This window comes from Mustela nivalis (assembly GCF_964662115.1).
Source record: "Mustela nivalis genome assembly, chromosome: 3".
Classification (NCBI taxonomy): Eukaryota; Metazoa; Chordata; class Mammalia; order Carnivora; family Mustelidae; genus Mustela; species Mustela nivalis.
In genome coordinates this window covers 16,130,531-16,274,709 of record NC_139022.1, presented here as the reverse complement: position 1 = coordinate 16,274,709, position 144,179 = coordinate 16,130,531, and positions in this window count along the sequence as shown.

The window sequence follows — 144,179 nt, the reverse complement described above, 5'->3', positions numbered from 1 at the left end:
TGTTAACCCCGGGGCTCTGCCTCCATCCCCAGGTGATGCTGCCAGATCAGCTGTCGGTTGTCATGAACTTGCTGTAGTTTCCCGAATGCACTGTGCTGCCTCCTGGCACTTTGAAACTTGACACACTCATCCTCATTCTTCGCTTTGCCCTTGTCTATCACCTCCCCTGAAAATCTGTTCCTAAGTGGCTTTTCCCAGCTCCCACCTACCCTTGGCAGTCTTTTATCTCCCTGTGGTAAAGCCTGTCACACTGCACCATGGACATGCCCGTTGTCCCCCTGAGAAGAGAAAAGGGACATTGAGCCCCCCCCAGCATTTGCAGCTATAGTGCAGAGCCCCATGCCTGGCTTGCAGGAAATGCCAGATCATGAAGACAAACGGAGATCATCCTCTGGCTAAAACCAGCTCTTCTTTGCCTACCACAGGATCTGGATCTATCAAGAGCAGCCAGTTATTATAGCTGTTTTTCTAGGGATATTTCCCCCATATATTTCAGGGGTTTCTGGTTAGCCCCAGAGGGCAATGTTTTTTCTTCTGGAGGGCAGGCAGAGTGCTGCATTGTAGTTCTGGAATTGCCAAACTGGAGGGCTTGTGGGCCAGGAGTTGAGAACAGAAGTCTGAGAACCCAAGCAACCTTATGGTCTGGGCAAGGGCATGGCAGGTACGCTCTGCAGATGAAACAAGATCTCGTATATCTGAAATCAGGTGAGGATCTGACAAACGCTCAGGTTGGAGTTTTTGTCCCTTATGGCCCTCTTCATGAAGAGGTGGTGGATCACGAGGCCATGGAATTTTTCCCACGATGGGAGTTGTGAGATGCTCCAAACCGTAAAGATTCTTCTGCAGGGCGATTGAGACCTGTTGGTTGGCTCCAGGACTTCCCATACGGATCGATTCCGAGTAGGGTTCTAAGGATGGATGGCTGGGAAACCCGACTCTTATTCCTCTTGTGTCCTAGTGACAAGACAGGTTAGATCTGCTGGATCTGGGGGAGAAACTGAGAGGGTTGAGTTGAAATGGACTCTCTTGAGGATGGGTCCTAATGTGGGTTTGTGTCCATGGAGAACTTGGAATGAGGCAGTGGCACAGGGTCCCTGAAGGGTTCTCCTAACCAGAGGCTTTGACTCAGCTCCAACGTGCAAGATTCCCACGTGGAGACGAGATTTCTTCTGATGGGTGCCTCAAGAAACAGCCATATGCTGCTATTGGAATCCAGGCCTCTGAGGAGAGATGCCTGGACAACAAAGCAATGGATCCGATTAGGATCTAGGGGCCTGCTCACTGCAATTTACCTCTGGGGACATCTGTCCACGGGTCTAAGTGCAGGTAGATGCTCAGCTGGTGTCAGACCGCCCTTGTTTTTCCTGGGCAGTCAACACTATTGGGGTGGCCCCGGGCACTTTGGAGGTTTATCATCCTATTTCTAGGTTTGTGGCCAATGGAATGGGCAGAATTCCCAGGTACAGTCCTCAGGTTTGGCTCCAAGAACCTGTGCCTGTAGGTTTTGTGGGCCAGGGCTGTGGGGACAGTTGTCTGAAAACACAAACTCGGCTTAGGTTTCGGGTCGTAGGTATTGCAGGACTGATCTACAGACAGTGAGGAGAACTCTTCAGGATATGAACAAGGGGGCAAGTGTAAGACGCTTGCTCAAGATTTTGTCTCTGGATATTGTGTCACTGATGGCCGTGGAATGTCCGGGTGGCCTCATGGGCCATGGACGAGTCTTCCTCTCTGGGCATTTGGCCCGATCCGAAGAGTTTGGGGTTATTCTTTGAGATGGGAGGAGTTGGTTTTGTTTTGTTTTTACCTCACGTGTCCCACCAAAACAGAGTTTCCAGAGCAGAGCCCTGGGGAGGGGTGAGGGGACAACCAGAAAGGTGGTTAAAACTTGGGTCCTAGGGGCATGGCAAGCCCATTATGACGTCTAATGGTCCAGCCACTGAGAGGACTTACTAGAGGACAGGACTCACGCTGAAGGTCACAATGCGTGTTTGTGCCCTCTTCGTACTTAAGCAATCGCGGGGCATAATGTGTCAGGGTCAGGGTCAGTGTCAGCGTTTGGGTTAGGGTTTGGGGCAGGCTCACAGTCAGTGTCAGGGTCAGGATTAGTGGTTACTGTTAGGGTTAGCCCCGCTCCTGGGTCATGGACCCATCCGTTCAGGCTCTCAGGATAAACCCTGTGCAGAAGGGTGTAGACCCTCCACCCGATCCCACTTAACCAGCCTTAAACTGGTGTGTGAACATAACTTGCCCACCAGACATCTAAACCCTCATCAGCCTGATCCTGCTTGGGGCATCTCCTCCCACGATGGCATGGTAGGTCCTCTTTACACACAGACACACAGACACCCAGAGGCACACACACACACACAAAAACGGGGAAGAGACCTAGGGCTACACCCGTGGATCAGAAGGTGTGGGACTCTCTGACTCTGAGCCCCCTGGTGTCACCTTTTGATTTTATTAGCCAAAGGGTCTGAGGCATTGGGGAAACCTGATATGACCTGAATGGAGGCGACATGTCTGGCGGGCGAGCTCTCTTCTCCCTGCATCCTCTCGGCTTCAGTACAGCAGAAGAACATGTCGCTTCCTTTAGGATGTGCCTAGAAATGAGCTGGGCAGGGGGTTTTTCTCTGTAATGGGTTGCCTGGATACATGGGTTGCAATTCCGTTGGGCTCTGTCGTCAGGGTAGTGAGGTCACCACTACCTGGGGGCTCCTTACCGAACTTCCTGCTGTACCAGACCTCCCTGAGCCACCGGTGCGCAAGCTGCTCAGGCTCACACTCCACTCAATGCAGTGCCCATCCAGTGACTCCCATTCAGACTCCACCCAGCCCTTGGGAGGCCTGGGTGCAGCTGTTGTCCTCGCTGGAGGCAACAGAGCTGGGTTTAGACTAGGTTAGTGTTAGGGTTAGGTTTTAGAAAGACTTAGGGTCAGGGTTAGGTTTAGACGTCGTTGGGGTCAGGGTTAGCGTAAGGCTTAGGGTAGGGGTCAGGGTTAGGGTTAGGTTCATGGTTAGGTTTAGGGTCAGGCTCACAGTAGGGTCACGGTTAGCGTAACGGTCAGAGTCAGGGTCAGGGTCAGTGTTAGGGTGACGGTTAGGTTTAGAGTCAGGTTCAGGGTCATGGTCAGATTTAGGGTCAGGTTCAAGTTTTGGTTTGGGGGCAAGGTTCATGTCAGGGTTAGGGTTAGGTTTGGGACAGGTTTAGTGTCAGGGTTAGGGTCAGGGTCAGGGTTAGGTTCATGGTTATGGTAAGGTCAGCTTTATGTTTAGGATCTGTTTTATGAGTAGGTTCAGAATCAGGGTTTGCTTTAGGGTTACGATTATGTTCAGGATCTTGGATTGGGTCAGAGTTAGGTGTACATTCAGGGTTAGGGTCAGTGTTAAGGTCAAGGCCAGGGTCAGGTTTAAGGTTAAGCTCTGACATAGGCAAAGTTCAGAGATAGGGGTATGATATGATCAGGGTCAGGTAGAGGGTCAGGATTATTGTTAAAGTGGGGTTAGGGTTAGGGTTAGAGGTAGGTTGAGGGTTAGGGTTAGACCGGGTTAGGGTCAGGGTCAGTGATAATGTTAGGGGTTAGTTTTAGGGTTAGGTTCAGCGTTAGGTTTCGGGTTAGGGCCCGTGTTAGTGTCATGGTCAGGGTTACATTTAGGGTTAGAGTTAGGGTCAGGCTCACAGTCAGGGTCAGGTTCAGTGTTCATGTCAGTGTCAGGTCACTGTTTGGGTCAGTGTAAGATTTATGGTCATGGTCTGGTTCAGGGTCAGGGTGAAGTCTTGGGCCAGTGTCAGGGTTACGGTCAGGATCTGGTATTTGTTTAAAGTCCACATTCGGGTCAGCGACAGGGTTATGTAGTGGTCAGTGTTAGGGTCATGGTTAGGTTTAGGCTCAGGGTCAGGGTCACGTATAGGGTCAGGTTCTGGTATAGGCAATGTTCAGGGTTAGGGTTATGATCATAGTCAGGTATAGGGTCAGGGTTATTGTTAAAGTTAGGGTTAGTGTTAGGGTTAGCGTTTGGTTGATGTTTAGGGTTAGAGCTTGTTAGGATCAGGGTCCGTGGTAGGTTTAGTGGTTAGTGTTAGGGTTGGGTTCAGCGATAGGATTCTGGGGAGGGCCCGTGTTAGTGTCAGGGTCAGGATTACATTTAGGGTTAGTGTTAGGGTCAGGCTCACAGTCAGGGTCAGTTTGTTGTTCAGGTCAGGGTCGGGGTCACTGTAAGGGTCAGGGCTAGGTTTATGGTCATGGTCTGGGTCAGGGTCAGGGTGAAGTTTAGCGCCAGTGTCAGGTTTAGGGTCAGGTATAGGTATTGGTTTAAAGTCCACATTCGGGTCAGGGACAGGATTATGTAGTGGTCAGTGTTAGTGTCATGGTTAGGATTAGGGTCAGGGTCTGGATCAGGTGAAGGTCAGGGACAGGGTCAGGTTTAGGGTCAGATTTGGTTTAGGGTCAATGTTCGGTTCAGTGTCACAGTTAGGTTTTGGTGGTAGGGTTTGGGATTGGGGTTAGGGTTAGAGTTAGAAGTAGGGTTATGGTTAGGGTTAGGGTTAGACAGCGTAAGGTCAGTGTTAGAGTTTGGTTTAGGGTAGGGGTTAGTGTTAGGGTCAGGGTCAGCGTTAGGTTTAGGTTCAGGGTCCGTATTAGGGTCATGGTTAGAGTTACCTTTAGGTTTAGGGTAAGGGTCAGGCTCACAGTCACGGTCTGTGTTAGGGTTAGTGTCAGGGTTAGGTCAGCATCAGGGTTAGGATTAGGGTCAGGGTATGTGTCATGATTAGGTTTGAGTCATGGTTACGGTAAGGTCAGATTTAAGTTTAAGTTCAGGGTCCACATCAGGGTGAGTGTCAGGCTAAGGTTTAGGTTTAGGGTTCAGGTCAGGATCACAGTCAGTGTCAGGGTCAGGGCTTGGGTTAGGGTTTGGCGTAGGCTCACAGTCAGTGTCAGGGTCAGGGTTAGTGGTTACTGTTGGGGTTAGCCCCGCTCCTGGCTATGGACCCATCTCTTCAAGGTCTCAGGATAATCCCTGGGCAGAAGGGTGTAGACCCTCCACCCGATCCCACTTAACCAGCCTTAAACTGGGGTGTGAACATGACTTGCCCACCAGACATCTAACCCCTCATCAGCCTGATCCTGCTTGGGTCATCTCCACCCATGATGGCATGGCCAGGTCCTCTATACACACAAAGACACAGACACTCAGAGGCACACACACACACACACACACACAAACACACACACACACACAGTGAGAGAGAGACTGCGAAGAGACCTAGGGCTACACCAGTGGATCAGAAGGTGTGGGACTCTCTGACTCTGAGCAGCCTGGTGTCACCTTTTGATTTTATTAGCCAAAGGGCCTGAGGCGTTCGTGAAACCTGATATGACCTGCCAGGGAGGGGATGTGTCAAGCGGCGAGCTCTCTTCTCCCTGCATCCTCTCGGCTTCAGTACAGCAGAAGAATATGTCGCTTCCTTTAGGATGTGCCTAGAAATGAGCTGGGCAGGAGGGTTTTCTCTTTATGGGGTGCCTGGATACGTGGGTTCGAATTCTGTTGGGCTCTGTCATCAGGGAAGTGAGGTCACCACTGCCTGGGGGCTCCTTACCAACCTTTCTGCTCCACCAGAGCTCCCTGAGCCGCTGGTCCCCAAGCTGCTCAAGGCTCACACTTCACTCAATGCAGTGCCCATCCAGTGACCCACATACAGCCTTCCCCCAGCCCTTGGGAGGCCTGGGTGCAGCTCTTGTCCCCACTGGAGGGAACAGAGCTGGGTTTAGACCAGGTTAGTGTTAGGGTTAGGGAGAAGAAAGACTTAGGGTCAGGTTTAGGTTTAGACCTCGTTGGAGTCAGGGTTAGCGAGGCTTAGGGTAGGGGTCAGGGTTAGGGTTAGGTTCATGGTTAGGTTTAGGGTCATGCTCACAGTAGGGTCAGGGTTAGGGTTATGGTCAGAGTCAGGGTCAGTGTCAGTGTTAGGGTGACTGTTAGGTTTAGTGTCAGGTTCAGGATGATGGTCAGATTTAGGGTCAGGTTCAAGTTTTTGTTTGGGGGCAAGGTCATGTCAGTTCAGGGTTAGGTTTAGGACAGGTTTAGTGTCACGGTAAGGTCAGGGTCAGGGTTAGGTTCATGGTTATGGTAAGGTCAGCTTTATGTTTAGGTTCTGTTTTATGAGTAGGTTCAGGATCAGGGTTAGCTTTAGGGTTACGATTCTGTTCAGGATAACGGTTTGCATCAGAGTTAGGTTTACATTCTGGGATAGGGTCAGTGTTAAGGTCAAGGCCAGGGTCAGGTTTAAGTTTAAGATCTGACAAAGGCAAATTTCAGAGTTATGGTTATGATCATGGTCTGGGAGAGGTTCGGGATTATTGTTAAAGTGTGGTTAGTGTTAGGGTAGAGGTAGGTTGAGGGTTAGGGTTAGACCGGGTTAGGGTCAGTGTCAGGGATAATGTTAGGGGTTAGTTTTAGGGTTAGGTTCAGCATTAGGTTTCGGTCAGGGCCCGTGTAAGTGTCAGGGAGGCTTAGGTTTAGGGTTAGAGTTAGGGTCAGGCTCACATCAGTTTCAGGGTTAGTGTTAGGGTCAGGGTCAGGGTCACTTTTAGGTTCAGGGTTAGGTTTCTGGTGTTTGCCTGAGTCAGGGTCAGGTGAAGTCTAGAGCCAGTGTCAGGTTTACGGTCAGGATCAGGTATTGGATTAAAGTCCACATTAGTGTCAACGACAGGGTTATGTAGTAGTCAGTGTTAGAGTAATGGAATGGACTAGGATCGTAACCATAATAGAGTATTTAATTGCATCCTAGCTTTCATCAAGGGTAAGATGCACTATAGTTTATGTTCGACTAAGAAAGAGAAATGCTGTCAGTTAAACTAGGATATGTCATCAAGTGCAAGGTGAGTGCCACCTTAAGAGATATTAAAATGGGGGGGACAAATCTTAGAACAAGAAAATTGTGGTAGTAGAATAATTAAGAAAGATCCAACACTTGGATCAACTAAAGAAGTGATTATTGCTTACCATGTGCCCCAAACTATATTAAGTCCTAGAACAAGAGACGTGCTCATCTTGATGCCCCGCAGCTGTTAGACCCAAGGTACAGAGGGGAGTAGCCAACGACCAGCAGGCCCCAAGTGCCATGTGCAGACTCTAAGAGCAACTGCCTTTGAAAGAGGAAACGGTTGACAGTGGGCTTTCTGATGTAGAGAATTACTAGCTGGGAAAGTAGGACAATTGACACGGAATCTGAATTGATGCCCCTACATGACAGAGTTGGTGAAACTTCCCTTCTCAGAGATCTTGAGGCTCCTCTGAAATGAATTTTTCATTTTGGACAGAACATTCAGGATCAATATGATCTGTTTGAGATCCTGGTTCTCTCATTAGGACTGTTTCTTAGGATTCACTGGCACAAGAAAAGGGTTTTGCTAATCCAGGTAAATCCTGACAAAAGCCTAGCACGGGATCTATGAAATTCTAACCACTCAGAGGAGAACAACAGATAAAGGGCCAGGCCGACCTGACCCTGCAGGATAGGTAAGGCTGGTCTGGCAACAGGGGTAGAGGTGAAGTGCCCATCTCCTGCTAGAAGAGCTAGAGAACACCCCTTCCGGAGAGACCACCAGGAGAGGAGAGCAGTAGGTGCTGATGATGAAGAATATTTTAATCAGCAGAGAAGGTCAAAATGACAAAGTTCCACGATCAGAGTAAACATATGGGATAAAAAATAAAAAATAAAGAAAAAAGATTTTTTTGAAAGGACTTTTTTTTAAAGGAATTTAAACAAAAGTCCTTTTAAAGAGACAGTTGTCTGTTTAAACCAATAGTACAACTCACTGAGAGAATCGCCACATTATTTATTGGGGTAAAAAGGACCTGGAATGTAGAAAGACCTATTCTGCAGAGGAAAAAATAGAATCACTAACAGGCCTCATGCCTTGCACAGCCAGTGGCTAGAATCCCTGCCTCATGAGACCCTGTGCTAGAAGGCCGCTAGAACCATCTCAACTATGTTAGTCTTTCTTGGAAGCCAACAAGTGTTTGCCCAGTTAAGAGCGCGGTAACAATCAGTCACGTTATGTTATAATGATTGTCGATATCTTTAAAACCCTTGTCAAGTTCCTTTTCGAGTACCCTCACCCCACCCTTAGAGAAATTTATCTGTGGTTCACCTCTTTGAAATACCTCATTGTTGTTCCACATGTACCATAGCCGAAAAAAAAAAAAAAAAAGCTTTCTATTAACAAAGTGTTCAGAAGGGGGCGCCACTGTAAACAATGAGAGTTTTCGCTTCCGGGACAATTTTGTTGCAGAAACAGCTGAAAGCAATCAGGTCAGACAGAGCCAAGGGCTGGAGGGATTTTTAAAATGACAAAAACCGAACCAAATCTAACCAAAACAAAAATCAAAAACAATGGCCAAGATTTCAAGTTTGCTACTAAAGGTATGACATTCTCCTAAGACATGCGAGTGACTTGATCACTTTATTTATATATTTATATTTGAAGAAGAAGGAACTAATTGATGCAGCAAATCCACGTTGGTTAAAAATTACCAGATATGGGGGCTCATGGGTGGCTCAGTGGTTTAGGCCTCTGCCCTCGGCTCAGGTCATGAATTCAGGGTCCTGGGATGGAGCCCCACATTGGGATCTCTGCTCAGCGGGGAGCCTGCTTCCCCCCTCTTTCTCTGCCTCCATCTCTACCTACTTGTGATCTGTCTGTCAAATGGGTAATTAAGATCTTTAAAAAAAGAATTACTAGATGTGAAATACATCGAGGGTATGGGAAGGAAAATGATTTCACCTGATCTGACTAGGAAGTGGTTGAAGCCTGAATTAAAGTGCTATAAAAAGAGTAAAGACCTGGGAAATATATGGGGTAAAAATCCGTAGAAAAACAGCAATAATAACTGGCTGCTCTTTATTGACCAGATCATGCGGTAGGCAAAGAAGAGCTGGTTTTAGCCAGAAGATGATCTCCGTGTGTCCTCATGATCTGGCATTTCCTGCAAGGCAGGCATGGGGCTCTGCACTAGAGCTGCAAATGCGGGGGTCCCTCATTGTCCCTTTTCTCTTCTCAGGGGGACAACGGGCATGTCCATGATGCAGTGTGACAGGCTTTACCACAGGGAGATAATAGACTGCAAAGGGTAGGTGGGAGCTGGGAAAAGCCACTTAGGAACAGATTTTCAGGGGAGGTGATAGACAAGGGCAAAGCGAAGAATGAGGATGAGTGTGTCAAGTTTCAAAGTGCCAGGAGGCAGCACAGTGCATTCGGGAAACTACAGCAAGTTCATGACAACCGACAGCTGATCTGGCAGCATCACCTGGGGATGGAGGCTGAGCCCCGGGGTTAACACTGGGGGTGAGATGGTTTGTATACTATGGCGATGAGGTGAGGTACTACACTGTGGGGGCACAGGGAGCTACCGGAGGATTTCAAATATCAGAATCGTAACTATAATAGAGTATTTAATTGCATCCTAGCTTTCATCAAGGGTAAGATGCACTATAGTTTATGTTCGACTAAGAAAGAGAAATGCTGTCAGTTAAAATAAGATATGTCATCAAGTGCAAGGTGAGTGCCACCTTAAGAGATATTAAAATGGGGGGGACAAATCATAGAACAAGTAAATTGTGGTAGTAGAATAATTAAGAAAGATCCAACACTTGGATCAACTAAAGAAGTGATTATTGCTTACCATGTGCCCCAATCTATATTAAGTCCTAGAACAAGAGACGTGCTCATCTTGATGCCCCGCAGCTGTTAGACCCAAGGTACAGAGGGCAGTAGCCAACGACCAGCAGGCCCCAAGTGCCATGTGCAGACTCTAAGAGCAACTGCCTTTGAAAGAGGAAACGGTTGAGAGTGGGCTTTCTGATGTAGAGAATTACTAGCTGGGAAAGTAGGACAATTGACACGGAATCTGAATTGATGCCCCTACATGACAGAGTTGGTGAAACTTCCCTTCTCAGAGATCTTGAGGCTCCTCTGAAATGAATATTTCATTTTGGACAGAACATTCAAGATAAATATGATCTGTTTGAGATCCTGGTTCTCTCATTAGGACAGTTTCTTAGGATTCACTGGCACAAGAAAAGGGTTTTGATGATCCAGGTAAATCCTGACAAAAGCCTAGCACGGGATCTATGAAAATCTAACCACTCAGAGGAGAACAACAGATAAAGGGCCAGGCCGACCTGACCCTGCAGGATAGGTAAGGCTGGTCTGGCAACAGGGGTAGAGGTGAAGTGCCCATCTCCTGCTAGAAGAGCTAGAGAACACCCCTTCCGGAGAGACCACCAGGAGAGGAGAGCAGTAGGTGCTGATGATGAAGAATATTTTAATCAGCAGAGAAGGTCAAAATGACAAAGTTCCACGATCAGAGTAAACATATGGGATAAAAAATAAAAAATAAAGAAAAAAGATTTTTTTGAAAGGACTTTTTTTTAAAGGAATTTAAACAAAAGTCCTTTTAAAAAGACAGTTGGCTGTTTAAACCAATAGTACAACTCACTGAGAGAATCGCCACATTATTTATTGGGGTAAAAAGGACCTGGAATGTAGAAAGACCTATTCTGCAGAGGAAAAAATAGAATCACTAACAGGCCTCATGCCTTGCACAGCCAGTGGCTAGAATCCCTGCCTCATGAGACCCTGTGCTAGAAGGCCGCTAGAACCATCTCAACTATGTTAGTCTTTCTTGGAAGCCAACAAGTGTTTGCCCAGTTAAGAGCGCGGTAACAATCAGTCACGTTATGTTATAATGATTGTCGATATCTTTAAAACCCTTGTCAAGTTCCTTTTCGAGTAACCCTCACCCCACCCTTAGAGAAATTTATCTGTGGTTCACCTCTTTGAAATACCTCATTGTTGTTCCACATGTACCATAGCCGAAAAAAAAAAAAAAAAAAAAAAAGCTTTCTATTAACAAAGTGTTCAGAAGGGGGCGCCACTGTAAACAATGAGAGTTTTCGCTTCCGGGACAATTTTGTTGCAGAAACAGCTGAAAGCAATCAGGTCAGACAGAGCCAAGGGCTGGAGGGATTTTTAAAATGACAAAAACCGAACCAAATCTAACCAAAACAAAAATCAAAAACAATGGCCAAGATTTCAAGTTTGCTACTAAAGGTATGACATTCTCCTAAGACATGCGAGTGACTTGATCACTTTATTTATATATTTATATTTGAAGAAGAAGGAACTATTTGATGCAGCAAATCCACGTTGGTTAAAAATTACCAGATATGGGGGCTCTGGGTGGCTCAGTGGTTTAGGCCTCTGCCCTCGGCTCAGGTCATGAATTCAGGGTCCTGGGATGGAGCCCCACATTGGGATCTCTGCTCAGCGGGGAGCCTGCTTCCCCCCTCTTTCTCTGCCTCCATCTCTACCTACTTGTGATCTGTCTGTCAAATGGGTAAATAAGATCTTTAAAAAAAGAATTACTAGATGTGAAATACATCGAGGGTATGGGAAGGAAAATGATTTCACCTGATCTGACTAGGAAGTGGTTGAAGCCTGAATTAAAGTGCTATAAAAAGAGTAAAGACCTGGGAAATATATGGGGTAAAAATCCGTAGAAAAACAGCAATAATAACTGGCTGCTCTTTATTGACCAGATCATGCGGTAGGCAAAGAAGAGATGGTTTTAGCCAGAGGATGATCTCCGTGTGTCTTCATGATCTGGCATTTCCTGCAAGCCAGGCATGGGGCTCTGCACTAGAGCTGCAAATGCTGGGGGCCCTCATTGTCCCTTTTCTCTTCTCAGGGGGACAACGGGCATGTCCATGATGCTGTGTGACAGGCTTTACCACAGGGAGATAATTGACTGCTAAGGGTGGGTGGGAGCCGGGAAAAGCCACTTAGGAACAGATTTCCAGGGGAGGTGATAGACAAGGGCAAAGCGAAGAATGAGGATGAGTGTGTCAAGTTTCAAAGTGCCAGGAGGCAGCACAGTGCATTCGGGAAACGACAGCAAGTTCATGACAACCGACAGCTGATCTGGCATCATCACCTGGGGATGGAGGCTGAGCCCCGGGGTTAACACTGGGGATGAGATGGTTTATATACTATGGCGAGGAGGTGAGGTACTACACTGTGGGGGCACAGGGAGCTACCGGAGGATTTCAAATATCAGAATCGTAACTATAATAGAGTATTTAATTGCATCCTAGCTTTCATCAAGGGTAAGATGCACTATAGTTTATGTTCGACTAAGAAAGAGAAATGCTGTCAGTTAAACTAGGATATGTCATCAAGTGCAAGGTGAGTGCCACCTTAAGAGATATTAAAATGGGGGGGACAAATCTTAGAACAAGTAAATTGTGGTAGTAGAATAATTAAGAAAGATCCAACACTTGGATCAACTAAAGAAGTGATTATTGCTTACCATGTGCCCCAAACTATATTAAGTCCTAGAACAAGAGACGTGCTCATCTTGATGCCCCGCAGCTGTTAGACCCAAGGTACAGAGGGGAGTAGCCATAGACCAGCAGGCCCCAAGTGCCATGTGCAGACTCTAAGAGCAACTGCCTTTGAAAGAGGAAACGGTTGAGAGTGGGCTTTCTGATGTAGAGAATTACTAGCTGGGAAAGTAGGACAATTGACACGGAATCTGAATTGATGCCCCTACATGACAGAGTTGGTGAAACTTCCCTTCTCAGAGATCTTGAGGCTCCTCTGAAATGAATATTTCATTTTGGACAGAACATTCAGGATCAATATGATCTGTTTGAGATCCTGGTTCTCTCATTAGGACTGTTTCTTAGGATTCACTGGCACAAGAAAAGGGTTTTGATAATCCAGGTAAATCCTGACAAAAGCAAAGCACGGGATCTATGAAAATCTAACCACTCAGAGGAGAACAACAGATAAAGGGCCAGGCCGACCTGACCCTGCAGGATAGGTAAGGCTGGTCTGGCAACAGGGGTAGAGGTGAAGTGCCCATCTCCTGCTAGAAGAGCTAGAGAACACCCCTTCCGGAGAGACCACCAGGAGAGGAGAGCAGTAGTTGCTGATGATGAAGAATATTTTAATCAGCAGAGAAGGTCAAAATGACAAAGTTCCACGATCAGAGTAAACATATGGGATAAAAAATAAAAAATAAAGAAAAAAGATTTTTTTGAAAGGACTTTTTTTTAAAGGAATTTAAACAAAAGTCCTTTTAAAGAGACAGTTGGCTGTTTAAACCAATAGTACAACTCACTGAGAGAATCGCCACATTATTTATTGGGGTAAAAAGGACCTGGAATGTAGAAAGACCTATTCTGCAGAGGAAAAAATAGAATCACTAACAGGCCTCATGCCTTGCACAGCCAGTGGCTAGAATCCCTGCCTCATGAGACCCTGTGCTAGAAGGCCGCTAGAACCATCTCAACTATGTTAGTCTTTCTTGGAAGCCAACAAGTGTTTGCCCAGTTAAGAGCGCGGTAACAATCAGTCACGTTATGTTATAATGATTGTCGATATCTTTAAAACCCTTGTCAAGTTCCTTTTCGAGTAACCCTCACCCCACCCTTAGAGAAATTTATCTGTGGTTCACCTCTTTGAAATACCTCATTGTTGTTCCACATGTACCATAGCCGAAAAAAAAAAAAAAAAAAAAAAGCTTTCTATTAACAAAGTGTTCAGAAGGGGGCGCCACTGTAAACAATGAGAGTTTTCGCTTCCGGGACAATTTTGTTGCAGAAACAGCTGAAAGCAATCAGGTCAGACAGAGCCAAGGGCTGGAGGGATTTTTAAAATGACAAAAACCGAACCAAATCTAACCAAAACAAAAATCAAAAACAATGGCCAAGATTTCAAGTTTGCTACTAAAGGTATGACATTCTCCTAAGACATGCGAGTGACTTGATCACTTTATTTATATATTTATATTTGAAGAAGAAGGAACTAATTGATGCAGCAAATCCACGTTGGTTAAAAATTACCAGATATGGGGGCTCATGGGTGGCTCAGTGGTTTAGGCCTCTGCCCTCGGCTCAGGTCATGAATTCAGGGTCCTGGGATGGAGCCCCACATTGGGATCTCTGCTCAGCGGGGAGCCTGCTTCCCCCCTCTTTCTCTGCCTCCATCTCTACCTACTTGTGATCTGTCTGTCAAATGGGTAAATAAGATCTTTAAAAAAAGAATTACTAGATGTGAAATACATCGAGGGTATGGGAAGGAAAATGATTTCACCTGATCTGACTAGGAAGTGGTTGAAGCCTGAATTAAAGTGCTATAAAAAGAGTAAAGACCTGGGAAATATATGGGGTAAAAATCCGTAGAAAAACAGCAATAATAACTGGCTGCTCTTTATTGACCAGATCATGCGGTAGGCAAAGAAGAGCTGGTTTTAGCCAGAAGATGATCTCCGTGTGTCCTCATGATCTGGCATTTCCTGCAAGGCAGGCATGGGGCTCTGCACTAGAGCTGCAAATGCGGGGGTCCCTCATTGTCCCTTTTCTCTTCTCAGGGGGACAACGGGCATGTCCATGATGCAGTGTGACAGGCTTTACCACAGGGAGATAATAGACTGCAAAGGGTAGGTGGGAGCTGGGAAAAGCCACTTAGGAACAGATTTTCAGGGGAGGTGATAGACAAGGGCAAAGCGAAGAATGAGGATGAGTGTGTCAAGTTTCAAAGTGCCAGGAGGCAGCACAGTGCATTCGGGAAACTACAGCAAGTTCATGACAACCGACAGCTGATCTGGCAGCATCACCTGGGGATGGAGGCTGAGCCCCGGGGTTAACACTGGGGGTGAGATGGTTTGTATACTATGGCGATGAGGTGAGGTACTACACTGTGGGGGCACAGGGAGCTACCGGAGGATTTCAAATATCAGAATCGTAACTATAATAGAGTATTTAATTGCATCCTAGCTTTCATCAAGGGTAAGATGCACTATAGTTTATGTTCGACTAAGAAAGAGAAATGCTGTCAGTTAAAATAAGATATGTCATCAAGTGCAAGGTGAGTGCCACCTTAAGAGATATTAAAATGGGGGGGACAAATCATAGAACAAGTAAATTGTGGTAGTAGAATAATTAAGAAAGATCCAACACTTGGATCAACTAAAGAAGTGATTATTGCTTACCATGTGCCCCAATCTATATTAAGTCCTAGAAAAAGAGACGTGCTCATCTTGATGCCCCGCAGCTGTTAGACCCAAGGTACAGAGGGCAGTAGCCAACGACCAGCAGGCCCCAAGTGCCATGTGCAGACTCTAAGAGCAACTGCCTTTGAAAGAGGAAACGGTTGAGAGTGGGCTTTCTGATGTAGAGAATTACTAGCTGGGAAAGTAGGACAATTGACACGGAATCTGAATTGATGCCCCTACATGACAGAGTTGGTGAAACTTCCCTTCTCAGAGATCTTGAGGCTCCTCTGAAATGAATATTTCATTTTGGACAGAACATTCAAGATAAATATGATCTGTTTGAGATCCTGGTTCTCTCATTAGGACAGTTTCTTAGGATTCACTGGCACAAGAAAAGGGTTTTGATGATCCAGGTAAATCCTGACAAAAGCCTAGCACGGGATCTATGAAAATCTAACCACTCAGAGGAGAACAACAGATAAAGGGCCAGGCCGACCTGACCCTGCAGGATAGGTAAGGCTGGTCTGGCAACAGGGGTAGAGGTGAAGTGCCCATCTCCTGCTAGAAGCGCTAGAGAACACCCCTTCCGGAGAGACCACCAGGAGAGGAGAGCAGTAGTTGCTGATGATGAAGAATATTTTAATCAGCAGAGAAGGTCAAAATGACAAAGTTCCACGATCAGAGTAAACATATGGGATAAAAAATAAAAAATAAAGAAAAAAGATTTTTTTGAAAGGACTTTTTTTTAAAGGAATTTAAACAAAAGTCCTTTTAAAGAGACAGTTGGCTGTTTAAACCAATAGTACAACTCACTGAGAGAATCGCCACATTATTTATTGGGGTAAAAAGGACCTGGAATGTAGAAAGACCTATTCTGCAGAGGAAAAAATAGAATCACTAACAGGCCTCATGCCTTGCACAGCCAGTGGCTAGAATCCCTGCCTCATGAGACCCTGTGCTAGAAGGCCGCTAGAACCATCTCAACTATGTTAGTCTTTCTTGGAAGCCAACAAGTGTTTGCCCAGTTAAGAGCGCGGTAACAATCAGTCACGTTATGTTATAATGATTGTCGATATCTTTAAAACCCTTGTCAAGTTCCTTTTCGAGTAACCCTCACCCCACCCTTAGAGAAATTTATCTGTGGTTCACCTCTTTGAAATACCTCATTGTTGTTCCACATGTACCATAGCCGAAAAAAAAAAAAAAAAAAAAAAGCTTTCTATTAACAAAGTGTTCAGAAGGGGGCGCCACTGTAAACAATGAGAGTTTTCGCTTCCGGGACAATTTTGTTGCAGAAACAGCTGAAAGCAATCAGGTCAGACAGAGCCAAGGGCTGGAGGGATTTTTAAAATGACAAAAACCGAACCAAATCTAACCAAAACAAAAATCAAAAACAATGGCCAAGATTTCAAGTTTGCTACTAAAGGTATGACATTCTCCTAAGACATGCGAGTGACTTGATCACTTTATTTATATATTTATATTTGAAGAAGAAGGAACTATTTGATGCAGCAAATCCACGTTGGTTAAAAATTACCAGATATGGGGGCTCTGGGTGGCTCAGTGGTTTAGGCCTCTGCCCTCGGCTCAGGTCATGAATTCAGGGTCCTGGGATGGAGCCCCACATTGGGATCTCTGCTCAGCGGGGAGCCTGCTTCCCCCCTCTTTCTCTGCCTCCATCTCTACCTACTTGTGATCTGTCTGTCAAATGGGTAAATAAGATCTTTAAAAAAAGAATTACTAGATGTGAAATACATCGAGGGTATGGGAAGGAAAATGATTTCACCTGATCTGACTAGGAAGTGGTTGAAGCCTGAATTAAAGTGCTATAAAAAGAGTAAAGACCTGGGAAATATATGGGGTAAAAATCCGTAGAAAAACAGCAATAATAACTGGCTGCTCTTTATTGACCAGATCATGCGGTAGGCAAAGAAGAGATGGTTTTAGCCAGAGGATGATCTCCGTGTGTCTTCATGATCTGGCATTTCCTGCAAGCCAGGCATGGGGCTCTGCACTAGAGCTGCAAATGCTGGGGGCCCTCATTGTCCCTTTTCTCTTCTCAGGGGGACAACGGGCATGTCCATGATGCTGTGTGACAGGCTTTACCACAGGGAGATAATTGACTGCTAAGGGTGGGTGGGAGCCGGGAAAAGCCACTTAGGAACAGATTTCCAGGGGAGGTGATAGACAAGGGCAAAGCGAAGAATGAGGATGAGTGTGTCAAGTTTCAAAGTGCCAGGAGGCAGCACAGTGCATTCGGGAAACGACAGCAAGTTCATGACAACCGACAGCTGATCTGGCATCATCACCTGGGGATGGAGGCTGAGCCCCGGGGTTAACACTGGGGATGAGATGGTTTATATACTATGGCGAGGAGGTGAGGTACTACACTGTGGGGGCACAGGGAGCTACCGGAGGATTTCAAATATCAGAATCGTAACTATAATAGAGTATTTAATTGCATCCTAGCTTTCATCAAGGGTAAGATGCACTATAGTTTATGTTCGACTAAGAAAGAGAAATGCTGTCAGTTAAACTAGGATATGTCATCAAGTGCAAGGTGAGTGCCACCTTAAGAGATATTAAAATGGGGGGGACAAATCTTAGAACAAGTAAATTGTGGTAGTAGAATAATTAAGAAAGATCCAACACTTGGATCAACTAAAGAAGTGATTATTGCTTACCATGTGCCCCAAACTATATTAAGTCCTAGAACAAGAGACGTGCTCATCTTGATGCCCCGCAGCTGTTAGACCCAAGGTACAGAGGGGAGTAGCCATAGACCAGCAGGCCCCAAGTGCCATGTGCAGACTCTAAGAGCAACTGCCTTTGAAAGAGGAAACGGTTGAGAGTGGGCTTTCTGATGTAGAGAATTACTAGCTGGGAAAGTAGGACAATTGACACGGAATCTGAATTGATGCCCCTACATGACAGAGTTGGTGAAACTTCCCTTCTCAGAGATCTTGAGGCTCCTCTGAAATGAATATTTCATTTTGGACAGAACATTCAGGATCAATATGATCTGTTTGAGATCCTGGTTCTCTCATTAGGACTGTTTCTTAGGATTCACTGGCACAAGAAAAGGGTTTTGATAATCCAGGTAAATCCTGACAAAAGCAAAGCACGGGATCTATGAAAATCTAACCACTCAGAGGAGAACAACAGATAAAGGGCCAGGCCGACCTGACCCTGCAGGATAGGTAAGGCTGGTCTGGCAACAGGGGTAGAGGTGAAGTGCCCATCTCCTGCTAGAAGAGCTAGAGAACACCCCTTCCGGAGAGACCACCAGGAGAGGAGAGCAGTAGTTGCTGATGATGAAGAATATTTTAATCAGCAGAGAAGGTCAAAATGACAAAGTTCCACGATCAGAGTAAACATATGGGATAAAAAATAAAAAATAAAGAAAAAAGATTTTTTTGAAAGGACTTTTTTTTAAAGGAATTTAAACAAAAGTCCTTTTAAAGAGACAGTTGGCTGTTTAAACCAATAGTACAACTCACTGAGAGAATCGCCACATTATTTATTGGGGTAAAAAGGACCTGGAATGTAGAAAGACCTATTCTGCAGAGGAAAAAATAGAATCACTAACAGGCCTCATGCCTTGCACAGCCAGTGGCTAGAATCCCTGCCTCATGAGACCCTGTGCTAGAAGGCCGCTAGAACCATCTCAACTATGTTAGTCTTTCTTGGAAGCCAACAAGTGTTTGCCCAGTTAAGAGCGCGGTAACAATCAGTCACGTTATGTTATAATGATTGTCGATATCTTTAAAACCCTTGTCAAGTTCCTTTTCGAGTAACCCTCACCCCACCCTTAGAGAAATTTATCTGTGGTTCACCTCTTTGAAATACCTCATTGTTGTTCCACATGTACCATAGCCGAAAAAAAAAAAAAAAGCTTTCTATTAACAAAGTGTTCAGAAGGGGGCGCCACTGTAAACAATGAGAGTTTTCGCTTCCGGGACAATTTTGTTGCAGAAACAGCTGAAAGCAATCAGGTCAGACAGAGCCAAGGGCTGGAGGGATTTTTAAAATGACAAAAACCGAACCAAATCTAACCAAAACAAAAATCAAAAACAATGGCCAAGATTTCAAGTTTGCTACTAAAGGTATGACATTCTCCTAAGACATGCGAGTGACTTGATCACTTTATTTATATATTTATATTTGAAGAAGAAGGAACTAATTGATGCAGCAAATCCACGTTGGTTAAAAATTACCAGATATGGGGGCTCTGGGTGGCTCAGTGGTTTAGGCCTCTGCCCTCGGCTCAGGTCATGAATTCAGGGTCCTGGGATGGAGCCCCACATTGGGATCTCTGCTCAGCGGGGAGCCTGCTTCCCCCCTCTTTCTCTGCCTCCATCTCTACCTACTTGTGATCTGTCTGTCAAATGGGTAAATAAGATCTTTAAAAAAAGAATTACTAGATGTGAAATACATCGAGGGTATGGGAAGGAAAATGATTTCACCTGATCTGACTAGGAAGTGGTTGAAGCCTGAATTAAAGTGCTATAAAAAGAGTAAAGACCTGGGAAATATATGGGGTAAAAATCCGTAGAAAAACAGCAATAATAACTGGCTGCTCTTTATTGACCAGATCATGCGGTAGGCAAAGAAGAGCTGGTTTTAGCCAGAAGATGATCTCCGTGTGTCCTCATGATCTGGCATTTCCTGCAAGGCAGGCATGGGGCTCTGCACTAGAGCTGCAAATGCGGGGGTCCCTCATTGTCCCTTTTCTCTTCTCAGGGGGACAACGGGCATGTCCATGATGCAGTGTGACAGGCTTTACCACAGGGAGATAATAGACTGCAAAGGGTAGGTGGGAGCTGGGAAAAGCCACTTAGGAACAGATTTTCAGGGGAGGTGATAGACAAGGGCAAAGCGAAGAATGAGGATGAGTGTGTCAAGTTTCAAAGTGCCAGGAGGCAGCACAGTGCATTCGGGAAACTACAGCAAGTTCATGACAACCGACAGCTGATCTGGCAGCATCACCTGGGGATGGAGGCTGAGCCCCGGGGTTAACACTGGGGGTGAGATGGTTTGTATACTATGGCGATGAGGTGAGGTACTACACTGTGGGGGCACAGGGAGCTACCGGAGGATTTCAAATATCAGAATCGTAACTATAATAGAGTATTTAATTGCATCCTAGCTTTCATCAAGGGTAAGATGCACTATAGTTTATGTTCGACTAAGAAAGAGAAATGCTGTCAGTTAAAATAAGATATGTCATCAAGTGCAAGGTGAGTGCCACCTTAAGAGATATTAAAATGGGGGGGACAAATCATAGAACAAGTAAATTGTGGTAGTAGAATAATTAAGAAAGATCCAACACTTGGATCAACTAAAGAAGTGATTATTGCTTACCATGTGCCCCAATCTATATTAAGTCCTAGAAAAAGAGACGTGCTCATCTTGATGCCCCGCAGCTGTTAGACCCAAGGTACAGAGGGCAGTAGCCAACGACCAGCAGGCCCCAAGTGCCATGTGCAGACTCTAAGAGCAACTGCCTTTGAAAGAGGAAACGGTTGAGAGTGGGCTTTCTGATGTAGAGAATTACTAGCTGGGAAAGTAGGACAATTGACACGGAATCTGAATTGATGCCCCTACATGACAGAGTTGGTGAAACTTCCCTTCTCAGAGATCTTGAGGCTCCTCTGAAATGAATATTTCATTTTGGACAGAACATTCAAGATAAATATGATCTGTTTGAGATCCTGGTTCTCTCATTAGGACAGTTTCTTAGGATTCACTGGCACAAGAAAAGGGTTTTGATGATCCAGGTAAATCCTGACAAAAGCCTAGCACGGGATCTATGAAAATCTAACCACTCAGAGGAGAACAACAGATAAAGGGCCAGGCCGACCTGACCCTGCAGGATAGGTAAGGCTGGTCTGGCAACAGGGGTAGAGGTGAAGTGCCCATCTCCTGCTAGAAGCGCTAGAGAACACCCCTTCCGGAGAGACCACCAGGAGAGGAGAGCAGTAGGTGCTGATGATGAAGAATATTTTAATCAGCAGAGAAGGTCAAAATGACAAAGTTCCACGATCAGAGTAAACATATGGGATAAAAAATAAAAAATAAAGAAAAAAGATTTTTTTGAAAGAACTTTTTTTTAAAGGAATTTAAACAAAAGTCCTTTTAAAAAGACAGTTGGCTGTTTAAACCAATAGTACAACTCACTGAGAGAATCGCCACATTATTTATTGGGGTAAAAAGGACCTGGAATGTAGAAAGACCTATTCTGCAGAGGAAAAAATAGAATCACTAACAGGCCTCATGCCTTGCACAGCCAGTGGCTAGAATCCCTGCCTCATGAGACCCTGTGCTAGAAGGCCGCTAGAACCATCTCAACTATGTTAGTCTTTCTTGGAAGCCAACAAGTGTTTGCCCAGTTAAGAGCGCGGTAACAATCAGTCACGTTATGTTATAATGATTGTCGATATCTTTAAAACCCTTGTCAAGTTCCTTTTCGAGTAACCCTCACCCCACCCTTAGAGAAATTTATCTGTGGTTCACCTCTTTGAAATACCTCATTGTTGTTCCACATGTACCATAGCCGAAAAAAAAAAAAAAAAAAAAAGCTTTCTATTAACAAAGTGTTCAGAAGGGGGCGCCACTGTAAACAATGAGAGTTTTCGCTTCCGGGACAATTTTGTTGCAGAAACAGCTGAAAGCAATCAGGTCAGACAGAGCCAAGGGCTGGAGGGATTTTTAAAATGACAAAAACCGAACCAAATCTAACCAAAACAAAAATCAAAAACAATGGCCAAGATTTCAAGTTTGCTACTAAAGGTATGACATTCTCCTAAGACATGTGAGTGACTTGATCACTTTATTTATATATTTATATTTGAAGAAGAAGGAACTATTTGATGCAGCAAATCCACGTTGGTTAAAAATTACCAGATATGGGGGCTCCTGGGTGGCTCAGTGGTTTAGGCCTCTGCCCTCGGCTCAGGTCATGAATTCAGGGTCCTGGGATGGAGCCCCACATTGGGATCTCTGCTCAGCGGGGAGCCTGCTTCCCCCCTCTTTCTCTGCCTCCATCTCTACCTACTTGTGATCTGTCTGTCAAATGGGTAAATAAGATCTTTAAAAAAAGAATTACTAGATGTGAAATACATCGAGGGTATGGGAAGGAAAATGATTTCACCTGATCTGACTAGGAAGTGGTTGAAGCCTGAATTAAAGTGCTATAAAAAGAGTAAAGACCTGGGAAATATATGGGGTAAAAATCCGTAGAAAAACAGCACTAATAACTGGCTGCTCTTTATTGACCAGATCATGCGGTAGGCAAAGAAGAGATGGTTTTAGCCAGAGGATGATCTCCGTGTGTCTTCATGATCTGGCATTTCCTGCAAGCCAGGCATGGGGCTCTGCACTAGAGCTGCAAATGCTGGGGGCCCTCATTGTCCCTTTTCTCTTCTCAGGGGGACAACGGGCATGTCCATGATGCTGTGTGACAGGCTTTACCACAGGGAGATAATTGACTGCTAAGGGTGGGTGGGAGCCGGGAAAAGCCACTTAGGAACAGATTTCCAGGGGAGGTGATAGACAAGGGCAAAGCGAAGAATGAGGATGAGTGTGTCAAGTTTCAAAGTGCCAGGAGGCAGCACAGTGCATTCGGGAAACGACAGCAAGTTCATGACAACCGACAGCTGATCTGGCATCATCACCTGGGGATGGAGGCTGAGCCCCGGGGTTAACACTGGGGATGAGATGGTTTATATACTATGGCGAGGAGGTGAGGTACTACACTGTGGGGGCACAGGGAGCTACCGGAGGATTTCAAATATCAGAATCGTAACTATAATAGAGTATTTAATTGCATCCTAGCTTTCATCAAGGGTAAGATGCACTATAGTTTATGTTCGACTAAGAAAGAGAAATGCTGTCAGTTAAACTAGGATATGTCATCAAGTGCAAGGTGAGTGCCACCTTAAGAGATATTAAAATGGGGGGGACAAATCTTAGAACAAGTAAATTGTGGTAGTAGAATAATTAAGAAAGATCCAACACTTGGATCAACTAAAGAAGTGATTATTGCTTACCATGTGCCCCAAACTATATTAAGTCCTAGAACAAGAGACGTGCTCATCTTGATGCCCCGCAGCTGTTAGACCCAAGGTACAGAGGGGAGTAGCCATAGACCAGCAGGCCCCAAGTGCCATGTGCAGACTCTAAGAGCAACTGCCTTTGAAAGAGGAAACGGTTGAGAGTGGGCTTTCTGATGTAGAGAATTACTAGCTGGGAAAGTAGGACAATTGACACGGAATCTGAATTGATGCCCCTACATGACAGAGTTGGTGAAACTTCCCTTCTCAGAGATCTTGAGGCTCCTCTGAAATGAATATTTCATTTTGGACAGAACATTCAGGATCAATATGATCTGTTTGAGATCCTGGTTCTCTCATTAGGACTGTTTCTTAGGATTCACTGGCACAAGAAAAGGGTTTTGATAATCCAGGTAAATCCTGACAAAAGCAAAGCACGGGATCTATGAAAATCTAACCACTCAGAGGAGAACAACAGATAAAGGGCCAGGCCGACCTGACCCTGCAGGATAGGTAAGGCTGGTCTGGCAACAGGGGTAGAGGTGAAGTGCCCATCTCCTGCTAGAAGAGCTAGAGAACACCCCTTCCGGAGAGACCACCAGGAGAGGAGAGCAGTAGGTGCTGATGATGAAGAATATTTTAATCAGCAGAGAAGGTCAAAATGACAAAGTTCCACGATCAGAGTAAACATATGGGATAAAAAATAAAAAATAAAGAAAAAAGATTTTTTTGAAAGGACTTTTTTTTAAAGGAATTTAAACAAAAGTCCTTTTAAAGAGACAGTTGGCTGTTTAAACCAATAGTACAACTCACTGAGAGAATCGCCACATTATTTATTGGGGTAAAAAGGACCTGGAATGTAGAAAGACCTATTCTGCAGAGGAAAAAATAGAATCACTAACAGGCCTCATGCCTTGCACAGCCAGTGGCTAGAATCCCTGCCTCATGAGACCCTGTGCTAGAAGGCCGCTAGAACCATCTCAACTATGTTAGTCTTTCTTGGAAGCCAACAAGTGTTTGCCCAGTTAAGAGCGCGGTAACAATCAGTCACGTTATGTTATAATGATTGTCGATATCTTTAAAACCCTTGTCAAGTTCCTTTTCGAGTAACCCTCACCCCACCCTTAGAGAAATTTATCTGTGGTTCACCTCTTTGAAATACCTCATTGTTGTTCCACATGTACCATAGCCGAAAAAAAAAAAAAAAAAGCTTTCTATTAACAAAGTGTTCAGAAGGGGGCGCCACTGTAAACAATGAGAGTTTTCGCTTCCGGGACAATTTTGTTGCAGAAACAGCTGAAAGCAATCAGGTCAGACAGAGCCAAGGGCTGGAGGGATTTTTAAAATGACAAAAACCGAACCAAATCTAACCAAAACAAAAATCAAAAACAATGGCCAAGATTTCAAGTTTGCTACTAAAGGTATGACATTCTCCTAAGACATGCGAGTGACTTGATCACTTTATTTATATATTTATATTTGAAGAAGAAGGAACTATTTGATGCAGCAAATCCACGTTGGTTAAAAATTACCAGATATGGGGGCTCCTGGGTGGCTCAGTGGTTTAGGCCTCTGCCCTCGGCTCAGGTCATGAATTCAGGGTCCTGGGATGGAGCCCCACATTGGGATCTCTGCTCAGCGGGGAGCCTGCTTCCCCCCTCTTTCTCTGCCTCCATCTCTACCTACTTGTGATCTGTCTGTCAAATGGGTAAATAAGATCTTTAAAAAAAGAATTACTAGATGTGAAATACATCGAGGGTATGGGAAGGAAAATGATTTCACCTGATCTGACTAGGAAGTGGTTGAAGCCTGAATTAAAGTGCTATAAAAAGAGTAAAGACCTGGGAAATATATGGGGTAAAAATCCGTAGAAAAACAGCAATAATAACTGGCTGCTCTTTATTGACCAGATCATGCGGTAGGCAAAGAAGAGCTGGTTTTAGCCAGAAGATGATCTCCGTGTGTCCTCATGATCTGGCATTTCCTGCAAGGCAGGCATGGGGCTCTGCACTAGAGCTGCAAATGCGGGGGTCCCTCATTGTCCCTTTTCTCTTCTCAGGGGGACAACGGGCATGTCCATGATGCAGTGTGACAGGCTTTACCACAGGGAGATAATAGACTGCAAAGGGTAGGTGGGAGCTGGGAAAAGCCACTTAGGAACAGATTTTCAGGGGAGGTGATAGACAAGGGCAAAGCGAAGAATGAGGATGAGTGTGTCAAGTTTCAAAGTGCCAGGAGGCAGCACAGTGCATTCGGGAAACTACAGCAAGTTCATGACAACCGACAGCTGATCTGGCAGCATCACCTGGGGATGGAGGCTGAGCCCCGGGGTTAACACTGGGGGTGAGATGGTTTGTATACTATGGCGATGAGGTGAGGTACTACACTGTGGGGGCACAGGGAGCTACCGGAGGATTTCAAATATCAGAATCGTAACTATAATAGAGTATTTAATTGCATCCTAGCTTTCATCAAGGGTAAGATGCACTATAGTTTATGTTCGACTAAGAAAGAGAAATGCTGTCAGTTAAAATAAGATATGTCATCAAGTGCAAGGTGAGTGCCACCTTAAGAGATATTAAAATGGGGGGGACAAATCATAGAACAAGTAAATTGTGGTAGTAGAATAATTAAGAAAGATCCAACACTTGGATCAACTAAAGAAGTGATTATTGCTTACCATGTGCCCCAATCTATATTAAGTCCTAGAAAAAGAGACGTGCTCATCTTGATGCCCCGCAGCTGTTAGACCCAAGGTACAGAGGGCAGTAGCCAACGACCAGCAGGCCCCAAGTGCCATGTGCAGACTCTAAGAGCAACTGCCTTTGAAAGAGGAAACGGTTGAGAGTGGGCTTTCTGATGTAGAGAATTACTAGCTGGGAAAGTAGGACAATTGACACGGAATCTGAATTGATGCCCCTACATGACAGAGTTGGTGAAACTTCCCTTCTCAGAGATCTTGAGGCTCCTCTGAAATGAATATTTCATTTTGGACAGAACATTCAAGATAAATATGATCTGTTTGAGATCCTGGTTCTCTCATTAGGACAGTTTCTTAGGATTCACTGGCACAAGAAAAGGGTTTTGATGATCCAGGTAAATCCTGACAAAAGCCTAGCACGGGATCTATGAAAATCTAACCACTCAGAGGAGAACAACAGATAAAGGGCCAGGCCGACCTGACCCTGCAGGATAGGTAAGGCTGGTCTGGCAACAGGGGTAGAGGTGAAGTGCCCATCTCCTGCTAGAAGCGCTAGAGAACACCCCTTCCGGAGAGACCACCAGGAGAGGAGAGCAGTAGGTGCTGATGATGAAGAATATTTTAATCAGCAGAGAAGGTCAAAATGACAAAGTTCCACGATCAGAGTAAACATATGGGATAAAAAATAAAAAATAAAGAAAAAAGATTTTTTTGAAAGAACTTTTTTTTAAAGGAATTTAAACAAAAGTCCTTTTAAAAAGACAGTTGGCTGTTTAAACCAATAGTACAACTCACTGAGAGAATCGCCACATTATTTATTGGGGTAAAAAGGACCTGGAATGTAGAAAGACCTATTCTGCAGAGGAAAAAATAGAATCACTAACAGGCCTCATGCCTTGCACAGCCAGTGGCTAGAATCCCTGCCTCATGAGACCCTGTGCTAGAAGGCCGCTAGAACCATCTCAACTATGTTAGTCTTTCTTGGAAGCCAACAAGTGTTTGCCCAGTTAAGAGCGCGGTAACAATCAGTCACGTTATGTTATAATGATTGTCGATATCTTTAAAACCCTTGTCAAGTTCCTTTTCGAGTAACCCTCACCCCACCCTTAGAGAAATTTATCTGTGGTTCACCTCTTTGAAATACCTCATTGTTGTTCCACATGTACCATAGCCGAAAAAAAAAAAAAAAAAAAAAGCTTTCTATTAACAAAGTGTTCAGAAGGGGGCGCCACTGTAAACAATGAGAGTTTTCGCTTCCGGGACAATTTTGTTGCAGAAACAGCTGAAAGCAATCAGGTCAGACAGAGCCAAGGGCTGGAGGGATTTTTAAAATGACAAAAACCGAACCAAATCTAACCAAAACAAAAATCAAAAACAATGGCCAAGATTTCAAGTTTGCTACTAAAGGTATGACATTCTCCTAAGACATGTGAGTGACTTGATCACTTTATTTATATATTTATATTTGAAGAAGAAGGAACTATTTGATGCAGCAAATCCACGTTGGTTAAAAATTACCAGATATGGGGGCTCCTGGGTGGCTCAGTGGTTTAGGCCTCTGCCCTCGGCTCAGGTCATGAATTCAGGGTCCTGGGATGCAGCCCCACATTGGGATCTCTGCTCAGCGGGGAGCCTGCTTCCCCCCTCTTTCTCTGCCTCCATCTCTACCTACTTGTGATCTGTCTGTCAAATGGGTAAATAAGATCTTTAAAAAAAGAATTACTAGATGTGAATTACATCGAGGGTATGGGAAGGAAAATGATTTCACCTGATCTGACTAGGAAGTGGTTGAAGCCTGAATTAAAGTGCTATAAAAAGAGTAAAGACCTGGGAAATATATGGGGTAAAAATCCGTAGAAAAACAGCAATAATAACTGGCTGCTCTTTATTGACCAGATCATGCGGTAGGCAAAGAAGAGATGGTTTTAGCCAGAGGATGATCTCCGTGTGTCTTCATGATCTGGCATTTCCTGCAAGCCAGGCATGGGGCTCTGCACTAGAGCTGCAAATGCTGGGGGCCCTCATTGTCCCTTTTCTCTTCTCAGGGGGACAACGGGCATGTCCATGATGCTGTGTGACAGGCTTTACCACAGGGAGATAATTGACTGCTAAGGGTGGGTGGGAGCCGGGAAAAGCCACTTAGGAACAGATTTCCAGGGGAGGTGATAGACAAGGGCAAAGCGAAGAATGAGGATGAGTGTGTCAAGTTTCAAAGTGCCAGGAGGCAGCACAGTGCATTCGGGAAACGACAGCAAGTTCATGACAACCGACAGCTGATCTGGCATCATCACCTGGGGATGGAGGCTGAGCCCCGGGGTTAACACTGGGGATGAGATGGTTTATATACTATGGCGAGGAGGTGAGGTACTACACTGTGGGGGCACAGGGAGCTACCGGAGGATTTCAAATATCAGAATCGTAACTATAATAGAGTATTTAATTGCATCCTAGCTTTCATCAAGGGTAAGATGCACTATAGTTTATGTTCGACTAAGAAAGAGAAATGCTGTCAGTTAAACTAGGATATGTCATCAAGTGCAAGGTGAGTGCCACCTTAAGAGATATTAAAATGGGGGGGACAAATCTTAGAACAAGTAAATTGTGGTAGTAGAATAATTAAGAAAGATCCAACACTTGGATCAACTAAAGAAGTGATTATTGCTTGCCATGTGCCCCAAACTATATTAAGTCCTAGAACAAGAGACGTGCTCATCTTGATGCCCCGCAGCTGTTAGACCCAAGGTACAGAGGGGAGTAGCCATAGACCAGCAGGCCCCAAGTGCCATGTGCAGACTCTAAGAGCAACTGCCTTTGAAAGAGGAAACGGTTGAGAGTGGGCTTTCTGATGTAGAGAATTACTAGCTGGGAAAGTAGGACAATTGACACGGAATCTGAATTGATGCCCCTACATGACAGAGTTGGTGAAACTTCCCTTCTCAGAGATCTTGAGGCTCCTCTGAAATGAATTTTTCATTTTGGACAGAACATTCAGGATCAATATGATCTGTTTGAGATCCTGGTTCTCTCATTAGGACTGTTTCTTAGGATTCACTGGCACAAGAAAAGGGTTTTGATAATCCAGGTAAATCCTGACAAAAGCAAAGCACGGGATCTATGAAAATCTAACCACTCAGAGGAGAACAACAGATAAAGGGCCAGGCCGACCTGACCCTGCAGGATAGGTAAGGCTGGTCTGGCAACAGGGGTAGAGGTGAAGTGCCCATCTCCTGCTAGAAGAGCTAGAGAACACCCCTTCCGGAGAGACCACCAGGAGAGGAGAGCAGTAGGTGCTGATGATGAAGAATATTTTAATCAGCAGAGAAGGTCAAAATGACAAAGTTCCACGATCAGAGTAAACATATGGGATAAAAAATAAAAAATAAAGAAAAAAGATTTTTTTGAAAGGACTTTTTTTTAAAGGAATTTAAACAAAAGTCCTTTTAAAGAGACAGTTGTCTGTTTAAACCAATAGTACAACTCACTGAGAGAATCGCCACATTATTTATTGGGGTAAAAAGGACCTGGAATGTAGAAAGACCTATTCTGCAGAGGAAAAAATAGAATCACTAACAGGCCTCATGCCTTGCACAGCCAGTGGCTAGAATCCCTGCCTCATGAGACCCTGTGCTAGAAGGCCGCTAGAACCATCTCAACTATGTTAGTCTTTCTTGGAAGCCAACAAGTGTTTGCCCAGTTAAGAGCGCGGTAACAATCAGTCACGTTATGTTATAATGATTGTCGATATCTTTAAAACCCTTGTCAAGTTCCTTTTCGAGTAACCCTCACCCCACCCTTAGAGAAATTTATCTGTGGTTCACCTCTTTGAAATACCTCATTGTTGTTCCACATGTACCATAGCCGAAAAAAAAAAAAAAAAGCTTTCTATTAACAAAGTGTTCAGAAGGGGGCGCCACTGTAAACAATGAGAGTTTTCGCTTCCGGGACAATTTTGTTGCAGAAACAGCTGAAAGCAATCAGGTCAGACAGAGCCAAGGGATGGAGGGATTTTTAAAATGACAAAAACCGAACCAAATCTAACCAAAACAAAAATCAAAAACAATGGCCAAGATTTCAAGTTTGCTACTAAAGGTATGACATTCTCCTAAGACATGCGAGTGACTTGATCACTTTATTTATATATTTATATTTGAAGAAGAAGGAACTATTTGATGCAGCAAATCCACGTTGGTTAAAAATTACCAGATATGGGGGCTCCTGGGTGGCTTAGTGGTTTAGGCGTCTGCCTTCCTCTTAGGTCATGAATTCAGGGTCCTGGGATGGAGCCCCACATTGGGATCTCTGATCAGAGGGGAGCCTGCTTCCCCCCTTTCTCTCTGCCTCCCTCTCTACCTACTTGTGATCTGTCTGTCAAATGGGTAAATAAGATCTTAAAAAACAGAATTACCCGATGTGAAATACATCGAGGGTATGGGAAGGAAAATGATTTCACCTGATCTGACTAGGAAGTGGTTGAAGCCTGAATTAAAGTGCTACAAAAAGAGTAAAGAACTGGGAAATATATGGGGTAAAAATCCCTAGAAAAACAGCAATAATAACTGGCTGCTCTTTATTGACCAGACCATGCGGTAGGCAAAGAAGAGCTGGTTTTAGCCAGAGGATGATCTCCGTTTGTCCTCATGATCTGGCATTTCCTGCAAGCCAGGCATGGGGCTCTGCACTAGAGCTGCAAATGCTGGGGGCCCTCATTGTCCCTTTTCTCTTCTCAGGGGGACAACGGGCATGTCCATGATGCTGTGTGACAGGCTTTACCACAGGGAGATAATTGACTTCCAAGGGTAGATGGGAGCTGGGAAAAGCCACTTAGGAACAGAATTTCAGGGGAGGTTATAGACAAGGGCAAAGCTAAGAATGAGGATGAGTGTGTCAAGTTTCAAAGTGCCAGGAGGCAGCACAGTGCATTCGGGAAACTACAGCAAGTTCACGACAACCGACAGCTGATCTGGCATCATCACCTGGGGATGGAGGCTGAGCCCCGGGGTTAACACTGGGGATGAGATGGTTTGTATACTATGGCGAGGAGGTGAGGTACTACACTGTGGGGGCACAGGGAGCTACCGGAGGATTTCAACTATCAGAATCGTAACCATAATAGAGTATTTAATTGCATCCTAGCTTTCATTTAGTGTAAGATGCACTATAGTTTATGTTCGACTAAGAAAGAGAAATGCTGTCAGTTAAAATAGGATATGTCATCAAGTGCAAGGTGAGTGCCTCCTTAGAGATATTAAAATGGGGGGGACAAATCTTAGAACAAGTAAATTGTGGTAGTAGAATAATTAAGAAAGATCCAACACTTGGATCAACTAAAGAAGTGATTATTGCTTACCATGTGCCCCAAACTATATTAAGTCCTAGAACAAGAGACGTGCTCATCTTGATGCCCCACAGCTGTTAGACCCAAGGTACAGAGGGCAGTAGCCAACGACGAGCAGGCCCCAAGTGCCATGTGCAGACTCTAAGAGCAACTGCCTTTGAAAGAGGAAACGGTTGAGAGTGGGCTTTCTGATGTAGAGAATTACTAGCTGGGAAAGTAGGACAATTGACACGGAATCGGAATTGATGCCCCTACATGACAGAGTTGGTGAAACTTCCCTTCTCAGAGATCTTGAGGCTCCTCTGAAATGAATTTTTCATTTTGGACAGAACATTCAGGATAAATATGATCTGTTTGAGATCCTGGTTCTCTTATTAAGACTGTTTCTTAGGATTCACTGGCACAAGAAAAGGGTTTTGATGATCCAGGTAAATCCTGACAAAAGCCTAGCACGGGATCTATGAAAATCTAACCACTCAGAGGAGAACAACAGATAAAGGGCCAGGCCGACCTGACCCTGCAGGATAGGTAAGGCTGGTCTGGCAACAGGGGTAGAGGGGAAGTGCCCATCTCCTGCTAGAAGAGCTAGAGAACACCCCTTCCGGAGAGACCACCAGGAGAGGAGAGCAGTAGGTGCTGATGATGAAGAATATTTTAATCAGCAGAGAAGGTCAAAATGACAAAGTTCCACAATCAGAGTAAACATATGGGATAAAAAATAAAAAATAAAGATAAAAGATTTTTTTGAAGGGACTTTTTTTTAAAGGAATTTATACAAAAGTCCTTTTAAAGAGACAGATGGCTGTTTAAACCAATAGTACAACTCACTGAGAGAATCGCCACAGTATTTATTGGGGTAGAAAGGACCTGGAATGTAGAAAGACCTATTCTGCAGAGGAAAAAATAGAATCACTAACAGGCCTCATGCCTTGCACAGCCAGTGGCTAGAATCCCTGCCTCATGAGACCCTGTGCTAGAAGGCCGCTAGAACCATCTCAACTTTGTTAGTCTTTCTTGGAAGCCAACAAGTGTTTGCCCAGTTAAGAGCGCGGTAACAATCAGTCAAGTTATGTTATAATGATTGTCGATATCTTTAAAAGCCTTGTCAAGTTCCTTTTTGAGTAACCCTCACCCCACCCTTAGAGAAATTTATCTGTGGTTCACCTCTTTGAAATACCTCATTGTTGTTCCACATTTACCATAGCCGAAAAAAAAAAAAAATCTTTCTATTAACAAAGTGTTCAGAAGGGGGCTCCACTGTAAATAATGAGAGTTTTGGCTTCTGGGACAATTTTGTTGCAGAAACAGCTGAAAGCAATCAGGTCAGACAGAGCCAAGGGCTGGAGGGATTTTTAAAATGACAAAAACCGAACCAAATCTAACCAAAACAAAAATCAAAACCAATGGCCAAGATTTCAAGTTTTCTACTAAAGGTATGACATTCTCCTATGACATGCGAGTGACTTGATCACTTTATTTATATATTTATATTTGAAGAAGAAGGAACTATTTGATGCAGTAAATCCACGTTGGTTAAAAATTACTAGATATGGGGTCTCCTGGGTGGATCAGTGGTTTAAGCCTCTGCCTTCGGCTGAGGTCATGAATTCAGGGTCCTGGGATGGAGCCCCACATTGGGATCTCTGCTCAGCGGGGAGCCTGCTTCCCCCCTCTCTCTCTGCCTCCCTCTCTACCTACTTGTGATCTGTCTGTCAAATGGGTAAATAAGATCTTTAAAAAAAGAATTACTAGATGTGAAATACATCGAGGGTATGGGAAGGAAAATGGTTTCACCTGATCTGACTAGGAAGTGGTTGAAGCCTGAATTAAAGTGCTACAAAAAGAGTAAAGACCTGGGAAATATATGGGGTAAAAATCCCTAGGAAACCGGCAATAATATCTGGCTGCTCTTTATTGACCAGATCATGCGGTAGGAAAAAAGAGCTGGTTTTAGCCAGATGATGATCTCCGTTTGTCTTCATGATCTGGCATTTCCTGCAAGCCAGGCATGGGGCTCTGCACTACAGCTCCAAATGCGGGGGGCCCTCATTGTCCCTTTTCTCTTCTCAGGGGGACAACGGGCATGTCCATGATGCTGTGTGACAGGCTTTACCACAGGGAGATAATTGACTTCCAAGGGTAGGTGGGAGCTGGGAAAAGCCACTTAGGAACAGATTTTCAGGGGAGGTGATAGAAAAGGGCAAAGCGAAGAATGAGGATGAGTGTGTCAAGTTTCAAAGTGCCAGGAGGCAGCACAGTGCATTCGGGAAACTACAGCAAGTTCATGACATCCGACAGCTGATCTGGCAGCATCACCTGGGGATGGAGACTGAGCCCCGGGGTTAACACTGGGGATGAGATGGTTTGTATACTATGGCGAGGAGGTGAGGTACTACACTGTGGGGGCACAGGGAGCTACCGGATGATTTCTACTATCAGAATCGTAACCATAATAGAGTATTTAATTGCATCCTAGCTTTCATCAAGTGTAAGATGCACTATAGTTTATGTTCGACTAAGAAAGTGAAATGCTGTCAGTTAAAATAGGATATATCATCAAGTGCAAAGTGAATGCCACCTTAAGAGATATTAAAATGGGGGGGGGGACAAATCTTAGAACAAGTAAATTGTGGTAGTAGAATAATTAAGAAAGATCCAACACTTGGAACAATTAAAGAAGTGATTATTGCTTACCATGTGCCCCAAACTATATTAAGTCCTAGAACAAGAGACGTGCTCATCTTGATGCCCTGCAGCTGTTAGACCCAAGGTACAGAGGGGAGTAGCCAACGACCAGCAGGCCCCAAGTGCCATGTGCAGAATCTAAGAGCAACTGCCATTGAAAGAGGAAACGGTTGAGAGTGTGCTTTGAGAGGTAGAGAATTACTAGCTGGGAAGTAGGCAATTGACACAGAATCGGAATTGATGCCCCTACATGACAGAGTTGGTGAAACTTCCCTTCTCAGAGATCTTGAGGCTCCTCTGAAATGAATTTTTCATTTTGGACAGAACATTCAGGATAAATATGATCTGTTTGAGTTCCTGGTTCTCTCATTAGGACTGTTTAATAAGCTTCACTTGCACAAGAAAAGGGTTTTGATAATCCACGTAAATCCTGACAAAAGCAAAGCACGGGATCTATGAAAATCTAACCACTCAGAGGAGAACAACAGATAAAGGGCCAGGCTGACCTGACCCTGCAGGATAGGTAAGGCTGGTCTGGCAACAGGGGTAGAGGGGAAGTTCCCATCACCTGCTAGAAGAGCTAGAGTAGACCCCTTCCGGAGAGACCACCACGAGCGGAGAGCAGTATGTGCTGATGATGAAGAATATTTTAATCAGCAGAGAAGGTCAAAATGACAAAGTTCCACGATCAGAGTAAACATATGGGATAAAAAATAAAGAAAAAAGATTTTTTTGAAAGGACTTTTTCTTAAAGAATTTAAACAAAAGTCCTTTTAAAGAGACAGTTGGCTGTTTAAACCAATAGTCCAACTCACTGAGAGAATCGCCACATTATTTATTGGGGTAGAAAGGACCTGGAATGTAGAAAGACCTATTCTGCAGAGGAAAAAATAGAATCACTAACAGGCCTCATGCCTTTCACAGCCAGTGGCTAGAATCTCTGCCTCATGAGACCCTGTGCTAGAAGGCCGCTAGAACCATCTCAACTATGTTAGTCTTTCATGGAAGCCAACAAGTGTTTGCCCAGATAGGAGCGCGGTAACAATCAGTCATGTTATGTTATAATGATTGTCGATATCTTTAAAAGCCTTGTCAAGTTCCTTTTTGAGTAACCCTCACCCCACCCTTAGAGAAATTTATCTGTGGTTCACCTCTTTGAAATACCTCATGGTTGTTCCACATTTACCATAGCCAAAAACAAAAACAAACAAACAAAAAAAAGCTTTTTATTAAGAAAGTGTTCAGAAGGGGGCGCCACTGTAAAAAATGAGAGTTTTCGCTTCCGGGACAATTTTGTTGCAGAAACAGCTGAAAGCAATCAGGTCAGACAGAGCCAAGGGCTGGAGGGATTTTTAAAATGACAAAAACCGAACCAAATCTAACCAAAACAAAAATCAAAACCAATGGCCTAGATTTCAAGTTTGCTACTAAAGGTATGACATTCTCCTAAGACATGCAAGTGACTTGATCACTTTATTTATATATTTATATTTGAAGAAGAAGGAACTATTTGTTGCAGCAAATCCACTTTGGTTAAAAATTACCAATTATGTGGGCTCCTGGGTGGCTCAGTGGTTTAGGCCACTGCCTTTGACTCAGGTCATGATAACACGGTCCTGGGATGGAGCCCCACATGGGCTCTCTGCTCATCGGGGAGCCTGCTTCCCCCCTCTCTCTCGGCCTCTTTCTCTACCTACTTGTGATCTATCTGTCAAATGGGTAAATAATATCTTTAAAAAAAGAATTACTAGATGTGAAACACATCAAACGTATGGAAAGGAAAATGATTTCACCTGATCTGACTAGGAAGTGGTTGAAGCCTGAATTAAAGTGCTACAAAAAGAGAAAGACCTAGGAAATATATGGGGTAAAAATCCCTAGAAAAACAGCAATAATAACTGGCTGCTCTTTATTGATCCAGATCCTGCGATAGGCAAAGAAGAGCTGGTTTTAGCCAGAGGATGATCTCCGTTTGTCTCCATGATCTGGCATTTCCTGCAAGCCAGGCATGGGGCTCTGCACTAGAGCTGCAAATGCTGGGGGCCCTCATTGTCCCTTTTCTCTTCTCAGGTGGAAAACGGGCATGTCCATGATGCAGTGTGACAGGCTTTACCACAGGGAGATAAAAGACTGCCAAGGGTAGGTGGGAGCTGGGAAGAGGGCACTAAGGAAGCGGGAACCTAGAGACACCGAGTACATCCACGTTTGCTAGTGATAGGCGTATTCGGTGCATGGACCACCTATGAGAATTCACACACCTTGCACATTTTTAGAGTTGACATCTGAAACTTTTTAATCATAAACTTTTCATCACAATATATGTATATTTTATTAACTAGGTTTTGAAAATATTAAACATTTAAAAAATGAGATAGAGGGCACCTGGGTGGCTCAGTCACTAAGCAGCTGCCTTTGGCTCAGGTCATGATCCCAGGGGCCTGGGATGAAGGCCCACATTCCTGATCAGCAGGAAGCCTGCTTCTCCCTCCCCCACTCTCCCTACTTGTGTTCTCTCTGTGTGTGTGTGTGTGTCTACCAAATAAATAACTAAATCTTTAAAAAGAAAATGAGATAAGAAACGATCGACTTCATTGGAATAACATTTGCCTGCTACAAGTTGTTTTTTTTTTTTTAAAGCAGAACAGTCTCATTTCCTGTTATTTTATTTCCCAAACCACACTGGAATGGAATGAAACCATTAAAATCCTTACTTGTGCTTTTTCCTATTATGTCCCTAAAAATATGTAGTTTAATTTAAATATGAAGGAATGAGTGTCACTAACCAAAACTGATTGTTATTCTGATGTCAGAGCACTTCCAACATCTGCCCTAATCCCCTTCCCGATGTTAACCTTTACCCTTAAAAAGGAGAGGAAGCTCTAAAGGCAGAGCCCCAGGATTGCCCACAGAAGGGCATTATTTGAAACAAAACTGGTATTTCAACTTTGGTATCAGCCCAAGTCCTACACTCTAATAAGATCTGAGAGGAGTGTCTTGATCTTCCAGGAAGTAGAGGAGTATCCTGATATCAGACCCAAGAATGGGCATATGACCTATCCTACAGAGCACACATGGAGTTTGGATCTGGAAATGGACTCCCTTAAAATGATCTGCCCATAAGGATTCTTTATAGAGATTTTTCAACTACCCTTGGGGACACGTTACCCTACACCCACAGGTGTAGACAAATATTTTTCAAGCTATGCTGGGAATGAGGTGGGGAGAGAAATATGGAGGTTGTTATAGGAAGGTCGAAGGTTAAAGGAAGTCTTTGTTTTGGGCTTTTACCTTTTGTTTTTAAGAAAAAGGTCATTTGTATTCTGACTGGAAGGATCCATTGGGACAAGAACTTGATATTGACCCTGGGAGTGGAGTCCTGGAGAGGGTTGGAGGGAACAAATCTCAGGCACAAGGAAGAACAAACCCCAGCTGGGGATGTCTGCTCTTCTCAATAAACCTGCTCTGTCTTCAACTCTTTCTGTGTTTCTTGTACATTTCTCCAATTACCATGTAAATTCCATGATGCCAGGGACTTTTCTGTGTCGTTCACCACAGATTTACAAACACTCAGGGCAGTGTGTAGCACACAGTAGGTACCGACTAAATATTTGTTGAGTAAATGTCTAAAAACAAATTAAAAATGGATACAAATGTAGGTATAGATTTGATTGGGTGGTGGTAAGATAAGGGAATTCCTGCACAAGGGGCTTTTATTTTCTTGAAGTGTGACACTAGTGATGAAGTTTTGGAACACAGGTGAGGTTTGGTGGGGTGAGGTCCAGAGCCGATGACCAAGAAAGGATTCTTGAGACGTCTTAGGTGCAAATGGTGGTTTTATTAAAACACAGGGACAGGACCCAGGGTCAGAAAGAGCTGCTCAGACAGAGGCATGGTTGACTGGGAGCTGAGGAAGGTGAGGACAAAGGGGGTGTCCAGAAGGACTGTCATATGCTAAAGAAGAATTTCAGGATAAGGGAGACCTGGTTATTGTCAAGTCAAGGCTGTTTTTGCCTCTAATGAGGGAAAGCATGAAGACAGCTGGGAGTTTCCTGGAGATATGTTACATTCCTCCTATCACACATCCTTGTCAGTGGGCTTTGGGCTTAGAAGAAATGCAGTTTTATTACACTTCCCTCCCCCTTAGCCTCCCTCAATTTTATGGAGGGGAGGGTGATGTTAGGGCTTCCGGAAACTGAGGTATGGGTGTCTGGAAGTCAGGCTATTGATGAGAAAGCTTCTTCCTTCCTTGTAAGTCGCTAGGACATTTGTAGATGGAGGGAAACTCCTGTCCTGCAAGACTGGGATCTCTATCAGTTAAGAATCGTTTTTCCTTTAGGGCAGCCGGGAGTGCATGAGGAATGTTACACATATGGCATGGGGAGAGGGTGTAGGGCGCCAGCTTCTGCTTTGTCCTCAGCTTGCCTTCTGCTCCCTCATCCTTAGGACAGGAGCTGGGAGTGAGGTGACATAGTTCAGAAGAGGTAGGGGTAGGGATTGTTGAGGCAAGTCTTGAAGGTGTGAAACGGTCATCCATTAGAGGGAAAGCAAACTCACCAGAGAGACAAGGGAGTTTGAAGCCAGAGTTGAGTATCCACTGTAGAATTGTGGTCAAGTGTTTTAAAGTACAGCAGGTTGGCTCAGCTGTATGATTCCTTCCTGGTTTCTGGTGCATGCCGCTGGCATTGGTAGAATCATTTCTAAAGAAACAAAACAAAAGAGGATAAGCCATTCTTTCAGAAATGACGATGAATCAAGTTTTGAACATGCTGGGTTTTGAGGCACAGGTGGGATATCAGTGAAATAGCATGAGTAGGTAGTCAGTTACACGGGCCTGGTGGGTAGGAAAGAAACAGATGGTCATGTATCAGTGGGAGAGATGTTGGCTAGGGAATGGGAGCTGAAACCAAGGGCACAGTTGATAGCACTACAAGAGAGGGTAGCTTGGAAGAGAAAGGTTAACTGAACCCCCGGGGAAACCCTGATGGGAAAGTCACATGCATTTCTCAGGCATGTCAATGTTGACACATATTATTGTAACTTCTGGAGGCCAGAAGCCATGGCTTTGAGACTCATTCATTCTCTGCCTCTGGCATAGCATGGGCCACATTAAAGGTAATTCTAAAATTCATTCCGATTTGATTTCATTGCACTTCTCATTTACTAGAATCTTGTCATGGTTTGCTAGTGTATCATTTTCTCGAAAAGATTAAATAAGGACCATTTTACAAATATGAGATGAATGCGTGAAGGGATTTTGTTTAATTCATTCATTAGCTCGGGAACCACTAAGATGTTACCACCATTTCAAGCAAAAATCTCCAGGCAGACACATATACAATCAGTAATACTTAAACGAATTTGCTTTGATATTTGCAAATAGATATGCAAATAGAATGCAAATGAATGCAAAACTGCCTTCTACCAAAGGAAAAGGGGTCAACTCTACTTCCAGTGGACAAAATTCATTTACATATAGCTAGACAAGATCATCTACATCCACATCAATTATGTACAATCTATAGAGTTGCAAAATAGCTCAAAGACAAGAAAGGCACAGAATATCCCATAGAATTGGTCATCCCAGAAGGTTACATGAGACAACACGTGTTTTCCCTTGGAAGACACTATAATCTTTTAGGTTCATTTCAATGTCTTTCGTGATTTTGCCTATGCTTTAAAAAAAAAAAAGTTACCCTTATTCTTATTAGTTTGAAAAAAAACTAATAAAATACTAGTCTGTTATAAAATACACATGGAAGAATGTTCTGGCACTATCATACCCAATTTGGGGTACTAACTGATTAGGAAGATGAGGCAGAATTTGGGAGCCCCTAGAATGAGTCTGTTTCCGGTTGGAATGGAAAATATTTAAGAATCAAATTAAATGATCTCAAATCCACTCTGGAATGAAACAGGTTATAAGGAAAATACAGAAGATGTTGAAATGGACCTGTTGGCTCATTGTGAGCTTTCCTGGTCGAATGGAGACCTCTACCATGATGCTTGTCCTCCATGTCCCACCCGTCCCATACCTGCTATCCTGGCACCAAAGGGCCATCAGACTTTAGGCTCAGTCTGCAGTTCCAAATGGAAACCCTCTGTTCCCACAGTAGTGGACAGGATGACTCTGGTTGCTGGTGGAAGCGTCAGCTGCTTTAGTCCAACAGTTCAAGAGAGGATCAGAAGAGCATAAGGACGATATTGGAAAAAAAATGCTCGGACGAATTTCCAGAACACAATATTTCTCTTTGCAATTTTTGAGTGTTCTGTAGCCAACCTGCCAAAAAAATGTGAAAACTATAAATAGAGAGGAGTGGGAAGGAGAAATGAGGACCTGTCACAGTGCCAGCGAAAATAGGGAACTGAGAATCTTCCAGAGATTCAGAGTCAAAGGGGGTTAATATTTACTTAGAAAAGAAGTTGTGGGCACAAGTTCTAGGATGAAATGAAGGCAAGAGAGGGAAGTTAGGGAATCGAGAGAGAGAGAGAGACTTGAAGATAAAAAAAAAGTCAACTTAAAGTCTCATTCCTCATTAAGGAAAGTACGTATCAGAGAAGAGGGGAGAGACTGGGATATAGTTGATCGCCGATTGTGTCTGGCTCTGATTAGAAGCTTTGTATCCACTTTTTAATTTAATCTTCCAGCCTGTTTCCTGGATTCCAGCTTCTATTTCCTATGAAATAGGTACAATCACCAAAGACAAGAGTCAAACATGTACCAGTAGTCAAATCTTTAACAGCGCGGACAACTAACCAACCAAAAGCTGGCCCGGGGACCCCTGCAGAGTCAAGTGTTACACGCCCAGTGCCTGGATCACGAGGCCATGGTAGGGATCTTGGGAAGGGTTTAGGGTAGGGAGACACACAGCAGGTTCTGGCCAGAGGCTAGTCACCAAACTTTGTGTGGCTGAAGGGGTGTGTACCAGCTGAATGTCAGCTCCCAGATGAAACTGAGGGAAATGTACTTTGGGAAGGTTTCCGCTGACTCTCTGCCTTTCCTTCATCCTCCCCAGGGTGTTCCATTAGCATTTGGGGTCTGGGGTCTTGCCTGTTGCTCCTGGCTTTGGTGGGCCACGCCACTGCCACAGCCAGGGCTCCAAGTGGCAGTGCACTGTATGGGCTCTTGACTGTTCCCTCCTTACTCTTGGAAGGAGAACAGGCAGCAGGGATTTTCATTCTTTGTTGGCACCTACTCTCTTCAGCAACCCCAAGATCAGTACCCCAGGCTGCACAAGCTCAGGTTCATGTCTTTACCAAAGGCCGGCAATAATTTCAGAAAGGAATGACAATGAAGGTAAAAAACAGTTCAACTACTCGCTCATCTGGACTTCTAGGGCAGGTGGGGTTCCCAGACAACTTTATTCCATCGGTCTGGCACCCTTGCCCCCCCGTCTCGGTGCCTTGGTGATGAGTGTGGGCCTTGCTGTTTGTGCTGCCTGAATTTGCCCTTGTTGCTTATTAGTACTGTGGCCCTGGGCTAAAAGTCATGCCTCTCAGAGCCAATCGGAATAGCTTATTACACCTATTGATTCTGGCATAGTGGGCCTGTGCGGAAATCTCTCTTCTTCATCCCTCCTCCTTCTCAGTCTTCCCCTACTCCACCTCTTCCTCCTCCTTCTTTGATGTGTAAACCAAGGTATTTGGGGAGCAGGGAATGATGTGATGTTTGGGATTTACTTTAAAATATATTCCAGATCTCCCCCCTCCCCAAAAACAAAAATACAGGTACTTCGGGGGCAGTAGAAGGAGGAGGGCCTATGAAACAGTTGGGGAAGCAGAGTGATAAGTACTCGGAAGGGGCGGGATCCTTCTGCTCTACACATTTTGGTGTATGCTTGAGAATTTTCATAATAAGAGTAAACAAACAAAGACCAAATAATGAGGCTTTCATTCCCTATATCCAAATGACCACAACAGGGCATAGAATGCAATTTCATAGTTGTTCCCCTGGCAATTTATTCTGATTCTCCAAATAAGATTCCAGCTCTCATTCTACCTGTCATAGTCTCTGGATATTGACTGGGAACGTTTTCCTCAACAAGGCCTTGCCAGGCCCACTGCTAGGGAATGTATTGTTTCAGATTCTGTACTCAGGTTTTAAAGATTTTTTTTTATTTATTTATCAGAGGAGGGGGAGAGCGAGCACAGGCAGATAGAATGGCAGGCAGAGGCAGAGGGAGAAGCAGGCTCCCTGCCGAGCAAGGAGCCCTTGTGGGACTCCATCCGAGGACGCTGGGATCATGACCTGAGCCAAAGGCAGCTGCTTAACCAACTGAGCAACCCAGGCGTCCCTGTACTCACGTTTTAAAAAAAGTGACCAGTTTCCCGTTTGGAGTGACTCGAATGCAAGACTCACTGTAAGCCATTGTCTTGCTGTGTCCCATCCCTTTCTAGGACTGCTTGTGCTATCTCTGGGAGATCACAGCATTGGGAGGGGCAGCCCAGGCCTGGGCTATTACAGCAAAGCTGCAGCCTGAAGGGCACGCGTGAGATCTGTGGTTTGAGCTGTCAGAGTCTTACGGAGAAAAAAAAGAGAAATGAATCATCATTTGACCATGACATTCCCACTAAAGGGGAGGACAGTGGGAGAAAGAGCAAGGGAAGAGGAAAGAAAAATCTCAAAATAAATGTGGGGTGGACGGCAGGAGGAGGGGGGGCAGGTGTGGCGATTGAACCAACGCTAGCCAAACACACGATTCCGCCCATTCTAGAGCGGACTGGACATAAACATGCTCCCACATCTAATTGTCGGCTGCGTTTTGTCAGCCAGTAGCGAGGTGATTCTTTAAGAGCTCTGAGAACCCAGACTTGTGGCCTCCCAGCAGCTGAGCCGAAGTGGAGCTGGGAGCTGCCCAGACGACCCGAGGCTGCCAGCTGACCACCTTCCTCCCTACTGATCGCTGGAGCCAAGCTTGGCGGGGGAGAAGCCACGCTCGCGGGTGGGTGCGGGGGCTAAGGGCGGAAGCCGGGTTCCCACAGAGGACTCCGCGCCCAGGCGGCTGCAGCGGCGGCGCAAGGGGACCGGAGGCCTGACACCGGGACGCGCCCCCCACTCTGGACACCCGGCCGCAGAAGTAAAGGGCCAGCATCCCGCCACAGCTATGCTTCCCACGGGACAATCTCGGGAGAAGGTCCTGGAAGAGGCTCGCAGGCCGATTTTCCGAGGGAAACGGCGAGGTGGGGAGGGAGCGCCCCTGACCCTACCCGCCCTCCCCTCTCCCGCTCACCCCGCATCACCAGCGGCGGGGCTGCTCCGCAGAAACTTACTCGAGGTTGTAGTGTCGCCCTCCGCCGCATGGGGGCCGCATCACCTGCTGGCTCGGCGTTAGCGGTCCGCACCCCTCTCTTGGCGGAGGCAGGCGGAGGCGGGCCTGCGGAGTCCTCTTTCATTGGCCGGGGCACAGACGCTGCCATGTTGGAGGAAGCAGTGCCTTCTGTTCGGTGGAAACGCCGTGGCTTCACCGGTAGCGTTGGTAGGAGCGCAGCCTCCTACCTTTCCTCCTCGCTCGAGTGTCGGTGCTGAGAGGCGGCGTCCGGCGGAATGGAGAGAAGTAGGATGAACCTGCCCAAGGGGCTGGACAGGCTCTGCTTCAACAAGGACGTGTTCATGAAGGTGCGCGCCTGGGCTCTGCTCCCCGGAGCTTGGCTGTGGGTGGCCTGCCCTCCTTGGCCCTCCGGGGCCTCTCCTCGGGCTTCTCCTGCGGGCTTCCTGGGCCGTCCCCGCCCCGGACGGGTCCTCGGCAGGGACCTCACTGCACTTCGCAGTGAGTCTCTTGGCCTCGGGTGGGCTAGGTGCAACCTGGAGAAAGCACTCCTGTGAAATCATGCACATTGAATGAAAAAGCCTGAAAGTTCAGGGCAAGTGGTTTTGAGCTAAACGTAAAAGCCCCGGACCCCTAGGACCCGCCTCTGGTACCGTGCGGCACAGTAAGACCGCCGCTCCCCCAGCCTGACAGAAGCCTCCCAGTGCCTTGTGCCTAGAAGCTCAGCGACTGTGAGTTGAACACATCTCTGAACACACGTACTTACCAGGAATCGGGTCAAAAAGGCACTTAAGCTAACGTTTATGCCTGACTTTTGTCTTAAGCTCAGAATGAGAAATCTGAAAGACTGTACTGTCCTTACTGGTTCTGGTCCAGTACTACAAAGCATACCAAGCTCCTTTTCTAATGTTGCCCTACTTCTCTTGGTGAAGTCAGCCTCAAGCTGGCAGCAGATAACTGTAGGACATAAACTTACAGAATAGAAATTTAAACTGAAAAGACTTTACTGACAGGAAAGGTTCATCAGACATAGCCTTGAAAATGTCCCAAGGTTTGAATCAGAGCCAGGAGGAGCTTTATCTGTTTTCTGTATCCCTCTGGGTCTGTACTTAAACTATCAAAACGTATATGTTTAATTTCTAAGGATTGGGATTTAGTAGCTGGTTTCAGTGTTAAAAAGTTTTGGCTCTGTAGGTACCTAAAATTCTGAAGAGTTTGAATTTCTTACTTTTTTATGGCTTCAAGTCATAATATGTTTTTTTCTTTTTTGGGTTAACCAGCTAGTTCCTTTTTGATACTTGCATTCAGATCACATCTTCCAAACTCTGGCTTTAAAAGTGCTTATGTCTGGATCCTCTGCGGTGTGGCCATATCATTTTTAATATGTAGGGATGTCTAGACGAAGGTATATTGTACTCTTGTTCTTGTATGGTGATGTTAAGCCACTGTAATAAAAGGTGTTAAAGTGAATGGAGTGTCTGAAGGAGAGCACAGAGTGAATTCTCTGATCCAGAAACCTTTTGTTAATGAAGGACACGTGATGAGGAGAGAGGTCATTGGAAGAAGAAAAGGCACACACATAGACTTAAAGAATCTCAAAGCACGGAAGTCTCTTTAGCTTGTCTGTCTTTGGACTTCGTCAGGCTTTCTTTGGGCCTAACACTAGCATTTTCTAACACTTCCTAGCCCTGCCGTCTTTCTCACTCTGAGCTGACAGAATGCCTTTGGTCAAAGCAGCTTCGGAAAACAGAAATCTCAAAATAGCAGTTCTAAAGTAGGACTTAGAGGTAGGAAGAGAGCAAACTGGGAAAGTGGCTAGAATGCCAGCAATTCCATATTCTTTCAAAGCTCTGAAATTTCTGAATATAATGTACAATTTGTAGTGTTAATGAACATGACCCCTTCATACATAGAAGGAAAATACATGGAACAGCTGTTCTGTGTAAAGTGGTATTGATCTTCTATGTGGGAGCTGGAGATAAAGGTTATTTGCAATTTCTGTTTCCATCAGAGAGATGTTTTGTTAAGTTACAGTTCCGAGGCAGAAATGAGCGGAGAGCTTGCTGTCGGGGTTGTATTTCTACATAGGTGTCTTGTTTGGCACATTTTGGAATGAGACTGGGATGGTAGAAAGGGAGATGGGGTGGGGCTGCGGGTTGCACCTTGGACACTGCATACATTGAGGGGTCCACGTTGATGCAGTCTTCATGGTAGAGCTGCAGTCAGGTTTACAGCAGGAAGTTGCATGGTCATATCTGTTGAGTTCGAGCTGACTGGTGGCAGGAGACTACTTAAAAAGTCATGTTTATGAGATCTAATAAGAAATAGAAGGGGAAAGGTATGCAAAAGAGGTAGGTGATCAAAGTGCAGGAATGGCAGATGGGGAAGGGTCACCTGGGGCAGAGGCACTGGCAACATCATACTTTGTCGGCTTAGAAATCCGAAAATCCTTTGGGTTGACATCCAACTAATAGATGAGCAGGACATAAGGTATTGGTAGTAGGGGGAGAAAGTGGCATAACAGATAAATTAGACCATTTACATGGGTGTGCTATTGACACCACAAGTAGCCTTCCTCTTTCATCTCCAGTCGTACAGAAAAATTAGCAGCCATCCCACGGGACCTCTTCCATCCTGCTGATCATGATCCCATTCTTGTATTTGTCCCCTTCTCCTCTTCGCCTGGTACGGGGAGGGGCTCTCCTTCCTCCTCGGGTTCAGTCTCCACTCTGGCGAAGTCCATGCCCTCCCGCCCTTCCAGGAGCCTGCAAGGATCCTCTCCCCTGCACTCCTTCCCATCACGCGCTCCTGTTTGATCCTCTCCCACTTGACTGCCCCACCTCTAGGTATTGCCCTGTCACTGTCGCGACTGCCCCACCTCTAGGTATTGCCCTGTCACTGTCGTGCATCACAGCCAGTGCTCAGGGGTTGACTTGACTTTCCCACCTTCCACCCTTCAGGCCCTGTCATTCCACTAAAGAGTTCTTACCAAAACTGTTTCTAAGTCAGCGCACCTGACCTTTCTCTGTCTCCTTACTCGACATCGCAGTAGACCAAATGCTCTGCATTGCTTCCTGTCTTTCTTCTACCTCTCTGATGTGTCTCCTGTGCAAAGTCATGCTCCTGGTAGCCACTGAATGCTGATTATGGGCTCAGCCCCGTGTTCCTTTCTTTCCCTAGATGACCTTTTGTGCAGCTTCATGACCACCTATCAGCAGGTAAGGCAGATTCCTGTCTCTGGTCCACACGCCTCCTGAGCACCAGTTCTGTGTATCGGACTTGCTGACCTTTCTTCTCGGATGTGTCTGTGGCCCCTCAGACTCATCAGGTTCAAGACGGAATTCATGAGCACCTCCTCCACGGAAAACCACCTTTCTTATTCTATTGCCTCTCTCGGTAAACACTTCATCCGTTTAGCCTGGAGTCGGGAAACCAGAAGTCAACTCCTACTCTGTCACCTTTCCAAAATCTAGTCTGTTACACCATGTCCTGTGGATTTTGCTTACTAAACCTTTTGAGTCCATATACTTCTTTCCATCTCTTCTCGTACCTTTGCAGTGCGCCCTTGCCATCACACTGTAGAAGCTTCTCACCCAGTCTCCATGTGCCTTCCTTGTCTTTCTGGCCCCTGGTCTACACTGCAGGCAAGCCACTCTTGTCAGAATGCGGATGTGATCTTGTATGTACCAGGTGACTGGTCAGTCCACCAGCTCTTGAAAAACCATTTTCCCACACACTCGAACGTATTTCAAAGAGAATCAGTCCCCCATGGGGTAGTTTTCCTTGGTAGACAGTTTGTTTCTGCAATTAGCCATCTGCCTCCTTCGAACTTCTCTGTGTCAGTTCCTCTCTGGAACCTGTGGCTTCGTTGGCACCCTGGGTAGGCACATGATGACCTTTTCCATGAGAAGTGAAGGCAGGAGCCCTCTGGACGGTGAATGTATGTACCCTCATGTTCCATAGGTAAAAGAACCGTGTGTGGGGGTGGGGGGGTAAGTCCTTGAGGCTCCTCCCTGTTCTAATTGGGTGAACTGGGAATTTTGAGGCAGGAAGCAGGTCCTGTGTGTCCTTGTTTGCAGGGAGCATGCATTCTGATGGACAAAACGGAAAAGGGGAAGAATGAGCAGCTGCTCAGATCTGTTTGTACTGTGCTGGCTGATTAGCTGTGACCTGCAGATGTGGGTCCCATCCTCGGCTCTGCTCTCTGCCTGCTTATGTCTGACTTGGGGCAAATCACTCGCCTCCGGCCTTCTGTTTGCTTGTTAGTATAATGAGGTGGTGCTTATCTATGTGATCTTTGCCGGCTCCTCTGAAAAGACTCTAGTCCATCCTGGCTTGCAGATAAGGAAACTGAGGCCTGAGGTGTGATGACTTCCTTTAAAGCCACACAGCTAGTTGGGGCCAATCACAGGCCAGATCTCCTGACCCCCACGCATCAGTCCTTGGAAATCCTACTGTAATATGTTCCTTTCCAGAGGCCACAGGTGGGAACTGAGGGAAGTGGGACAATCAGAACATTAAGAATAGCGCAGAAGATGGCACAATGTCCGCATGCCTTGGCACCTGCATTTCACCAATAGGGCCACCTCTTACCTTAGAAGAAGTTCCCACAGAGCTGGTGATCTGGATGCCTGGCCTGGAGCTTAGCTATGGTAAATGGGACCAGAGGGAAGTGATGGCTGTTTGAGGGGGACTTTGTTGACAGCAGCTGGAGATAGCAGCTGACAGAGGAGGAACAAGGAAGAGTGACAGACGGAAGATAGCCGCAGGCCCGCAGGTCAGCCACTGTTGCCCAGGGTTGCCCATCCCCAGGAGCCGACTTCGTATCACAGGATCTGAGTGCTTACCCTGTGGGTTCTTAGTTCGATGTCACGTCTTGATGACAAGATTCCATTCTCTTCCGCATCAGTGTGAGACAGACATCGTAATGAAATTCTAATTAGCCAAATATGGAATGTAAGCCTGGGACTCATTTTATAGAGAAATTTTCTTATGTGAACTACTTTCCCTGATGATAGAGGAGTTGTGACGATGTAACATCAGATAAAGTTTATCTGATTGGCACTTGTAAGAAGGGTTCCCGGCAAAAAAGAACTGTTTTTTTTTTGTTGTTGTCCTCCCTTTTGATCTTTCCTTTCCATTACTTTTTTTTTTTTTTTGTCTTGTGAGTGGTCATCTGATTTATAAAAAGATGCAACAAAAAGTAAAATGGTACAAGATAATCAGTTTCAAAACATAAAAAAGTGAGTGTCTTTAGCCATAGCTCAGAACAGAGGAACTGGGTAAGGAGAATTGCTTGTATGAACTGGCAACAGGAAAAGTTGGTAAAGGAGAGCTGAGGAACTCTATTAAGACATAGGAGTGAGGGGCTCCATCATCATCTGGCATTTGCTCAGTGTCGTCTATATGGTTAGAGATGTCCATGATGGGAACTCCAGCAATCTTCTGGGTCTGGGTCAGCTGATGCCACAGTGTAACACTCTGAAGTACTTCCATACTGAGCAGTCATCTGCATAGTTTGTCTTGTGTGTACGTGGTAATCATTTGAATCTTGGCTCTTTCGCAATCTTTAGAGCCTCTTGATACTTTCACCCCGGTTTCTCAGGTTCAGCCATTACACCGTCAGCTGTACAACTGGTAAACTTGGCACACAGCCCATCCATCATTGACCGGTCAAGTTTGGCTTAAATAGAAAAGTTGATAAAGTCGGTACCAACCAGGATGTGGTAAGTCGGCCCAGCTGTGTGTTTATATTGGAAAAAGCAGGAGGGATGTTGGGGGACTTCTCTTTCCTTGAGTGCATGGGATCCTTCTTTTCTTTCTTTTTAGGTTTTAATCTGTCCTTCTCTCAGAGAAGGATCTCAGAGCTAAGCATTCGCTTCCCGGTCACATACTTTCTTGCTTTCTCTTGCTTCCCCATGTTTACATCATGCCCATTTCTCCTTGCTTTTGATTTTCTAATTCACTCTTTGTAGTACCATAAAACTTATTTAAATAAAATGTTGGCCTACTAAGTCATTGATTATTAGTAAGTTCTTTGTTCAAAATTTGAGAGCAAGAAGTATTATGTAAATATATCTTTTTGTTATTTAACTAGTCTTACAACATTTAGCATCAAATTTCTTGAAACATTTAAACAAATTAATCACAAACTGGGGCTTGGGCTCTTTCTTTCTTTTTTTTTTTTTTAAGTAATCTCTATACCCAACATGGGACTTGAACTCACAACCCTGAGATCAAGACCTGCATGCTCCAGTGACTGAACAAGCCAGGTGCCCTTTGGGCTTTTTGTTTTTAAGTTCCTCAGGTGAGGGGGTGCCTTAGTGGCTCAGAGGTTTAAGCTTCTGCCTTCATCTCAGGTCATGGTCTCAGGGTCCTGGGGTCGAGCCCTGCATGGGACACTGCTCAGCATGGAGCATGATTCCCTCCCTCTCTGCCTACTTGTGATCTCTCTCTCTGTGTCAAATAAATAAATAAAATCTTAAAAAAAAAAAGTTCCTTAAGTGATTCTAATGTGTGACCAGTGTTGAGAACTCTAGCACTGGATAGTTCCTTTAAATAGCTCAAGAAATTAATTTTGAAAAGCGAACTAAAAGCCTACATAGATTATGATTGGTGTTAAATTGAGGGGAAAAAAGAGATAAAGAGAAGAAATCAGCTGGAACAGAGTGTAATTAGGTACTCAAATATTTGTTAGATGGATAAATACATTACGGAATGTAGGGTTTGTTGTTTTTTTTTTGTCTCTTCATAAATATGTCAATTGGGTCTATAAATTCAAGAAAGGAGTTTGATATAAAATTGATTAAAATGTTAGAACAGAAGTTTTTTAGAATTTTAGTGTTACTATTTCATGATGCTTTTAAGATGATCTCTCTGTAGATGGTGGGAAGATCTTGTTAGCATATGTTTTTAATTTCTCAAGCTTGAATAATTTAGTCACCGAACAAAGATTTAGAATGAGTTTTGGGAGACACAAGTCCTAGATTATGTCCCCACCTAGCTGTGTCAGAGATTTGAGAGCAGGGGAAGGAGGGAAGAGCTTCAAGGACACTTTTGTATACATGCTGATACCTTGGGTGGGAACACTCTTCCCACACTTCCGGTGGCTAGCTCTTTTGTGTCATTTGGATCTCAACTCATTGTTCTATATTTCCTGGTTCATCCAAGTTAAAATACATCCCATTTGTCACTCAACCTTTACTGTGTCCTGTTTTCTTTTTAGCTGTGATCACTATTCATTAATCACTATTTGATCACTGTTCATTAATATAATGTTTGTTTACATATATATTTTCTCATTTCTGCATTAGAATATCTGCTCCTTAAAAGCAGAGACCTTGTCTTTTCTTTTCATGACTGTGTCCCCAGGTCTTAGAGCAGAGCTGGAGTTGCATGATAAATATTTGAGGAATATTTATGGGATATACAGGGACATTTATTCATCTCTGTTGTCCATTGTTTTCAAGAATGGTTGGAAACACACACATACGTGAGCTCACACAAACTTTCTATGTCTTTCAACCCCTATGTAGTGTGCAGATTAGTGCTTAACTATTTTGGTTTTTTGTCTCGATGAAATGGGACATGTTTCATAAATTTCATATGCCCTCTTAGTACTTCTCATCATTACAGAGTGATGGTTCTTGGGGATTCTGCTTCTCGTGGAGATAGGATATAGTGATTTTATAAGTCCATGTATCTGGGAAGGAGTGTTTTACTTCTTGGCAGCTTAGAGAACTTCAATCTTTCCAAATTCTATGTAATTTTCATAGCATTAAAGCTACTAATTTCAGATTATTGGTAAGTTTTAAATGATTAATTCCCAGGTTACTTTGAATTAGTCTTTGTTTGCCATCCCTGATTGCAGCTAGTTAGTAAAGTAGCTAAACTTTTAAACTCTACTTGGTTTTAATTTTGAGTGATGTCACTGCTTCTCTCATGGTTAATGGTTCTTAATTACCTGCAGCTTGTCTGGTTTGCTCATTTATTTTTCTGTGTTCCAACACCTCTTGTGATCTCCCAACTTCTGGCCTTTTGGGGGATTTGTACTTTAACTGGGTTCAGATAGGAAATACCCCTGAGTACAGATATTTTTCTTCTAACTTCACTATCTCCTATTATTAATGTATTACATTGTTGTGGTACATGTGTTACAACTGATGAACCAGCATTGATACAGTATTAATTAAAATCCATGGTTTACATTAGGGTTCACTCCTCTTTCTATAGTTCTGTGGGTCTTGACAAATGTATAATGTTATTTACCTACTGTTGGTATCTTTCAGCCTAGTTTCATTGCCTTGAAAAACCCTGTACCTCATCTATTTGTTTCTTCTCCTCTCTCTGCACCCTCCTTGCTCACCCCTCAGCCCGGGATCTTTTTACTGTCTAGAGTTTTACCTTTTTAGAGGCACCTGGCTGGCTTAGTTGCTAGGGAATCTGACTCTTGATCTCAGGGTTGTGAGTTCTAGCCACCACATTGGGTATAGAGATGACCTAAAAAATAAATAAAAATTAAAATGTTGGTTAATTTTTACCTTTTCCAGAATGCCATAGAGTTGGAATCATATAGTATTTAGCCTTTGAGACTGGTCCTTCACTTAGCAATATGCATTTAAGGTTCTTCGAAGTCTTGTGGCTTAATAATTCATCTTTTAATTGTCGAATAATCCGTTGTGTGGGTGTGGCACAGTGTACCTGTTCACCTACTGAAGGAGATTGGATTGCTTCAAAGTTTTGGCACTTCAGAGAATAAAGCTGCTGTAAATATCCGTGTGCAGGTTTTTGTGTGGACACTAGTTTTAAGCTCTTTTGGGTAAATACAAAGGAGCACAATTACTGATCTTATAGTGAGAATGTGTTTAGTTCTGTGAGAAACTGCCAAGCTGTCTCACACAGTGCCTCCCATTTTGCATTCTGACCAAACAGTGAATGAGAGTTCAGTTGTCCCACATCCTTGCTAGCATTTGGTATTACTAGTGCTTTGGATTTTTTATATTCTACGTGATATGTAATAGTACCTTGTTTAAATTTGCAATTTCTTAATGACATACAAAGTTGAGCATCTTTTTAGATCCTTTTTTTTTTTCGTTTTTAAAGATTCTATTTATTTATTAACAGCACAAGCATACGGAGAGGTAGCAGCAGGCAGCAGGAGAGGGAAAAAAGCAGGCTCCTCGCTGAGCCGGGGGCCCAGTGTGGATTTCAGTCCCAGGACCTGAGCTAAAGTCAGATGCTTAACTGACTGGGTTTCCCAGCCACCGCTCTTTTCACATTTTTAAATTAGGTTTGATTTCTTGTTGCTACTAAGACATCTTTATATTATATTTCTTATTTTAAGTCCTTTACCATGGCTGTGTTTTGCAGATATTTTCTCTACTCTGTGACTGGTCTTTTCATTCTCTCTCTCTCTTTTTTTTTTTAAGATTTTATTTATTTATTTGTCAGAGAAAGAGCGAGCGAGAGTGAGCACAGGCAGACAGAGTGGAAGGCAGAGTCAGAGGGTGAAGAAGGCTCCCTGCGGAGCAAGGATCCCAATGTGGGACTCGATCCCAGGACGCTGGGATCATGACCTGAGCCAAAGGCAGCTGCTTAACCAACTGAGCCACCCAGTTGTCCTGTCTTTTCATTCTCTTAACAGTGTCTTTTACAGAGAAGTTTAATTTTAACAAAATCCCTCTCATCAATTTTTTTCTTTCGTAGATCATGCTTTTGGTTTTATATCTGAAAAGTCATTGCCAAATCCAAGGATCCCTACATTTTTTCTTATGTCATCTTTAAGAAGTTTTGCATTTTACGTTTAGGTTTTGTGAAAGGTGTGAAAAGTTTGTTTTTATTCTTTTCATTTGTTTGTTTTTTCTTATCAATGTCCCATTGTTCGGTTCCATTTGTTGAAGACTGTCCTTGCCAATGAGTTGCCTTTGCCTGTGTGTGTGGATGTTGTTCTGGGCTCTCCACTCTGTTCCAAGCACCTGTCTCTTTTGCCAGGCACCTTCTGTCTTAATCACTATAGCTTTAATAGTAAGTCTTGAGATTGGGTGGTGGCAATCCTCAATTTCCTTTTTTTCCCCGCTCTTTAATATTTTGTTGACTACTCTGGGACTCTTGGTTTTCCAGTTTTCCATCCAAATTTTAGAGTCAACATGTTGGTATCCACAGAATAACTTCCTGGCATTTTGATTGGGATTGCATTGAGTCTGTCGATCAGTTTGGGAAGAACTGACCTCTTAACAGTATTGAGTGTTCTTACCCAAGATTATGGACTTTCTTTCCACTTCACATCTTACCTTGCTTGTTATCTTTCATCAGAATTTTATACTTTTTCTCATATAGATCTTGTGCATATTTCGTTAGATTTGCACCTAAGTATTAATTTTTTTGGTATGCTAATGTAAATGGTCTTGTGTTTTTAACTTCAAATTCCACTTGTACATTGCTGGTATATATGAAAGCAATTGACTTTTTAAATTTTTTAATTAAAATTCAATCTCGTTAACATACAGTGTACTTTTAGTTTCATGGTTAGAATTTCGTGATTCATTGGTTGCATACAACACCCAGAGCTCATCCCAACAAGTGCCCTCCTTAATACCCCTCACCCAGTTACCCCAACTTTCCCCTCTCCAGTAACCCTCAGTTTGTTTCCTGTAGTTAAGTCTCTTGTGATTTGCCTCCCTGTCTGTTTCTATTTTTCCTTCCCTTCTCCTATATTCATCTGTTGTTTCTTAAGTTCCACATGTGACTGAAACTATATGGTATTTGTCTTCCTCTAGTTCCATCCATGTCCTTGCAAATGGCAAGATTTTGTTCTTTTTGATGGCTGAGTAATGTGTGTGTGTGTGTGTGTGTGTGTATGTATACCACATCTTTATCCATTCATCTGTTGATGGACATCTGGGCTCTTTCAATGGTTTGACTATAAACATCGGGGTGCTTTTGCCCCTTCAAATCACTTTGTGTACTTTGGATAAACATCTAATAGGGCAATTGCTAAGTCATTGGGTTGTTACATTTTTAACTTTTTGAGGAGCCTCCATACTGTTTTCCAGAGTTGCATTCCCACCAACAGTGTAGGAGGATTCCCCTTTCTCCACATCTTCGCCAACATCTGTTGTTTCCTGACTTGTTAATTTTAGCCATTTTGACTGATATAAGGTGGTGTCTCATTGTGGTTTTGATTTGTATTTCCCTGATGCTGAGTGATGTGGAGCCCTTTTTCATGTGTCTGTTGGCCATTTGGATATCTTCTTTGGTCTGTTCATGTCTTCTGTCCATTTCTTGACTGGATTTTTTTGTTTTTTGGATGTTGAGTTTGATAAATTCTTTATAAATTTTGAATACTGGCCCTTTGTCTGATACATCATTGGAAAGCAATTGACTTCTGTATTTTAACTGTGTATTGTGCAGACTTGCTATAATCACTTGACTAGTTTCAGGAGGGTGTGGGGTGTGAAGTCTTTGTATTTTCTGTAGACAGTCATGTCATCTGTGAACAAAGTTTTATTCTTTCCCAGGTTGTATACCTTTTGTTTCCTTTTCTTACCTTATTTCATTAGTTTGGCCTTCCAGTATAGTATTGAATAGTAGTAGTAGAAGGGACATCCTTGCCTTGATTCCCTGTCTTCTATTTTCTCAGTATTAATATCATGTTAGCTGTGAATTTTTGGAAACATTCTTTATCAAGTTGAGGAAGTCCTCCTATTCTTAGTTTCCTGAGGGTTAATAATGAAGAGGTGTGGATTTTGTTAAATGTTTTTTTTCCTCCCTTCATTGATATGATCATGTGATTTTCTTTCTGTTGATATGATGAATCACATTGATTTTCTAATGTTGAACATTTTCTAATGTTGCATACCTGGAATAAATCCTACATGACCCTGGTGTATAATTTTTTAATATAGTGTTTGCTTTTATTTGCTAATTTTTGTTGAAGATTTTTGTGTCTGTGTTCATGAGAGATACTAGTTTGTAGTTTCTTTTCTTGTAGTATTGGTTTTGGTGTCAGGGTAATAATGATCTCCTAGAATGATTTAGGAATGATTTAGGAAGTACTCCTTCTAGTTTTACTTTCTGGAAGAGATTTTAGAGAATTGTGTAGTATTCCATAAATGTTTGGTTGAATTTACAGTGATTGGGATTGTTAGCAGTAGCCCTCCCTTCTTTCATCTGATATTAGTAATTTATGTCTTCTACCTTTTTTTCTTTGTTTGACTGGCTAAGGGTCTGTCTGTTTTATTGATGTTTTCAAAGAAACAGACTTGGGGTTTATTGATTTAAAAAAAAAAATTCCTGGTTTTAATTACATTGATTTCTGCTCTAATTTTTATTCTTTTCTACTTCCTTTAGGGTTTTTTTTAATGATTTTATTTGACACAGAGAGAGTCAGTGAGAGAGGGAATACAGGCAGGAGGAATGGGAGATGGAGAAGCAGCCTCCCTGAGCAGGAAGGACCCTAGGACCATGTCCTGAGCCAAAGGCAGATGATTAACCAACTGAACCACCCAGGAGCCCCTCCTTACTTTAGATTTGATTTTGTTGTTGTTGCCTAAAATGGAAGCTTAGATTATTGACTTTAATCCTTTTTTTTCTAATATTTGCATTCAGTACTGTATTTTCCCTTTAAGCAGCATTCCACACATTTTGCTACACTGTATTTTGTTGAGACTGGTCTCCTGTCATTTAGAAGTGTGTCATTTAATCTCCATGTATTTTGGACTTCTTCAACTATCTTCTGTTACTGATTTTTAATTCCATTGCGGTCTGAGAACATACTTGGTATAATTTTTATTTTTAAAAATGTGTTGTGTTTTGTGGCCCAGAATTATTCTGTCTTGATGAGTGTTCCATATGAGCTTAAGAAGAATGTGTGTTGCACTATTACTGGGCGAAATAGTCTGTGTACATCTGTTGTACGGTAATTGATGGTGGTGTTAAGTGTGCCATGTCTGGACTGAATCCTTGTTGCCCTGCTGCTGGATCGGCCCATTAATGATGGAGAAGTGTTGAAGTCACCAGCTGTGATAATGGAGTTGTTTATTTCTCCCTGCAGTTCTGCTAGGTTGTGTCTCACCTGTGTTGATCAGGCACACATACCTTAAGGATAATTGTGTCTTCTTGGTCAGTCGATTTCTTTATCATTATGTAATGCTGCTCTTTATGCCTGATAATTTTCCTTCTCTGAAATCTGCTTTGTCTGAAATTCATGTAGCTACGCCATTGTTCCTGTGATTAGTGTTACTTTGGATTGTTTTTAATGTATCCTAGCATTTAGCTACATTAGTTGATATTTAAGTTGTTTCATTTTTCATCAAAATATACTTCACAAAGCATAATAGTTGCCATTTTAAAGTGTACTCTTCTCTGGTTTTTAGTATATTTACTGTGTATATGGTACATACGTCACTTCTGTCTAATTCCAGAATGCTTCAATCACCCGAAAAATAAACCTCTTACTTCCAATTCTCCCCTCCCCTTATTCCCTGGCAATCATGAATCTACTTTTTGTTTTTATGGATTTGCCTTTTCTGGAACATCTCATATCAGTGGAATTGTATAACACGTGACCTTTTGTGTCTGGCTTCCTTTAACCTGAGAGTAGAATGTTTTCAGACTTCACTCGTGTTGTAGCATGTAACAGTTTATTCCTTTTTATGGTTGTGTAAGAGGCTCTTCCACATTTTATGTATCCATTCATCAGTTGATGGACGTTGTGTATATACTCTTTTCGCTGTTACGAGCAGCGCTGCTGTACACATTCATGTACAGGTTGTGGCAGGAACATCTGTTGTCAGTTCTGTCGGTGTCATACCCCTAGACGTAGAACTGCTGGGTAATTGTACGTGTGTAACTTCTTGAGGAGCTACCGAGCTGTTTACTGCCTTAGCCACACTGTTTTACATTCTCACTGACAATACAGGAGGGTTCCAGCTTCTCCGCCTTCTTGCCAGCACTTTTCTTCTTCTTTTTTTTTCTTTTTCTTTTTCTTATTTTACCATAGTTGTCCTAGTGGGTGTGACGTGGCATCTGCATGTGCTTTTGATTTGCATTTCCCCAATGACTAAGGATGTCGAACATCCCGACATGTGCTCTTGACCGTCTGTGTATCATCTTTGGATAAATGTCTATTCAAAAGTCTTTGGCTTGTTTTTAAATTAGGTTATTTGTCTTTTTGTTGTTGAGTTCTAAGAGTATATTTGCATATACTGGTTATTAGACCCTTGTCAGACAAATGATTTGCAGATACTCTCTCCCATTCTGTGGGTTGTCTTTTCACATTCTCCGTAGTGTCCTTTGACACACGAAAGTTTTTATTTTGATCAAGTTCAGCTTATCTAATATTTCTTATTGCTTTGTGTATCATGTCTAAGAAAGCTTTTCCCGATCCAAAGTCATACAGATTTTCACCTGTTTTCTCTGAGTGTTACAGTTTTGACTCTTACATTTAAATCTTTGATCCATTTTGAGTTATATTTTTGTGTATGTGTGACGTTGCTGTTCCAAGTTCATTCCTTTGCATGTAGATATTCACTTGTCCCAGTAGTAGGCACTCGAAAAGACTGTTCCCCCCCCCCATTAAATGGTCTTGGCATCCTTGTGAAAAATCAGTTGACCATAAATGTATGGGTTGTAAATACTTTCTTTTTGAATACTTGGGGAATCTACACTATAAAGTAAAACCATTTCTAAAGTAGTAAAACCATTCTTGGTTAAGTGAAATGGGTCTCTATTATGGCACTGTGAGTTTGGGTTTGCTTTTCACAGCAAACGCTGCCTAACCCAGTATTCACAGATGTTCCGAGTTATTTAGTCATGTGTTATGCAACTTTTGTTTATCTGAGAACAAATGCATAAATGGTAAGTTGAGTACTAATATTACCTAATAGCATTTGTTCACTGAGGCTAAGTTATATGATTTACTTATTTATTTATTTATTTATTTAAGATTTTATTTGAGAGTGAGAGAGTGCAGGAGCAGGAGGAAGGGACAGAGGGAGAAGCAGGCTCCTTGCTCAGCAGAGCGCCTGATGTGGAACTCAAACCCAAGAGACTGGGATCATGACCTGAGCCAAAGGCAGATGCTTAACCACATAGGCACCCCAGTTATACAATTTAGAATGCCATCATGAAGTTCAAGAACTTCAACAATGTGTAACTGAGGCAGGGAAAGTGATCGACCTAAAGGTATACAGTTGATGAGTAGGATGGCCAGGATTATGAACCGAGACCCCCTCCCGTGATGTACTACATAACTATGATGTAAGGTCTGAAATTGTCTCCGGAGAGAAAGGTCCAGGCTAATTTGGTCACCAGTGTAAGGAGCAGGTGGCTTTCTGTAGATGACTGTGAAATTACGGTTTTAAATGAAGTCCTTCTCTCTGACACTAGCAGGGTCAGTCTTTGGTTGATTAACTAAAAAAGTCAGTTTAAACAAGTACTCTTAGGGAATGGTACATACAGTTTTTAGCATTTTATTTGGAAAAAATATGTACATTTATTCTCCATTGAAACAGTGCCAGGTCTTTTCTCTGGAAACTGGCCTGCAGATTAGATTTCTGAGTTATCACAGCACTTGGGTCGCTCAATACCATTCCTACCTTCGGTTCAGGTCATGACCTCGGGGTCCTGGGATGGAGTCCCACATTGGGCTCCCTGTTCAGCAGGGAATCTCCTCCCATTGCCCCTTTCCCTGCTCATACTGTCTGTCTGTGTCTCAAATAAATAAAAAGAATCTTTAAAAAAAGCTTTCTATGTTGTCTTTTTTTGCATTCAGTTTCAGTTTCTTTAACTGAATTGAGTGAGAATCCTGTGATCACTCCCTCCCTGCCAGGTACTTGGTCATCTCACCCATACCTAACTTAGCAAAAATTTTCTTATTGATTTCTTTGTATCAAATCTTTCCAAAGTAGCTGTGTTGGTTTTCAAAAGAACAGTGATTTTTTTTGCAGTCATATTTTGTTGGTTTACATATTGTTTAATGAAAAGTAAGTGTAGGTGTCCTTAACTAGTTTGGGAATCATCACATTTGATTCTTGCTGACTAAACAGGTCATGGAGTAGCAGAGTCACAGGGGAATTAGATAGTAATTTATTGCCTCTAAGCATATAAGCCTACCAGGGTATCACAGTATTGTAAAGGGGAAACACAGGATAGCTAATCCTGTGAGACCAATACTTGGAAATAGGTTATGAAAGATTTGGAACATCTGTTCAATGGGACACTCAGCATGCACATAAAATATTAATAGAAATGTATGTGTTTTATGTAAAGACATTCAAGTTATATTTTTAGATGGGAAATTTTTTTTAATAGAATGGGTTTTTAGTTTTTATTTTTTTATTCTTTTTTTAAGATTTTATTTATTTATTTGACAGAGAGAGAGAGAGAGAGGTCACAAGGAGGCAGAGAGACAGGCAGAGAGAGGGGGGAAAGTAGGCTCCCGGCTGAGCAGAGAGCCTGATGTGAGGCTTGATCTCAGGACCCTGAGATATGACCTTAGCCGAAGGCAGAGGCTTAACCCACTGAGCCACCCAGGTGCCCCTAGATGGGAAATAGTTTAGAAGAGCATGAATATTTGTGTGTGTGTGTGTGTGTGTGTGTGTGTGTACACATATGTGTGTGTACACACATACATAGAGAAGGTCTGGGGTTTCCATTCAAGATGGTGGCATAGGAGGATCTTGAACTCATCTCTTCTATGAAATACACACTGAATCTATAGCTCCATATGGAAAAATTTCCTGTGGAAAAAACCCTACAACTAGCTGAGTGACTCCTACACATTAGGTGAGTAAGGAAAAAAAACCTATGTTGAAGTAAGAATCAGTCTTGCCATAAACCCCACCCCTGGTACAGCGACCTGGGATTGGGAGGGTACTCAAAACCCCAGGCTTCTCCCTGAGGAGCAAAGGGTTTGAGCCCCACTTCTGGCACCCCAACTTCCAAGACGTACATCTAAGAGACAAGACCCCAAAACATCCAGCTTTGAAAGCCATCAGAGCTTGCACCTATGAGACCCACAAGGCTATAGCAAACTGAGAAACAGTTCTTAAAGCAGTCCTGCGAGTAGACTGACCCACCCTGGAACTCAGCACAGAAGCAGCAGACTGAAATGGGATCAGATTTCTGTGAAAGAGGCTCATTTGCTTATCTTAAAGCCCTGAGGGGCAGGCATCTAATTTAACGTGGATCTGGGAGCCTAGTAAGGTATTCTCCAAAGATGGAGCTGATGGGTACCATCTTTGCGCTGTCCCTCTACCTCACTTCTGCTTTCTGGTATCTCCTGGAAAGGAGCTTGAATGCTCGTATGATGCCCCGAGGTTTGCAGTTGCTACCCAGGTATACCTCTAGATCACCTGGCTCTAGCGGCTAGCAAGACTCACACTCACGGTAGTGAGTATCACAGTATTTACAACAACCAAGACTTGGAAATAACTAAAGTGTCCACCAATGGGGTGAATGGATAAAGACAATGTGTGTGTATACGATGGAATATTAACCATAAAAAGAAGGAAGTCTTGCCATTTGCAACAACATGGATGGACCTTGAGGATATTGTGCTGAGTGAAATAAGTCAGACAGAGAAAGAGAAATACTGTATGATCTCCCTCACATGTGGAATCTAAAAAACAAAACAAAATGAAGTCATAGAGAACAGATTGGTGGTTGCCAGAGGCGAGGTTGTAGAGGAAAAAGATGAAGGGGTCCAGTGGTATAAACTTCCAGTTAATAAGATAAGCCTTGGGGATGTAATGTACATCATAGTGACTGTAGTAAATAATACTGTGTATTATTGTATATTAATTTTATTATTTTTTATTAGAAATATGTATTATTAGCCCCAGGGTTACAGGTCTGTGAATTGTCAGGCTTACACACTTCCCAGCACTCACCGTAGTACATACCTTCCCCAATGTCCACAACCCCACAACCCTCTCCCTGCACCCCTCCCCCCAGCAACCCTCAGTTTGTTTTGTGAGATTAAGAGTCTCTTATGGTTTGTCTCCCTCCCAATCCAATATTTTTTTTTAAGATTTAATTTATTTATTGGACAGACAGAAATCAAAAGTAGGCAGAGAGGTAGGCAGAGAGAGAGGAGGAAGCAGGATCCCCGTTGAGCAGAGAGCCCGATGTGGCCTCGATTCCAGGACCCTGTGATCATGACCTGAGCCGAAGGCAGAGGCTTTAACCCACTGAGCCACCCAGGTGCCCCCCTCCGAATCCAATCTTGTTTCATTTTTCCTTCCCTACCCCCACACCCCCCACTTTGCCTCTCAAATTCCTCATATCAGGGAGATTGTATGATAATTGTCTTTCTCTGATTATTTCACTCAGCATACCCTCTAGTTCCATCCACGTCATTGCACATGGCAAGATTTCATTTCTTTTGATGGCTGCATAGTATATTATATATATATATATATTTTTTTAAGATTTTATTTATTTATTTGACAGAGATCACAAGTAGGAAGAGAGGCAGGCAGAGAGAGAGGAGGAAACAGGCTCCCTGCTGAGGAGAGACCTGATGTGGGGCTCGATCCAAGGTCCCTAGAATCATGACCTGAGCCGAAGGCAGAGGCCTTAACTCACTGAGCTACCCAGGTGCCGTATATTATTATATATTTAAAGTTGCTAAAGCTTAATAGTTCTTAGCACAAGAAAAAAATGTGTATGTTTGGTGATGGATGTTAACTAGTCTTAGGGTGATCATTTCACAACAGATAAAAATATGGAATTTTCATGTTGTACGCCTGAAACTAACATGTGTCCATTATATGACAGTTTCTTTAAAAAGTAATTGATATTTTGTTTTTTTAAAAATTATTTATTTATTAGACAGAGATCACAATTAGGCAGAGAGGCAGGCAGAGAGAGAGACAGGGAAGCAGGCTCCCTGCTGAGCAGAAAGCCCAATGTGGGCTTGAACCCATAACCACTGAACCAGCCAGGCACCCCAAAAGTAATTTATATTTTAAAGAGAAAGACTATGGCACCTGGGTGGCTCAGTCAGTTAAGCGTCTGCCTTCGGTTGAGATCTTGATTTCAGGGTCTTGGAATGAACCCTGGCATCAGGCTCCCAGCTCAGCAGAGAGCCAGCTTCTCCCTCTGCCCCTCCTCCCACTTGTTCTCTCTGTCTCTCTCTCTCAAATAAATAAAATCTTAAAAAAAAAAAAGTAAAGAGACCAAAACAAAGTCTGGAAGGATGTGAATCGCTGTGTTAAAATTAAGAAGAAAAAGCTGTTTCTATTTTGAGAAGAGCCTCTTTGAAATGTATAATTAAAAGAAATAAAATGCCTGTAGAGTTAGGCAACAGGAGAGAATGGTCTTGGTGAGGGGCCCCCTTTCCCATAATCTTAGGAAGTGAGCAGACCCCCTGATGTCCTGTGTGTGTTCCCCTGCAGTAATACAGCCTCTTATTCTTTCTCTGATCTTATTTTTCTATGTAAAATGTGGTATCAGTGCAATCATTTTTTCTTTCTGGTTTGATTTTCAGGAAGATTTCGACGTCGATCACTTTGTGTCTGACTGTAGGAAGCGTGTCCAGCTGGAGGAACTAAGAGGAGATCTGGAACTCTACTATAAACTTCTTAAAATAGCCATGGTCGAGATCATCAACAAGGATTATGCAGATTTTGTCAACCTTTCCACAAACTTGGTAAACCTGAAATTCACAAGTCCTACACACACACACACACACACACACACACACACACACTTTCTCTCTCCTTCATATTTATTAAAAGGGCAGAGTTTTTAGAAACCTTTCAGTTGATTACCCCAACAACCCCACCAGAAACTAGAAGAAATTACCAATTTCATTAATAAAAGAACTAAACTTTTTGGAATACATTTTTTTGTTTTAGTTTTTATTCAATAAGGTTGCTCTAGTTTGATTGTTTCAAATTCATTAGTCAACAGTGAAAAGTAAAGGATAATAATACCCAAGAGGTTGTTTTATTAGTTGCTAAGTGATTACCCTGAAGTCTTCCTTGATTTAGACTAATTTGTAGGAGCAAATGTCCACCACTCTTACAATGTTTAATTTACTCCCAGGTATATCTGTTAGCCAGAGCTAGGTTGAGGGAACATTGGCCAATATTGATATTTAAAAAGTTTGGTTTTATAAAAATATAAGAATGATTTGCAGTGAGCTTATCAATTGTTTGTAAAAGCCATTTAGAAATGTTGAATTTTGTTACTTGGCAGAAAAGTCTCCTTGTTGATGCTTCATTTTGTTTTAAATCTGTTTGTCCAGAGAAGCACAGAAAGTTGCAGCTCCATGGGAATTTCAAGAAGCATTAAAATTAATGATGCACATTTGCTTTTGGGAAATATACCACTAAGATAAATATCCCAATAGGATTAAAAACCTAGAAAATTTTACTTCTGTTTAATTTCTATTTTTCTCAAGGCTTATAATAATGTTTAAGAGAGACATAGCCCGTCAGACTTTCACATCAGCTGGCTGAGTATCATCAATTACAGACAGAGAACTGTTCACCTTCTGTGAAAATTTTTCACATTCATTTAAAATGTCATCTAAAGGCAAATTGTTCTTAAGGAAGCTTTCGTTTCTCCTGACTTCCCTTATTTTTATAGTTTCATGTATTTCAACAGATTTTTTTCATATTCTATGAACAACATTAATGCCCAAATAACACTTCTGTTGTTTAGCTAGTTATGTAGCAAAATACAGTTGTGCCAAAAAAATAACTTAAATCTGGTACTGCTTTGATCGTTAAATAGATACGTCACTATTACTCCTTATCGTGATGTGTTTGTGCCAACCTGGTTTTGCCTTTAGGTTGGCATGGACAAAGCCCTCAATCAACTTTCTGTGCCTTTGGGACAGTTACGAGAAGTTCTGGTAAGTCCCCAATTAATGAAAACAGTCTGCTGTGATGCCTGTTGTCCTCGTTGGCTTTTCTCTAAGAATTCTTTTCATCTGTTAGTTTGGTGGTACTGGTGGTTGTATTTTAATGGTTCATGATTATAATATTCACCTTCAGAAGAGTTGTAAATGATTTTGTTTTTGCATATGCTAAAAACCTAAAAAAACATGTTCGATTTGAAGAAGACATATTCTCAGAGTAGACAACCTTAAAATGTCAGGGGAGAGGAAGCATATTTCCAAATTCAACTTATTAATGCCACTTTGGTCATATGTAAGTGGTTTCTAACTTACGAATGACTTGTATTTTAACAGTTTGTAATCTTGTAAATATCCCCCCCCACCCCACGTAATCTACGTGTGGTTAGGTTCCTGGGCTGATCTACAAAAACTGTGTAATCCCTAATGGAACTGAAGGATAATATAAATAAAATGTAATACTTAATAAATGTTACATTTGCATGTTCTCTCAGAAAAATCTCTGTTGTGGGAATGGGACTCCCCACCTCTAAGCCATTGGGAATAGGAACTCCACCTGGGTGAACAGTGGAGGGGCAGTTGTGGCATCACTTCTTACAGAAAACTGTGCTGCCCTGTCTCCCCTCCCGCCCCCCCCCCCCGTCTGTGTCTGGTGCCCTGACTTACGGCCTCTGTCCATTTTGATGCCCTGTCGTAAACTTGTCATAAACGACACCATCCTTCCTTGTGTGTCTCCTCTAGCTTGAGTGGCCTCTTACGTCCCTCCCCTAAGACAGTGCCTGCATCCTAGAGAGAATATAAGGAGAACATAATTTAAGGGAAGACACAGTACATGATTAGAACCAAGAAAAATGCGGAGTGATGGAAATATCAGTACTGAGAAGCCTAGGGGAGGGGCAGGCAGGAAAGAGTTCGTGAAACAGGTAAAAATCTTGAGTTGTGCCTTGAGGTAGCCAATACTTTCCATGGTTTATGTCTCATTTGAATTTTACAAAATCTTGTTAAAGATACTTTTCCTTGGAATGGAAGGAATTTTCATGGTCCGCTGTTGGATTCCACACCAGCCGCTGTGGGGCTCTCCCACTGCCTCCTTGGTGTGCCTCTTCCTCCCAGGGCCTCATAGTGGTGTTGTTTCCCAAGCCTAGCCTTCCTTTGGCCTCCCACTCTTCTCTCGAACCCCCTCCCTGGAGGCAGATTTGCTCTACTCACACAGGCTCCTGTCCCGCCTCACCCCCTGCCATCACCGTATCCCCTCCCTTTTCCATGGCCTGTTTTTATGGCCACTTTGGTCCTGCTCAGCCACAGGCCTGACCTGCCTTTCTGGTCCCAACTCTGAAGCTGTTCTGTGAGATTCTCAGACCACTGAGGGATACGACTATATCTGTCTTCATTGCATCCCTGTAGGCTGCCACAATACTGACGTCCAGGAGGTGTTTCATAATGTTGATGGAGTGAATTAATTCACCTTCCTGTGGAATTTTTGTGATATGCCTACTTCATTCTAGTTGTTTCTTTTAACCTTTGTTTTGGCCCTAATTCCTAATTATCTCTTTATTCATTAGCTTCTGGACATGTTTCTCTACCTCTGTGCTCTGCCTTTTTCTGGTCTTCTGTTCTTCATTCTTGATTCCTGGTATTTCCATACCCACATTTCATCATCATGCATCAGTGCTTTGACATTCTTTCGTTCTCCAAAATATGCAGAATCTAAAGACTTCATCTCAGTGAAGTTGGCCCTCCATTCCTATTTCTGCTTCTCTCCAGAAGGAAGCCTGCAGTGCACATGGCTGTGTGCCTGTCTGACCCTGCCCCTGAGTGTGTGTGCACTTACATCTGCTCCCCATCCCCTCCCCACCTCGGCAGCTGTGTACACATGGCTTTCAGAGTCCGATTCGAGCCCCGTCGCATTTCCAGACTCTCCTGTACTTTGCTTCATATTATCTGTTCTCCATTCTAAGCCCCCTCATCCCCATAACTTTCACTGTATATGTCATTCTTCTTTTGGCCATGCGACCCTGCCTTCGTGTCATTATGCCCCCAGGTCATGAGTCCCCTCAACAGTAACTGTATCTGGTATATCATGTTTTTTTTTTTTTTTTGGTCAATATCTGCATAGTACAGGTGCACAGGTATTAATTTCTGTGGAATTGAATGAGATGTAGGAAATTGATAATGTGACAAAACAATGTCTGTAATACATTTTCTTTATTATTCTTTTAAAGAGTCTCAGGTCATCAGTCAGTGAAGGAATTCGGGCAGTAGATGAACGAATGTGTAAACAAGAGGACATAAGGAAGAAAAAGGTACCCTCCAGTAGATTTCTTTTTTTTTTTTTAAAGATTTTATTTATTTATTTGACAGAGAGAAATCACAAGTAGATGGAGAGGCAGGCAGAGAGAGAGAGAGAGGGAAACAGGCTCTCCGCTGAGCAGAGAGCTTGATGTGGGACTCGATCCCAGGACCCTGAGACCATGACCTGAGCCGAAGGCAGTGGCTTAACCCACTGAGCCACTCAGGCGCCCCCTCCAGTAGATTTCTTATGCTGCATGCCAGTTGAAGCCCTCTCCTCTTGTCTCCGTGAACTTGTCAGCACTATTCAGCTTTTTTCTTTTTTTTTTTAAATTTAGCTTTTTTTCAAAGCTCTCACGCATGTGCATTTTATGCATTATGTCACGTTATCTACCTGAAATAAGAAGACAGAATTTCAGAGGTACCCACACGATCTCAAGTCACCCACTTTTTCCAGAACAAGAAACAGCGATAACTGTTGTCGGTGCAGCGCTTGACAGTTAACGACTGTATAAATTGTCAGTGGCCCTGTAAAAAAAATAGGCCTATATTAGAGACTAGGGGAGAAGTGGGCTTTCCAAAGCAAACTCAGGATTCTGCCGTAGGTTTGCTGTTATTTTCTGATCCTGTGTTCTTTATGTTCTGGTGTTCACTTTAATTTTTTCAATTCCCGTAGTTAGCATGCGGTGTTGGCTTAGTTTCAGGTGTGTGAGACAGGCAACGGCTCTGTACATCTGAGGGCTCACCCCGGGAGTGTGCCCCTTAGTGCTATCTCCAGTTCCAAGTGTCCCCGATATCATTCATGATCATAACGATGTAGGGGCACAGCGGGCATTGGGTGTCTGGGCTTCTGACTATCGCCTGCTGCTCTGTACAATGTTTTCTATGTGTATTATTAGCATATTTGTTAAAATCTCAGTGGGGAGAAGCCTGTTTGAGGGACAGGCTTCTGTTTAATTCGCCTCTGGATCTCCTCACAGCTTTTGTCCAAAGAATGCTTGTCGTGCGCTTCCAGACAAAACAGTAAGCTTTGTGAGAGCAGGGTGTATTTCTTGCTTTATTTTCTCGTGCCCCCCCCACCCCCCGTCGGAATGAATATCGAGCTCCCAGGGGTGTTCATTATTATTATTATTTATTGAATGGATGACTTTGTATTTTTTTGTTCTTTAAGGATGAGAGTTTTCATAATGTCCCTCAACCTCTTTGATAATATTTGTAGTGTAAAAGGTCTTTAATGATTTGGTGCTTGGGCATATAGGTATATGCACATGTAAACTGAGAGGGCCAGTACAATCGGAAGCCAAAGTTAAAACATGAATAAAGGGCCATAAGAAAACAAATGGAGGGGCGCCTGGTGGCTCAGTTGGTTAAACGTCCGACTCTTGATTTTGGCTCAGGTCATGATCTCAGGATCATGAGATTGAGCCCCACATTGAGCTCTGTGCTCAGCAGGATGTCTGCTCGAGATTCTCTCTCTCCCTCTGCCCCTCCCCTGCACGCGCACATGCAGTCTCTCTCTCTCTCAAATAAACAAATTTTTTTTTAAAAAATAGGAAAGAAATGCCCATAGAAAGATTCAGGATGGGAAAAAAAAAAAGAAATAAGAGTATAGAATATGAGAAAGCAAAGTCTAGGGTTTTTTTTTTTTTCCTCTATAAACTTGCAATAGAATATGGAAGTATGCTTATTCTAGAACTATGATTTGCATTTTTGAGAATTCTGTGTTTCATAGAAATATTCAAAATATAGCATGCCCTATATATTTGAAGTTAACTTTTGGTCTTATATTTTCCTGCATTTAGCATGGGAAATAAAGATGATTAAGAGTAAAGATGGTGACGTTTTTTGTTTGCTTAAATTTTATTTTTATAGATGTGTGTGTTGAGGCTTATACAAGTTATTTGATCAGTGGAAAAGATTGAAAAAATCTTAAATTCACAAAGTTTGAAAGAAGCCTATGCACTAGAAGCAAGCAGGTAAGCATTTTTTTTTAACTAAGTAGCACATAAATTAATACTTCACATCCAATCTAATTAGGCGGGGACGACTTAGTTAGAATTCATTTCTGAACAAGAAGAAAATCCAGGTTTGTGGTTAGAATGTAGCTCCAGGAGAGTGGAGAGCATGAAATGGTGAAATCTATAACACGTTCCTATAAACGCTTTGGTTATAGACCACAGTTCCAACACGTCATTATGCTTGCAGTGTAAAAGTATATTTGGAATCACCTTCCCTGAGGACTAGCAAAGTCCTGTTGATCTTTAAGGCATACCTACCATTCATCTTGGTTTTTCTCCATCTCATTTTTTTTCCTAGACATGCCCAGAGTATTACCATTGATGTATTTTGCACCAGCATTATATTATTATGAAACAGTATAGGACATATCCAGTTGAAATTTACAAACAGGAAAGGAAAAACTTATGAAATAGGAAAAAAGATGATGGCTCTCTTTGTTATACTGTGATTGTCTTGTTCCCTTCCTGGTGTGAATTTTTAATCAGCCAGGGTAGATGAGTGACTCAGAAAATGAGTAGTTAGGTCCTGTCAGCACTGTGAGACGCACAGTGGTGCAGTGGGAGTAGCCGGGGCTGGTCCTACACATACCAGCTAGGCTGCCTGCGTCAAGGTCGCCTGGTGCCCTGAGTGCTCTGTTGTGTGACGCTAACAGTCCCTCCCCTTGCAGGCGGAGTTAGGTTTCTAAATTTTAGGAATTAAGGTTTTAGATTTGGAAGGAACTTGAGAGACCATATGCTCCACATGTCTCATGATGGAGATTAAGAACGGACACATCCCAAAGGAAGCGATTCTCTGGTCCTAGGTCTCTGTCCCCTTTCACATCAAGGCATTCAACTAAGTGGTCAGCCTCCACTGTGCTTGTGTCTCTAGCCCGTTGCACTCGTGCTTCTGCCCCATTCGTCCACACTTAGCAGACAGTCTGCACACGGCCCTTCTGCAGCCCGTGTGTCTCCAGTGGCTCTGCTTCACTGCGGCCCTTGGCAGTGCCTGCAGCCCCTCCAGCCATGTCCACGTTCGGCCCTTGGGGAACTGGCCCTCCAGTGTTCTTCCCGTCTTTGCTGTTGCTGCTGTGCTCATCGGATAGAAACACCTCAGTGAGCTCTGTGTCTACAATCCTGTCCCTTTGCAACACTGTCCTTGATAAACAGACATTGTGCGCTTTCTTGCTCAGAATTACCTTGGAGGACTTTTTTCTCCAGAAGAGCAGCTCTGAGCTCTAGAGTCAGGAAAGCCAGAGCAGCGTCAGCGCACAGTAAATCCATCATGCTCTGCCAGGCCCAGAAATGCCGAGAAAAGGATAAATAGGAAATGCGCATGGGATCAGTCAGTAGAGGTTGGGATTAGGCTTCGGCACTGTTCCTGCCAAGCGCTTGCCTTCCCTCCACACCAGTTCTGATGCTCTGGGACGGGGCACACCATTGCAGGTCTCCAGAGATTTTGGGTTTTCTTACAGTGTGTTTCCTCACTACCTGACTGCCCATCCTCAGATGTGGGATGCCTCATAGAGCCCAGCAGGGGCTTTGGGGCCTTTGTTGTGTGTTTTTTTTTTCTTTCACTGTTCGACTTCCTTTTGAATGGGGTTGACGCTTTCTAATGTGGGGGGCAAGAGGGAAGTGTATCCAGTCCACTTGATGGCAGATGCACTGTGAGTGATTTCTCACCAGCTCCCGGAGCACCGAGCTTGCTCTTTCCGCCGTTGGGTAAATTTAAACTTGGAGTCCGCTGCTCTGAGCGATTTCCCAGGTTGCTGCTAGGCGGTCAGTTTTAGCTGATTGAGGAGACAGCAGTAGTTGGTACTGGGGAGGTACTTGGGAGGGAGAATGAGGCAGGCAGAGAAGAAGAGGGGGCTTCGGGTATGAACGGTAGGACAGGGCAAGAGAGAGGAGGGGGTTAGAGAATGGGAGAAGAAGGGAGAAGAAGGGCACGAATGGGAGAGCCCGAGGAACGTGGAGGAATCATGCAGTTGTACCCACACTGACCTAAAATAGCTCCATCCCCTTGCCTGGGCCCTGTGGCCTGGGCCAGGCTGCGTCAGTGGCTTCTACAACCTCCCCGCTCCTCACCCCTTGCACTGGGGCCTGCTGCACAGACAGTTTGTCATGAAAATTGATGGCGTTCAGGTGCAGGTGCCTGAGCTCTGTAAGGCATGTGGGGCGGTGGGGGTGGCAGGTTTTTAACTTTGGGAATTACATTTCTCTAATTGTCTCTACTAGCCCTCTCTGGACTAGACAGATTTTGGAGAGAATTGCCACAGAATTTAACCAGTTACACTTTCATGCTGTTCAGAGCAAAGGCATGCCTCTTCTGGACAAAGTAAGACCAGCAAGTGTTGGTTTCGATTTTCAATTTGCTGTTTGCGAATTTCCTGAATGATTTTGGTTTGACTTAGCATTGCCCCTGATAATTGCTACTCTACAGGATTTTGAAGCTAGCTTTGAATTTTTTTTTTTCAGTGTCTCCTGCTTGGGACCCTGCTTCCATTATGTCACACTAGATAGATTTTGTGTAAAGACACAAGCGTAGTCTCCAAACTATGCAAGTAAAATTAATTCTGAATTTCATGTAACTTGACACATCATATGATGTAGTCAGAGTTCATTTATCCAAAGCCCTTGACTGGGTTTAAATGCACGTTTGTCAGATTTACTCCGTAGCTTAAGAGGCAAATAACTTTTTGTCATTCCGTAATTGTCTAAACTTCACTTTGATGAAGCCAACTTACTTTCAAAGAAATCATAGGGAGGGGACACCTCAGTGGCTCAGTCAGTTAAGCCACTGCCTCTGGCTTAGGTCATGATCCCAGGGTCCTGGGATTGAGTCCCACCTTGGGCTCCTTGCTTGGCAGGAAGCCTGCTTCTCTTTCTGCCTGTGTCTCCTTGTGTGCTTGTGCTCTCTCTCGACAAATAAATAAATAAAAACCTTTAAAAAAAAAGAAAGAAAGCAATCATGGGGAGAAGAGATTCATTGTTATTCTCTAGGAAATGTTGGGATTTTAATCTTACATATATTCTGGTAGAATTAGAGGCTCGCTTTATATATATAACACATATGTATATAAATTATACACATATATTTGAGCTTTTAGAAACTGTGGTACCTGGACCTTCTTTCCTGGTCTCTCTGTTCTTGCAGTGTATAGCCCACATTACGGCCATGCTGCAGCAGTCCCTGGGAGGCCTGCTGCTAGAAGGGCTTCAGACTTCCAATGTGGACATCATACGGCACTGCCTCCAGACTTACGCTACAATTGACAAGACACGGGATGCAGAGGCGTTAGTCGGTCAAGTACTGGTGAAACCATACATGGATGAGGTTTGTGCCTTCATGCACCTCATTCCACAAACACAGAGCATCTAATCTGGCTTCGTTTCTTGACTGGGTGCGAGAGAGCTCAGGGCTCTTCCTTGAAGATGCTCTTAGTTCCTGCTCTTCTGGTTGTAAGAAAAGGTTGGTCCCGCTTGGTGCCCATCAGCATGGCAGGAATCAGGCATGCGCTCTGGTCTCTTCCAGTGATGCCATAACTCAGGGATCATCTTAATTTAGTAGGGGTGAGGGACTTGCCTAGGAAGAAGGTACGGATCAGAACATTTTCAGGTCAATTTCCATTTCCATAAGTTATACGTTAATGAAGTTGCCGAAAAGCGTGACCCCACCAAGGCGCCCGTGCCCACTGGAGGAGCTGGAAGACAGCTCTGTGTGCAGGGAAAGTCTGTGAGGGGAAGCGTATTCGCAGAATTGATGTGGCCTAAGTCTTGAAGACCATGGGGGAGTTTGCCAGGCTAGGAAGGTGGGAGGGAGGGAATATTCAAAGATAAAGGGCTTTGAAGGGCGAGTTAGCGGGGTAGTACCTTAAGTCCAGAACTTGGTTACCCAGTGTTCTTGACCTATAAGGATACAGTAAAATACAGGGAGTCAGTGTATCCTGCCTCTGAGCGGCCGGAGTATGGGCTGCACCATGTGAGGCCGCCAGCAATCAGCAGCTTCCAACTTAGAGAGCGTCGGTTTCATCTAGTTCAAGCTGACAGAAGTCATGAATCCAGTCTCAGCATTTGAGGGCTTTCTTCCAGTCACCTGCCAGTGCGAGTGTTCTTTCTGTCTGGTAAGTATAAAGCTACCCACCATGATTTCAGGATGAAAGGCTTCCAGTTTTAAAACGAGACAGTATCCCAGTGATAGAAGTGAAATTGAAGGATTAATTTCAGTAATCTTCTCAGCTTCATTAAGACTACTAAAAGTAAATGATCTGTCAGTTCTTTGTATGTATCCTATTATAGTTCATAGCTCTCTCTGTGGGGGTGAAAAAGATCACATTATTCTTTGTCACTAAATGAAAATATTTTAGTTATTTAATTTATGCCCTTTTCATTGAACTGAATCTAATATGCTAAATTAGGGAAGTACTTTACGTTTCCGTGTCATTAAATGAACTGTGGCCACGTTTGCATTTTAAGTTTGTATGCTTGTCATTCACCTCCTGCAACTCAGCCTCACCAAAAAAAATTAAATACTAAAGCAAAATAAGATGTGTTTTCTTCCATCACTTTCCATCTCAGCCCTTTCCCTGTTCTGGAGACGGTAGAGGATAAGGCCAGGGTGAAGATGATACAGAGCTGTTGTCTGCAGATACAGTATTTTGCTTTTAAGCTCAGAAGGGAAGCAGATGAGTGTGTGTGATGTTTTAGCTTCAGGCCAGTCTCTGTCCCTCAGCCTCTGTGTCCCCTAGGGTTGGAGTAGTATTCCCAAATCCCGGGACCTAGATTTTTATGCCATTGTTACTTACCTCCTGTTTAGAAAGCATACTGAGTGGGGAGGAGGAAGGACGAAGTGCATTTTTAAGGTTTACACGATTCTTTTCTCTGTAGTGTATAGTTCATACTTCTCTTTTAGGTGCTTTAAAAACAAACAAAAACACAAACAAACAAACAAATAAAAATAAAACGCTCTTCCTTCTGCTAGGTGATTGTAGAGCAGATCGTTGAGTCTCATCCAGACGGCCTGAAGATCATGTATGCTAATAAGCTCCTGGAGTTTGTTCCTCACCACTGCCACCTTCTTCGAGAGGTCACAAGAGGAGCCATCTCAAGGTGACGTAAAATGCTGTGTATGCACCTGAGCTCAGTTTAGTGACCACCTGTCACCTCCTCATGTGCCGCTGATCCCTGGCTGTCCTGTCTGACCCGGGAACGTGGGAACGTGTGCTCTTCCCTATTTGTTACCAGTGCTGTGAGGCAGGTGTCACTTGCCTGGGTTTACAGGGAAGGGAATGAAGAGTGGGGACGAATCTCAATGGTGACATTTGTGTGACTCCAGAGCCTCTGCTTTTCTCTTGTCTATACTGTCTCCTTAACCAGGCTCAAAATCAAAATTGGTTTCCTTCCATTATTGTGATGTCATCATCGGTCTAGAAATACCAATTCATTTTAATTCAACATGTTTTATACTGATGGCAATTAAAGTCATGAACGGTTTTCCCTCCCTCTCTTATTTCATTTCCATGGCTTTCCAGTTCTGTTTCATGAATATCCCATTACCTTCCACCATCTCCGTCATCCCAGTCCAGACCTTTGTTGCCTTTTGTTCGAGGGTAGCAGGCTCTCCCCACCTGGTCTCCCAGCTCCACCTGTCCCTCTTCATTGCAGCCCTCAGCTGTCCCACCTGCCCAGAGCTCTTCAGCCTTCCTGAGTCGCTCGTGGCTTCTCATCGCCCACAAAAGAGCATCCAGTCTTCCTGGTGTAACCTGTGACCGTTGGTGCTTGAGTCCTAGTGTTTCTCCGCTGTAGAACTTTCTACTGTGGAACTTTCCCCCATACCACTATGGTTCCTGGCCAGACAGGAGCACTTGACCTTCCCTAACAAACCTGGTACAGAAGATCCCTGACTTCACCTTGGTTCAGTTTATGGTTATTTTGGCTTTTTATAATAGTGCAGAAGTGATATGCATTTAGTTTGGATCTTTTTCCAGGCTGGAGATCTACAGTAGGGTCCTCTTTTGTAATGCTGGGCAGGGGCAGCGAGCACAGCCCCCAGGCAAACCACGTGATCACGAGGGTCAGCAACCAACATACTTGAACCGTCCTGTTCTGGCTTTCAGTGCAGTGTTCAGTAAGTTACATGAGATACCAGACACTTTATTGTGAAATAGGCTTTGTGTTAGAGGATTTTGCCCAACTGTGCAATACTGTAAGTGTTCTCAAGACATTTAAGTTTGGCGGGGCTAAGCTCTGATGTTCAGTCGCTTAGGTGTTTTCCATGCATTTTCAACTAAAGAGATTTCCAGCTGAACAATGGGTTTATTAGAAGCCGAGGCCGTCATAAGCCGAGGAACATCTGTCTATACTGTGCGCCTCTGTGTTTTCCTTCATTGCTTCCTGTCTTTGTCTTTCTGTTGTCTTTCTGTTGATCTGTCACTCCACATGAAGCTCCAGTCAAATACAACTTCTTTTTTTTTAGGTTATTTATTTATTTCCTTATTAGAGAAAGCATAAGCAGAGGGGGAGGCAAAGAGTGAAGCAGGCTCCCCACTGAGCAGGGAGCCCGATATGGGACTCAATCCCAGGACCCTGAGATCATGGCCTGAGCCACCCAAGCGCCCCCAGGCTATGGTTATTTCAAGAAAAAGTCCTATTTGTGAATTCTTCATCTAGTGAAGATGAATTAAAATCAGAAAGTCAACTCTGCCACCTTTAAAAACCCAGGAACAGAAAAAAATTCCACGAGCAGGTATAACCCTATCCACAATAAATCACTTTCAATCCAGTCCTGAAAACTAATACAGAGTAGGAAGAAAGCATTACAGAAAAATTTTGTTTTCATTAATCAAGCTGGAAAATAACGGGCCTTACATGAATGCCCTTTAGGAAGACAGTTCTTATAGTTTTATGTTGATAGAAACTCACATTACATTCGAAATGCATGTTAAAACCATGACTGTAGATTAACTACCACTTTCAGTCGTCAGAAGATGAAAAATGGTCAAGAGTCACCCAAACTGAATCCTGGTTCCTCCTGGAAAATGTGTTCCTAAATATTTCCCCCCTGAACTACTGTGCTCTTTCTGTATCTTACATAGCAGACACTGTGATGCACAAACACATCCAGAAGGCCTTTGAGGGCTGACAGCCTGCTGGAACAATGAGGAATTCACCTGGGTTTCTGCCTTTCTGCCGGGCCCAGAAAGTTCTGGGTAACCCAGGTGACGTGTCATGAGAATACACGTGTAGCTCACACCATATGTATTATCTCCTCAGGGTAGACACCAAAATCCATGTTCATATATGAAAATCCGAGATGCGTACAGAAATCAAGAGTGATTCTGTCATCTTGAAAGAAAAACACACTGTTGCGCTGCCACATGCCTCGTTTCTCCTTGAGTGACTGCAGGAAGTAGCGATTGCAGTCAGAAATCTCAGAAAGAAAAATTAGAGTAAGGGCAACACCTGAAGTTTATTCCTGAAAATACTTGGAGAACGACTGTGACTAATAAACCAGGGCTTAGTTCATGAGACTATGTCAATGAGCTTATACCATCCCATGTCCTGGTCAAACCCTCATGTCTGGGAGATGGAGGGACGTCTTCATCTTCCAGAGCTACTATTAGGGAAAAAGGTGGAGACCATACTGACTGAGTCCCTACTTCAGCAGGAGAGCCAAAAACACCTTGCCCCTCCATAATCCCAAATGAAAATAAACATCTCGGGGCGCCTGGGTGGTTTAAGCTTCTGCCTTTGGCTGGGATCGAGCCCCACGTCGGGCTCTTTGCTCAGCGGGGAGCCCACTTCCCTCCTTCTCTCTCTGCCTGCCTCTCTGCCTACTTGTAATCTCTGTCTGTCAAATAAATAAAATAAATAAAATCTTTAAAAAAGAAAAGAAAAGAAACATCTCATTTTACTAGTGTGCAGCAGTGACTATGCAGGAGAAATTATTATTATTTTATTATTAGATGATATATTATTATTATTATTATTATTGTACTATATTGTTAACCTTTTGAATTCGGACACCTAAAATTTTTAATAAAATATGAAGGCCTTTTTTTTTAAGATTTTATTTATTTGAAAGACAGAGAACACAAGTAGTCAGAGAGGCAGGCAGAGAGGGGGAAGCAGGCTTCCCTACTGAACAGAGAACCCGATGCAGGACTTGATCCCAGGACCCTGGGATCATGACCTGGGCTGAAGGCAAGAGGCTTTAGCCCACTGAGCCACCCAGGCGCCCCATGAAGGCTTTTTTTGTTTTTTTTTTAAAGATTTTACCTATTTATTTGACAGAGAGATCACAAGTAGGCAGAGAGGCAGGCAGAGAGAGAGAGAGAGGAGGAAGCAGGCTCCCCGCTGAGCAGAGAGCCCGACATGGGACTTGATCCCAGGACCCTGAGATCATGACCTGAGCCGAAGGCAGCGGCTTAACCCACTGAGCCACCCAGGCGCCCCATGAAGGCTTTTTTTAAAGAACAAAAACTTCAGACTATATCTTTATCCTATCAGTTCCCACTACAACTGGCTTCTGTCTTGGCCAACATTTAGCCATTCAGATAAAGTCCGTATTTACTGCTTTGTGTGTATGCATGTGTAAAATAAACGGACAGTCATAAATCTTTAAGATTGTGTATAATAACCATGAAATAAGGATTCTTGATACACAAGGTCTCGTCTGGGGAAAACAGCTGGAGAACAGTATGCAGTTTTCAAATGACGAAGGGGAAATACGCATTCGGTTATGAGAAAAGGAAGGAGAACAAGACCAAATATTAATAAAAGGGAAAAAAGCTTTTTCTGCCATCTTTCCGTGCCGCAGTAACAGTGTGAACAAATGTCCCACAGATGCCCTCAAGAACATTAACACTGCTGAAAGGGGTGGCGAAGGCCAGGTTCTTAGGAGGCCCTGCACCAAAGTCATCGTCCCGTTTCCTCACTGTGATGACGAAGCATGAGTACATTGGCAAATTTGAAATTATTGATGACCACAGAGCTGGGAAAACTGCTGTGAACCTCACGGGCAAGTTAAACAAGTGTGGCATGACCAGCCCTAGACTTGTATAACTGAAAGATCTAGAAAAGTGGCAGAAGATTTCCATCCCCTCAGTTTGGTTTCACTGCATGGAAAAATTCTTCTGGCATCATGCACCATGAAGAAGGAAGAATCCAGGCAGGAGGGAAAATCCTGGGATTCCTTTTTCCTAGAAATATAATATACATGGCACGTGAAATGCCTCAATGGGGAAAAAAAAAAGGAAAATAAATTACAGTCAACTAATGTTTGACAAGACTGCCAAACAATTCAATGGGGGTAAGAACAGTATTTTACTCCCAAGCAGCCACATGCAAATAATGAAACAGGAGTCCTGCCTCACACCATACAGAGAAAATAACCCCAAATGCATCAAAGACATAAGTGTAAGCATTAAAATGATAAAGTTCGGGATGCCTGGGTAGCTCAGTTGGTTGGACGGCTGCCTTCTGCTCAGGTCATGATCCCAGAATTCCCGGATTGAGTCCTGCATCAGGCTCCAAGCTCCACAGAGCTTGCTTCTCCCTCTGACCTTCTCCTCGCTCATGCTCTCTCTCATTGTCTCTTTCTCAAATAAATAAAATCTTTTAAAAAATAAAAATAAAGTAAAATGATAAAGTTTTCAGAAGAAAACACAAAGGTAAATGTTAGTGGTCTTGAATCTAACAACGGCTCCTCAGCCAAACACCAAAGTACAAGGAACTTAAAAAAAATAATAAACAAATAAATGGGACTCAACCAAGATATCCCAGTTTTGTGCTTCCAAGGACCCCATTGACAAAGTCAAAAGACAAGCCACTAAATGGGAGAAAATATTTGCAGGTCATATATAAGGAACATGCATTCAGACTGTGTGAAGAATTCTTACAACTCAAATAAAAAGACAACCAAGTTAAGAAATGAGCAAAGAGGGGCGCCTGGGTGGCTCAGCGGGTTAAGCTGCTGCCTTCCGCTCAGGTCTTGAACTCAGAGTCCTGGGATCGAGCCCCGTGCTTTCTGCTCAGCAGGGAGCCTGCTTCTTCCTCTCTCTCTGCCTGCCTCTCTGCCTGCTTGTGATCTCTCTCAATAAATCTCTCTCAAATAAATAAATAAAATCTCTTAAAAAATGAGCAAAGAACTTGAATATACATTTCTCTAATATTCAAATGTATACATTAATATATAAATGTATATATAAATATATTTTACATGATCATATATTTATATAAACATATTTATGTAAATATATTTACATTCTTAAATATGTATTTAAATATAAATAAAATATGAAATATATAATATATATTTAAAGATACATATAAGGTATATATAAAATATATGGGACAATAAGCACGTGAAAATATGCTCAACATCACTAATCATTCGGGAAATGCAAATCAAAACCATGGTGAGATAACACCTCCCACCCACGTGGATGGCTACTATCAAAAACCCCAAAAGCAGGTGTTGGAAGGATGTGAAGAGCTGGAACCTGTAAATTGCTGGTGGGCTTGGAAAATGGCGCAGCCACATTAGAAATGGTTTAGTAGCTCCTCAAAATGCAGAACACAGAGTTGCCATATGACACACCAATATCACTCCTGTGTATAGAGCCAAGAAAAAAACTATGCCCACACAAAAACTTGTGCATGAAGGTTTAGGGTTTATTCGTAATAGCGAAAAGGTGAGAACAACCCTGATGTTCATCAACTGATGAAGAGATAAATAAAATGTGATCCATCCAGCCTGTGGAATATTATTCAGCCTTGAAAAGGAATAGAATGTTGATATGTGCCACGACACAGAGGAGCCTTGAAAACATTCTGCTGATTGAGAGAAGTCAGTCACAGAAGACCACGTATTGCATAATTTGATTTATATGGAATTTCCAGAATAGCTAAATCTACAGAGACCGAAAGTAGATGAGCGGTTGCCTAAGACTGGTGGTGATGGCTAAAGTTTTCTTTTGAGGATGATGAAAATGTGTAGGTAGTTCAGTATAGTATAGTTAAATATAGTGAAAGCCATTAAATTGTCCACATTAGATGGTGAGTGGTATGGTCTGTGAATTATATCTCAATTAAGCTGTCATCGAAAAATGCAAAGAACTTCTCTATTTATCAAGTACAAAAAGAATGAACTTGATTAAAAACATCAAAAATGGGGAAAATAAAAACAAAATAAGATGGGAGGAATAAAATTATAACTGTTTATCATTAATTTAAATGTGTACAGACTGACTTTTTCTATTAAAGCGCCTATCAGGAGGTTACAGATCCACGCTGTTCAAGAAACATACTTAAAATGCAAAAGGGATTGAGAATGTATCAGGTGAGGAGATACCATGCAAAAGAGAAAGCCGGAATGGCAAAATTTATCGCAGACAAGTTGGGTCTAAAATTATAGGTACTAAGATGAAGAGGGACATTTTTAAAGGCAGTGTTTGGAAAGAAGATGTAAAAGGTATAAGCAGGTATACATCTAACAATATAATACCTGAAGACTCTAAAAATGCAATAACAAGGTAAAATTTTAGCTTTTCAAAAGGGAGTATCTACTAGAAGGAGGGAAAAACAAGGACACACAGAAAATAGACATCCTGGGGCGCCTGGGTGGCTCAGTGGGTTAAAGCCTCTGCCTTCGGCTCAGGTCATGATCCCAGGGTCCTAGGATCGAGCCCCACATCGGTCTCTCTGCTCCGCGGGGAGCCTGCTTTCTCCTCTCTCTCACTCTCTGCCTGCCTCTCTGCCTACTTGTGATCTCTGTCTGTCAAATAAATAAATAAAATCTTAAAAAAAAAAAAAGAAAATAGACATCCTTATTTCCCTCGGAAAACATTTCTTTCTTACACCTAAGGAAAGCCATATTTGTAAAGATTAATTGCATACTAGGCAACAAAGGAAACCTTTACAAGCCTTCCAAATTAAAGATTTAAAGAACAGTTCTTTGATCACAATCCGGTAGAATCAGAATTAGATAACCTGGTAACAAAAAATTGAAACTACATAAAAGTTAAGAAATACAGTCTTCAGTCAAAGAAGAAATCATAAGACGACTGAAGAAAATCTTGAAAGCAATGGAAAGGAGACAATTTCATACCAAAACTTACAGAAGACACCAGAAGTTATACTCTAAGGAGACTTTAGTGTCAAATGTCTTCAATTTCAAACATTTTTTTAAATAAAAGAAAGTACTCATTTAAACCCATCAGAAAAGGGCAGCTCAATCCAAAGAAAGGAAGTAGTTATAATAAAGATAAATTTTTAAACTAAAAAAAATTTCAGGGGCAAATAAACTCAAAGTTGTTTCTATGAAAGACTAATGAAATAATAATAATAAAAAAAACTTCACATGCCCTATTAAGGATAAGAGAGGGGGAAGATGGGGTGTGGGAAGAGGTGGGGAGAGGGAAGAGGAATGGGGAAAGGGGGGTTTCAGGGAGGAGGGGACAGAGAGAGGGAGAGAGTTGCAAAACAGATAAGGATTGGGAACAGAGATATAAAAGCAAATGCATAATATAAAAGAATCACTAAACTGCAAGGCACTTTATACTAATCAATTTGATAACCTAGAAGAAACGATGATTTCCTAGGAAAACAAAATCATCCAAATAATTCAAGAATGGAAAATTAAGAAGATGAGTTCCAAGATCAGACAGGTTTGCAGCTGGATAACTGTCATTCTACTGTTAAATGGCAACAGGCAATTAAACAATAATAAGTCAATTCACTTGATGAAGCTGAGCACAATTTTAATACCCAAACCTGAGAGGGAGGAACGGGGAAGCTATTAACAAATCTGGCTTAGGACAGATTAGTTAACAGAAACTGAACTAATGTTAGCAAATAACAGAAGTCAGGCATCTATCAAAGGACTATATCCTGAGACCAACTTGGATTCATTCCAGGAAAATAAAGGGAGCTCAAGACCAGAAAATCAATAAGATTTACCTCATCACTAAATTAACTGTGAAAAAACTCTTAAGACCATAGCAATAAATGCATTTGATAAAAAAATAAAGGCACCTGATAAAAGGTGAGCAGCCATTCTTTATAAAAATGAAGATAAAAACAGAAGGACGTTATGCAGGATGGATTATTAACTGGGAAGCACTAGATCAAGAGGTAGATAAAATGAGCCCATATTTGTTAAACAGTGACAGAGCCCCATGCGTGCATGGATAGAGGCGAATGAGCTCATAGATGAGCACCAGGCTGTCAACAGGTATTATAGGGACAAAGGCAGCGGTGAGGAGAGGAGAGTCTTAACAACAGGGAAGAAGGTAAAAGGAGGATTGCAGTTAAAAATTGTGCATGATACAAACACATGCAAATAAGACCGGATATTTTCCGGTATATAGTTTTTTAAAACCCTGCACGCACTACTGGAACTACCAACTCTTGCTTTAAGCTCCGCAGCCCTCGCGTGCTTTCCCAGTACCAGGATGCAGGGGTAGATCCTCCGTTGGTGACATCCTATGTCATTGTACTCCTAAAGGGACAGGTGAAATAGCGCAGGGGCTTGAGGTCGGAACTTAGGCATCGCTGTGCCCACCCCAGCTCCCTGCTCGCTCAGCCCCCACTCTGAAGCGGCGGGCACTTGGAGCTGTTAAGAAGCAGGGATCTGAGCAGTTCTCTGGTTTCCCCTGGAGCCATCTGCATCCATCATATTTCCCACAGCTCTCCCCGAGTGTTGGTGCTGGCTCCCCCTGAGTATTCCTTTAACTCCAGGCATACCCTTCTTATGACAGCACCTAGTACTCCCCGTCACAGTGCTCTGTCTGTCACATGCATCCATTGATCAACTTTGTGCTGGTTGAGGGCTGGAGCCCCCTCCTGTTAACTTCTCAAGTCCGTTTCTAATGCAGCAGCACCTGGCACTTAAGCACCCTGTCAGTACCTGCCAAATGAATGAAATGTACTCAAAACATAGTATGAAGTCTGCGTTCTGAAACTCCTTTTTGGAGCTGTTTGCTATCATTTTCCCAGGCAATTAAAAAAATTTCCAGCCTTGCTGCCAATAACCTGAAGGGGTAAAGGAATGCCGGCATGCCCCATGGGACATGTCACTCTGGATGGTCCTTAGGCAGCATGGACTTAGATAGCGCTCTTCCAAACCCAGCAGGATGGTGGAATGGGTACGTGGCTGAGTGCCTCCCGGGTCTGACCCTGTGTGACGCCACCCGGTGCCTGCAGCTGCCCTCTGGAAGGTGTTGCTTTTGCGGCAGAGCCGGAGGGCACCAAGCATGAGTCTGTCTCCAAAGTCCTGGGCACCACATCACAATGCCTTTCTGAGAAGCAGAATCAAGGACAGTTGCTGATCTTCATTCCTTCCCACCAAAGGTATCTCATACACCATCTTTGGAAGTTGGAGCCAGGGGGTGCCTGGGTGGCTCAGTCGGTTAAGTGTCTGCCTTCAGCTCAGGTCATGATCCCAGGGTCCTGGGATCGAGTCCCACACATTTGCCTCCCTGCTCAGCGGGGAGTGTGCTTCCCCTTCTCCCTCTGCCATTCCCCCCACTTGTGCTTTCTGGCTCTCTGTGTGTCAAATAAGTGAATAAAATTTTTTTAAAAAGTTTGGGCCATACTCTTTAGCCATTCTACTTTCCCTGGGGTAATTTGCCACCTCCCTGAATTTACCTGAATCTTTCCCAAAATCTACTTATCTTCCAGCCTTCTTGACCATAATGAGTCTATAAATTTTCAATAGACAGTGTGAACTTACACTTGCTAATATTTGCATAACATGCACCTCTTTCGATCTCAAAGAAAAGCTTTGCACCGCAATCGTCTCTAATCTCCAATTAGGTTCTGTTCCGGGATCCCACTGGAATTCTACGCGCCTGTCCCCTAAGATCCCATAAATTGTGGTCCAGTTTCCCAGCCAGCCAAGGAAAGCACATGGGAAATCTTGCTGAAGTATGAGTAAGAGCCAACGAAAGGGAACATATTTATCTGCCTCGAATGCTGGGACCTGAGGAAAGCAAGTTTCATTTCAGACAAATCAGGAAGGAGGTGCAGATTGCTTTTTATGTCACTCTGGAGTGGAGGTCTGCCATTGATCATTAAGGCCGTTTCCTGCAATGCACTCACCAAAGTGATACTCACTTCGGAGTGGACAAAACTTAGGAAATGGCCAAGGGGAGCTCTGCTTACACTTTACACTCTCAACATTTATTTGTATTATTTTCTTTGTAGGGCAGTATAGAGACTTGAGACCACATTGAAAAAGCAAAGCTTGTCATCCTGTGGCCTTGGGTCAAGAATAGAGATAGTGCTGCTCATGTCAGTTTCAACCTCCAGTGGCCAAGGGTTTGATCTGATGCTCTTTCAAGTTTTCACCATAGCCTTTCTCAAGCTCAATGGCCAATAATCCCACAGGAGGATATTTTAGGGCCCTCTCAAACTTCTGTTTTGCTATCTCTCCCCAGCCTGCTTCCTCTGCAAAAGTCACCACTTTGCCTGTGCATCTACCACCTCTTAGAGCCTTTGGAATCAGCCACGAATTGCAGTGCTGATTCCTTCCATGACCACATATTGTTTACAGGAAAACTCTTCTTCGTTATGCCTTGCCAGTCAGAGTGACGGTTTCATCCGCAATCTGGACCAGGTTCGGGAATGTTCTACACATAAATGTGAGCAAATGTCTTCTGTATTGAGAGACATGTACAATCTGTAAATGGAATCTATTGAAAAACCAATACATAGGGTACACTTATGTCCTGACCCAGCTGGAAGGAGGCAATTCATTTCTATCTTTCAGAAAATTGGTGTAACACATTGATTTTCATAACAAAGAAAGCAGTTTTGTGTCCTCTACCAAAAGACTGTCATAGTAAGCAATAAATTGCCTCTTTGGGGTGAACAAATTAATAAGATATTTTCTAAATTTCAAAATAACAAAGACAGAACGATGTCTGTAATGCTAAGTGCATCCCCTTAGTTGCAGGGCACTGTGTCATGGACCACCTGAGCAATGACACATGGCGGCCGGTAGTCTGATTTGTACACCAATTCACCTGGCAACCTGTTAAAAGAAAGTCTTGCACATGACAAGCTTTCAATAAGACACTGACAAGATGGCCAGGAAGCCCCCTTAGCTGGCTTTTTCAGGTGTCCAGACATCTAGTCAACCTACCTCACCAACTCATCACCATGCTTACTGGAGTAAACCCAATCTCTTCCTTCCCCCCTGGAGATGGGAGAAGAGCCACTCACACGTTTGTATGGAATTCTCATTCCCCCTCGCTCTGTCCCCACATGGCGCTGTCCGTGTAATAAATAAACAAATCTTTATGTCACCCGGAAGTTTCTGGGTCAAATTACACAACTCGGACAATTTTGGGTCACTACAGCCTTTTGTTTTTCTCTCCACCTTAAGCCTTCTGGGTGACCAACAACTATCTAAAACTCATGTTGCTGCCATATGCTGTTGTTCTGCTTCATCTTCCCAGTAAAGTTCAGTATTTTTCCCTAAATTTTGGTTTATCAGTATCTCCAGCGTCTATCTCCAGCTAGGGTCCTGATCCCAGGTCCTGGGATCAAGTCCCACTCTGGACTTCCTGCTCTGCGGGAAACCTGCTTCTGCCTCTGCCTCCCATCTCTTATGAATAAATAAAAAAAATCTTTAAAAAAAATTTAAAAAACCATTTCTATCTTCCCACTTTTAAAGATTAATTCAAGGAATTATTGCTATAAATCCAGTGTCCTATCTCTTTCTTAAAAAGTCTTCTCCAGGGCACCTGGGTGTCTCAGTTGATTAAATGTCTGACTCAAAATTTTGGCTCAAGTCATGATCTCAGGGTCATGGGATTGAGCCCTTAGTGAGGACTCTGTGCTCAATGGGGAGTCTGCTTCTCTCCTTTTCCCTTTGCCCCACCCCCCTACTCACATGTGCACACACGTGTTGTCTCTCTCTCTCTCAATAAATAAATAAACAAATCTTTAAAAAGTCTTCTCCAAAGGGAGTTTGACAAATAGTCCAGTAAGGGGCTGGAAGAAAATATTATAAGTTTTATTCATATTTCATGTCATCCATTTAACTGCTTAGCTTTTGCATGCCTTTTATAATAATTTAGTAGAGTAGTAGAGTTTATAATTTATCAAAAATTTGCTTAAATTTGTGCTATGTCTGCAAATATTTTTTGTATGTATGTATGTATGTATTTATGTATTTATTTATTTTTGTGAAAGAGAGGTGCACAGTAATAAAAGGAGATCACTGCTCCAGGGACCCAGATATTTCCCCAAGTCCTGTTTCCTTCCATTCCCTCTGGGCTTCATTAGACCCTCTTAACACCAATCTTGTCCCTAAAACACGCCCTCTGCAGCACCAAGTTCAAATGCTTAACTCGGGCCATCACTGCAGGCTGTACCGGGATGACCTTAGGGAAAAGGGTGGTGGGTCTCACGGGTTAGCTGTGTCACCTCCATGAACAGTCCTTTGTTCTGAACAGCTAGTGCAGCCCACGTTTGCAATCACAGGCTCTGGCACCAGAGTGGGCGTAGATCCCAGCTGGCCCCTCAGTAGCAATATGGCTTTGGGAAAGTTGTGTCATTTCTGGTCCCGACTTAAGGCTCATCCATAACGTGGAGGAGAAGACAGTGTGACCCTCAGTGGGCTGTTGAAAAGATCACGAGATGGTTCGACTCAGGTGCTCCGAGGTACCCAGCACACAGTAGGCCCACAGTAGAACAAAAAGTTGTTCTATTGATCTTATAGTTACTATTACTCATACTAACAAAACTAACTGATCATTTGAGATGATTTTCAAGCGAAGTGTCTTTGCCTGGATTTCTAAGATTAACCTACTTCAAAATGAATTCTGCTCTACTGTGAAAAACGAGCTAACCAGCAGGTTTCTTCTGCATCTTTTCTGAACTTTTTAGGATCCTCTCTAGAGAAAGGTTCTAAAGGAAGGCAAAGTGCAGAAATACTCTTGCTTCAAAGGATGTGTAGGAAATGATTAATTTTGCCAAAAAACAGTGCCTTGAACATAAAAGATATTTGACGAAGCTCACTGTAGACAGTGTATCCCTCCAGGATTCATAAGTTGAAAACTCAATGTCCAAAGGGACATAACTAGGAGATGGGGTCCTTGGGAGATGTTTAGGTCATGAGGGTGGAGTCCTCATGGGCGAGATTAGTGTCTCCATAAGAGAGACCCCAAAGAGATCCCTCGCCTCCTCCACCTTGGAGGTTATAGGGAGAAGATGGTCATCTGTGACCCAGGAAGTGGGCACTTGAACAGACACGGAATCTTCCAGGGTCTTGATCGTAGACTTCCCAGCTTCCAGAATTGAGAGAAATAAGTATGTCTTTAAAGCACCTAGTTTATGGTGCTCTTGTTACATCAGCCCAAACTAAGATAAAGCTTGTCTCTTATACTGAAAAATAACACAAATGTTAACAACAATTTAAAAAAGGAACATTGTGGCCAATGACATGTAATGAACATCATCTCTCCTCTACAGAGCCAAGAGCTTAATTAGTTTCGGGCAACTCAGTAGAGTATGATTAAACCAAAGAGCAGCAAGATGTCTAAATGCTCAAGTCCTCGGCCTCCTACTTTTCTGCCAAAACAAAAGAAAAGCCCTAGGCTGGTTTTGGTTACCACCAAGCACAAAACAGCCAAATTCCAAATTAAAAAGCTCTGGGGTTTACTTGTGGATGTATGGAATTACATAGAAGCTCTCTTTGATCATTCCAAAGGATGTTTCCCTCAAAGGTTACAAATACATCTCAGCCTACCAACCATCTCAGGCCTACCACAAAAATTATATATATACACTTTTAGCATTTTATTTTTTTTATTTTTTTTAAAGATTTTATTTATTTATTGTCAGAGAGAAATCACAAGTAGATGGAGAGGCAGGCAGAGAGAGAGAGAGAGGGAAGCAGGCTCCCTGCTGAGCAGAGAGCCTGATGCGGGACTCGATCCCGGGACCCCGAGATCATGACCTGAGCCGAAGGCAGCGGCTTAACCCACTGAGCCACCCAGGCGCCCCACTTTTAGCATTTTAAAATGTGTCTAAATTTCAGTTTCGGATCCAGTTTTGACTATTGTTATGGGCTTAGTTGGATGCCCCCAGATTCCTACGTTGACGTCCTAACACCCAGCATCTCAGAATGTGGCAGTATTCAGAGACAGGATTTTTAAAGAGGTGATAAAGGGAAAACGAGCTCACTGGGGGTGGGCACCAAGCCAACAGGACTGGTGTGCTTACAGGAAGAAGAGATTAGGACACAGACAGTACAGACTGAAGGACAATCGTTTGAAGACAGAGTGGAGAACACAGCTATCTGCAAGCCAAGGAGAGACGTTTGAAGAATCGAACCCTACTGCCACCTTGATCTTGGACTTCCAGCGCCCAGAACCATGAGAAAATAAATTGTATGTTTCCTAAGCCACCCGGCTGTTATTTTGTTTACGACAGCCCATGACTCAGAAATTTGAGGACCTCCCCCCCAGACTTTATCCTGAAGTTCTGTTTTAGCTTCAGGGGCTTGTGTAATACTACTGTATCAAGGAGGGAGGCTCCTGCCATTCCCTGCACTGGGTCATTGAGACACTGCACAGCTGTCCCCAGGGCTGGCTACATAATTTACAAGCCCCATGCAAAATGAATATATAGGGCCCTTTGGGCAAAAACAGGGAGGAAGTGTTTGTTAAAGGTACTAAAATAGAAAGCTCATTTCCTCCATCATCTGTCTTCTGAAGGGGCATGGCTGCTGTTTTCTATTTGCATTTAATGTCATTCCAAGCAAATAAAAATTTTATAATGTGATTATGGGCATGATTTATGCCATTCATCCTCGCAGGGTGCAATGTCAGTGTTAAATAATTCACGCAGGGATTCCACAGCTGGGGCACACACACGTGCCCTCTTCTTATCAGAACCGTAGAAATCCTGCACAAGACCAGCTCTGCCATCTTTACCTCACCTGGGGACTCACACCTGTTCCACCAACCCTGCTGCCCTCGGCTTCCTGATGAGTACGGAACTTGACAGGATCAGGAGCCAGGGGCTGCCTTTCTTTCCCTTCCCTCCTAAGTCACCACTTCCAAGGCTTGGCTAACACAGGGAGGTGACATGAGTGAGAAAGGACAAGACAGGGTTCTGGGCTGCTCACAAGAGGCCACCGCCTCCTGCCGGTGCTCAGAGCAAGCTCTGGTCTGTAGGGAAGGTGAGCTCCGGTTGACTCGGTCATAGACATCACGTGGTCAGCGAGTCTCGTTGACCACCACTCACGAGGAGTCCATTTCCATGCTGTGCTCACCGGGCAGGGCGAGCAGTACATGCAAATGAGCAGTACAGGCAAGGAATGGTGGATACCCACAGTGGGCTGTCCCCTCCACTATGTACGTGCTCCACTATCCCACCTGTTACGCCCCAATAATGGGTCCATGATTAAAAGAGTGAGACTGATACAAAGCGAAGGTCAAACAAAGCTTTATTTTGCACCAAGCATCAAGAATCAAACTGACCAGCCAGGGCCGCTTTTCTTACAGAGAAGTCAACCCCTCTCTCCTTTACAGACTAGCTTTTAAGGACATAGGCCATGTGGTTGGGCCTGGTCATGCACAGGTGGCCAATGAAATTGTAACACACAGAGAAAGCTGCACAGTGATGCTAGGTGACCAATTGAATTACAACTTACCTTTTAGTAGATATTTGACCTAGCCTATCACCTTGGTTAGGATTTTCGCCCAAAAGACTCACAAAGGGCGGGACCCATACTCCTTGGTAGCTAGGGAGACAGTATGCAGCCCTCCACTGATCAGATGTCTTACCTGGCCTGACCCACCCTTGTATTTGGGCTTTGTTACCTGAGGTTGATTTCCGGGACTTGTTTTTAAGTAAGTCCCCTGGGAGAAGGGGAGCAGGGACAGCTTAAGGGTTAAACAACAAGGTTATTGTGTAACCTCAATGGAAGCCTCTGGCTAAAATATAAAAATATAAAGTAGGTCCTTACACCACCCACTTCGCTCAAAAAACACAAAGTCAAAAATAAAACTGAGTAATTCCTAGACATTGAGAGAGAAGCACACTGACTTCACCTTAGAACCCTTCTGAGGGCGGTGCTTGGCAGGGTAGGGGGGTGTGAGGGGGTTGGGGGTGGATAATGGGACCTCTGAGGGTGTGGCCAAAGGTCAGGGCCATTTGGGAAGGGGCTTTCTGGGGGAGGGGCCCTTCTGGGAGCAAAGCCCTGGATGGGGGCATTCCCTCTGGGGGCAGGGCTGGGAGCAACCCCAGAAACCTGGCCCACAGAGAAGCTGGTCCTTTCTCTCCCTCTGCCCCCTTTCCCCAGGGACCCCTAGGCTTTGGAGACTAAAGTCAAAATTAAAGCCATATGTCTAAATGGTTCATACTGTGGTTGGGTAGTGTTTTTAACATATTAATTGACTGTTTTTTCTCAGTATTTGTCAAACCTTTCCCAACTCAAGGCTTTCTCTTAAGCAGCAGCGCAAGGCAGGCCGTTCAGTTGGGTCAAGCTGTTTGGTGATTCTTTGTAAAAACCCACCCTCTTGCGCTGCTCAGGAGGGCAGTGTTGCGTCCTAGGATAAACATAAATATATATCAAATGTGTTTACAAGTTATATTTATATGTATACATTCAATTCTCTGTTTACATATATATGTATAAAATAAAAATAAAAATATTGTTTAAAAGGCTGTTTTCCGGGGTGCCTGGTGGCTCGGTGGGTTAAAGCCTCTGCCTTCAGCTCAGGTCATGATCCCAGGGTCCTGGGATGGAGCCCCTCATCGGGCTCTCTGCTCAGCGGGGAGCCTGCTTCTCCCTCTCTCTCTGCCTGCTTCTCTGCCTACTTGTGATCTCTGTCGGTCAAATTAATAAATAAAATCTTTTAAAAAAAATGCTCTGTTGCAGGGAACCTGGGTGGCTCAGTCCTTAAAGCGTCGTTTTTCCACTCAGATCATAATCTTAGGGTCTTGGGATGGAGGCCCACATTGGGCTCCCTGCTCAGCAGGAAGACTTCTTCTCCCTCTCCCACTCCCCTGCTTGTATTCCTGCTCTGTCTCTCTGTCAAATAAATAATTTTTTAAAAAGAAATACTTTATTAAAAAAATATATGTAAAATGCTATTTTGCCCTCTATCCTGGTAAGATTGAACACATTCCTAACAAGAGATCTTTCTTGACTCCGTGATAAAAATATAACATTGTCTTAATGAATCCTCACAACATCCGCCTCCCCAACCCTTCTCAGATGTTACAATTAAGGTTCAGTGAAGTCCAAACACTGGGCCTGAGGTAATATATCCAGTATGTGGCCTCTTGGCATAGTCTAGCAGCCCAAATTGGGGGCGAGGGTGTTTGAGTGTCGTTGGCCAGGATGAAAAAGCTGAAAGATGAAAAGAAGGGTAGTCTTGCTTTTTGTCCCAAAAAAAGAAGATTTAGAAAGAAAGAGACCTGTCGCCCAAAGGAGGAGGCACCCCACTGATCCCGGCTGGGCAGGAGTCAGAGCAGAAGGAAAACTCCCATCACCAAGGAGAATGGGCTTCTCCTTCATACAAAAGCATAGGATCCCTCTCACCTGATATGTTTCTGTCCCATAGTCATCCCCCTGTGCCTGCCCCATAATAGCATTCACAGGAAATGGCTGAGAGATACATTCAACTTGCAGAATTATAGCAAATAAAGTAATCTTTGACCCATCCTGGGTGCTTCTGATTACTGGGAGGGGCCAAGCCATCCTAGGGCAAGTGCACTCATTTCAAGAACCAGTAAAATGACTCCAAGAGTATCATAAGGGCTAGTGATCATGACTGGTCCAGAAATATTTCTGGGAGTCCCTTTTAACATCCCTCCCATCATTTCTTCTCATCTCCAAGGGAATGGTACTTAGGTATTCTGAAAGAAATATGCATGACTAGTAAACTGTGTGTGACCCCTGCCGCCTAATTCATCCCTCACCAGCAATTAACACTGATGGTTTGAAGGATGGCTACTCCCCTGGCAGGGCAAGAGCTGAAGCAGAACGTATGGGGCGAGGCGGCTCTTCCCCCTGGATATAAATAATTAAACCCAGTAGCCACCCTTCCTGCCTGGCCACTGTCATTTAGGTATGGCTGATTATCCCTAAATGGGAATGAGATGGGGGCGGGGGTGGGGGAGGGTAGCAGGTGAAGGTCAAAAAAACTACAGTAGCTGCCACTGAGGGTCCAACCTGGCATTAGACTAAGCTCAAGTCCTGATTCCATCATATACGAGCTGTATGAACTTGGAAAACTGAGTTCAACTCTCGAAGCATCTGCTTTGCCCCCCCTTGGAGTGAGAATAGTCAGTAGTATTGACTTCACAGGGCTTGTTAGGAGGATTAAATTAGATACTGTTCATTTAGCACAGTTCCTGGCCTATAGAAGGCACACATAAAAGTTGATTATCATTTTTATGGACCTCCAACTTTAAGCCTTCTATAAAGAACCAAATGATATCTCTAAAAAATACCAACTGCCTACAAGGTTGTAGGGAAAGTGGTATCTATGTTGACCTGATTAGAAAAAAGTGGAAAATCTCTCTTGTTTAAGCCTTGTTGAAATTTTTCTAAACTCTGTCCACTCTTCTGCTTTAGTAATTAGAACAAACGTTGGAGACTCGTGATTTTCTGATAATTGAGTTGCTTGTTGTAACGCAGGGCAATTCGACATTAGTGTTTATTTTAAAAATTACTGCAAATGAAGATAAATGGTGAGACGTGCACTAAATTTGATGAAAATCCTGACGTGAGTGTTTCTTCTTGGGATTCTCTCTCTCTCTTTTTTCTCCTATGATCTGAGAGCGGATTACATTCTACTTGGGTGATGGCTCAGGTCAAATGTGTGGTTTTGCAGGTGCCTAGCCTTTCACAGACAATCTTGGAAGAACCATCATTGTCTCTGTAAGAAAACGGAGGGAAAGATGTGATTTTAACACTCAGCCTACAACAGTTCAACAATCTACCAATGTGAATTTAGAAACGCTGAGCAAGTCCCCATTCTAGTAACGAATATCTCTCCCGTTTTCTTATAATACCTGAGTTTCTACAACTGAGCAATCTACTCTTTTGTGTAAAACAGCTTCCCAGGATTGTTTCTCCTTTAAACGCAAGTGAACTTTGGGGATGGCACTCAGATCCCTTTCTTTTACTGGACAACTGTGGAGCAGGGGTTGGGTGTGTTTCAAGAGGGAAAATATCCACAAGGGGACAGAAAAAGGACATAAATGTACAAAATCCCATTTTCCAAGAATGTAAAAAGCTAACTTCCAGGGGAGCCTGGGTAGCTCAATTGTTAAGCATCTGCTCTTTGGCTCAGGTCATGATCCCAGGGGCCTGAGAATCCAGCCCCGCATCGGGCTCCCTTCTCAGAGGAAAAACCTGCTTCTCCCTCTCCCACTGCTTGTATTCCCTATCTCATTGTGTCTCTGTCAAATAAATAAATAAAATCTTAAAAAAAATGCGAACTTCCAATATTTATTTTTTTTCCTTTGCTCTAAATATCTCAATGTTCACTTGTTGAAAGCAATTGATTGAAGCCCTGGGAAGAAGTGGTAGATTGAAGCACTCATCAGAGTTGTTTGTGCTGCTTTGCAGGGGTCTGGCTGCACTAAATTATTTCAAGAAGTATTATCTAAGTCACTCAGAAGAATCCATTTACCTATTTCATTTTCTTTTTTTGAAGAGAATCTTTTTTTTTTAAAGATTTTATTTATTTGTCAGAGAGAGAGAGGGAGCAAGAGCGAGCACAGGCAGACAGAGTGGCAGGCAGAGACTGAGGGAGAAGCAGGCTCCCTGCCGAGCAAGGAGCCTGATGTGGGACTTGATCCCAGGACGCTGGGATCATGGCCTGAGCCGAAGGCAGCTGCTTAACCAACTGAGCCATCCAGGCGTCCCCCTATTTCATTTTCTGTGGTTTTTGATCCTTACCCCAAATTCTCACAGGCCTCCGCAGCTGGCACAGAGTCCACTCCCATAACTATAATCCCTGTACCATACTCTCACCTCCATCATACATCATACATACCTGATAAAACCCCACCCTGGTAAAAACCCAACCTTCTGTCCACCCTATGTCTGCCCCTGGCAGCTGAAGGTGGTTGGTGAGAAAAGCAACAATGCTGGAAGCTTTCACATTAAATTTTTTTTTTTTTTTAAGATTTTATTTATTTATTTGACAGAGAGAGATCACAGTAGGAGAGAGGAAGGGAAGAGATCACAGAAAGTGGAAGGGAAGCAGGCGCCCTGCTGAGCAGAGAGCCCAATGTGGGACTGGATCCCAGGACCCTGAGATCATGACCTGAGCCGAAGGCAGCAGCTTAACCCACTGAGCCTACCAGGCGCCCCTTTTACATTACATTCTCAGCCACAAATCCAAGTATGTTTCTCTGACCGACAGAATCTCCATTCTTCTCGTGAAATATTTTGACTATTTCACATCTTCTTTCCTCCAACCTTAAGCCAGGGCTTCTCAGCACTGGCCACACTTTTGAATCACCTGGAAGACTTTAAAACACAGGAGTGCCCACCTCCAAATGACCTGATCTAATTGGTGTAGAACCAATTAGATTAATATCCAATTGGGGTCTGGATATAAGTGTGCTTTTAAAATTCTCCCAGTGATTCTAATGTACAGCCATTTTGTTCAGAGTGAGAATTGAACACCTTCCATCAGATACAGCTGATGACCGACCATTCTGATGACTTCTCTGAGAAAAGTAAATTGAGGGCACCTGGGTGGCTTCAGCTCAGATCATGGTCTCAGGGTCTCGGGCTCTCGCATCAGGCTCTCTGCTCAGCAGGAAACCTGCTTCTCCCTCTTCCTCTGCCTGCCTCTCTGCCTACTTGTGATCTCTCTCTCTCTTTTCTCTCTGTGTCAAATAAATAAATGAATAAAATATTTTAAAAAAAGAATGAAAAACAAACTGGGTGTGTGTCTAGTTGGCTAAGTGGTTAAGCGTATGAATCTTGGCTCAGGTCATGAGCTCAGGGTTATGGAGTCGAGCCCCACATCAGGCTCCATGCTCAGTGGGGAATCTGATTGAGATTCTCTCCCTCTCCTTCTGTCTCTTCCCCCTGCATGTGTGTGCTCCTGCTCTCTCTCTCTCTCTCTCAAATAAATCTTGAAAAGAAAAATCGGTAAGGAAAGAAGACCCACAGAATCCCACTAAGTTTACCTGGGTGGAACCCTTACTCCAATCCCTTATGAGTGAGGACAAGCCCCTCCACTTGGGGTTTATTCTCATTTCCCTGATCTCTGAGTATGAATGTGCTCCAGGACCCAACCTCAGACTTCTCCTCTGTCTACACTGAGTCCTTGGTGACTGTCCCTCTTCTACCATCTATCTCCTAATGACTCCACATCTCCACCTCCAGTCCAGACCTGGATTTTGAGCTTTCTTCCACTGCCTGCTTTCCAGATCTACTTAGATGAGTTAAACCCAACATGTTCAAAACCAAGCTCTTATTCTTCTCGAGCTCTGCTGGTCTTGCAATAGCTCAAACAGGAAACTGTAGAGTCATTCTTGATTCATCTCTTTCTTTCACTGCCCACGTTTAATTCTTTGGTAGAAGCTGTGGATTCTATCTTCAAAATATATTCTAAATCTGACCAGTTCTCCACATTTCAGTTACTCCCACTGTGGTCCAAAACACCGTCTTCTATGAGTTATTGTAATAGTCTTCTATCTGGTCTTCTGGATTCCATCTTTGCTCTGTTCTAGTTTATTTTCCACTCAGCAGTTAAAGCAATCCGTTTAAGACAAAAGTCAGACCTTGTTATTTCTCTGCTCTAAGATCTCCAATGGCTCCCCACTTCACTCAATACAAAATTCAGTCTTACAAAATTTAACACTCAACTTCCTTCTCAATGCATCTCCTACCTCTTCACTCAGCTGTCTCTGCCTCCGCTCACCAGCCTCCTTAGTGTTTAACAGAGTACAGCAAGTGCGTGCCTTTCTTGGGGCGTTGTACTTGTTTCCTCTTCTTAAATGTACCCGTCTTGTTCTCTGAATCCACTCAAGGATCTGCCAATGTCTTATCAGAGTAATCTCCCCTAACTGCACACACAGCCAGCACCAGCACCATCACAATCAATATAGTTTCTGTCCCTCTCTACTTTTGACTTCTTATCAACAGCTGACATATTATATATTTATTTATTTACTGTCTGTTCTCTCTCTTCTATTTGAATGCATGTGCTATAAAAATGGTATTTGTGGGGTTTTTTTCCTTATTTATTCTGTGTTCAGAAGAGGATTTGATACATAATACTCAGTACATAATTGTTGAACGAATGAATGAATGAATGAATGAATCAATGGAAATATCAGGTTATCTCAACCATAAGAGAGATTTCTCTCAAGCATTTTCTATAGTATTGCCCTATTTCATTCTCTGCATCTCTGGGTTGATTAGTAGATAAAATCATCATGTAAAATCAGTTTGAGCAAGGTTGGATCCTTAAGCTTCTATGTCACCTAGGACTCCAAATGTCACGGTGTACCATGCACATTTGCCTCCAGCCTTCTCCCCCATATTTTGGTCATGGTTCAGCAGCTGTGGCATCGTTCAGCTTTCTTTTCCCCTCCCCTGTCTCAGTTCCAGGAGGTCCTCCTTGGCTTTGGGCCCCCTCCCTGTGGGTGATGAAGGCAATGTAGGGAGAAGCATCAGCTTCCCTGACTCACCCCTGCTTTCTCCATTCATACTGATCCAGTAATGCATAGCCTGTGCAGTACAGGGCTGGCCAGGTCAGTCTCTGCCACCTTAGGACCTCATTTTTGTTCCCTGCGGCAGCTTGGCCATTTGCAAAATCAGAAATTGTAAAAGTACAAACAGGAGACAATATGCCATATTTTATGGATTTTAAGATGCCCCTCCCCTCCCATTTTTTTTCACATCTCCAATGTCAGGAATTGTCTTATAGTTGGGGCTGAGCAGGTGGAAGTCCCTATAAAGTTACCACAGCTTGACCCTGGGCCATGTGGTTATTGCTCCTAGGGCACAACTGATCATCTACATCCCTTGGCATGCCAAGCCACAGGCCTTTTGAGGACCATTTAAAGAAAGAAAATAAACTGGTTATTATATGAAAATCTCAGATAAGGAAAAAAAAAGAAAAAAGAAAAAGAGAAACCCTACCAGCATCAAACCAAGCAGAATGGATGACCTCAGAATACTTTTATAAGAAGTGTAGCATGCAAAACAATCTTGAGAAAGGAGAACAAAGCTGGAGGTATCAGTTTCTTGGATTTCAAGATATACTACAAAGTTATAGTAATCAAAACAGTAGGGTACTGGGATAAAATATACGCATAAATCAATGGAAACAGGATAGAGAGCCCAGAAATAAATCCACAATTATATGGTCAATTAATCTTTGACAAAGGAGGCAAGTATATGTAACAGAAGAAAGTCTCCTCAAAAACAGTGTTGGGAAAACTGGAGAGCCATTTGCAAAAGAATGAAACTAGACCACATTCTTTTACCATACACGTAAAGAAACTCAAAATGGATCAAAGATCTAAATGTGAAGTGTGAGGTGTGCCTGTCTTGCTCAGCCTTTACAGCATGTGACTCTTATTCTTGAGGCTGTGAGTTTAGGTCCCACATTCAGTGTAAAGCTTACTTAAAAAAAAAATTAAATGAATAAATGAGAGCCCTGAAACCATAAAACTCCTAAAAGACAATAAGCAGTAATCACTTGGAGATTGGTTTTAGCAACATTATTTGTGGGTATGTCTGCTTAGGCAAGGGAAACAAGAACAAAAATAAATTATTAAGACTACAACAAAATAAAAAGCTTTTGCACAGTAAGGGAAACCCGCAACAAAACCAAAAGGGAACCTACAGAATGGGAGAATACAGTGGTGAATGATAAATAAAATAAAGAATTAATAACCAAAATATGTAAAGAACACACACACACACACACACACCAAACCCCAAAAAAACCCAAACCCCAACATATAATCCAATTGAAAAATGGGCAGAGGACTTAATAGACATTTTTCTAAAAAATACATACAGACACCCAATAGACATGTGAAAAGATGCTCAATATCACTCATCATCAGGAAAATAAAATCAAAACCACAGGGAGATGTATCACCTTATACTTGTCAGAATTGCTAGTATTAAAAAGACAAGAAAGAACAAGTGTTGGCCAGGATGTGGAGAAAAAGGAACCTCTGTACATTTTTAGTGGGAATGTAAATTGGTGCAACAACTGTGGAAAACAGTATGGAGGTTCCTCAAAAAATTAAAAATAGATTTACCATATGCTTTAGTAATTCTAGTACTTGATATTTACCCAAAGGAAATAAAAACACTTGATTCAAAAAGATATATGCCCTCCTAGGTTTTCTGCAGCACTATTTATAATAGCCAGTATATGGAAGCAGTTCAGGTGTTTATCAGTAGATGAATGGGTAAAGATATGGTGTATATAGATATATAATGGAATATTATCCAGCTATAAAAAAGAATGAGATCTTGCTATTTGTGACAATATGGCTGGATCTAGAAGGTATTAGGTTAAGAGAAATAAGTCAGACCGAGAAAGGCAAATACCATATGATTTCACTTCCTTTTTTTTTTTCTTTTTAAGATTTTATTTATTTATTTGAAAGAGAGAGAGATCACAAGTAGGCAGAGAGACAGGCAGAGAGGCAGGTGAAGCAGGGTCCCCACCGAGCAGAGAGCCCGACTTGGGCCTCGCTTCCAGGAACATGGTATCATGACCTGAGCCAAAGGCAGAGGCTTTAACCCACTAAGCCACCCAGGGGCCCCTGTAATTTCACGTCTATATGGAATATAAAAAAAGAAACAAGTGAACAGACAAAAAAAAACAAAACAAAACAGAAATAGACTCTTAAATACAAAGAACAAACTGGTGGTTATGGGAGGGAAGGTGGATGGGGGATGGGTGAAATAGGTGAAGGGGATTAAGAGGTACAAATTTCCTGTTATAAAATAAATAAAATAATTTCCTGTTCTCATCTGGAGATGAAAAGTACAGCATTGGGAATACATCCAATGATATTATAATAAGTTTATATGGTGACGTGATGATATACTTATTGTGGTGATCACTGAGTAATGTATAGAATTGTCAAATTACTATGTTGTACACCTGAAACTAATTTAACATTGAATGTCAGGTATATGTCTAATAATAATTTTTTAAGTGCAGCATGACGAAAGCTCTGGGTGGCTCAGAGGAACATATTGTGAGAAAAATCTGGGCACTGAAATCTCTCAGTTAGAAAGTAAATAAAAGTAATGAGATTCTTAATGTGAGGTTTGGAAAAACGTTAACCAAAAATTTTAACTTTTATTTTATGTATGCATTAAGGCCATATGTAATAAAAATCTGTCTAAATACTTACCAAAGAGCTTTTTGAATACATTTAAATTAAAATATTAATGAAAAGAAAACATTGTATCATAGTTTGAATGGTAGCATTTTTTGTTTCTTTTTAAACTATACCAGGAAAGGAGGCCAAGACTCAATGAAATATGGCTATTATCCCCAGTTTCACAAGAGCATGAACCTCTCTGGCTTAACAAAGCCTAAGGAATCTACTACAGAAATGGGTTGTTCTTACTACCCTGGAGCCTTTTGTGCAGACTATGAACCAAAAGCTCAATATTAATCTTAAAATTAATTATATTACAAAGTTGTATTATTTGGAAGACTCAAAGTTAAAAGATCTCAGTATAATGCTGGTTCTATAATTATCCTCCCAGAAAACATTACTTGTAAAACTTAATGATGTAGAACCATAATCATAGCATCGAGTAGGAGGTTGCCAAGCAGATGGGAAAGTTTTTTGGTTTTTGTTTTCCAGTTGTTTTCTTCCCTTTCCTCCCCTCCTTTCACAAGGAGAATCAGCCACCTGTTTTTTTTTTTTTAAGATTTTATTTATTTATTTGACAGAGAGAAATCACAAGTAGATGGAGATGCAGGCAGAGAGAGAGAGAGGAAAGCAGGCTCTCTGCTGAGCAGAGAGCCCGATGCGGGACTCGATCCCAGGACTCTGAGATCATGACCTGAGCCGAAGGCAGCGGCTTAACCCACTGAGCCACCCAGGCACCCCCAGCCACCTGTTTTTAAAGGCTGAAGTATTTTTACTGTTCTTGGTCGGAAACATTTGTTTAAACAAAGTAGCACTTGGTTGCTAAACCCTTGATTCTAAATGGACATAGCCATCTCATTTTTGTTGGGCCAGGGTTTGGATAACAATTTGATTTCCCAGTCTGTTTCTTTTGTGACCATATAATCCTCTCCCAGTGTTGCATGCTCTGTGAGCTACAAGCACTTGAGAGCTCATAAGCACAAAGACTCTAAGGTTTCTTTGGGATTAGCACCATACAAATGCAGATTTGGCACAATGGAAGACTGATTCCATCCTTGTAACTGTTACTACTCTACTTCCTGCTTCCTCTGGGTAGCAAAGCAAGCCACTGTTTTTAAAATACACACTTTAGCTGCTGACTTTTCATTGGCTGCCTGGAGAAAAGAAGGAGTTCTTGCCTATGTATTTCAGTGTTTTGATCCCTTTCAATTATTTTTTAAAATATATGTCATTAAATTTTACAGGAGTATTACAGAATTCCTAATTGCAGAATTTGAACTTGAGCTACACAATCTTACTTTTCATCTTTAATCTATGTGTCAGTGACCTTTTTAAGTCTGATTACCTGTATGAACTCTCTTCAGAATCTTTCCCTGGTTAACACAGTATAGAGAAGTGCTGGAAACCAGTTCTTTTCTGTGACACAATTCTTCCAACGGAGTTGAAATGCTTTGCAAACAATTTCACGTATATCAGCCAATTCATATACAAAGCAATGTCATGTGAATCCTTTCCTTTTTATATATCATCTTTCAGTGATGATCAGGAATTCATGCTGGTACAGAGACTCTGGTTTGGGAGGAGGAAACAGGAACTTGTGAGGGGAGGGCGAGAGCAGAAGCTGCTCACCTGCTGTTAGAACGACCTTAGCTGGTGGTACCAACATCTTCACCCTTTATGCATCTGCATCCTTTATGCATGAAATAGCAATATGCCTTTCCCTTTCGTGTCATCCTTATTTAGTTAATACCCAGTAGGATTTGCAAGCCCTTCACATCTCTGTGGATTTATTTTATTTCAGAGTGCAAGTGACTTTATGGCCCAATTACCATCATTGTGACTTATTGCATTAGTGTGGGAGGGAGAGAGGAGCAAGAAACGCCTGATCACGTGTATCGTCATCAATGGAATGAGTGCCACGCACTCCTGGCCAAGGCAGAGGGATGGATGAAACCTTTCTGATCTATTGTTTATCAGAACACTGAAGCCTGGGTGATTGTGCCGTACTTTAACAGACAAGTGTGTCAAATGTATGGGTGAAGATGTTGCAGGGGTGGTGTTAGAGTAATTAATATTTGGAAGGTAATGAATATTTTGATTTTAAAGATGTCAAAGGTCAAAGACGGAAGGAATGACTAAGATCAGATGTTGACCCCCTCAAATTACAGGGTATTGAAGCGAGACTGAGTCACCACCTGACCCCAGGAATGAACCAGCGAGGAGGGCTCCTTATTAGAGCAAGGCTCCCGGAAGCCAGATAGCCCTTGTGCTTGCAAGAGCTCAAGGTACAGCCGGCTGTGGAGCATCGAAGCAGCAGCAGCCACAGCAGCCACGGGAATCGTGACCCTCAGGCCCGGCGCCTACCTGGAATTTCCGCAGCGCCTGGTTCAGAACCACAGGGGCGGACAGCTCCCCGCCGCCGCCGGCGCCGACTGCGGAAGGGACCGAGAGCGCGGGCTTCACGCTCCGTGAGCCGGCTGGGGCAGCGGGAAGACCGGCTGCGTCCCCCCCAACCCCCGACACCCACTGGGTTCCTCCCTTCCCCCTGCGGGGCCGCGCGGGGCCTGCGGGTGGCCGACCCGGGCCACACGTCCCGCAGGCGAGGAAGCCACCGGCCGCCCTCCCCCCTGCCGCCAACGCCGCCGCAGCTGCTCTCCTCGCCCCGCTCGGCCAAGGGGTGTGGGGCGTGCCACGTGCGGGCCCCGCCCCGGCCTGCTCCCCATTGGCCGGCGGGCGGGCCGCAGGTGCGAGGAGGCGGGTCCGTCTCTGGCGGCTCGCGCCCCGGAAGGTCGGCCAGGGAGCGCGGTGTGCGGCGGGAGGGCGCGGGGGGACGCAGCGGGCGCCGAGGAGACGCATCGGCGGCGGTAGCGGCGGCACCTGGGCCCGGCCGCAGCCCCTGCCTCCCGCCCTCGCGCCCTCGCGCCCTGCGTCCCTCCGCGGCCTGCAGCCTGCGGCGCCCGAGCTCCGAGGGCGCTTCCTCGGGCGCTGGGCCCTAGGCGGCCAAGATGGCGGTCCGGCCGGGCTTGGGGCGGCAGGCGCTGTGCTGCGGGCTGCGCTGGTGGGGGGCGGCGGGCCGCGGCGCGGGCCTGGTGCCCGGCGCGTGCGGCTGGGAGGCGCTCTGGGGGCGGGCGCGCGGGCGGCGGCCGGGGCCATGACCCAGGTCGGCGGGAGCGCGCGGAGGAGGGCGCCGGCGCTGCTCGAGGCGGCCCTCGCGGGCCAAGAGAGCCTGCACATCTGGGACGAAGTGTTCGGCGAGTCCGGCCCGGACAGCGGCGGGAACGCCTTCTACAGCACGTCCGCCGCCTCGCGCTCCTCCTCAGACGCCGAACACGAGCGCCCCGGCCCCCCCCGCTGCCTCCCGACGCCCCCGAAGGGCCGGAGTCCGACGAGGACGAGGCCAGCGCGGGTTGGAGTGCCACGCTGCGGGACCGCCCGCCCCCGCGCTTCGTGGACACTGGCGGTAAGGCGAGGCCCGCGGGGGAGGGGGCGGCCTGGGGAGGCGTGAGTGCGGGGCTGGGAGAACTCCAGACGCTCCGCGGGCCAGCTGCTTGAGGGCGGCTTTTCGGTCAGCACCCAGATGGGACCCTGGCAGCGGGGATTTGAAGTCGGAGAATCAATCTGGTTGTGTGGTGGTGGTTGGTGGGGGCCGCTCCGACTTCCCCGCGGATGTAGAGGATGAGGCGGAGGCCCAGGTGGCACCCTGCCGCTGGCAAGGACCCAAGGGGGGGGCCTTCCCTCCCTTGCTGGGAGTGTCCAACCCAGTCACACCTGTGGGGTTGCTCGTTAGGGGTGCATTTGAGTTAGGTTCCTAAAGCCCGATGCAGCTTGTGTGTGTATGTGTTTGTGTGTCTGTGTGTCTGTGTCTGTGTGTGTTTGTTGCGGGTGGGGGGTACGTAAATCGTTTTGTGTGGATGGCCCCAGAGCAGCGTTACCCAGGTGCCAGGGGTGGGGCAGCCACCCTTTGGAAGGAGGCCTAGTGCGAGCCGGGACGTCTTCACTGGCTCGTGTTTTCTCCAGTGAATCTGACCAACTTTGTCCATCCCTTTCAGGATCACTTGCTGAGAGCAGAGAAGAGTGAGAGGACCAGTTATCAGCGTTAAGCTGTCTTCTCTCGCTCCAGAAGGCACTTGTGTGTTCTGCTTACCGACACGGTCATGGTCAAGCCCCTGATATCTGGAGGTCGCAGGCCTGCTGGTGGTTGTGGCTGCTTGAAATCCTCCTTTACTGCCTACTTTTTGGGAAGGTAATTCTGACACGTCTCTGCTTAGCCTGCAGAAGCTCTGCGGCCTCTGCCCTCTGGGAGAGGTGGAGACCAGCCAGCAGTCCCACCTGTCCCCTGATGCTTTCTGTTCCTTGCTCGACAGCCTACTGTGGCAGGCCCTTGATTCTGCACACCATTTTCTTGTGTTGAAGAGTGTGCAATCAGTGTATTGGAGGACCAGGGAGTGGCCATACTGGACCCAATGCCGCTCTCCCTGTGGCTCTCCATGATTGTTGTTCAACCATAAGAGGGCAGGCCAAAGGGAACCCTGGCTGGTGCCTGGGCTAGGATCTGGACCTTGTGCCACAGCCTGCTGGTAGGCTGATTGGGTTGGCTGGACTCTCTCAGCAGGGAGTGGTCTGCAGACCTCCCACAGCCAGGCTGCAGTGTGGACACCCTGAGCTACAGCTGGGCTCTAGGGTCCGAGTCAACTGTGCTGTGTTTTGGAATGGGTGAATTTAACATATTCTCATTTAGGCTTCCGTTCAGAGTTTGGGAATTTTGAAAGTCACATCACCCTGCATAATCCTTTTAAAGCCCATACATTTCCCAGAATGTCATAAGGGTTTCCAGCCCCAGATGGCTGTTTTCCATTCAATTAGCTCTTTAAGAATTGTACATACCCAGAGCTCTGGTTTGGCAGACTTGATGCTGTGAGTGCTGTGATCCAGTTTTTGATCTTGGAACATGAGAGACATGTCCTCTTGTTTCCCTCCCTCTCTGGGGAAAATAGGGGAATCGTGTTAGCTTAAACCTGGTTATGACTAAGAGCCCATGAGTGTTGGTCTGAGAAGGATGAGCGCACCTAAATACATTTTCAAGCAATATTATGTTTCTCAGTAACCTCTACTTGGGAGAAATTCTGCATCAGAGCAATTTAGTCTAGCCACTGTGGCACTTAAATGGTCATGAAGTTCAGGATCATTTGTCATTTAGCATCAGGTTCAAATTCTGCTTCCTTTGGATGTGCACTGAGCTCACATCTGGACCTGAGAATCACAGGCAGGCAGGTGCTTTAACCAAAGACATTTAGTGGTTATTGGATGGTATTTATACCCAATTTTGTTTTCTGGTTTTTTGTGGAAGCTTGCTTTTAAAATCCAGCCCTAATGAAGAATTTCCTTTTCTTCTTGAAACAGTCTTTCCCTGTGGGAAATTCGGGGTGGTGGCGGAAGGGTGAGGTGGATGGTTTATTAAGCATGAGTTCAGATGGCCTGGAACAATGGGATATGATTTATGGGGCCTGGAAATAGATGCCGGGCAGAGAAAACCCTTGTGCCCCATGGTGGGGGGAGGAGAGATGGACGGGTTTGGTAAAAGTGAGAGCTGCACCCTGGCCAGTCTGAGAGCAGAGAGGCTCAGGCTCTGAGGTTTATTAAAGTGTCAAATATAACCCCACTTTAGGAAGGCAGCTTGGGCCTGTCTTCCATCTTTGTTCCATGGTTCACTGACAGACGTCAGCGGACCGGTGGGGTAGGAAAGGGTGGCAAACAGGATGGTGGCATTTGGATCTGTGATCAACCCTCGAATAGGAAAATCCGTAGCAGAAATGGCTGTTGCTGCTAGGAGCAGATGAGGAAAGCAAAGGACTTAGGGAACAGGTTTCATGCCTGCCTTCTGCTGCAAAAGCGTGTGTGTGTGTGTGTGTGTGTGTAGATAAGTGAATGTGTATGTGTGCATAGGTGTCTTACACATAAATATGTATTGCTTGTGCTGGATTGGGCTGGTTGGGGATTTTGGTTTTGGTTTTAAATTAGAGATCACAGGTGCTGTCTAGGAGTCCCGCTGATGCCCTAGAGTCCCTGCGCCGGAGAGAGGCATCGGCACTGGGCACCCCTGAGCTTGGATCTGCATCTGGAGTGCAGTAGGGAGGCACCTGGTGCCCAGCCGAGGGGAGGAGGGCAGGGAGGCAGAGGTGTTTCTGTGGTTCAGGTTGAGACTAGTCCACGAACAGCTCTTCTAGTCTTCCAGTCTTCCCAGATTCTTCCTTCTGTTCTGTCCACACATTTAGCTTCCTGGATCAGGCGCTCCAGAAGTGCAGCCAGCAGATAGGAGTGGAGGTACCCTCTCCCTCTCCCCCTTCCCTCTCCTCCCTGGCTTCTGGTTGTGCCTGGAGATATGGGCCCCCTTGAGGTGATTTAAATACAAAGACCATGCTTGCCCTGCTGCCTCTTAAACCCTGTCTGAAGGGAGGGTCAGCTTGGAAGCTGGAGATGCGTGCTGGGACCCCAGGGTCCAGAACCTTCTCCTGATCAGACTTACAGCTCTCCCTCTAAAATAACCCCTTCAAGCTGTCAGCCTCACCTGCCCACTGTGTAAATAACTGACACAGCAGCACAGCAGGCGGGCTCACTCCTTGGAAGCAGCACGAAATTCAGGACGCGCTGCTTTCCGGGCTTCTGCCCTTCTCATTTCCCATTCTGAGCAGTCTTGTGACTCGTTTCCTCTGAGGAGGCAAAGGAACAGGCAGATTCCCAGATGCTCAGGGGCCCCTCTGTGTTTGGCTTTGTCGGTGGTTCCTTTGCCGTGGCTGGCTGCATTCTGAGCTGTTTGCTTTTTCTCTTAGAGGCTGGACATCCTAAGATTTTTTTTTTTTCTGTGTACCGTGTCAGCAACCCTCGGTAATCATTCAGCAGGGAGGTGTGACCTTGAGAAGCTGAAGACGACCGTAGGCCTTAGGAAATTAACACGGTTAAATGTTTTATCTTAGGGTTTGTTGTTGATTTACTCAGCTTAAAGTCTTTTTTGACTGAGAAGTAAGAGGAGAAACATCTTAAAGCTAGAGTTAAATGTATATGCTTGTAATGGGTTTGTGAGCTGAGGTACCTGATCCCTCATCATTGGTGTCCACGGTGAGCCACTGCTCCCAGCTTTAGCTCTGTATGGCATTCGGTGGCTCCGGGAGGAGCTGGGCATCTGGGCAAGCGACAGGGTACGCCTTATGCAGTGCTCCTACCACACAGAATTCAGAGAAGGGAGCTTCCTGGAGGGAGGTGGTGTTCAGGCTGTGGGCATGACGGTGACCACAACCAGCGGGCCCCGGTCATAGTGTTCCGTTTCATAATTATGCCAAACCTTTGCGAGTACTCCGAGAGAGCTGCGATCACCTCCACTTCACAGAGAAACATGGTTTCGTCTGAGGCGATGAGATTACCTGGGGAAGTGGTAGCCTTCTCTGGAGGGAGACTTGATTAATCAGGGAAGGTCATGCCTTTTTAGTTTTTTTTTTTTCTTTACAGCATCTGAAAACTTTTGCTGTCAGAAATACTTTTGTATTTTTACAGGGAATTGCTTTACAGGGTCTTTTTCTCAGGGCGTACGCAGTTCAGTGAGATCTAATGCATGTATGGATTTGGATTTGTGTAACCAATCTGCACAGTCGGATAAGAGACAGGAAATCTGCAATGTTATCTCTTTATTTAATCTGTCTCAGCCACTGTGATGAGCGTCGATAGAGCGCTTCTGCAGGCAGCAGGGCTCTGAATCCATGGGGAATCTGGGAGTTGTGTGGGGTCTGGTACTCAGTTTTATTTTATTTATTTAAAGATTTTATTTATTTTATTTGACAGATAGAGATCACAAGTAGGCAGAGAGGCAGGCAGAGAGAGGGACGAGGAAGCAGACTCCCTGCTGAGCAGAGAACCCGATGCGGGGCTCGATCCCAGGACCCTGAGATCATGACCTGAGCCGAAGGCAGAGGCTTTAACCCACTGAACCACCCAGGCGCCCCTGGTACTCAGTTTTAGAGTTGAAAACTCACCTTTATTTTTAAGAAGTGTGATTGTGTATTTTTTCTTATTAATAAGTAATATATGTACATTTTAGGGAAAAATGATAAAATTTTAAGAAATCCCATAACTCCTCATGACCTTAGCTAATCATAGTTAATCATATTGAGTATATTCTTCATATATCTTAGGTGTCAGCTTGTTGGGTGCCCTGCTCTTTAATTGTAATTAATATATTGTAGTCGTTTTCCATTTACATTTTTAAATGTCGATTTAATGAGTCCGCGGTATCACACAGTTTCCTCTGGGTCCATGTTGTTGCTGCCTCCCTCTTGTATTTGTTCTGCTGTGATAAGTATTCTTGAAACCTAAGTCTGTGTGCACATCTGTAGCACAATCCTTAGCAGAAAATGACCGAAGCAGAATTGAATCAAGGACCCACTGTAAGGTTTTTGGTGTCTGTGGTGAAATAGGTCTCCATAAACATATCTACAATGCTCCTGCCAGCTGTGCACCGAAATCCTTAGAAAGTCATGCTCGGAGGACCTGCTCCAGTGTGTGATTCCTGCCCGCCGGGGCTCTTAGAGGACCGTTGCCTTTGGTAAAGCTTGCTGAGGTGTAATACACACATACAGCACATGAGTCCTAGCATGCAGCACGCTGTGTGTAACTACTACCCAGATGAGGATCAGGAACATTCTGAGCACACCAGAGGTTCGCTCCTGCTCCTTCCCAGTCAGTCACTCCGTGCCCCCTGCTTCTCTTCCATCACCAGCGATCAAGTTTGCCTGTTACCTTGCTCTGGTGGTTCGGTTCCTCAGGACATCTGTGGATTCCTTCTTGTTGTCACGTATGTGGCATCTTAAATTTCGTTATCGTCTGTTGTCTTCCATCACGTAGGTACTGTAGTCGGTTATCCGTTCTCCTGTTAATGGTCTTTTACATGGCATCCAGTTTGGGGCTTCCGAGGATAAGCTGCTTTAGACATTCTTGTGGTTTTGATGGACAGATACATTTCCCTTGATCATGTAAACCTAGGAAAAGGTTTTCCAGTTCCTAGATTAGATGCGGGTCTCCCCTGTCGACCTCGTGTACTGGGTGATGTTTTGCTGAGGCCTGTCTTGTGCATGGCCAGATGTTGGCCACCTCCAATTTGGCCTCTCCCCACCAAATGCCCAGTGGCGCCCTTTCCTCCAATTACATCAACCAAACGTTTCTCCAGGCATTGCCATATGTCCCCTGGGGAGCCAAATCACCTGCAGCTGAGAACAACTGCTTAATTTTTTTAAAATTTATTTAAAATTTATTTTTTGAAAAGATTTTATGTATTTATTTGAGAGGGAGGGGAGAAGCAGAGGGAGAGGGAGAAGCCAACTCCCTGTTGAGTAGGGATCCCGGTGCAGGCCTGGATCCCAGGACCTTAGGATCATGACCTGAGCCGAAGGCAGATGCTTCACAGACTGAATCCCCTGGTGCTCTGAGAACCCCTGCTTCAGTACATGCTGCCACACTGTGTTCCAGTTCATCCAGCTGCCAGCGATGTGCGGGACATGCCATGTGTTAATTCAGCAACATACTGAACCCTGCTGGGATATAATGATGAGTGAGACCTGTCTCCTGGGGTCCAGCAGGAGAGACAAAGTAAAGACAAGGAGAAAGAGCCTCTGGGAAGCAGTGGGATCAACGTTAACAGGGATTTATATGGAATTCTGGGGAGGGTCACCTGGTCCAGCGGGGTTGGGGAGGAGGTGGCCCCTCGGATGGAGGTGGCCCCCTGAGCTGCTTCTGGAAGCAGATATAATGATTACTCAGGTGAAGAGGAAGGAACAGGGCATCTCCAACTCGGGCAAAGGCCAGGAGGAGAGAGAAGGTATGCCACTCTGCCCAGGGGCGAACCCACCCTTTTCCTACCCTGAGCATCCCGACCCGAGGCCTTATATACGAAAATGTCCTGAAACGCGACATGATGTCCTTGTTACCACAGCACAAGTAACTGTAGCTGGGATCCAAGGTCCCATGTTCAGGTGCAGATACAGATGTTTCCGGCGTTTCCTGGCGCCCACAGGGAGGGGAATGTGGTCGGCTCGGTGAGATCTATGAACTTAGGATGGAATCTCTGGAGAAGCCCTGAGCTCTGCCCTCGAAAGAAGGAAGAGGGAAAGGGAAAAACTCAACTTCTGTTGGCGGAAAGAGGCACGGTGTTGTCTCAGGGTGGGAGGGATGTCGTACTAAAAGGATAACAGGCTCTGAAAACACCCTGTAATGTGACGATGATGTTCTGCCCCGACTGGCACGTGGTGCAGAGAGCCCCTCTCCCCTTTTTGAGTTTCAGAAAAAACTTATTACAAAAGTAGGAACCCCGGGCAATAGTTAGCTGTGTGTTTAATAAGCCACTTTACTAAAAAGTTTAGAACTGCAAATCTTGACACTCTCACTGCGACAGACTCACTCCTTGGCCAGGATATTGGAAACTTCATCTGCTTCCATTTCCAGCTTCTAGGCTCGTGGACACCCCCACCCCATCCCCATTTCTTCTGTGGAAGAGGAGCGATCTTTTACAAATATAGGCTAATCTGATGATTCCCCGCTTAAACCTTCATGTAGCTTCTGGCTGAAACCAAAGGGAATTCCAGAGTCCTTCGCAAGGCCTCCAATGCCGACAGCTGCTCTGCAGCCTTCCTTTCCAGTGTCCCCTTAGTCCCCTGTCCTGCTGTCTGCACATAATCTATTCATTTCCGCCTTCATGCCTATGGGGCCCATACCTGGAATGTTCTTCATGGCAGGCTCTGCTTGTTAGTTTGATCTTGATTCAGATGTCACTGCCTTACCCCATCCCTCTTTGCTGCCACATTTGCTAATATGTTTCCTTTGTGGGATGAGATGCTGGATGTCTTGGTCACAGTTAGGACACGGTGAGTCCTCTATGTTTGTTGAATAAAGGAACTAACAGAAGACCAGATGAACACACAGCTAGATTGTTAAAAATGAGGATGGAATCAGCACCAATGGAGAAATGTCTAAACGTTTTCTACATCCCAAATAGTGGAAGAGAGGTTGGACCACTCTTGAGGGAACGGATTCCCTACTAGGAAGGCAGCGAAGCAAGTCTGGGATGTGTTTTACAGGTTTTCTGTCCTGCATAGAAAACTGAACTTGGCCTCGGAGGAACTCTACAATCTTGGACTTCTGCGGCCTGCCCACTTCCTAAGAGCTAGAGACCCCCAGACAGGAGCCTATTAGAAATCTGAAGGGAAGCCAGCCTCTTGTACCCTTTTATCTGTTTAACAAGTGCTTGTGTGTCCTTTACTATGTGCATATAGTGTTCTAAGAACTTCGTTTTTTTAAAGATTTTATTTATATATTTGAGAGAGAGAGAGAGGGCAGGAAGTGAAGAGGGAGGGAGAGGGACATGCAGACTCCTCGCTGAGCAAGGAGCCTGACACGGCCCTCTCCCAGGACCATGAGATCATGACCTAAGCTGAAGTCAGATGCTTACCCACTGAGCCACCCAGGTGCCTCTAAACACTTTGTAACGTGTGTGCTCCTCAAAACAATCTTGCGATGTATTGTTATCCTCATTTTTAGTATAAGGAAACTGAGTCACCGATTGGTCAAGTGATCTCAGGTGAAAGAGTTCCTTTGATTAGGGCTCGAGGAAACCCCATCCTTACGGCGTGAATGTGGAACACAGTATATCTGTTCAGATCTGCTACTTAATGTTATTTCCCTTGTGAGGGGCCCTTGAAGGCCAGTGTCATTCTCCAGATCTGTCTGACCTGCTGCCTCTCTTCCTGGTGGCGGCACCTCGTTACTCAGCACCCTTTGTCGTGAGACGGGGCCGCTGCCTGGATTCAGCGCGGTGGAAAATGAGCCCAAGGGTGGGCTCCACTCTCAGGCCTGGCCGCGGGGAGGCCCCTGGCAGCCAGACGTCAGGGATGTTGGGGGCCGGCAGGCAAAACGACCTCGTATTGAAATCACCATTTGGAGAAAAGCTGCTCCTGCATCAGCCACAGCTCTCAGGGATTAAAGGCTTGTCGGCCAGAAATGAACTTCTTCCCCTGTTGGTTCTTGGTACGTTTGGTGGGGGGTGTTAGAGGAGCCGGGTTTGCAGACACAGACACTGAAGAAAAGCAGATTCCTCCGGGGAAGTGGATTCAGAGCAGTTGGGCCCATGCGGCATTGCTGCGTGGGGACTCCTGAGGGGCTACGAGGGAAGACAACCCAGAGGATAAAAGTCGAGTCCCTGTCTCCTTGCTACGACATTCCCACGGTGATTTTGGGAGCGGCCACGGAAGGGTGCCGGGAAGCCACGTGCATCCTGCACTCTGGAGATGGGTGCTGAACCGCACGTCACTGGTTTGAGGCTGTAGACGGTTTGGAAGGGGCTAGGGGGTCAGTTTATGGCTGGAGAGGACCTGGGGCAGGAGGCCTGGGCTATGCGTGGGCTCCCCCTGTGACTTTGCACCAAGGGGCTCCTTCCCAGGGTTCTGAAGGTCAGGAAAGATGTGCGGGGAAGCCCAGAGCTGCTGGCTCATTCTGGGGAGCTTTATCTTTCTTCCTTTAAACTCCCTCTGTCCCGTGTGGCCAAAATGCACATGATGGCTTTTGTGCTACTTAGGAGATTTTCAGACCTTTGCAGCAACCAGGAACCTTAAAGAGGGCAAACCCAGGGTACCTATATGAGGCAGGGGAAAGCAGGCGCTGTCTTTGAAGTTGGGAGTGGGAGGGCCCCAGAGCCCCCCACCCCACCCCAGGGTGCTTCCACACCCCATCCCGCTCAGTACCTCATACTCTAATGTGAAGGACCTTTGGCTGGGACCTGGGTCAGGAGGGGAGAGAGGCCTCTGAGAGGCACCCAGTCCTTTTCTGAGATGGTGAAGAGGACACTGATAAGTCAATGAGATTCTGGTGTTTCAAAGCCACCCAAAAGTGTCTATGGCAAAGTGATTAAAAATTGAATTATTTTGGGGCTTCCTGGGTGCCTCAGTTGGTTAAGCATCTGCCTTCGTTCAGGTCATGGTCTCAGGGTCCTGGGATCGAGCCCCAAATCGGGCTTCCTGCTCAGTGGGAGAGTCTGCTTGTTCCTCTGCATATGTGCTCTGTCTCAACAAATCACAATTTTTTTTTAAATTTTAAAGATTTTTATTTTATTATTTTGGATGGAACTGGAATGGGAGGACACCTGTTTCCTTCTTTAGGAAATTGTTACAAAAAGAAGATCATGGATTGGGAGAGAGGATGATTTTCTAGGAAGAAAAAAGGTAAATAAGTGTAATTGCCTAAAAGTGGTGACAGTCTTGCTTGTAGATGTTCCTCCTGCATTTTGGGAAGTTGGAGAATCCGTAATACTTTCAATTAAAGTTTTCCTGAGAATCCCCAGCTGACTTTGGGGGTGGGGGGCATTGTCCTTTGTGAAGATTTTGAGCTTCTGTGAGTGAGCAGACCTCCACTCCAGAGTGACATAAAAAGCAATCTGCACCTCCTTCCTGATTTGTCTGTAATGAAACTTGCTTTCCTCAGGTCCCAGCATTCGAGGCAGATAAATATGTTCCCTTTTGTTGGCTCTTACTCATACTTCAGCAAGATTTCCCATGTGCTTTCCTTGGCTGGCTGGGAAACTGGACCACAATTTATGGGATCTTAGGGGACAGGCGCATAGAATTCCAGTGGGATCCCAGAACAGAAACTAATTGGAGATTAGAGACCATTGTGGTGTGAAGCTTTTCTTTGAGATCGAAAGAGGTGCATGTTATGCAAATATTAGCAAGTGTAAGTTCACACTGTCTATTGAAAATTTATAGACTCATTATGGTCACGAAGGCAGGAAGATAAGTAGATTTTGGGAAAGATGCAGGTAAATTCAGGGAGGTGGCAAATTACCCCAGGGAAAGTAGAATGGCTAAAGAGTATGGCCCACACTTTTTTTTTTTTTAAAGATTTTATTTATTTGCCTGAGATAGAGAGAGAGAGTACACACAAGCAGGCAGAGAGGCAGGCAGAGGCAGCGAGAGAAGCAGGCTTTCCGCCGAGCAAGGAGCCCGATGTGGAACTCGATCCCAGGACCTTGGAATCATGACCCGAGCCGAAGGCAGCGGCTTAACCAACTGAGCCACCCAGGCATCCCTGGCCCAAACTTTTTTTTTTTTTTAAAGATTTTATTTTTTTATTTGACAGAGAAAAATCACAAGTAGATGGAGAGGCAGTCAGAGAGAGAGAGAGAGAGGGAAGCAGGCTCCCTGCCGAGCAGAGAGCCCGATGCGGGACTCGATCCCAGGACCCTGAGATCATGGCCTGAGCTGAAGGCAGCGGCTTAACCCACTGAGCCACCCAGGCGCCCCCTGGCCCAAACTTTTTAAAAAGATTTTATTCACTTATTTGACACACAGAGAGCCAGAAAACACAAGTTGGGGGAATGGCAGAGGGAGAAGGAGAAGCAGGCTCAGGGGAGCTGAGCAGGGAGGCAAATGTGTGGGACTCCATCCCAGGAGCCTGGGATCATGACCTGAGCTGAAGAAAGACACTTAACCAACTGAGCCACCCAGGCGCCCCCTGGCTCCAACTTCCAAAGATGGTGTATGAGATACCTTTGGTAGGAAGGAATGAAGATCAGCAACTGTCCTTGATTCTGCTTCTCAGGAAGGCATTGTGATGTGGTGCCCAGGACTTTGGAGACACACACATGCTTGGTGCCCTCCGGCTCTGCCACTAAAGCAACACCTTCCAGAGGGCAGCTGCAGGCACCGGGTGGCGTCACACAGGGTCAGACCCGGGAGGCACTCAGCCATGTACCCCTTCCACCATCCTGCTGGGGTTAAAAAAATTACCTATATATATAAAAAAAAAGAACCAGAATAGTGGGAATGAATGAAAGATAAAAGTTTCCTATGTAGTAGTGGTAGTTCTCTTGTAGTACTTTTTTTCTCTCTCTCTCTCTCTCTTTTTTTTTTTTCTTTCTTGGTTTGTTTTCTGGGGAAGGGGCCTGCCATGTGGGTTTTCAGTCAATGATGTTCCCTGACTTAAGTCCTACCGCCCCCCTTGAGGGGGTGGGCTCTGAGGAAACTTTTTTTTTTTCAGGCTTTTGTTCTCTGGCGGTTTTTTGTTTGTTCACTTTTTTTTTTTCTCACTTTGACCGCTTTTGATGGTTTTTGTAGTTTTAGAGGAAAACAAACCGCACCCTGATCTCCCTCTCAGAGAGAAGCCTCAGTCTGGCTGCAGAGCCCAAATAAGTTCCCCCTTGGCCGCTGGCAGAGCAGGTTCCAAGTCGCTGTCCCTGGGGATGGAGGATCTTTTGCTTGTACCCAAAAGCATGGCAGCAGCAGCTTTGGGCACCTCTAGACCGCTAGAGAGGTTCCAAGCAGCAATCGCACACTGAGATTTTCCCGCTGGCCCGGGCTGGGAGTGCCCGGTCTTTCTGGGTCTAAGAGCGCCCACCTTACATGCACCAATTTCAGGGAAGGCAGAGGTTCGCGCACGGGTCTCAGGCTCTGAGAATGGGGCACAGGTCTGAGAGCACCAGGCTGGGCCTTCGCGCACCTCTCTGGGGCGAGAGTTTGGTGCAGGCTCTGAAACAAGGGCGTGTATCAAAGGGCACTGGCTGGGCCTTTATACCTCTCTCAGGGGAGTATCTCAGGCTCTATAGCAGGACTCTTGCATTCTGCCGCCTGGTGTGGCTCCCATCCCCTCACAGGAAACGGACCCCATGCATTCTCCTTGCTCTGGCAGCTTAGGGACAAAGAGCGGGTTTCTCTGCCGCACTCTCTCTGACTCAGTGCCAAGGGAGGCTGTCCTGGGACCAGGGACTTAAGCCCCTGTCCCTAGCCGCCCCGATTCCCACAATTTCCCCAGAGATGCTTTGCTCTTTTGGAGTGCTTTCAACCAGTCTCCGAGTTAATGCTGGTCCCCAGACGCAGGGCACTCTCGCTTGTATTGGGGTATTACTTTCCAACTGGTTGCCTCTGGTAGCTCCCTCCCCCTTTTGTTTATCTTCTGATATCAGTTCACAGTTCCCACTCTGCTTTACCTGCCCACTGGCTTCTTCTCCCCCTGTAGAGATCCACACGTGTATAATTCTGATCTCAGGCTGATTTCATGGGTGATTGGAGTTCATGGGTGATTGGTAGGTAATCAGCTCATTTTGGGGTACAAGTTGAAAAGACGCCTCCTACTTCCGCGCCATTTTGTCTCCCCTCTTAACTTTTTTTTATTTTTTATTTTATTTGACAGCACAAGTAGAGGGAGAGGATGAAAGAGAAGCAGGATCTGCACTGAGCAGGGAGCCAGATGCAGGGCTGGATCCCAGGACCCTGGACAGATGCTGCACTGAGGGAGCCACCCAGACACCCTTTTAGACCTAGGATGCAGGTAGGAGAAGCAAGCCAGGGGTTCCTTGGCCCAACACTAATGACCATGGCTCAGACAAATCCATCTTCCACTTCAGGCTTCCAGATACTCTGCGAAGGAGACATTCCCCTTCCTGTCCCTGAATGCTCTGCCAGTTCAAGGCAGATCCATGTTTCTGAGGGTTCCTCTTTGGTCATTCTGTCAGGGACAGCCAAGAGGGCTCCAAGCCTGTGTGGACCCCAGGCCTGGGGATACCAGCCCTGAACTCTTTGCTCTGCCCTTGATGACCCCAGAATAGATCAATTCAGCAACTGTCAATCCATGCCAGGCCAGGGAACAAACACAGCAGTACACAAGATCAACTCGCCTTGGTCCCAGGAGCCTGGATTCCCCAAGGAGGGCTTCACCTGGTCTCTGAAGGGGATTCCAGGGGTTCCAAGATGGCCATGGGGGGAGCCCACCAGGTAGAGAGTCCCCTGGAGAGTGTCCACTGGCACTGAGCAGACGGAAGATCCCCTCAGGCCTTCCCTCGCGGCTCCACTGTGCCCTGGGGAGAGAAAAGGGCCAGCCACACCGCACCGGGGCCACAGCTCGGCCGCCCAGGAGCAGCAGCGGGCCTAGCCTGGAGCTCAAGCAGTGGCAGGGAGCAGCAGGGAGGCTGGGACTGGGCGGGGACTGGGGTCCTGGAGTCAGCAGAAGAGCAGCGGGAACCAGCAGGGGGCGCAGCCAGCCCCCTCACCAGACAGGACTGAACAGGAGGCTGGGCGAGGGCGCGCGGGCCTGCAGAGAGGCCTGCACTGCTGTTTGCCTTCCCCCACCCGCCAAAGCTCGCCTGCACCTGCCTGCCCCGCCCACCGCCTTCTGTGGGCCCAGCAAACTCACTGAGCAAGTAGCGCCTCCCGGGAAGGCAGGGGTTCTGGGCTGGCTGGGCAAGGTGCGGGGGAGTGCATCGGTGCCCCGCTGACTCAGGTACTGAGGGCTGGGGAGGAGTAGGGGCGCTAGGCAGAGAGGGAGACTGGGGCCATGCTGCCCGCTGCCACCTGCTGCTTCGTCCAAGGGAGCGGGAGGGGGGCCTGGTGCTCCTAAGCCCCATAGCCCTTGCCCCACAGCCCTCGCTCCACTTCTCAGTATCCATGGAACCCGTGGGGCCCTACTGACATCAAGGGGCCCAGCACCACTGGGCTCGTCTGAACCCCAGAGAGACACCTGTGCTGACAGGCTTCTTTTCCAGAACTTGATGGAAAATTTTGTCCCTCAGAATCGCCGGGCTGCCTAGCCTGAGAGGCGCTGGCTCTGCCCGTGCAGCCTGGACCCCACTGGGCCCCCTCCACTTCAAGTGCCTTTTACCCAGGGGCCCCAGAATACCATTTTTTTCTGGCCCATGGACCCCTTTCCCCCACCCCCACCCCCACCCCTCTACTTTGGGCCTGCAACCACCCTGGGATCACTTCCATCTCCGGCCCCCTACCCCACAGGTCCTTGTCCACCTCCAGGCCTGACCCCTGGCCCCTCTCACCTCTGGAGTTACTGAAACTCTTCCACTTGGGGGCCACTGGATCTGTGATACCAGACTCCCGGGACTCCCCTTCACCTTGGAGCTCCCTACCCTGTTTCCTCTAGGAACTGCTGTGCCTAGAGCACCAAAACCCCACATTCTCAAGCCAGCTGTCTTTGGACCAAGGACTCAGGTATCCTCAGGGACCTTCCTTTCCAGGGCACATACTCCTCTCTGTGCAGGAGAGACCAGAGAGAGCAGGCTTGGGGATCCTTCTCTCCAGCTGGATGGAGGGGCAGAAGCTGGGGTGTGTGTGGGGGGGTGCTCACAGGTGGCCTCCCTGGGTAAGGAGCTTCCAGGAGGAAACTTCAGAGTGAGGCTATGATGTGGAAGCCTCAGGAAGCACTGGCTGCACAGACTCCAGGCTCCTGGCTTGGGCAGTGGGCATTTAGTGGCCAGAGCCCTACAGGACCAACCCTGTCCAAACCCACCCCACCATGGCCGGCTTTTTTTGTCTTGAATTTGCACAACAACCTTTTCTCCAGTATGAAATTGAAAGCTTTGCTTTGGAAAGTTTTGTGTCCAGGAGGCTCCTGGGCATCCACTTACTTTATTTCCGGAGGCTAGTTGAGGAGGGTGGAGTCTTTGGGACCTTAACAGCAGGTCTCCTGATCCTTCCTGACATCCTTTTTTTTTTTTTTTTGATTTATTTATTTGAGAGAGAGAGAGAGAGATAAAGAGCACACCACAGAACACATGCAGGCACAGGTGAATGGGCCAGGTGAATGGACCTGTGCCAAAACAAAGAGTCAGATGCTCAACCAGCTGCAACCACCACCCCCCGTCCACCTTTTACAGATGGGTTACATCTACACACTGTTAGGTGCTTTGCCTGGACCCGGCTAGTCTTACAGCAGTCCTAGGACACTGTCTCTTGCCCAGTGTCTCTGGTCAGTACCAACCCATGCCTCAAGTGTGGGAATGACTTCTTCCTGACTCCTTTTTTTTTTAAGATTTTTTATTTTATTTTATTTATTTGACAGAGAGAGATCACAAGTAGGCAGAGAGTCAGGCGGAGAGAGAGAGAGGAGGAAGCAGAGAGTGAGCAGAGAGCCTGATGCGGGACTCGATCCCAGGACCCTGAGATCATGACCTGAGCCGAAGGCAGCAGCTTAACCCACTGAGCCACCCAGGCGCCCTTCCTGACTCCTTCTTAACTCCCTGTCCAGCCTGGGTTGCCCACCCCCCTCCAGGCTGTCCTAGTTGTATATATTGGATCTCTGTAGATAGTGGGCACCATCAGATCCTCACCTGTCGTGGCCAGCGCAACAAATCAACCAGGAACATGAGGGTAAGAGGATGAAGAAAAGAACTCGAGAAGCAAAGAGATGGGGGACAGGAGGAGCATTGTGGAGGATGTCCAACAGTGCTAAGTTTATTCAAAGCCTTAAGGCCATATATATAGTGACATTACATCTGTGTTTAGTTAAGCAACTATGGTTCCTCATGACGCCAAATGGCTGATGCAAGTACAAATACAGCAAACCTGAAAGTAAATTATGGGTTGTACTAAGGCAGCAAGGACCAGCAACGAACTTTTTAGCCCAACCGAATTGTTCTCATTTGTTTAGTAAGCGTGTGGGAAGTCACGTAGGCGAGCGCACAACACATAGCACAGACTCTTGCCCAGTGCTCCTGAACTTTTCCCGTCCTAAACCTTTTGTTAGGTTATTTGGACTTTAAAGGAGGCACAAGTCAGGGTCTGCTTTGGTTCTCATCTCAAGCCTTATTGCGGCCTCCCACACTCACCGAAATGAGAACATGGCTCAGGGTTATGGAGTGAATATACCCTTTAGGAAACATTAAAGGACATAGCATAACTGGTCCGGGGTCACCCAGCCTGTGAGAGGCATGGGTGAGATTCAGACTGCACTGGGTGCCACAGCCATTTTCAGCTCACCTTAGTGTCCAACCTGGTCCCAGAAGGTTCCTGCTCAGGACTTTGCTTTGTGCAAAGCCATTTTCACAGTGTATCCCCAGCCCACCCTCTCACATTGAGCATCAGTGCTGCCTTGGCTGGCCTCTGTTGATCGTGCCATTCCTCTCAATCCCTCTGTCACCCCTCCGGCCCACTGTCCTACTGCCCTCTGTCCGGTGGGCCAAGTTCTGAGTTTCTTACCTGCACTTCCTCTTAACTGTGCTCTGTTGAAATCCTCTCTAACAGGGAAGACGTGCTTATCAGAGCAGCTTGATTTGGAATCCATCTCCCCTGGAGGTCAGAGCTTCTGACCATCATGTCCCCAGCCTCAGCACTGGGGATGCCTGCCCAGCCTATTCTGGGTGCTCGTGGAGATCTGGGATCTTGGAGAAGATTTGCCATGAAAATAAGCATTTATACATAACACGGAAGAGAAGATTTGAGGAAATTGAGTGAGTGTCATCTGGTAATGTTTGTGTTAGGATGGTTCTGAAATTTCTGGGCCCTGAGTTACCAAGAACCCTAGGTTGCCCAGCTGGAAGGACCTCAGATAGATCAGCTGGGCTCCTCACCTCATTTGACAGATGGGAAGTTGAGGCCCAGAGCTTAGTGCCACAGAGCAGGAGTGAGGAGAGATGTTAGTGACAGGAAGAAATCATAGGGTAAGCACAAAGTGGCTGAGCCTGGTCTTTGTATATGCAAATGAGTTGCTAAAACAGTGGGCCTGAGGCTGCTGACTCTATCTAGTGGCCAGCAAGAAGTAACACCAGCCCACACCTTCCGAGGTTTAACTCATGCCAGGAATGATTCTCAATGTTTTATTTGTGGGCACCTGGGTGGCTCAGGTGTTCAGCTGAGGTTATGCTCCCAGGGTGCAGGGATCTAATCCTCACCAGGCTTCCTGCTCAGTGGGAAGCCTGCTTCTCCCTTTCACACTCCCCCTGTGTGTGTTCCCTCTCACCCTGTCTCTCTCTCTCTGTCAAATAAATAATAAAATCTTAAAACAAGAACAACAACACCAAAATGCTTTATTTGCCTTAGGAGATAGGGTCTGTTATGGCTACCATTTTAATGCATGGAAATATGGGCACAGGGGAGCTAAAGGAGTCCAAGGTCACACAGCTTGCAAGTGGAGGAGCCAAGATTTGAACCCTGGGCAGCCTGCCTCCAGAAACTGTATTATTTTTTCCCCTTGTGTATGTCATTTTTAAAAACCTTTCCCTGAATTCTAACAGAGATGTGTAAACATTGTTAAGCATGTAGTTTATTGATCATCACAAAGCTTAGGTTCTGAAGCATTGCAGCAAGGTGGGGTGGGCTTTGATGTCAGAACTGGTTGGAATCCAGTTTCTGGTGCTGCATGATCTTAGGTGACTTACTCAGCCTCAGTTTCTGCACTGAGTTTGGCAGCCTTGTGATGAGTAGAGCGTGTGACAGTGCCTAGCGGGTTTGGTGCCTGGTGAGTGTTTAATAAATGGTTTTCTCTTCTTAATAATGAAAATTCTAAGTTGTGTTGGTTTTGTTAAGCAGTCCGAATACCTTCCTCATCGGTCAGTTGCCTGTCAGTCGCCTTGTAGGTACTTGTGATGAGTCACTTTGGTAAGTCACTATATATAGCTGAAACATTTGGGGGTAGTTGGGGGACACCCCCCCGCCCCCACTGCCCCTGCATTGAAAGTCTGTAATTTAAAATGTTCCACCTGTGCCTTTTTTTTTTTTTTTAAACATAACCACTTTGGGACAGTGAAAGTTATATGTCTTCTCTTAGGGTTGTGACGGAGCCTTTGGGGACCTGCAACAGCTTACTTCCAGTTTCTGTCTGGCATACTGATGGGCCAGAACTTACTTTAACAACACTCCATCACATTCCAGGCACCTGGAAGGAGGAATATGTTGAACTTCTTGGAAATCATTTTTTGGAACAGTTTTTATCCTGAGGAATAACCCATTTAAAAATTGAATGACCTTTATGGTTGACTTTTCCACTCTACATAATGCAAACTGAAAAACTCGTTGTTTTCAGCTGCTTCTGCAGCAGTGGGAAGAGCAAGCCTGTGGGAGTCCTCCCCCGGTTGGCCCCAGCACAGAGCTGCATCATTCTACAAACCCCTCATGCCTTGTCTCCTTGTCTGTGAGGTGGTAATGATGGTGCAGGGAGCTCCAGGGGTTGTCGTGAAGGTTACAGAGATGGGGGGTGTAAACTTTGAACAGTGTGCCCCACATAAAATGCAGATCTGGTGAGCAGAGGCAGCTGCTCACATTAATTGTTGATGCCAAGGCACTGGAGTTCCACAACAGCCTATGCCTTTCTTTCCTGGGTCCTTTTTGTCTCAGCCACCACCTTAGAGAAAGTGACTCAGCAATGCTTGGTGCTTGTGGAGCCCTCTACAAATCCAGCTAATTCACACGGGCGATGCCCTGGAGATAAGGGGGTTTTCCTGGGTGGTAGGACCCCATTTCAGAGGCTTAACTAGCCGGTTTCTGCTAACTGGTCCTGTCCTCCAGGGTCAAGTTGAAGGCCTGCCAGGAGACTGGTGGTCTCACCAGAGTTTTCCACTGGAAGCATGAAGGACCCCATGGGGCCTCGTGCAGAATGACATGGGTGTTGGGGGGAGAACAGAGGGGACATCGCCTGTACCATCATGGGCAGGTCACTATATCTGGCTCACGCCGGCTTTCTTCCCATCTGGGAAATGGCAGAAGACCATGCTTTTTCACAGGAGGGATGAGGGTTTAGGGAGGTAATTGATGACTATGTTGGGGCTGCGTGAGTAACAGAGTTGATGGAGGGGCCTTGGAGTCACAGACTTGGGTTCAGGCCCCTGCTGCTGCCACATAAAAGTAGATCGCTTGGGTAAGCCATGGACCTCAGTGTCTTCCTCTGTGCACTGTGGATAATACCTAGCATGTAGGTCTGTGAGGGGTACAAAATAGAAGGCCATATTAGGAGCTTAGAGCAGAGCCTGGTACTCACTAGATTGTAGTTTTATGGAGATACTATGGCATCACTGGTGTTGCAGACCTGGTCCTACCCTCTGGAAACTTTGGCTGTGTGACAGATGGCTTATGAGGTCGTGGCTGACAGAAAGAAGCGGTGTCTGTCTTTTCTTAAGATTAAGGGTACAGAGGGGTGCCTGGTGGCTCAGTTGTTGAAGCATCCAACTCTTGGTTTCAGCTAAGGTCATGATCTCAGGGTGGTGGGATTGAGCCCTGAGGTGTGCTCTGCTCTCAGTGTAGAATCTGCTGGAGGTTCTATCTCCCTGTATTTGTGTGTGTGTGCTCTCTCTGTATCTCTCTCTCTGTCTATCTCTCCCTAAAATAAATGAAGCTGTAAAAATAAATAAATACATACATGCATAAGTTAATTAATTATGGGTACAGAAATCAGTGATGGAGCTGAGCTGATGGGACGCTTGGCAGCAAAGACAGGTGCACCCTGCTTGAAGGCTCGGGGATAGCTGCGGTGTCACCAGTGGTGATGGGGGTGTGAGGAAGTTGCCTCGTGCAGCATCCAGAGAGGAACTTAGATGGGGGAGTTCCAGGGAGTAAATGCCCATGGGTAGGAAGCATCTTCAGATGAATGTCAGAGGGTGTCCTCATGGATGGGGAGGCACCCTTTCTCCCTGAAGCTGCCCACGAGTGGAGGTGTGCCTGCTGGGGACATAACTAAATCATTGGGGTTTAGCCTCCTAAGCTGTTAATTTATGAAGATGTGGCCAAGACCTTGTCTCACTGCTTTTTAAAGAGAAGTAAATTAAACTGTTGTTTGGGATGGTGTTGTCTTCCAAAGGCTCATTCAGAGTCAGTGGCAGAGCTGCTGTGGGCTTTCCAACTTGTCTTGAAAGCCTGGTCCAGGCAAGGGTGAGGGATATTCCCATCTCTTGGGGTCTCTTGCCCTCTCTGTTTATGGCAGAACGTGGTTTTGTGACTGGTAAATAAACAGGCATCCTGTGCAGATCCTTCAGCTCTTCGTGTGGCTGCAGTAGAGGAAATTCCCATTCACTGGGCACAGACTGTGGCTGGACGGGCGGTGTGGCGGGGCTCTCACTGAGCATTCTCCTTTCACGTAATCCCCGACCAGATATGAATTTTGTGGTGTTGCCACTTTCCTGCTGGCCAGGAGGGAAGTTGAGGCCCAGGAAAGTTACACTTTCTCGCTGTGGTAAGCGGCAGAGCCATGTCAGCCAGTCCAGGCCCTGGCTTTCAGGTCTGTTTACTGTGAGCATTTCCTCTTGTGTTTCCAGCTTTTGGCCTGTTTGACCTATCAAACTACTGATGGTGTATTGATAATTCTAATACTCTCGACATTGTGAAAGATTAGCTCTTCACTTTGTGCTAGAAATGTTTCTTGCTGTATTTTTCTTTTAATTAAAAAAAAAAAAGTCAAAGTCCCACGTTTCTGCCCATTTGAATCTCCCTGAGTCTCCCTGTTGTGAAGTGGTTGGGTTTGGGGATTTCTAGGGCCGGGGCCTAGTTGGTGGTGGCTTTGCCTGGAAGAGCCCATGGCTCAGGACTTAGAGTGGGGACTGGAGCAGTGTGAACTGTGGCCTGAAAATGTGTTCATGTGTGCTGAGGTGGTGCCCAGATTCTTTTGGAGGATGAACTGAGGTTTTGATCAGTAGGTTAGAGAAACACTTGATGGAATAACACTGATAATTTTGTTTTTGTATTCAATCCTAATTTTGTGTTTTCGTTTTCGTGTAGTGCAGTGTGCTCTATGTTCTAAGAAAAAATTGGCAATCAATTCATACAGTATCATGATTTAATAATCCTTCCTCACTCACCGGGTCATATTTCAGGTTTTTATATGTAGTTTTTATATCTGTAGTTCTGTTTCTGAATTCTGCATTTTGATTCATTCCTTCATTTTTAAATTTCTTATTTTAAAGATTTTATTTATTTGAGAGAGAGAGAGAATGAGCTAGGAGCAGGGGCAGAGGGAGAAGGAAAGGGAGACTCCTCACTGAGCATGGAGCCTGATGTGGGTCTCAGATCCCAGGTCTCTGAGATCAGGACCTGACCCAAAGGCAGATGCTTAACAGACAGAGCTACCCAGGTGCAGCCACATTCCTTCATATTTTTATTTTTACTCCAGTGCTGCACTGTTTGGCTGGTTGCTTCAGTTTCTGGGAGGGAGGGAGATGACCCCCTCCCCTGTTCTTCTAACAAGTTTGCTTTTGCTGCGTTGACTGGAGAAGGGCCAGGCTTCCTGAAGATGAGTAGGATGATTCAGTGACACCCAAAAGGCAGTGGCTATCATTGTTCCCACTGTGCTTCAACAACTTCACCCACTGACTCTTTGATGATGGCAGCCACCAGCAAATCTTCTGCAGAGGACTGCTGCCTTGGGATGCTTTTCTTGTGTTGCTGGACTTCATTCCCCCTGGCAGCCAGTACAGCTAGGATTAGAACCTAGGAAAAGTCCCATTAGAACCCAAGAAAGTGGGGTGCCTGGGTGGCTTAATCGATTGTCTGCCTTTGGCTCAGTTCATGGTCTTAGGGTCCTGAGATCAAACCCTGCACTAGTGTCCATGCTGGCTGTGGAACCTACTTAAAATCAAACAAACAGAAATCAGCCCAAGAAAGTACCATCCTTTGAGTTGTTCTATACTGTGTATCAGATTTTATTTTTCTTTTCTTTTTTTTCTTTCTTCTTTCTTTTTAAAGATTATTTATTTGTCAGTGAGAGAGCACAAGCAGGGGGAGCAACAGGCAGAGGGAGAGGCAGGCTTCTGGTTGGGTAAGGGGTCTGATGTCGGACTTGATCCCAGGACCCTGTGATCATGACCTGAGTCATGTTAGGCTGCTGCCTAACAGACTGAGCCAACCAGGCATCCCCCAGGATCAGACTTCAATAACCCTACCAGATTTCTTTAGCTTTGACATTTTAAAGGACAATGAAAGCTAGCTAAACCTACACCAGGATTCTGCATCTGCTGGGGCTGTGCTGTCCGGGCCTATGTGCCTCCTGTTCTTCTAACCCCATCAATTCCACCCATGTTTTAGCCAGAGAACTGTAGGCAGGTGTGGGTGTGTCACTGAAAGCTTTGACTCATCATTCATATCTTTATTGTAAGCTTATAATCTTTATTTTTTCTTTTTTTTGGGTAAGATTTTATTGATTTGTTTGTTTATGAGAATGAATGGGGAGCAGAGGCAGAGGGAGAAGCAGACTCCCTGCTGAGCAGGAAGTCTGACATAGGGCAAGATCCCAGGATTATTTATGACCTGAGCCCAATGCAGATGCTTAACCGACTGAGCCACCCAGGCGCCTCTTTATTTTTCCTTTATTGATTATCTGCCTTTCTGAGGCAGCGTTCTACCTGGGTTTTCATAACTCCACACTAAGGTATTCTTCCACTAGTGTGGCCTGTTTTGAGGTAATTCCTATACATTCTGGCTATGCTGCTAAATGATGCTATGATCTTGGACTCTTTTTTTTTTTTTAACCTCTCTGAGCCTTGGTTTCCTCTGTGCTAATGTGGATAATATACCCTCTCTTGCAGATGTGTGGAGGGCCATGGCTGACTTGGATGCAGTCGGAGTCATCTCACGGCACATGGAATACACAATTTATCTTGCTTCCTGTCTTGATAACGACATCTTGGTTTTCATGCTGTCTTAGAACAAGTAGAACTTGACTTACATGTAAGTTGTGAATTCACGTAATTTTGATAGAGGTGTTATTTTAGTTTAGTTTAGTTTAGTTTAGTTTAAAGCAGGCTCCACACCCAGTGCAGAGCCCAGTGTGGAACTCAAACTCACCACCGTGAGATCAAGATCCGAGCTGAGATCAAGAGTTGGCCGCTCAACCAGCCTAGTCACCCAGGCATCCCTTCTGTTTATCATTTTTCAAAAAACGTGACAAGTAACACTTTCTCTGCTTGGACCTGTCCTCACACCTGCTATGCTGGTCTGGGGGTCAGACGTGTAGCTGGTGTGGTGCTGGTGATGTTGAGCAAGACAGTTGTTAAGTCTTTTTACCCTAATTGCTGTTGTCCTATTATTTCCTTTTTTTTTTAAAGATTTTATTTTATATCGTGGTGATATATGCTAAAACTGTTGCTTCTGGTCCTGCCTTAAAACTTGAATATGTAGGGCATTTTTTAAGGATTCATCCCTGGAGATACAGTATTTGTTTTTCTATGTCTGACTTATTTTGCTTAGCACAATACCCTCTAGGTACATCCATACTGTTGTAAATATCAGGATCTCATCCTTTTTGATGGCTGAGTAATATACCATTGTGTGTATGTACCACTTTGTCTTCTGTTGCTGGACACTTGGGCTGCTTCCATATCTCGGCTATGGAAAAATAAATGCTGCAGTAGGCTTAGGGGTGCCTCTGTGCTTTCAGAATGTTGAGTCTGATGTGTCAACTGCCACAACAATCGTGGCAACTCAGGAAGGGAGCCAGGTGCAGGAGGTAAGAGGAGGAGTGCAGCTTTAGGCAATCTGAGTTGAGGTGTCTGTTGGACGTGCAGGTGTAGGTTCTGGTTGGACAGTCAAAATGTAGGAATGGGTGCTTGAGGGAAGAGAGATGCAATCATGCTGTTGCCAAGGGATATATTCCTTGTAGAGAGAGTGACAGTTAAGGATTTAGGGTAATTCTTTCTTTTCTTGGGCAGATAAAGGGGAAGAATAAAGGAGTAGTGGATGGAAGGGGAGGGATGTGGCTTTGATGCCAGGAAGGCATTTTTGCACAGATGTCTAGAGAAGAGAGATTTCAAGGAATGAAATGTCAGCAATGTTTGATGATGTGAAAAGTTGCAAAGCAGCTTGATTAGGGGGTGGGGGTAGATCGAGGAGGTTGTCACTGAGTACTGAAAGAAAATGGGAGGTGAGTAGTGGAGTCCTAAGCCAGACATAGAGATAGAGTGACTGGGCGTGATACCATGGAGGTCACACACAAGAATAGCCTTTTAGAAAGTTTGATGGTAAAGACACAGACAATCATAACTCCAGACATAGCTTGGACAAGGGTGGGTTTTACAGGCTGTGTTTACCTATTTGCAGGTTGACTGAAGGGAGATGACAGATGGTGCATGCTGCTGGATGTTGTGGGTTGAGATGGGATCAGGTATACAGAAAAGCACACAGAGAGGAGTGTATGGATGCCCTGACTGCTTCTGTAGAACACAAGGCCAACATTAGGCATGGAGGGAATGGAACGTGGCTTAAGGAGATGTGCAGTCTCAGATACAGACCACATGGCTCAGAGTCTTACAGGGCTCTCCTTGCCTCCGCGTGGCCCTTCTCACAGGGTTTAAGTTTTGAAGAGTCCTTTTGTTTCTCTGGGTTTGGGGTGTGACTGGAGAGACATAGCAGAGAGCAAGGGCTGAGGAAAGACCAAGAGGGCAGGAACTCACAGAGGGGAGTCTACTACCCTCTCTGCCTTTTCTGGTATGGACTCTCTCCTGATCTGGATGGATGGATGACCTGCCATTACTTCTTTTAAAAATGCATTTGGCTTTACCCTGCCAGAAAGCAACACATGTTTATTGAAGAATAGTGGGAAACCCCAGAGAAACTGAAGGAAGAAAATAAGCACTCAGCTGAAGACAACCATTCAAAAGTTCTGGCACCTTTTCCTCCCAACTTTCACTGAAGTTGAACAGATAAATGTATATATATGAAGTGATTTCTGGGAAAGACCAAAAAAAAAAAAAAAAAGATACCAACAACAAGAAAACAAAAAAGAGAACAAAGCAGAAGAAAACGGTGTTCATTTTCTTCCTGAGGCTGCCCTTCCTCGATACTGCTACTTGGTTTTACTACCTGCTTTTCTCCCTGGGCTTTCTTGACAAAACATGGTTCCACTACTTTTACCTTCTTCAAAGTGTTTGACAGAGTCGTTTGCTTTCAACATGGAGTTTGAGCAAAATGGACTATTGCTTTAAAATATTCTATCATGTGTGCTGTAATATCTCATCCTGGACATGATACAAATGCTATGATAAAAAGAAGAGATGCTTTTAAAGTGATCACCAGAGTTGTGAAATTCATTGGCATAATCCCTCTTTTTTTTTTAAAAAAGATTTTATTTATTTATTTGACAGACAGAGATCACAAGTAGGCAGAGAGGCAGGCAGAGAGAGGAGAAAGCAGGCTCCCTGCAGAGCAGAAAGCCCGATGCGGGACTCGATCCCAGGACCCTGGGATCATGACCTGAGCTGAGGGCAGAGGCTTAACCCACTGAGCCACCCAAGCGCCCCGACATGATCCTTCTTTTGAGGGTCATAATTCGTTTAATTTTTTTCTGCTCCAGCTTAACCTTCGCAGTCTTCAGTTGTTATGTGCATTAGACACAGTATTAGCAGTAGTGGCAGTAAAAATACCCCTGTCACCCTTTACAGGTACCATTTTACTAGCATCTCCTTACCACTGTAGCAGCTTTAAACCCTGTTTCCACCCTGTTCATTCCTTTAAATGCCTTTTCCTTAAAACCTTTTCTTAGTTTTTGGTGTTCTATAGCTTTACCACAAAATGTTTAATTGAAGATTTCTCATCTTGCTTGGTATCTGTGCATTTCCTGTATTTCTGGATTTATCATTTCTGTAATATCCTCAGCTGTTTTCTTCTGAAATTCTGACTCTGTCTTTCTGCTGTACTTCCCAGGATTCTTATTTAAACCTCCCGTCTGTTGTTCGTGTCTCTCAAGCTGGCGTTCATCCTCTTCTCCTGCCTCCTTGTGTTGCATTCTGGGGAATGTCTTCACTTCTTGGTGCAGTGTTGTGAAGTCCTTCATTCGGGGCTCATCTACTGCCCCACCATTCTGGTGTGTTTTCTGTTGTGTTTTACGTCTCAGTGATTTTTGGTCCCTGTTTAACTTCCTTCAGTTCCATGTTCACACTTGGCCTGTTGCTTTTGATAGGCTCTTGATCCTTCTTCATTTTTAAACCTCTTTTGTGTTCTTAAACAATTAACATGTAATATTTTCTATTCTGTATCTGATCATTCCAGTGTCTAAAGTCTTCATTTTCCCTCAGTCTTCTGTCTCTCACAGTGGCCTCATTTCTTGCATGCTCTGTGAAGGGATTTTGAGACCAGATTTATTGGAACATAGATGTATTCTCTTTTAATTCTGTTTTTTTTTTTTTTTTTGTTTGTTTGTTTGTTTGTCTGTTTTTTCCTGGAGGGTTTGTCTTTCCTTTGCCAGGAGGCTGGGAGTGTTCTTGGTTGGGATCACTTTGGTTCCATTTGAGGGTCCTGGTTTATTAAGGAAATCTCAGGTTCAGTTCCCCCAACTTACCGTGTGGTGGGAACGGGGTCTGGAGGGCACAGGCCTGTAGAGATCCTGCAGTGAAAATGGCATTTGTTCTCTGGCACCCTGATTTGTTTCTCTTGAGCTTGTTGCTTACAGATCAGGTTTTGGCTCACTTGTTTCTGCCACCTCCCTCTTCCTGCTTCCTTTCCTACCATTTACTAAGTCCTTTGCTAGTTTTCCGATGTCTTCTAAAGCCCAGAAATGTTTTGTGAATTCCATTTGCCATCACTAATTGCAAGTCTCATCCTGCAGCAGGAAGGCCAGAGCCAGACACTGTAATGCTCTGCCTCCCACAGAGGAGATTTTAATACCCTCTCCTCGTGTTCAGAAATTCTAGATTGGAGATGGAGTTATGGATACATTACCATCTACAGAGGATTAGTTGCCTATATAATAGAACAAGTATGCATTATTCTAATCTTCCTAAAACTTCCATTTTGCATAATAAATATGAATGAATAAGGAACCCGCATTACTTTAGTTTATGCAGATGTTCTCTTTCTGTCTCTGGCTTTAGATGGTAGGTTGTCATTTGTATGGTTCATTCTGAAAATTGGGTAACTTCATTCTTATTTTCTACATGTTGGTGCCATATAAAGTGATGATTTATGGAGATTCAGAGGTAAATATTTATCAACATCTAAATAATTGGGGAAGGCTTCCTTTACAAAAGGTAGAATTATTAAGACCTGTTGAATCACAGAAGGGATATCCTGTAAAGCTAGCCCATAAATAAAAAGTGGATCAGAAGAAAGCAGAGAGAGGAGAGAATTTGGAAGGAGCACGTGGAGGGACACCTACTGCCTATCCCTGTAAGTCAGGGGCAATCTGGAAGGGAAACCTTGTTAAAGGAGGCAGTAGTGTTTAGATGTAATGAGCTACTGGAAACCTCACAGTGTTCTGGTGAAGCAAGTGGTGTGCAATCAAGTCCGCAGCCCAGTTGAAGTTGTGGCTTCAGGCAGCAAGCGAGCAGGCCTTTCTGTCTGCCTTTATCTCCAGTGGGAGCGGCTTGTCCTCCTTGAAGTCAGCCTCCAGACATCTTTTCCTGTCGCTACACATCTGTGCATCACTGAGAATTTCTGCGGTTGCTGCTTCATGGAGATGTTTGTCAGTTTTGGGTTTTGTTTGTTTTGTTTTGTTTTTTACCGAGGTTCACTTGCTAACTTTTCTCTTCTCTTAAAAAAATATATATTTAATCTAGGGGTGCCTGGGTGGCTCAGTGGGTTAAAGCCTCTGCCTTCGGCTCGGCTTGAAGGCATGATCCCAGGGTCCTGGGATTGAGCCCCACATCAGGCTCTCTGTTCAGCAGGGAGCCTGCTTCCCTTCCTCTCTCTCTGCCTGCCTTTCTGCCTATTTGTGATCTCTGTCTGCCAAATAAATAAATAAAATCTTTAAAAAATATATGTGTTTAATCTAGGGGCACCTGGGTGGCTAAGTGGGTGGGTTAAGCCTGTTTCTTCAGCTCAGGTTATGATCTCAGGGTCCTGGGATTGAGTCCTGCATCAGCAGGGAGCCCTCTTCCTCCTCCTCTCTCTCTCTGCCTCTCTGCCTACTTTTGATCTCTCTCTGTCAAATAAATAAGTAAGTAAATAAATCTTTTAAAAAAATATATATAATCTCTTCCAGGAAGAGATTATGCTGAGTGAAAAAAGTCAAGCAGAGAGAGTCAATTATCATATGGTTTCACTTATTTGTGGAGCATTACAAATAGCATGGTGGACAAGGGGAGATGGAGAGAAGGGAGTTGAGGGAAACTGGAAGGGGAGGTGAACCATGACAGACTATGGACTCTGAAAAATAATCTGAGGGTTTTGAAGGGGTAGGGGGTGGGAGGTTGGGGGAACCAGGTGGTGGGTATTAGAGAGGGCACGGATTGCATGGAGCACTGGGTGTGGTGCAAAAACAACGAATACTGTTACACTGAAAAAAATATATATATATATTTCATCTCTTATTACCATGTATTTCAAATGGTAGTGAGGGATGATGGTGTGGGACTCCATGAAGTGAATTTACACTGCTATCTTGACCACAATATAAGTGTCGTACACAGCCGTCCTGTGTCCCCTTTCGTTCTGAAATGGATTCTCTCTTCCCAGCTGTTATCAATAGAAGACAGGGGTCTTTGTTCTTGTAGGTGACTTGTCCAAGATCGCACAACTTTCGAGGTTTAACCTTTGGTCTGATTGTAGGACCCATTTTCTTTAACTCAGTGCCATGCAACCTACCATGTAGGACTCTCAATACTCTCCTGCTTTTGAAGCTGTACGCCACAGGCCACGTCTACCAGTGCATATCTATTTTTGTCTAGTTCACTCATTTATTGCACACATTTACTGGATGCCAGCTATGTGTTTCAGGCACCTTTCTAGGTGCTGGAGATATGGCAGTGGGCAAGCCAAACACAACCCCCTGCCCTCATTGAGCATGTTCCATTTCCTACTACTGGAAGCATCCACCAGGAACAATGGACTTATGCCAGAAGTCCAGCAATGATATGAGTTCCAGAAATTTCTGAATGGTTCTTTGTGGAAGTGATGATTTGGCGGCAGCCCTCAAGGTAGCTACCTGCACAGGCAAAAAAAAAAAAAAAAAAAAAAAAAAAAAAAAAAAAAAGGAGGGCTGGTGTAGAAATGCCTGATGAATGGGCTTCAAGGTCAAATAACTGAGCCAGGTCTTTAAGGTCTTATTTAGCTCGGAGATTTTTCAAGAACTTTCCATGATACATAAGCATATTATAGAAAAAACCCTATTCAAAGCACACTGTAAATTTGGAGGATGATTGTCTTTGCATTATTTTTGTGATTAAATGACAGTTGATGATACAGGCACTGTTGTAAGTCACTTATCCCTGTGCAAACACTTTGTGGTAAATTCTTTTATCATCCTTATTTTTCAGAGGTAGAGACTGATGCAAAGGGAGAAGTTTGGTGGTTCTCCACTGGCCACAGCTAAGCAAGCAAAAAGCAAAAAGCAGAGCCTGCATTGGAACCAGGCACTGTGGCTCCAGACCCCAACTCTTCACCCTTGGGCTTCTTGCAGCACGCCTGATTTCTTGTCACTAAGAACTTGGTGCAGGAGTTTAACGGTACCTTTAATTTCTAGTTTTTCTTTCTCAGAACTGAATCTGCATTGCAGTGCATCTCTGCATAAACATGTGTTTAATTTTGTCACCTTTAATTTTGTTTTTAGGTAAGATCTGAAGGAGTCAATCTGTTTCTTCTGTGGCTTCAAGCACTTCAGACAAACTTTGCAGAAGAGCAGGTGCTTATTTTTGCTTGCCTCGTGCCTGGTTTCCCAGCGATCATGTCATCCTTAGGGACCTGCATGGTGGAGACACTCATCAGTTATAGCCCTGGTGTGGCGGATGGTGAGGAACATTTTAGCCAGCCTTACAGGTTGAAATGACTCTGGAAGTTCTCTTGAGGGATTCCTCAGCTTGTCATGATCCTGAATAGAACCCTTTATTTCGTAGATGGGTTTGGAGGAGGAATTATCCCCTGCTCTTGTTCACAGTAATGTCTTACAGACATTAGAATAGAAAGAATCAGAGCCTTTTTTATATGCAATGAGGATGGGAGACATTTACTGAAGTGGTGGAAACAGGAATGGAAGGGAGGACTCAGATGTTGGAAACAACAGGAAGTGGAGACACATCATGTATCTGGAGTGTTTTCTTGGCTGTGAATGAAATTTAAATCTGCCATCCAAAACTACTGTTTATTGTCCTCAGCATGATTGTTTCACGAGTGGACATTCATCTGCTCACCCAGCCCTGTATTTTCATGCCGCATTCATGGAAAGACAGTAGCTGCTTCCTGGGAAAGTCATGGCAACCATCTGTGTCCCATGAGTTTTTAAGGAACTTGCCAGTTAGGGCCAATGATTGATTAATGCACATCACTTTATTGCCCAAAGACAGGTATTTGATCCTTAGGCTGACCGAAGCAGAATTTGGCAGAGAGAAGAATCGTTTAGAGGGAGAGGTGGCTTCATGGGAGTTTGTACCGTATTTCCAACCCCTTGATGCTCGCTATCCTGGAGTGTAGCGTGAGCAGGTTCCAAAGGAGGGGCAGATGTATTTTAATGAAGGCCATTTTTTAAAAACCCTTTGAACGTTGGTGAAAGAACTCCTTTTTTTCCCCACTCTGGAGCAAAGATATATCCACAAGAATCACTCCACTCTTGCCGGCCATATCAGGGGAAAGGATCGCTGAGGACCAAACATGCTTTTTCCTTCAAGTACTATTGAACTGTATGGTTATTCAGGTAAAAGCAAAATCTTGGATACTTCAGGAATGGTCTTTCTCTTGATAGGAAAGAGGAAACATTGCTTATTTTCTCCCAGCTCATCCATATTTTGTATGTTTGCTTGTTTGTTTGTTTGTTTGTTTTTTGAGTTGACTCTTTATGATATTTCACTAGAACTTGAATATGTGCTATATCACATCAGCAAAGACCTGGCATACATAATATTTTGTGTGAGAGTGTATGTCAAGCAAACATTTCAGTTCTCCCATCGGCTTTTATATTACCACATTCACACAGAACACTTCACTTCTAACACTGTGGCTGAGGCTGTGGATTTTTCCCTCACCAGGCAACTCTGCAACACCAGCTGGGTGTCCTGTAGTTTTACTCAGCTTTGACACTGTCTGCCTTGATATGGCATCTGATCCCACAGGTTAAGGGCTCAGTCCTGTGAGACTGTTCCATCACATTCAGGTGTCAGTCATAAGTAGGAGGAGCCCAGGTTACCCACAACTTCTCTACAACTTGGCTACAAATCAGAGGTTCCTTCAACTCCTCCTCTGGTTCAACTGAGTGGCTCGCAGAACTCTGGGAAACATTTGTTTTCATTTGCAATTTATGAAAGATATGATAAAGGATACAGATGAACAGTCAGATGCAGAGACACAAAGGGCACAGTCTGGGAGGGTCCCAAGCACAGGAATGTCTATTCCTGTGGAGCTGGGTTTTATCCCCCTCCTGGTACCTGGATATGTTGACTTACCTGGAAGTTTCCTGAACCCCCTACTATGAGGATTTTTTTTTAAAGATTTTATTTATTTATCAAAGAGAGAGAGGGGGAGAGAGCGAGCACAGGCAGACAGAATGGCAGGCAGAGGCAGAGGGAGAAGCAGGCTCCCTGCTGAGCAAGGAGCCCGATGTGGGACTCGATCCCAGGACGCTGGGATCATGACCTGAGCCGAAGGCAGCTGCTTAACCAACTGAGCCACCCAGGCGTCCCTGCTATGAGGATTTTTATGGAGGCTTCCTTACATAGATGTGCTCTGCTTTTAGCCCCCTCCCCTCTCTGGGGGAATGTAGGGGTTGGGGTGGGGGTGCCGAAGATTCTAAATTCTAATCATGGTGTGGTCTTCCTGGTGATGTGTCCCCACTGAGGAGCCATCTCGGAGCCCACCCAGAGTTGTGTTATTAGAACAAAATATTAAACTCAAAATGGATGGAAGACCTCAATGTAAGATAGGAATTCTTGCCAGTTTTCTTAAGGTGATTCTTTCTCTCTGCTATCCCTCAAGATTCTGTCCTTGCCTCCCTTCCTGACTGCACTGTCCTATTGGGCAATCTTGCCTATTGGGCAGGTGGAATGGACCAGTAAGGTCAAAATGCACAGCTTCTAGAAGGCAAAGGGATACTCCAGTCTGCTCTCAGGACTTTGGAGTCTTTGTGTTTTTGGTGCTGGTGAAAGGAAATGAGAGAGGACAGCAGACAAGAAAGAATGCTAAGTCATTAGAGAGAACTGGTAGGATAAAATACAGGCATGATGAGTAGAATGAGTTTAAAAACATGATACCATTGGGTGACTTTTTTAATACTCAGTAAGAATATTTTTAACAAAGTGAACCATTTAGTTTTGAAATATTCATTCTTAGCATAATTTGAGTTTTAAGATAGGATTACATTACATGATTGTCAACATTATTTGTCACCATGACTTTTTTTTAATTTTGGATAGGAATTTTAATAAGATAGCATTTTATTTCAGTAGACATTTAAGTTAAAATTTAAATGTATATATGTTCTTTCCCACATATTATCCAAAGGCTACAAATTAGAGTGGAAGAATAAGGAGAATCAAGATACTTGTTTTAAAGTTCTTTTTACACTGTTTTGAAAATATTGTCTTCCTCATTTATTTCCATCATTTACCATGTTAGCAAAATCTACAAACTTGTACTTGGTAAGTACTGATTGGGCTGGGTATAGAGGATGTCCACAGGGAAGCTGCCATTCTCTTTCAAAGTGACCTTTGTTTATTTTTAAGCAAAATAGTCACTTTATTCTTATATTTAATGGTAACTTTATTGTAAGAGGTTTAAAGTTTCCTAATAAATGATTTTACCTATTTGTACAAACTATTTATTTGTACCTCAGGAAGACTGTGGCTCCTAAAATAATTCAACATGTGTCATGATTCTTCTTGGTATAATTATATTTAAAATTAAGTTTTAAAATTTTAATTTTTAATTGAAACTGTTTATTGAAGGCAGTGTTTATTTTCTCATGCAAAGATGTTGAAATAAACATTCTCGTTGAAGTCTTCTCTTAACGGTGTTGAGGTACGGTGACCCCAGACCCCAGACCTTGCCCAGTGGTGAGGCAGACCATCCCAGGCCATGCAACTGCCCAGAGTAGCCCTTCCTTATATCCTGGATCTTTCATCCACTACGTGCTACTTACAGCTTCTTATGGAGGGGCCAATATTTGGGCAACTGTGAAACCTAAGGGCAGTAAGCTCCAGAAAGGAAGGAAACATGAGGGAATTTCTAGTTTCACTGCTCAGGGTTTTTTGGGTTTTTGTTTGTTTGTTTGTTTGTTTTCCCCTATGAAAAATGAAGGCTCACAGGACACAAGTATCCCTTTGATTGGTGCTGGGGTGGGGAAGCAAATTTTCTTCTCCCTATTATTGAAAAGCAGGCAAAATTAGTTAAAGTGAATAATCAGAAACAATTTGGGAGGGAAAGAGATCACAACGGGCATTAATCCATGTGGTGAATGTGGACTACTAATTCAGTTGTCTTTGGGTGTTTACTTACATACACACAAATGTGCATGCTTGGATCAGGGGAAAGCAGCAAAAACTTGATGCCTTTTGAAATATGTAGAAGTACTAACCTTTAGATGTACCGGGCTGTTTATTTGTTAGCTATCTGTATATAGTATACTTTAATATATTGAATTAAAGTTCTTTATTGAGAACTTGTCTGCCTCATGCAAGTGCCTCCAGGTATATAAAAGGGGGGAGGTCGGGGTACCAGGTGGTGGGTAATATAGAGAGCATGGATTGCATGGAGCACTGGGTGTGGTACAAAAACAATGAATACTGTTATGCTGAAAATAAAAAAAAAAAGAAAGTAAGAGAGCTGGACATACAGCAAGTAGTAGCTCAAGTCCAATACCATGTAACTTTTTGTACTGATTATGAAATTTAAAGGAGAAAGGGACTTTTTTTTTATTATTCTATTTCTTTTCAGTGTTCCAGAATTCATTGTTTATGCACCACACCCAGTGCTTCATGCAATATGTGCCCTCCATAATACCCATCACCAGGCTCACCCAACCCCCTACCTGCCTCCCTTCTAAAGCCCTCAGTTTGCTTCTCAGAGTCCACAGTCTCTCATGGTTTGTCTCCCCCACCAATTTCCCTCAACTCACTTCTCCCCTCCATCTCCCAATGTCCTCTGTGTTATTCCTTATGCTCCAGAAGTAAGAAACCATATGATAATTGACACTGCTTGCCTTATTTCACTCAGCATAATCTCTTCCAGACCAGTTCATGTTGATACAAAAGTTGGGTATTCATTCTTTCTGATGGAGGCATAATAATCCATATTGTATATGGACCACATCTTTATCCATTCATCCATTGAAGGGCATCTTGGTTATTTCCACACTTTAGTGACTTTGGCCATTGCTGCTATGAACATTGGTGTACAGATGGCCCTTCTTTTCACTACATCTGTATCTTCTTGGTATATACCGAGTGCAGTTGCAGGGTCATAGGGCAGCTCCATTTTAATTTTTTTGAGGAATTTCCACACTGTTTCCCAATGTGGCTGCACCAAGAAAGGGACTTGTTATTAATTCTGTGGAGCTGGTCAAGTCAAAATTCAAAGATGAATTTTTTCAGACATAAAGTAGTTTATACTGATTCTATTCTTCAGATTCATCTACAAGGAAAAGGCTATAAAACTAAAGCCTCATGGATTTGATTAGGGTAGTATTGGATGTTAAAGTACCTGAAATGATGAAGAATGTCTGTACATTCTTCTAGATTTGTTTCAGTCCTAAAATATTAAATTAGTTATAATGTATGTGAAAATATCCTTACTATTAGAATTGCTTATCCTTTCTCAAATTTTCTAGTGGCTTAGTACTTAGTACTTCCACCGCTGTATGCCATAGCTATAATAAGCAAGCAGTAACAGGAGTCACCATCCCACCTTTGTCAGGTCACAAGGCAGAATCAGAAACAAGTCTACCAAAAAAATGTCATCCCTAATAATTTCTGGTACTTTAATTTTAAAGTTTTAGTTGATATTCATCCAATCAAATATATAGCTGAGGTATATGTTTGTGAGAAATTGAACTGTTTAGGGTGGTGGCTTACACTCACTCCCCTAATGATGTATTCTGTTTCCTTCCAGACATCCCCCATTTGAGACCAGCGCCAGTGTATGTACATTACTACAACTCAAGACAATGAAAACATTTATAGTATAAAAATTCCATACATGGCAATTCACATTGTTTTTATTAAATGGATTATAAATTTCTTTTTGGAAAAAAGTATCTAGCTATAATCCAAAACACTCAAAATCGAGTTGCTGTACTGCCCCAAATCATACAGGTATGTCATTCCTCTTTTTCTTCTATTTTACATAGGTAAAAATACACTAACACATACCAAAGTAATTGACTCATAGGGGTTTTGGTTCCTAAAGGATGCTGGTTCTAGGGATTATGTTTATGGGTGGGCTCTCTCTCTGTTGCTGAGGTGTCAGAGGGACTTCTGAGATAGCACTTGCCATGCCCTGCTGACATTGCCATGACAAGGTGATCTTGGGGGCCAGGGAGATGTTCTGAAAACATGATGTTGTGTGCAGTCTCCTGGACCCTCTCATTTTCCTTCCTTTGCTCAAGAGCCAGTGACATCAGAGCATAAGACCAGGGGCCCGTGTTGCCTTCACCCATCCCCAGCACCAGGCAGGCCCTCAATAATCATGTAGGTGGGCTGTGGGAAGGACCTATTTGACTGCCAAGTGCCTCTTGGCATCTCAGAGGGAGCAGTGGAAGAGATCTCAGGATTTTGAGGTGCCATGATGGAATGCCTGGAAGAAAAGGCAGACTCTCTTTAGAAGGCTTTCAGTGAAGACCTCTTTCTGTGTGGGGCCCATGGTATACCTTCCCTCTCTTGTGGTCCTTGGTCATAGAGAAATGGGCTTTCCCAGCAGGTTGAGTTTCTTAGAGACTTTGTGCTGTGTAAGGAAGGACAACTTGGGGAGGTTTGGGAGGGGCTGCTTCATGGCAGGGGCCTGCTTTTATGCACAAAGCATGGTCCCCTTAGAGTAGCTTCGCTGATGCCCCAGAGTTCCCAAAAGTGTGACTAGGCCTGAGCTGCAAGAGTTCACACACCTGAGTGGCAGGTAGCATCTTGGTGGAGGAGCACCAAACTGAGGTCCAGAGCACGTGTCCTCATTGATTAAGAACTGACTACAGAGCTAGACAAACTTATTGTCAAGAAGTCTGAGGGGGATACAGTTACAGTAAAGAGCAGCAAAATACTTACTGAAGATTTTGAAAGGGAGCTTTGGGGTGCGGGGATGGCTCAGTTGGTTAAATGTCTGCCAGAGATCAAACCCTGTGGTGGGGGGTGGGGAGTCCCTGCTAAGTGAGGAGTCTGCTTCTCCCTCTCCCTTTCCCTCTGCCACTCTCCCTGTCTGTGCTCACTTTCTCTCTGTCTCTCTGTGTCAAATAAATTTTATAAATCTTTTAAAACATAAAAATACAAGAAAGATTTGAAACTTAAATTCACTAGTTGTAACATGTAATAGGAACCCTGCAAACAGTAATGATCACTGCTGAGAACAAAATTGATTTTTTTAAAGATTTTATTTATTTGGCAGAGAGAGATCCCAAGTAGGCAGAAAGGCAAGCAGAGAGAGAGGAGGAAGGAGGCTCCCCAGCAAGCAGTGAGCCCAATGCAGGACTCGATCCCAGGACCCTGAGATCATGACCTGAGCTGAAGGCAGTGGCTTAACCCACTGAGCCACCCAGGTGCCCCACAAAATTGATTTTCCAAAGGAATATCCCAGAACACTGAGGAAAATTTCAAAGAGATGGAAATGAGAAACGAATAAGTAAGATCTGAGGTCAGGTCCAAATCTACCTTGCAAGTACCCTGAGGACAAAAGGAGAAAATAACAGAAGTTATAACTGAACTAATGCAGCATTTACTTGAGCTGAAAAACAGTCATGCCTTCAGTTCATAAAGCCTTCAAGTCCCAGGGAGAATTAGCTGAACAGACTCAAACCAAAACAGACGTAAACCTATTTGACTTTCAGGGACTAAGAAGAAATTGTCAGAGTTCCAAACAGAAACCACCATTTCCTTCTAGAAAATGAGACAGAGTATCATTGAATATTGACTTTAAGCTCTATCTTTCAGAGCTGAAAGAACTCTCTTTCTTAGAACTCTTGCTTCCTATCACATATGTAAGCAGATGTCAGATTGATTAACCTTGTAAATTGGTTTAAGTTCTAACTCTACAAACAAAATGATAAAGAATTTGGAGACAATCTAGGGGCATGTAAAAATTTGGGAAGTGGTAGACTACCTTAGGTAGAGATAAGACCCACAGACCATAGAAGAAATGACATGCCACTTTATTTTAAAAATTTGAAAAAGATTTGTATATCAAAAACGAGTAAAGCTGCATGTTGGCAACAGGCTGTGAAAAGCATCTGTAACATCAGCTATTCAAGGAGTTCATGTCTCTGACGTGCCTACAAATTGAGAAGAAGACAAACGGTCCGATTGAAAAACAGACCAAATGAGGAAGGAGAAGTTCATGGAAAAGGAAACAGAAATGACCCTGGATTTCATAGTGAGCGAGGGAACACCATTAGTTCTGGACCATGTTGAGACACCTTTATTCACTCACCCTGTAGACAAAAACTAAAAATCATCAGGTAGACAAAAATTTGCATGAAATCATATATAAGAAACCCAGCCCCACTCTTTGATAAATTTTACAGTCTATTTTGTGTGATTGTTAAGTCAATTCAAAACAATCTGTTTAGAGACTCTGACTGTTCCCTACTTGGTTACAAATTTTCAGGGAACCATCACTGTATTTATTGAGAATAATTTCCTCATTCTTGAAAAATACATTTGAGTGATGAAAAATAGCAAGAATAATGGAATAGCCACAAATTCAAGGTTCTAGTTTTCCCCCCGCCCTTAGTGGGAAAGGAAACTTTTCACACATGTGAGTCATCTACTTTTATTATCTGGATTTCTTAGTTTCCGTAAAGTCTGACCTCCTGAATCAGTTTGGATGGTTGTCTCATCCTAACTCAAACTGTCTTAAAGATTAAAAAAAAAAAAAAAAAAAAAAACAAAAAAAAAAAAACCTTCAATCTCATGAAGAAGCAGCTCATGGCAGTGCTTGCAGAGAATGTGTTTTATTCACACTGTCTCCACGATTTTCTCCATTTTTCCCTACTGTGCCCTTTCCCTCTGGCCAGTTTGTCTTCCACCCCCTGCTGACTGTGTGATGGCTGCCCGCAGTGGGGGCACTGCTTTTCTTGTTCACATTCAGAGACAACCCAGATATTTCTGTAAAGCCCTTCCCATTTGTGTGTGTGGGACAACCTAGGTTACTGTCTCTCATAGAACAGTAACAAGGCACTGACTGTCGTGCAGCTGGCTGTGTGAATGGCCCAGGAGGAACATGACTGGCTTCCATGACAGACCCCTTCCCTGTAGTGTGGATGGGGCCAGCTTCCTGTGAGTCACCTGGGCTGCAGTGGAAGAGGCACACAGTGCACTGGGGTTCAGGGAGGGGGAGGGAGGAAGGATGCTGGCAGTCAACTCTCCAGATCCAGTACTACCACACCCTGAAGATAGTCCTACCTAGAAATGGTCCCTGCCATTGTACAGACTCAATATGTCTCAGTGAGTTCTTCTAGTAGTTTTTAGTGCCACTGTAGCAAATGACAAATTCTCAGTGGCTTGAAACAACACAAATTGATTATCTTGCAGTTCTGGAGGTCAGAAGTTCAAAAATCAGTGTCAGTGTGGTAAAATCGGGGTGTTAGCAGCCTGTGTTCCTTCTGGAGGCTCTAGAGGAGAATCCACTTTCTTGCCTTGTCCTGCTTCTAAAGCTGCCTGCATTCCCTGACTTGTGGCCCTTCATTGCACCACCTTTTATTCCTCTGTTTCCAACTTCACATTGCCTTCTGATTCTGATCCTCCTGTCTCCTTATGGATCCTCATGATTACATTGGGACCACCGAGGTAATCCAGGATAATCTCTCCCCCCTCACACCTTAATTTAATCATGCTTGCTAAATCCCATTTGCCAGGTAAGGTAAAGTACTCAGAGCTTCTTGGGCTCAGGATATGGTCATCTTTGGGGCAGTCGCTATTCAGCTGGTCAGTTGCCTCCTGTGCTCCCTTTTATGCCTCACACATCATCTCACATGTGTCTGCTGTGTTCCTCTCTTCATCTGCATTGCAAATGAGAAATGCAGCAATTTAAACCATTGAATATTAGATTTTGGAGATAGTTGCAGGAATAAAAGCACATATAATTTTATTTGTGTCCTAAAAGTTTTTGTTTGGAATTTTAAATTTTATCTAATTGTCCCTAGGTAAATTAAATATGATTCAATCAGTTGATCTGAAAAATCTTTTCAAAGAGTATACTGCTGTTGTAAAGGCCCTTCAAAACAGTATTTTGAGTGCTGTTTCCAAATGAAGTTTACACTTTCACCCTTATCACTGTATTAAAGGTCATGTTGGAGGGTTTTGTGTGTGTGTGCTTTTTTCCAAAGTGAACTTGTTTCTCTATCTAAAACTAATACCTCTAACAGTATTTTTCACCAGGGAGGAGAGGAATTAGTGTATCTTCTAGACTAAGTTTTCTTTCCACGTGAAGAATCTGTTAGGACTAATATTCATGGGAGAAGGAAAAGACAGTAGCTCTTACACCCCATATACTATGTTGACAACAACAGTATAAGCCTGACCAAAGCTGTACATCTTGGTGCATCATTTCAGCTGAAACGTGTTCAGTGAAGTATGATTTATTCCTTAGTAATTCATTTTTGTGTGAGATAAAAGTACATCAACAGAAATTAGGGAAAGCAGAGTGGTAATTTTAAAATTTCATCATTGACTGTTTTTTTTTTTACCAGTTCTATAAGCACATTAATTGATATTAAAACCCATAAAAGCTCATTTGGGAATGAAAAAGAAAGTTTGAGGTGGTATTGATTTTTTAATGATATTTGTATTTATTTGTATGATTACGCTTAGTTACACTTTGATTGAGTCCGAATGTGCCCTTCAACAATAATCCATGGGCTCTGGGTTTCCTGAAGTTGTATGTCATGGGGTGAACAGTTAGAAAAAGTGAATCCCACCAATTGACAACCCTATGGGGGTTTATATATTACACAAACACATTTGTTTGTTGACTGCCACTCCAGTACTTTCTGTGTCCTAGAGCTCCACCCACGTGGTGCAGGCTGCCCCCATCTGTGCTGGAGAATCATGACGGGGCATTCAGTGGCCTTAGGCATCCCCAGAGAGCTGCAGTTGCATCCTCTCATTTCCCACCTAGTTTGTGGGCATCCCCCTTTAGCTTGACCCTGACAGTGGACAGGTCTCAGTATGAGCTGTCTGTGGGAAGAAACAAGATGTTGGGGGGGCAGCGGTAGTTGTTGATGGGAAGTTTTAAGTGTCAGGTTGTATCTTGCAATTTTCTGAACCCTGGCAGTGCAGGCCTGGGCCAACCTGTTATGTCTGTTTCACCAACCAAATCTTCCTCATGTGCCCAAGAAGTGAAACCATATTTGCATTTGCCACCAGAATCAACTAATACTAAATAATAGTTGAGAATTCCAGCTTGATTATAGTGAGTGGAAAATGGACCTCTCTCTGGTTAATTCTTACATATGATTTTACTGTTCATCTTCATAAAAGGGATAAGAAATGAGGAAACGTGGATTATCAGTTCGTTTTCACTCTCATCACTCACTGCAGTTATAATTTTCAAAATACCAAGATGTTTTTCAAAAGTAGTTGTTTTTTTGTTTTTTGTTTTTTTGTTTTGTTTTGAAATTTTGTTTTTGTGAAGGGAGTAGGGACTAAGACTAAGGAAAGCATTGTTCTATCAAGAGAAGTCGTTTTCAATTTATGGTATGATGGGAAATCCATCTCGTATGTCCTATTTGGATAACAGAGCTCACTCTTAATTTTTTTAAACTTCCTTTGATTTTTTAATTGAATTATAGCTGACCCACAATGTTGCATTCGTTTCAGATATAAAACAACAAGATTTGACAAGTCTGTATGTTATGCTGTGCTCGCCGTACTGGACCACCAACCATATTCCCTATGCTGTGCCTTTCGTCCTGCAACTTATTAATTTTGTAACTGGAAGCCTGTTATCTCCCACTGCATTTCACCCATTTTGCCTGTCCACCCGCTGCCTCCTCTTTGGAAACGATCAATTTGTTCTCTGTAGTTATGGGTCTCTTTCTGTTTTTCTGTGTGTTCAGAGAACTTTTTAAGATAACTTGGTGCCTTTAAACATATTCCTTGATTTACATTAGTTTGGATACGTATTTGCCATGTTACCCAATTAGTTATGTAATGACTTCAAAATTTGGGGGCTTAAAACAACCCTTTTGTCATATTACATATGTTTTGGGGGTCAGAAATTAGGGCAGGATCTCATGGGGCAATTTTTATGCTTAATACTGCATTAACTGAAGTCAGTGGGTGGTGGCCTTCAGCAGGCGGCTGCTTGGTCTAGAGGATTCAGGATGACTTTATGCACATGCCTGTCACTTTGATGGGTACAGTTGGGAGATGAGGCTCAGATGGCCCTCCACTTCCGTGCAGTCTTTGTAACAAGGTTGTTGGACTTATTTCCTGTCCACTCAGAGCTCCAATAGCAAATGTTCCAAGAGAGGGGTTCCTTTTGGACTTGGGCCTGAAACTGACACGTTTATTTCACTGTTTAACACAGTCACATAACCCATGTGAATCAAAGGGAATGGGGAGTCATAGGATTTGTGATCTTTTTTTAACGTGCTACATATGTTCATATGTGCATTTTTTCCCATTTCTCTGACCTGTGGGAAAATGGAAGTTATTGATCAAAGAGTCACAGGTTATCAAGCTGTATGAGAGACTTCAGACTTAATCCAACCTCCATACTTTATAGATT